Source organism: Dendrobates tinctorius, unplaced genomic scaffold (assembly GCF_039654945.1).
Source record: "Dendrobates tinctorius isolate UK_male_01 unplaced genomic scaffold, ASM3965494v1 ptg000020l, whole genome shotgun sequence".
Classification (NCBI taxonomy): domain Eukaryota; kingdom Metazoa; phylum Chordata; class Amphibia; order Anura; family Dendrobatidae; genus Dendrobates; species Dendrobates tinctorius.
The window spans coordinates 27,238,020-27,372,866 of record NW_027361688.1 but is presented as its reverse complement, the minus strand read 5'-3'; the positions used below and the strand labels follow the sequence as shown (position 1 = coordinate 27,372,866).

The window sequence follows — 134,847 nt, the reverse complement described above, 5'->3', positions numbered from 1 at the left end:
GGAGCCCCAGGTAGCGCATGGGGTCCTAAACATTGCACAGGGGTCCCAGACAGCACACAGGGGGGCAGAGACAGTCTCTACCCCCTCTGCACTCTGTCTCTGCCTCCCTGTGTGCTGCCTGGGACCCCGTTCACTGTCTCTGCCCCTGTGTGCTGCCTGGAGCCCTGTGTACTGCCTGGGGCCCTGTGTACTGCCTGGGGCCCCTGTGCTCTGTCTGGGGCTGTGTGCTGCGGGGGGCCCTGTGCGCTGCCTGGGGCCCCCATGTGCTGCTTGTGGCTCCTGTGCTCTGCCTGGGGCCCCGTGTGCTGCCTGGGGCCACGTGTGCTGCCTGGGGCCACGTGTGCTGCCTGGGAACCTGTTCACTGTCTCTGCCCCTGTGTGCTACCTTGGGGCCCCGTGTGTTCCCTGGGACCCCGTGCACTGTCTGGGGCCCCATTTTTGATGGTTCTCAAAAGTGTGAAAAATCTGATCTACAGCAACTTGGGTATATTCTGACCCGGAGGGGTATAATCTGGCCTAGCCCAATTTATACCCGGGGCATAGTTTGGCCTAGGTCAGAATATACCCGAGGTGATTGATATATTCTGGCCCAGAGGGGTATAAACTGGCCTAGGCCAATTTATACCCCGAGGTATAGTTTGGCCTAGACCAGAATATACCCGGGGTGTAATCTGGCCTAGGCCACTTTAACCCCGGTATATTTTGGGCGAGGGGTTAATCTGGCCTGTTACACCGGGCCAATTTTTACAATTCTGACCACTGTCCCTTTATGAGGTAATAACTCTGGAACGCTTCAATGGATCCCGGTGATTCTGATATTGTTTTTCTCGTGACATATTGTACTTCATGATAGTGGTAAAATTTCATTGATATAACTTGCGTTAATTTGTAAAAAAATGGAAATTTGGCGAAAATTCTGAAAATTTCGCAATTTTCCAACTTTGAATTTTTATGCCCTTAAATCACAGAGATATGACACACAAAAAACTTAATAAGTTACATTTCCCACATGTTTACTTTACATCAGCACAATTTTGGAACCAATTTTTTTTGTTAGGAAGTTATAAGGGTCAAAATTTGACCAGCGATTTCTCATTTTTACACCATTTTATTTTTACGGACCACATCACATTTGAAGTCACTTTGAGGGGTCTATATGATAGAAAATCCCCAAAAGTGACACCATCCTAAAAACTGCACCCCTCAAGGTGCTCAAAACCACATTCAAGAAGTTTATTAACCCTTCAGGTGCTTCAGAGGAATTTTTTGAATGTTAAAAAAAATGAACATTTAACTTTTTTTTCACAAAAAAATTATTTCAGGTCCAATTTTTTTTATTTTACCAAGGGTAACCGGAGAAATTGGACTGCAAAAGTTATTGTGCAATTTCTCATGAGCACGCTGATACCCCATATATACAGGTAATACAGGTAAACCACTGTTTGGGCGTATGGCAGAGCTCAGAAGGGAAGGAGCGCAGTTTGACTTTTTCGATGGAAATTTGGCTGGAATTGAGATTGGACGCCATGTCGCGTTTGGCGAGCCATTGATGTGCCTAAACAGTGGAAACCCCCCACAATTGACACCATTTTAGAAACTAGACCCCCTCAAGGAACTTATCTAGATGTGTGGTGAGAAAATTAAACCCCCAAGGGCTTCACAGAAGTTTATAACGTACAGCCGTAAAATTAAAAAATCATATTTTTCCCACAAAAATGATCTTTTCACCCCAATTTTTATTTTCCCAAGGGAAACAGGACCCCAAAAGTTATTGTGCAATTTGTCCTGAGTACGCTGATACCCCATATGTGGGGGTAAACAACTGTTTGGGCGCATGGCAGAGCTTGGAAGGGAAGTAATGCCGTTTGACTTTTTCAACGCAGAATTGGCTGGAATTGAGATCGGATGCTATGTCGCGTTTGGAGAGCCCCTGATGTGCCTGAACAGTGGAAACCCCCACAAGTGACCTCATTTTAGAAACAAGACCCCCAAGTAACTTATCTAGATGTGTGGAGAGCACTTTGAACCCCCAAGTGCTTCACAGAAGTTTATAATGCCCGGGCGTGAAAATAAAAAAACATTTTTTCCACAAACATGATCTTTTAGTCCCCAATTTTTTTTCCCAAGGGTAACAGGAGAATTTGGACCCCAAAAGTTGTTGTCCAATTTGTCCTGAGTACGTTGATACCCCATATGTGGGAGAAAACTACTGTATGGGCACATGTTGGGGCTCGATAGGGAAGTAATGACGTTTTGGAATGCAGACTTTGATGGAATGGTCTGCGGGTGTCATGTCGCATTTGGAGAGCCCCTAATATGCCTAAACAGTAGAAACCCCCCACAAGTGACCCCATTTTGGAAACTAGATCCCCAAAGGAACTTATCTAGATGTGTGGTGAGCACTTTGCACCCTCAAGGACTTCACAGAAGTTTGTAACGACTGGGGTGAAAATAAAAAAATCACATTTTTTCCACAAACATTATCTTTTAGTCCCCAATTTTTTATTTTCTCAAGGGTAACAGGAGAAATTGGACCCCAAAAGTTCTTGTCCAATTTGTCCTGAGTAGGCTGATACCCCATATGTGGGGCTAAACCACTGTTTGGGCACATGGCAGAGCATGGAAGGGAAGTAGCACCGTTTGAATTTTTAAATCCAGAATTGGCTGGAATTGAGATCAGACATCATGTCGCGTTTCGAGAGCACCTGATGTGCCCAAACAGTGGAAACCCCCCAATTCTAACTCCAACCCTAACCCCAACACACCCCTAATCCTAACCCAAGCCCTAACCCTAATGGGAAAACGGAAATAAATACATTTTTTTAAAATTTTATTATGTTTCCCAAACTAAGGGGGTGATAAAGGGGGGGTTTGATTTACTGTTTATGGTGGGTTTTTATGTTTGGCGGCTGTCACACGCTAAAAGACGCTTTTTATTGCAAAAAATAGTTTTTGCATCACCACATTTTGAGAGCTATAATTTTTCCATATTGTGACCCACCGAGTCATGTGAAGTCTTATTTTTTGTGGGAAGAGTTGGCGTTTTTATTGGTACCATTTTCGGGCACATGACATTTTTGATCTCTTTTCTGATTTTTCGGAGGCAGAATGAACAAAAACCAGCATTTCATGGATTTCTTTTGGGGGGGGACGTTTACACCGTTCCGCGTGTGGTAAAATTGATAAAACGGTTTTATTCTTCGGGTCAGTACCGCGATACCTCATTTATATAATTTTCTTATGTCTTGGCGCTTTTATACAATAAAAACAATTTTATATTAAAATTAATTATTTTTGCATCGCTTTATTCTGCGAGCTATAACTTTTTTACTTTTTCGCTGCTGACGCTCTATGGCAGCTCGTATTTTGCGGGACAAGATGACATTTTTAGCGGTACCATGTTTATTTATAGCCTTCATTTTGATTGCATGTTATTCCAGTTTTTGTTCGGTGGTATGATGATAAAGCATTGGTTTTTGCCCTGTTTTTTTTTTTAAAGGGGTTAACTAGTGAGACAGTTTTATAGGGCGGGTCGTTACGGACGCGGCGATATTAAATATGTGTACTATTTACCAAAAAACAGAATTTGTTGTGAATTTTTTAAAAATTTTTACACTTTTTTTATTTTATTACATTGTCCCAGTGTGGAACATTACTATATAGTGTCAGATCGCTGATCTGACATTTTGCAGTGCACTGTGTCAGACCAGCGATCTGACATGCACTGCAGGCGGCTTCTCAGTGCCTGATCTCAGCAAGCACTGAGAAGCCAGCACCCTGCAGGATCCGGAAGGCCACCGTGGCCATCTTGGATCCGGGGGCATGCAGGGAGGAGACCCTCTGAACAATGTGAGAACAACACGTTGTTCCGAGGGTTTCAGGGAAGCACGCAGTGTGCCCCCTGCCTGCGTGATTCTTCCCTTATGCCACCGGAACACCGATCATGTTTGATCGCAGTGTGCCGGGGGTTAATGTGCCGGGAGCGGTCCGTAACCGCTCCTGGCACATAGTGCCGGGTGTCAGCTGTGATAATCAGCTGACAACCGGCCGCGATCAGCTGCGCTCCCCCGTGAGTGCAGCTGATTGCGATGACGTACTATCCCGTCCATGGGCATTAAGGCCCAGGGCACATGGACGGATAGTACGTCATATGTCAGGAAGGGGTTAAACGCTTTAGCTGTACGGCTCTGTATCAGCATTTTTATTTTTGTGATAATTTTCAAAGCATAATAACATTTATTGCATTAACATTTTTTTATTACTTTTTTACTCATCCACTGGGGTCTGCCATTTTTTCTCTTATGTGTGTCATAGAATGACACTTACACACCACAAATACTAAAGCCCCGGGCTATAAGGGACCCAGGCGTCCATCTCTACTTCTATGCTTGGTGCTATCGCAGCTGCAAACATTGCACGTCTCCTGAGCTGCCCAGTGCATTACTGTACATGTAGCTGGCGCCATCTTGTTGCAGCCCAGCACTTTGAGCTGAGCTCCAGTTTCCTCCTGTCACCGGTACTTGCAGTGTTCAGCAGTGACAGGAGGTCGGACATCAGAGCAGTGACGGGGAGAACAAGTAAGGCAGCCTGACATTGTACTACTAATGCCAGTCTACCGACCTGTTCTCACTGCTGGAAGAAGTCACATCCGCAGCTCGATTCTGAGTAATCGAGAGAAAGTGAGCGGCCAGCCACAGCCCTGACTTTCTCTTGACTACTTATTAGGTCGGGGTCAGATATGTGAGAAACTCGGACGAGTCTCGCATGTCAACACCCTGCACTGCCGCCGGCACTAGGACAGGAGCGTGTGGCCCTATGTATTTCTTTGCAGCCACACGCTCCGGTCCCAAGTGCCGGCGGCAGTGCCGGGTATTGACATGTGAGATTCGTGCGAGTTTCTCGCATGTCTGACCCTGGCCTTACTCTGAAGATGGGGAGAGTGAAGCCACTACTGATTTGCCGCATGGCTCGTATAATGTATCAAAATCACATGAGCCCCGGGAACGTGAGTAAAAACACCCCTGGAATAGCACTGGCACCAGAGGGGAGTGTAAGGGTTTTATTTTTAACAGGAGCAAACGTTCGGATTGAGAAGGGGTTGTCCTACTAGTGGACAATCCCATTAATGAGCAGTATGGTGGTATTATCAATACTATATATGCTGGTAATATTTGGGTATATTATTATTGTGATATTTCTATTATTATTGCACCTTATATAGCAGTATTTTTGGAAATATTGGTTGTGCAGTAAATCTTGATTTCCTCCTTCCAGGGTAATATTATTAATAGATATCCCTATCAGGGCTTTGTTCGTGGGGACAGTGTGGGATTGTGCGCTTTTAGATGCCAGGGCTGAATTTCAGTCCCAGTCTGTCCCTACCGGGATGATTAAATTCTTCATAAAATGTTTCTGCTTTGGAAAAATGGTACAGAGACCATGATGAGTAATTCTAACCTATCATTCATATCTTCTTACCTGTAAGCATAACCTGAAGTATACATGCCATACCTAGAACGAGCGCTCAAGGAGCAAACTTACAGGATCGGCAAAATTAGCTAAAAATTGCGCACAAACTTTTATAACATTAGAAACTATGAATTTAGGGAGCTGAGGCAAGACAAATTAGACATTATACAAAACATGCTCCACACATGTAATATGTGCACTTAGAAGGGATCTAAACTTAATCCACAGGTATAATTTACCTAAAATGTATTCTAGCACCTCAGAATATATGGGGTGTTGTTAAGGTCGGTGTAAATCACAAATGTCTCGCTTCTAATGGAAAAGACTGCATGCATTGTGTATTTTTCTAAGAATATGATCATTTATATTGTTTTTCTGCTCCCACACTTACCGGTGATGTGCTCCGACTGTAAGTCATAATCTTTGTATCTTACCCCCTTTAGTGGTTTGCACGTTAATGACCGGGCCAATTTTTACAATTCTGACCATTGTCCCTTTATGAGGTAATAACTCTGGAACGCTTCCATGGATCCCGGTGATTCTGACATTGTTTTCTTGTGACATTTTGTACTTCATGATAGTGGTAACATTTCTTTGATATGACTTGCATTTATTTGTGAAAAAGTGGAAATTTGGCGAAAATTTTGAAAATTTCGCAATTTTCCAACTTTGAAGTTTTATGCCCTTAAATCACAGAGATATGACACACAAAAAACTTAATAAGTAACATTTCCCACATGTTTACTTTACAGCAGCACAATTTTAGAACCAAAATTTTTTTTGTTAGGAAGTAGTGATGAGTGAACGTGCTCGCCCGAGTATCACTGTACTTAGTGTACTCGGCGAGCACCGACCATTTCCAGGATTACTCGGCGGGAACTCGGATCTCCACCCAGCATTTTTGGCGTTCTTTAGAGACCCAATCAGCATGCAGGGATTGTCTGCTAGGCAATGAAACGCCGCAGCCATCTTTGTTGTGGTCGTGCAGTGATTGGCTGGCTGCACGGCATCATCAGAGGTATAAGAGACCGGACGCCGCCCTGCTCAGCGCAATCAGCTCCAGATTGAGATAGTGTAGGGAAAGCTGCTGCTGAGATAGGGTTAGATTTGGGGATATATTAGTCAGTGTGGGTTCTACCTTCGTAAACTACTCAAATCCAGCTAAACCAACAGTCCTTCTAAGGACTAATTCTGGAGTATATAGGTTCCAGTGTTAGGCAGGCAGGGTAGTGTACGTCACTCTATACATATCAGTACAAGGCCTGCAGGCACTGTATGTATATACATATTATTGCATACATCAAGAGGGTCCATTCCCTTCCTGTCTGCTGGTGCTGCTATCTATAACATATATTGACCGTATATACCTAGCCCCAGGTCTAATTGGCTAGGAAATTTTTTTTGCCAGATTAATAGAGATTATTTTATTGTAAAGCAATCTAGAGCCTTTTTTTTTCTGCATGTGCTTTTTGACAATGCACAATACAGCCAGATCCTTTTCCTAGCACAGCATAAAAATCCAGCAATTTTAAAGGGGTCCCAAACATCACTTTTCAGTGCGCAGAAATCTTTCATTTTTTATGTGGTATGGTAGAGTGGAATTTTTTTTGAGTGTCTTACACAATTTCTTGACACCATTTTGCTGAACCCCTCAAAAAATACATACAGGCCACATATTTTACAGTGTGGTATATCTGTGACACGTCTCATATATCTGTGTGCTAAAAATTTGGGTATTTTAGGCCTAAATTCCATTTTTTTGCTGTCTGTCACTCTAGTTATATACAGCACTATTTTGCATTTTAAAAAATACAAGCCACATATTTGGCAGTGTGGTATCTCCGTGCCAGGCCTCATATATCTGCATGGTCCAAGTTTGGCCATTTTAGGCCGGTATTCCAGTGTTTTCCTGTCTGTCACTCTAGTTATATACAGCACTATTTTGCAATTTAAACAAAAAACAGGCCAAATATTTGGCAGTGTGATATCTCAATGACAGGCCTCATCTATCTGTGCAAAAATTTTGGCCATTTTAGGCCTACATATTCTAGTGTTTTTGCTGTCTGTTACCGTACTTATTGACACCAATTTGATAGCAAAAAAAACCTTTTTAACTACAGTCTAGATAGTTTAGAGTATGGTTTTCCCACACACGTATCACATACAAGTTTGCTCCCAATTCAGCCATTTGTAGTGAACATGTATAATATTCTAGTCCATTTACAATGGGCAAGGCGCGTGGCAAGGGACGGGGAAGTGGACGTGATGGTTTATGCCGAGGTCGAGACCGTGGGCAAGCTGAAATTGGGCCACAAAAAACACCCAAATCTTCTCGCTGGACCTTAGTGTCCGAAGTCCTAGTGGACCGCAGCAAGACAGCACTATTGAAGCCCAAGCAGTGTGAAAAGGTTGTTGGTTGGATAGCGAATAATAATTCCAGTTACTTATTCACCACCACCAGCACCCTGTCTTCGACACGGTATAGTCTGAGCAGTCGTGAATCTGGACTGCATATTCCTCACCCTGATCTTCCTTCCTCCCAAAATGCTGAGTGCCCAGAGACAACTGATCCCACACTCAGACACTCCGAAGACCTGTTAAGTTTTCCATTTATAGATTCGTTCCTCTTGCCTGGTCCATTTGAAGTGGGGCAAGATGAGATTCCATGTAGCGATGCCCAAATATTTGAGCCATGATCACAAGAGGTGGACAATGATGAGACACAATTGCCAGAACAAACAGAAGGCGGGCAACCATTCCCCGTAACACCAACATGACGGAAGTTGCCAGTCCAACTGTTAGGTCTTCCCGAGTCTGATTATTTTTTAAGACTCTGCCGATAACCCCAAACAGGTCATTTGCAACACCTGTCATGCCAGCATCAGCAGGGGTAACAAAACTACCAGCCTTACCACCACCAGCATGATCAGGCACATGGCAGCAAAGCACCTGACTTTGTGGGCCCAACCCCAGGCTCCAGGAACAATGTCTGCTGGTGATACCACTGCTTCTTCCACTGTTGTGCGTGCAAGCCAATCCCCTGTCCACGGTGCATGTGAAGATGCCTCATGCCCTGCACCTGCCATTGCCCACGGTGAAATAGCACCATCATCGAGTATATCCACGTCCTTGTCCCAGCGCAGCCTTCAGTTGTCCATACCCCAGTCATTGGAATGTAGGCGGAAATTTGCAGCCAACGCCCCACAAGCCACAGTACTAAATTCACACATTTCTCATCTGCTTGCGCTCGAAATGTTGCCTTTTATGCTTGTGGAGACGGAAGCTTTCCGCAACCTGATAGCGGCAACCGTCCCAAGGTACTCGGTCCCCACCTGCCACTATTTCTCACGCTGTGCCGTCCCAGCATTACACAAGCACTTGTCCCACAACATTACCCATGCCCTCAACAATGCAGTTACTGGGAAAGTACACCTAACCACGGACACGTGGACAAGTGCTTGTGGCCAGGGATCGTACATCTTGCTGACGGCACACTAGGTTAATATAGTGGAAGCCTGGACCCCGTCAGACCTTGGGATGGAACACGTCCTTCCGACGCTATAGATTGCGGGCCCTACGTCAGTCAGGGTAGCCCCCCACTGTGTACAGCTCCTGCACCTCCTCGTCTTCAGACTCCATCTCCGAAATGAGCACATCAGTTACAAGCTGGAAACATTGCAGCACTGCCAAAGCCAAGCGGCAACAGGCTGTGCTGAAGCTAATTTGATTAGGTGACAAACCACACAATGCTGAAGAGTTGTTGACAGCTCTGAAAGAGCGGGCAGATGTGTGACTGACACCGCTGAACCTCCAGCCAGGCATGGTTGTGTGTGACAATGGTAGGAACCTGGTGGCGGCTCTGAGGCGAGGCGGACTGACACATATACCATGCCTGGCCCATGTACTTAACCTCGTTGTTCAACATTTTCTAAAAAGCTACCCGGAGCTGCTGAAACTGCTTGTGAAAGTACGCCACCTGTGTGCCCGTTTTAGAAAGTTATTGTAGCTACAGCTTCAGCCGCCCTTGCCATGCTTCAGCAGCGATCGCAGATTCCAGCTTACCGACTGTTGTGTTGTCCCCACACGTTGGAACTCTCCACTGCATATGTTGGAAAGGATTTGTGAGCAGAAGTGGGCAGTTATTGAATACCAGCATCAACAAGGCCGTCGTTATTCAGGTTTGACTCCACACATAAGACCTCAGGAGTGGACATGGATGTCAGACATATGTAACATCCTCCAAAACTTTGAGGAGTCCACCACTATGGTGAGCGGCGATGACGCCATCATTAGCGTCACCATCCCGCTCATTTGCATTCTGAAAAGCTCTCTGCTTACAATGAAAGAGGATGCATTGCAGGCGGAGCACAAGTACATGGAGCAAGGAACCATACAGGGTGATTACACACAGCCCAGCCTCATGTCATCCCAATGTGGATTGGTTGACAGTGAGGAAGAGGAGGAAGAACAGGAGCTACTTTCATGCACAATAAATAGTACTACAAGCACAACTGTCATACCGTCTGTTCAGCGTGGATGGTCTGAGGACAAGGAGGAGGACACCTTGGTCAGTTGTCCTGTTGGTGAGGACACGGAAGCCTTGCCTGTTACAAGTCTGGCACACATGGCTGACTTTATGTTGCGCTATCTTTCCCATGACCTTCGTATTGTAAAAATATAGAGTAACAGTCATTACTGGGTAGTGACACTTTTAGACCAACACTACAAGGAGAACTTTCATTCTCTTGTTCCAGAGGCAGACAGGTGTACTAAAATGGTGCAATACCAGAGGGTCATTGTTGCAGAATTATTATAAAAATTCCCATTTCAAAACGCTGGCGGCAGACATAACAGTTCATTGGACAGCCCAGAAGTACAGGCGAGAGAGACACAACTGCAATCCAGCAGAGGCAAGGGAACACTGGCAAAGTTCTGGGACAGTTTTCTCAGACCCTCCCATCGCTTTGGCCCTGAGGCGCAGGGTAATGTCACAAGGAATGGAGTGTTTTATAAGATGCTGAGGGAGTACCTTGCTGACCGTACCAACATCCTCCGTGATTCCTCTGTGCCTTTTAATTATTGGGTATCCAAGCTGGACAAGTGGCATGAACTGGCTCTCTACGCCTTGGTGGTCCTGGCCTACCCTGCCGCTAGCGTTTTGTCTGAGCGAGTTTTTAGTGCCGCTGGTGGAATAATCACAGATAAGCGCATTTGCCTGTCAGCGGAAAATGCAGACAGGTTGACTCTTATAAAAATGAACAAGTGCTGGATTGGGCCAGACTTCTCAACACCACCAAATGATGACAGTGAAACATAAACTACAATGTAGTGTCTTTTTGGGAGGTGTATTCCCATGCACCTCTTCACAACCAAACATGGGTATACGCTTCCTGATTTTGGCTATTTAGTGTCCTCCTCCTCATCTTCACCATCCACCACCCTTAGAACACCAGGGTGAACGTATTCCATCATGCTCCAGCCACTCTAGTTTTTGGCAAGTCTGGTCCCCGATGACCTCTACCGTCTGATAAGATGGCACACTCTTCTGCATCTCACAGACATGGATCAGTCACTGAAGGGCTTCTTGAGTAGGCTGATGTGTAGTAGCCTTCTTCCAATTTTCCAATTACCGGGTCATTGTTTGGTAAAAATAATCTGATTGAGTTCACGTAGGATACTCATCCCAGAACTACAGGTACATCTTCTTTGATGGGCTCAGGGACTAACAGGATCCCTTTTCTCCCCACTTCTTTCCCACAGATTCGAATATTCATCCACATGACCCCTGTGACCGTGATCGGTTGTTGATTGGCAGCAAACACCCTGATCAATGTCTCTTTTTCTGGCTTGGCCAGGGCCTGAAAATGCTGCTTGAATTGCGTTTCGGGGATCGCCGTCACTTGTGACCCGGTATCTATCAAGCAGTCCACTGGAACACCCTCAAATTCAGCATGCAGGATGGGACACCCAGCAGTCAAGTGTTCGCTATGATAGGGAGCGGCCTCTCTCCTCGCCTCCCCTGCAGAGTGCTGCACTACTGCGGGGGTTGGTAGTTTAACGGTGGCTTCCGCTGGTCTTGAGCGTATTTCCGACAGTCTCTGGCAAGGTGCCCCCGTCCTCGACATTCCCAGCATTGGATGCCTCCTCCTCACCTGGGGGCACCTCGAGCCTTTCCTCGTGCCTCTTGTAGTTCTCTCACTGCAGGCGATGGGCAGGGCCGACAGGGGGCCGGCACGGCCGAGTAGGGACGTTCAGTGGACAGATCTCCCATTCTTCGCTCCATCTGGGTCAGTTTCTCTTGCACGTTGGCAAGGGACCGTTTTAATCTTGCCCCACCTGGACCAGCACCTCCTGATGGTTTAGGTCCCCTAAGGTATTAGCGCCCTGGACATGCATCACCCCAGATGCGTAGCTTTCTTCCTTGCTTTGGGCCACTGTTTCTGCCAGGATTTGACAAAATATAAGAGCCAGATCTAACCCGCACCCGTTCTGACAGTGTTCGCCTCAAGAATTTGTTGTGCAGTCCCAGAATGAATTGTTCCCAGAGTATCCGGTCTTTAGAGCCCATGCTGCCAAGTCCATCCAACTCCTTTCTCTGCACCTCCGCTATCACTTCTTGCAGTGCTGTCGCATATTGAGAAATTCCTTCATCTTCCCGCTGCAGCCTCGAGAAACATTTGTTGCGGAGGTGTCCCGCGCTAGCAGTTTCACCACTGGTCTCTTCCAGTAACTTCACTAACTCCTTCAGAGGACTACGGGTGAGTTCTGATTGTAGGCAGTTGTTTATATGGGCTTCTCCCTCTAGGGCAGTTAAAGCGATGTCCACTTCAAGGTCTGGGTTGATGTTATAAATCTTCAGGGTGCTTTGCAGCCGGGACACCCAGTCGGACAGTGGCATATTATTGCTGTCAAACTTTGGTAGCACACTAAAGTAAATATGGTGCCCATAGGGAGTGTCTTTGAAGGGGTTCCACCAATGCACACAGCATCCCCATTAATATTAGCATGTTTGCGTGGGTTTTCTCCGGGTACTCCGGTTTCCTCCCACTATCCAAAGACATACTGATAGGGAATTTAGATTGTCAGCCCCATCAGGGACAGTGATGATAATGTGTGCAAATTGTAAAGCGCTGCGGAATATGTTAGCGCTATATAAAAATAAAGATTATTATTATTATTAGCATTCCCGCCATTTCTGTCTGCTGCCTCTATCTTGGTGACAGTACCCTGCTCGCAGCGCCACTTGAAGCGATGGCCGAGGAGCCACCACGGTGCAGGGAGACAATGGTACACAAGATGAAGTGCAAACAACAAAGGGTAAAATTATTGGAAGGCAAGGAATTAAGTGGATAAGGAAGGTGCAAACAGGGGTATGCAATGGCAAAAGATAGTTTACAAGAGTTTGTATTCTTTAGCTGGGCCGTTAAATATCACGGTGCTCCAACTATTAGAGGATCAATATATATCACACAAGCAAAACCAAACAATAAACAAAGAATGATGCTGCTCTAAGTGTAGCCTCCCTGGCCTCTACTAAACAGGCCACACGGCTGCCGTGTTGTGTCTGTTGAAGCCTACACTATGTCCTGATATGTCCACAAATGGGAACAAACTCACGATGATGTTGGGGACTCAGGTCCAGTCTCGAGGGCCCCCAACAGTCTTGAACGGTGGTGCGCACCTCTGCCAGGCAGATCCATTAAACGTTTTCTTCACCTTGCTTCAAGGTCCAGGAGGTGCTCCTGGAAACTGTAAATCCCTTTCTCGGTCTCTTCGTGGCTTCTCAAAATGGCACAGGACAGCCACCTTTGCAACAACAGAAGAGTCTGTTCAATCTCCCAAGTCCACTAAGTCTCAGGCTGTGCGACCTTTTTACACAGCTCCATGCACAGCAGCTCTCAGCAGCAGCTTCCAGCTCACGCTCTCACAGGCTCAACTGCTCCCCTCCTCAGCCTCGGGCAGTTCATTAACACAGTCCTTTACAGGGGCAGCAGATCATTCCATCACACCAGACAAGGGAGTGCTGTCTCTTAAAGTTGCAGCGTGTTTCTTATTGTCCATAACAGCACCACCCCCTTACAGCCGTGCCGGGTATTAACATGCGAGACTCGTGCGAGTTTATCGCATGTCTGACCCCAGCCTTAGTCATACTCACCAATGGGGGTGGCAGCACTAAAAGTGCCTAGGGCAGCATAAACTCTAAATATGTCTCTGAGGGCAGACCTTGCTGTCAATGCATAAGAAAACAGAATGGGAGTACAAAATGAATAATGTAAAGTGGATTTTCCTGTGCCCATCCAGTATGTGTGTTCAAGGCTTATTGGGGTGCATATGACTTGGTAGCAGGGCAGGCCTTGCAGTCACTGGAGCATATTTTATGGAGGCCCTCCTGGACATCTTGTGAAAGGGGTATTGGGGTGCGTCGTAATTCTTGTCAGCCCATCCACTCACTGCATAGGCTACAACAGTTTAGGAGACCCACTGTTTAATAATGGCCCTTTAAGAAGATTAATGCCGCCTGATGCCCTGGTAAAAATAGGCTCTGTGACTTTAAGAGTCTTTCCTTCATAAATGAAACAAGATGGGTCTTCTTATGTGTCACACACCACATGGCTAGCTAGGGTTAGTAAATGTTACAATGACATTTCCCAGTGAATGCATATGTATTGGTTGAAAGCAATGTTGAAGTTGAAAAACGCTTCAAAAACGCTGCGTCTGAACATAGTCCAAGTGGCGGAGGAACATTTTGGTCTGGGGTTAATTATTTTGCCTTATATACAAGTAATTCACCTGGAAAAGATGTACCTTGACATATTTCCCAGCAAAATACGTTTTGGTATGTTTTTTGGTGCGCCGGTAAAAATGGCATGAAACCCTGACAACATTGTTTAAAGCTGTGAACTAGGAGTCAGGAAATCTTCCAGGGGCGATCCCAATGATGTCCCCGTGTCATTTGAGCAGTGTTTCCATCATTTTCAGATGTTTTTAGATCTTAAAAGGACCCCCGGGGGGGATCATGGTAAAAATTCTCAGGTCTCCCATAGAGTTACATGGGGTTTGTTGTTCTGTCCGAGTACCCGAGTATTCCACTTTGCTCGACCCGAGCAACGAGCACCCGAGCATTTTAGTGCTCGCCCATTACTAGTAAGGAAGCAGGGAAGTTTTTCGTCTAATGACTCTTCCATGAAGGCCATATTTGTGCAGGTATCTCTGAACAGTAGAATAATGTACCACAACACCAGAGTCTTCTAAATCTTTCTGAAGGTCTTTTTCCGTCAAGGGGGGTTCTGATTTGCCTCTCTAGCAATCCTACGAGCAGCTCTCACTGAAAATTTGCTTGGTCTTCCAGACTTTATCTTGTCCTCCTGTTAACTGCATTTTTCTTAATTATATTTCGAACTGAGGAAAGGGTAACTTGACAATGCTTTTTTATCTTCTTATAGCCTTCTCTTGCTTTGTGGGCCTGTGACCCTGGTGGACCTATCTAGGCTTGCACCAGATCGATCTTCCTACAGAGCGTTCATCTATCAAGTAGCCACGGCACAGATTTTCAATGATGTCTGGATTAGGGGACTGTGAGGACCATTGTAAAACATTCAGCTTGTGCCTTTTGAGGTAGTCTATTGTGGATTTTGACGTGTGTTTAGGACCATTATCCATTTGTAGAAGCCATCCTCTTTCCAACTTCAGCTTTTTTACAGATGGTGTTATGTTTGCATCAAGAATTTGTTGAAATTTAATATAATCCATTCTTTCCTCCAACTGTGAAATGTACCCCGTGTCATTGGCTGCAACACAACCCCAAAGCATGATTCACCTCCTTGCTTAATGGTTGGAGACATGTTCTTTTCCTGAAATTCTGTACCTTTTTTTCTCCACATATACCTTTGGTCATTAAGGCCAAAGAGTTCTATTTTAACCTCATTAATTTTATGGTGAGGACTAGTGATGAGCGAACGTGCTCGCCATGTCTCGTTACTTGCCCGAGTATCACTGCACTCTGTGTACTCGGCAAGCACCGAGCATTTCCGGGATTACTCGGCGGGAACTCAGGTCTCCACCCAGCATTTTTGGCGGACTTTAGAGACTCAATCACGCTGCAGGGATTGTCTGCCAGGCAATAAAACGACGCAGCCATCTTTGTTGTGGTCATGCAGTGATCGGCTGGCCGCACAGCATTATCAGGGGTATAAGAGACTGGACGCCGCCCTGCTCGGTGCATTCAGCTCCGGATTGAGTGTAGGGAGTGCGGCTGCCGAGATAGGGTCAGATTTGGGGATTTATTAGTGTGGTCAGGGCTGCCACTAGGAATTTCAGCGCCCCATACTGACATTTTCGGGGCCCCCTTTAGACTCCGCCCCACCTCCACCCCTCAAACTGTCCACAGTCCCACCGCCCTCTCTTGGAAAAATTCCACTTCTCACCAATCACACATTAATAGTTCCCATCACCAGATCACACATATAGCCGGCAGCTTTTGGTTTGGCCAAAAGATTTTTTAAGCCGCCATCTCAACACGGTAGACACTTTTGGCCGAGCTATACTCTACTGTAACCTATTAAATATTTGTTAAAATATGCAATACAGTTTAGGTATATTTTAATTTATTTTTCAATTTTTAAAATGACCAATAATATCACATATAAGGGACAAATACCACCGCACCATGTCCAGACCACATATTACCACCATATAGTGACCTATAATACCATATACAAGGAACAAATACCGCCACACCATGACCAGATCACATATTACTACCACAGTGACCGAATAATATCACATACAAGGAACAAATACCACTGCACCATGACCAGACCACATATTACCACCACAAAGTGACCAAATAATAGCACATACAAGGGTCAAATACTGCAACACCATGTCCAGACCACATATTACCACCACATAGTGACTGAATACTACAATACTAATCAATAATAAAAAAAACCAATACTATCACCATAAGTCCCATTATACACAGAGGACCTGTACTTAGTATGCAGTGTCTGTGTACAGGTATTACAGTGATCAAAGACATTATACACAGGACCTCTGTATACAGTATATAGTGTCAGTGTATAGGTAACACACTAACTCACCAGTGATGTCTCTAGGTGAAGTCCTTCATCCTTGCTTTTCATCTTTCATCCAGCACAGATCGCCATCATGTCTTCCAGCCAGGACTCGTCTCTGCAGGAAATAACACAGTTATCTAGAGCTCCACTTGCAGAACACATTACTTATTTTTTTCCCAACTTCTACATTTCATCACATGAAGAAAAAAAGGCAACACAGTATCACTCTACACAGTAACAGGACCGCCCCCCCATTTAAAACAGTATACTCAAAAAATAAAATAAATACATCACTGCAGTAATAATATCCCTTAATTAGCCCCTATGGCAATAATATCCCCCATCCTGACCCCCATGTGCCTCATTCCTGGCTCCAGCCATATGTTTTCATATCCCGCCCTCATGAGTATTCATTGTGCCCCATAAAATCTCCCGATCCGTCTTCATCGTATCCATCCTGCCTCATGATCCTGCACCATGTGTCTCCCATCCTGCCCCCTCCTGTGTCTCACTGTCACATTCCGCCCCCGTGTCCATTCTGCCCCCTCTTGTCTCACTGTCACATTCTGTCCTCTCCTGTGTCTTACTGTCACATGCTGCCCTCTCCTGTGTCTTACTGTCACATTCTTCCCCCTCCTGTGTCTCACTGTCACATTCTGCCCCCCCGTGTCTCACATTCTGCCCCCATCATGTCTTGCATTCTGTGCCCATATCTTGCATTCTGCCCCATCATGTCTTGCATTCTGCCCCATGTCTGCATTCTCCCCCCATGTCTTGCATTCTGCCCCATCATGTCTGCATTCTGCCCCATCGTGTCTGCATTCTGCCCCCATCACGTCTGCATTCTGCCCCCATCATGTCTGCATTCTGCCCCCATCATGTCTGCATTCTGCCCCATCATGTCTGCATTCTGCCCCCATCATGTCTTGCATTCTGCCCCATCATGTCTTGCATTCTGCCCCATCATGTCAGCATTCTGCCATGTCTGCAATCTGCCCCCATGTCTGCATTCTGCCCCATGTCTTCTATTCTGCCCCCATGTCTTCCATTTTGCCCCCATGTCTGCATTCTGCCCCCATGTCTGGCATTCTGTCCCCGTATCTCAGTCTGCCCTGGGCCCCCCGGATTGCTGCTTTCAATAAAAAACAAACAAACAAAAAAAAGTTCTTCTTACCTAGCCGCGCTCCAGCGGTGAAGCTCCCTCCACGCTGCTGAAGCGCGCACTCGCCGGCGACTGACAATGACGTCAGACGCGGGCGACGTGTGCGCTGCGGCTGACGTCAGCTGCCAGCCTCCAATTGGCTGGTGGCTGTTAACTATTGACGTGTGGGCCGGTGGGCCCGCATGTCAATAGCGTTCAACTGCCGCACCGCAGCGCCGCTAAGGGCCCAGTTTAGCCTGCCGGTAGGTGCCCGGTGAGCAGATGAGACAGGGCCTGATGCAGGCCCCCTCTGCCCATCGGGCCCCATACACCAGTCAGGGCAGTAATGCCCTGATGGCGGCACTGGCTAGCCTTGTTCTACTCATTACTTTGTGTTTTCAAAAAATAACACAAAACCTAAAAAGAAATTAATACAGTCTGTTATCTCAGGCTGAGGCCTGGTGTTTCTGTGGTGGAAAAATCTTCGCTTTGCAGGCAAACTTATCAAATATAATTTTTCTCCAAATAAATCCATTTGTATTGAGCTTTTCAAATATTTCAGTAGTCCATGTAAAATGGGCAAGACAAGTGGCAAGGGACGGGGAAGTGGACGTGATGCTGATGGTGCATGCAGAGGACGAGGCCGTGGCCAAGCTTACAGTGGGCCACAGCAAAGACACACATCTTCGCGATCGAAATTCTTGTCCCAGTTTCTAGGGGACCGCACCACACCACTATTGAAGCAAGAGCAATGTGAAACGGTTGTTGGTTGGATAGCGGATAATGCTTCCAGTCACTTAGCCACCAACACCACCATGTCTTCCACACGGTCAAGTCTGAGTAGCCGTGAGTGTGGACCGGAAATTACTCACCCTGATCCTCCTTCCCACCATGCCGAGTGCCCTGAGACAAGTGATGCCACACTCGGACACTCCGAAGAGCTGTTCAGTTTCACATTTGGAGATTCGTGCCTCTCGCCCGCTCCACTTGAAGCGTGGCAAGATGATATTCCATGTAGCGATGCACAAATCTTTGAGCAACCACGGTCACAAGAGGTGGACGATGATGAGACACAATTGCCGGAAAGTCAGGAGGAGGAGCAGGGTGCGGATGTGGAAGACAAGGTGGTGGATGACATAGTGACTGACGCAACTTGGTAGGAGGACATGCAGAGCGATGACAGCAGCACATATGGGGAAGGAGGCATATCACCGCAACAGGCAGGAAGAAGCAGTGTGGTGGCCGCAGACAGAAGGCGTCCATCCGTTCCCCACAACACCAACAGGACGGTAGTTGCCATTCCAACTGTTAGATCTTCCCGAGTCTGGTTATTTTTTAAAGACTCTGCCGATAAACCCAAACAGGCCATTTGCAACACCTGTCATGCCAGCATCAGCAGGGGTAGCAAAACTACCAACCTTACCGGACGGAACCTTTGTAGACAGAGTCAGGTAGACGGCTTCAAAGGGAGCGCCAGGCTGGCGGTGGGAGTAGATACAATGAGGATGGTCCGCTGCAGCTCCGGCTGGGTACCTCAAGAGAGGATCAGAACAGCAGAGCACCCTTTATGACAGCTGCTTTGGTTCATGAAGGGTGCTGGGTGGTGAGTGAGTTTAGATTGCACTAAGAGGGGAAAGCTGACAGGAAGTTAGGTCAGAATCCCCATAGAGGGGGAGGAAGACAGTTTCCCCACTGAGGGAAGGAGGGTAAGGATATAGATGCAGCAGCCTCCGGTGAGCTGGAGCTGCTAGCAAGGAAAGAGAGAGAAAGAGAAGATCAGTTATTCAGAAGGAAGATAGAAAAGTACGAAACGTGAGGAGAGAGAGACTGGGGATTAGGGCTAGAGCAGAGAACTTTCCTAAGTTTTAGCGCCAAAGGCCGGGAACTGGTATCCGAGGCTGTGCGTGATACTAATGATCCTACAGCAGAAACCGGAGGAATAGAAGTTGTGACCACTATATTACCACATACGACTTTGAGACACAGCAGCAACGTGTGTGAGCCGGGACATGATTGTAAGGAGTCCCTGAAGCAGGCTACAGCTGCCTGTCATGCGAGTGGAGTTATACGTAACATCAAGAAGGAAGAACTTGAGTGTAAGTCAGAACTACAAGTACTTCAGATTAGCGCTAGAAAGGAGACGTTCAGAAAAGGCATATTCGGAAGGGAGTGCTGGAAGTGTGTATTCCATCTGCCTGGGAGTTAGCTGAGCCACTGACCTGGAGAGGACGGCACTGAAGCGGGCATTTGTCTATGCCAGAAACGTGAGTAAAGTTTCGGAACTGCATTCAGCTGTGTCATTGCCTTCTTCCTGCGCCAACCTACTCAGCACTGCTACATCTATGTGCCTAACACCACATAATCTACCTCAAAATCTACTACTGCTGCCCTGGGACTACAGCTCTGCCTGTGGAGAGCTATTACATCTTGCACATCTCATGCACCACACCATCTGTCCCAGAGGATCTGCATTGCAGCGCTGGTCCCCCCTTCTGACCAGATACCACAGGTAGCGTCACAAACTATCTACCTATAAACTTTATTCAGCTTCAGTCCACCTATTTTACATGGGCGCCCAGGGCCACAGACCGGGTCACCGCTGCCGCGACACCTCCCCTTTAAGAGACTGTCCCGGTACCGAGTGAGTAAACCCACAACCCTGGGGGTGCTCCACTTAACCTCGTGGTTCAATGTTTTCTCAAAAGCTACCTGGAGCTGCTGGATCTGCTAGTGAAAGCACACCATCTGTCTGCCCATATTAGAAAGTCAGCTACAGCTTCAGCCGCCCTTGCCGTGCTTCATCAGCGTTTGCAGCTTTCGGCTCACCGACTGGTGTGTGATGTCCCAAAGAATTGGAACTCTACACTGCATATGTTGGGAAGGATTGTGAGCAGAAGAGGGGAGTTGTTGAGTACCAGATTCAACAAGGCCATCGATATTCAATTCAGACTCCACACATAAGACCTCAGAAGTGGACATGGATGTCAGACATATGTACCATCCTCCAGAACTTTGAGGACTGCACCAAGATGGTGAGCGGCGATGATGCCATAATTAGCATCACCATCCCGCTTCTCAGCATTCTGAAAACCTCTCTGCTCACAATTAAAGATGATGCATTGCAGGCAGAGCACGAGGACATGGAGCAAGGAACCAAACAGGGTGATTACACTCAGCCCAGCCTCATGTTGTCGCAACGTGGATTGGTAGACAATGAGGAGGAAGAACAGGAGCTACTTTCATGCGCTATAGACGGTACTACAAGCACAGCTGTCATACCGTCTGTTCACCGGGGATGGTCTGAGGACAGGGAGGAGGACAGCATGGTCAGTCGTCCTGTTGGTGAGGACACGGAAGTGTTGCCTGTTAGCAGTCTGGGGTGCATTTGGCTGACTTTATGTTGTGCTACGTTTCCCGTGACCCTCACATTATAAAAATTTTCAGTGACACTCATTACTGGTTGGTTGCACGACTAGACACACGCTACAAGGAGAACTTTCAATCTCTTCTTCCAGAGGCAGAGAGGTGTACAAATATGTTGCTGTACCAGAGGGCCCTTGTAACGAAAATTCTGAAAAAATTCCTATGTGAGAACGCTGGCAGCAGACGTCAGAGTTTGTTGTACAGCCAAGTAGTCCAAGAAAAAGAGACAGAAGTACAATCCAGCTCAGGCAGGGGAACAATGGCAAAATTCTGGGACAGTTTTCTCAGACACTCCCATCGTGCCGGCACAGAGGCAAGGGGTGCTGGCACAAGAAGTGCAATGTTTGGGAATATGCTGAGGGAGTTCCTTGCCGACCGTACAAATGTCCCCTGAGATTCCTCTGTGCCTTTTAATTATTGGGTATCCAAGCTGGACACGTGGCATGAACTGGCTCTCTACGCCTTGGAGGTCCTGGCCTGCCCTGCTGCTAGCGTTCTGTCAGAGCAGGTTTTTAATGCCGCTGGTGGAATTCCAACAGATAAGTGCATCCGACTGTCATCTGACAATGCTGACAGGCTGACTCTTATAAAAATGAACAAGGCCTGGATTGGGACAGACTTATGTACACCACCAAGTGAAAGCAGCGAAACATAACCTCAAATACATAGTCTTTTTTTTTTTTTTGTGGAGGAGTATTCTCATGAACCTCTTCATAACCACACATGGGTATCTATCCGCTTCATGATTTGGTCTGTTTGGTGTTATCCTCCTCCTTATCCTCATCATCCAGTAGAACACCCGGGTGAATGTATTCCATGATGCAAAAGTCACTCAATTTTTGCCAAGGGTGTCTCTGATGCCTATAGTAGATTTTCAAATAATGTACCCCCCATGGGGAAATGTTTGTCAGCCCAGGCACTGCGTGTATGGGCATTACAAGTCTAGGAGAGCCGATCCTTTACATTGGGCCTAGTTTTTACTGAGGCCTTCATCAATGTCTCCTCATTCTCCGCCACTAGATGACCAGGGTTAAAGTGTTCCGTGCTGCTACAGCCAGTGTCAAAATCCTAACAAGGGTTGGTGTTTTTGCTGGGCGTTAAATACTTGTTATGGAAAAGGTTGAGGTGTACCTCACAGGGCTAAATGTTTGCCAGCCAACACACTTAGTGTATGGGCATTACAAGTCTAGGAGACACACTCCTTTTTAATGGGACATTTTTTGTTAAGAGGCCCGCCTCCATGTTTCTTTCAACGGGGAATTGGGCTTATTGGGGTGCATATGATTTGCTGGCAGGGCATAATACATAAGAAAACAGTACGGGAGTACAAAATGAATAATGTCTAGAGGATTTTCCTGTGCCCATCCAGTATGTGAGTTCAAAGGCTTATTGGGGTGCACATGAGTTGGCAGCAGGGCAGGCAGAGACATATTTGCCACTAGGCACGTGCCTAGGGAGCCAGGATGTGGGGGGGGCAGCACCTGAGCAAGGTTTGTTTTTATTTTCAGTCCGGGGTTCGGCCCGCTCACCCACCCTCCTCAGTCACTACTGAACTTTGCAGCCTGACCCCAGACACAGCCCGCTCCTCCACTGCCCATGTTCCCCAGCCGCTCCATGCTTCTGTGGGCACCGCAGCTACATACATGTCCTTGGCCGGTAAGTTCTTCCCTTCCACTACCCGAATGAAGATGGAGCTCCGTCTGTCCATGGCAGTGAGGGCAGAGTTCAGCAGCCTGCTCCCGTCCTCGGCTCCATCCACATTAGTCTCCCACGCTCCGGTTAGCAGGTGCTGCCATACCTCCCAACCACCCCGATTCTCGCGGGACAGTCCCGTTTTTGACCCCTACCCCCCGCGTCCCACCCGGGACTCTATTTTTCCCGCACTGCACTGATAAGCCGCACGCCCCCCCCATGCACCGACCCCATTCTCACCCTCCCAGAGCCGCCACAGCCTGCAATGACTTCGCTAGGCTGTTCTGTGGCTGTGTGCACAGGACCTGTGATGAGATCACAAGAGAGGAGGAGTCAGGGGGTCACATGATCATGGGCCTCTGTGTCTGCAGGACTCTGCTGTGCTGGTTGTAATGGTGCTGGATGAGGTAAAGTTTACGTGTGGGGTCAGGAGGGGTTTACAGGGTGGATGTACCAGAGCAGTGTGTGTACAAGGTGTACAGAGTGGAGCCGTGTGTGCGAGGTGTACGGAGCAGAGCTGTGTGTGTACGAGGTGTGCGGAGCCGTGTGTGTACGAGGTGTGCGGACCTGTATGTGTACGAGGTGTATGGAGCGGAGCCGTGTGTGTGTACGAGATGTACGGAGCGGAGCCGTGTGTGTACGAGGTGTACGGTGCGGAGTCATGTGTGTACGAGGTGTACGGTGCGGAGTCATGTGTGTATGAGGTGTACGGAGCGGAGCCGTGTGTACGAGGTGTACAGAGCGGAGCCGCGTGTACGAGGTGTACAGAGCGGAGCCGCGCGTACGAGGTGTACGGCGTGGAGCCGTGTGTGTACGAGGTGTAAGGAGCGGAGTCGTGTGTGTACGAGGTGTACAGAGCGGAGCCATGTGTGTACGAGGTGAACGGAGCGGAGCCGTGTGTGTATGAGGTGTATGGAGCGGAGTCCTGTGTGTACGAGGTGTACGGAGTGGAGCCGCGTGTGTAGGAGGTGTATGGAGCGGAGATATGTGTGTATGGGGTGTACGGAGCAGAGCTGTATGTGTATGGGGTGTACAGAGCAGAAATATGCGTGTACGAGGTGTACCGAGCGGAGCCATGTGTATGAGATGTACGGAGCGGAGCCGTGTGTGTATGAGGTGTACGGAGCAGATATGCGTGTACGAGGTGTACAGAGCACAGATATGCGTTTAAGAGGTGTACTGAGTGGAGCCGTGTGTGTATGAGGTGTACGGAGCAGAGATATGCATGTACGAGGTGTACGGAGTGGAGCTGTGTGTGTACAAGGTGTACGCAGCGGAGCTGTGTGTGTACTTGGTGTACAGAGCAGAATCGTGTGTGTATGAAGTGTGCGGAGCGGAGCCGCGTGTGTACGAGGTGTGCAGAGTGGAGCTGTGTGTGTGTGTATAGGGTATGCGGAGCGGAGCAGTGTGTACGGAGTGTGCGGAGCGGAGCCGTGTGTATACAACGTGTACGGAGCGGAGCCGTGTGTGTTATGAGCACATTTTCTCCTTCACATCTGATGTCCGATGAACTCCCTCTGCTGGTGAAAGGAGGTATTAAAACTGATCAGGCTGGGAGAGACTTGTCATCAGATCAGGTGGAGTGTGATTGGACATCCGGAGTTTCTGAGTGGATATAAGACTGCCGACGCCCTGCTGGGTTGCTGGTGATACTTCTCTGTTCAGAGCTCTGGCCTCCAGTTTGTTCCAGTCTTCTAAAAGCTAAGTTTGCTCTTCAGTTGTTTCATGAGATTTTGTCTGGTTTACTTAGTGCCTGTTTTCAGCCAGCCCTGACTAGGACTGGCTGGACTCCATTTTTGGTCTCTGATCAATTGCCCTTTTTGCTCTGTTTGCAGGAATTACCTGAGAGCTGATATAGGTATTTGGAAGTCTAGTGACTTCAGGGTCTTTTTCTTATCAGACGGTTGGCATTATTTTTTGGCAGTGTTTTTGCGTGATTGCAGACAGCAACTTTTCTGTCTTGTCCTATTCATTTAGTACGGGCCCCATCGTTTGCTCAGCCTGTCTTTCTATGTGTGTGTTTGTGTTTTCTTCTGTTTTCACCGTCAATACATGTTGGGGGCTGCCTATTGCTTTGGGGTCTGCTCTGGGGAAGTTTAGATTTCCCCTTTCTTTCTTTAGGTTTATTTAGTCCTCCGGCTGTGATCGAGTGGTCTAGGACCACCGTAGGAACCCCCCACGGCTACTGTTAGTTGTGTGTTTAGGATCAGGGGTCTGCAATCCGCTAGTTATTAACCTCTCGGTTTTTCTGGACTTAGCTTATATTTTGTTTTCCTCCTCCGGTGACTCAATCACAACACGTGTGTATGGGGTGTGTGGAGAGGAGCCGTGTGTACAAGGTATACGGAGCGGAACCATGTGTGTACGAAACTGAGCCCTGTGTGTACGAAATGTAAGGCGCTGAGCCGTGTGTGTACGGAGCAGAGCAGAGCCATGTGTGTACGAGGTTTACAGAGTGGAGCCATGTATGTACTGAGTGGAGCCGTGTGTATGCGAGGTGTACGGAGTGGAGCCATGTGTGTATGAGGCATACAAAGCGGAACCGTGTATGTATGAGGTGTGCGGAGCCGTGCGTGTACAAGGTGTTTGGTGGGGAGCATTCATACCTCCCAACCATCCCAGATCCAGCAGGACAGTCCCGATTTTAAAAGTCTGCCCCGCTGTCCTGGCCGGGAGCTTACTTTTCCCGCACACACAGTAGTACACAGCGGAACCCCGAGGAGCACTTTAAAACTCGCACATGACGGTCCCCCGGAAGTGATGTGCTGAAAGCTGACCGGAAATTAGGTAATTTCATGAGGAAATTGTGACGAAACCATGGAGGCACTTCAGGGAATGCTTCAAATCCATCACCATGTCCTCCTCCGACAGCGCGGGCAGCAGGATCGCCTTGAAATCGGGGATGCCGGCCATGTGAGCGGATCATGATATGTCCTGCATGGGAGGCTCAGGTGGGCACTACAATGGGAGCCGGGCTGCTATAGTATCTTTATAGAATCTTTCTTTCCTTCTTTCTTTCTCTGTTCTTTCTTTCTCTCTCTTTATTTCTCTGTTCTTTCTTTCCCTCTCTAATCTTTCTTTGTTTCTCTGTTTCTTTCTCTCTCTAATCTTTCTTTTTTCTGTTTTTTCTTTCCCCTCTTTCTTTCTTTTGCTCTCCCTGTTCTTTTTTTCTGTCCCCTCTTTCTTTCTCATTTTCTGTGTTCTCTTTCTTTCTTTCCCCTCTTTCTTTCTCTCTGTTTTCTTTTTTCTTTCCCTTCTTTCACTCTCTGTTCTTTTTTCTGTCCCCTCTTTCTGTCTTTCTTTCTCTCTCTGTTCTCTTTCTTTCCCCTTTCTTTATCTCTCTGTTCTTTCTTTCCCTTCTTTATTTTTCTCTCTGTTCTTCCTTGCTCTCTCTGTTCTCCTTCTTTCTCTTTGTTCTCTCTCTGTTCTTTCTTTCCCCTCTTCTTTCTCTCTCTATTCTTTCTTTATTTCTCAACCTCTTCTTTCTTTTTTCTCTCTCCTTTCTTTCACTCTCTGTTCTTTCTCTGTTTTCCTCAGTACCAGTCAGTGTGCCCTCAATGCCAGTCAGTGTGATCAGCAGTGCTAAATGGGTGAGGTTGGGAGTGGACATGGGTGTGACTAGTTGTGAAATGGGTGTGGTTGGGGGCATGGCCCACTCAGACTTCCTCCATACAAATTGGTATCCACTCAGCTTTCCTCCATACAAAACAGTATTCACCCAGCTTTCCCCCATAAAAACCAGTATCCACGCAGCTTTCCCCCGTACAAATTGGTATCCACTCAGCTAGCCTCCATACAAAACAATATCCACCCAGCTTTCCCCCATACAAATTGGTATCCACTCAGCTTTCCTCCATACAAAACAGTATCCAACCAGCTTTCCCCCATACAAATCAGCATGCATCCAACTTTCCGCTATACAAATCACTATTCACCCTTCTTTCACCCCAGAACAAATACAATGTAAAGCAGTTTCCCTCTTACAAATCAGTATTCACTCAGCTTTCCTCCATATAAAACAGTATTCTCCCAGCTTTCCCTCATACAAATCAGTATTCACTCAGGTTTCCTCCATACAAATTGCTATACACTCAGCTTTCCTCTATACAAAACAGTATTCACCCAGTTTTCCCCCATACAATCCAGTAACCACCCAGTTTTCTCCCATAAAAATTGGCATCCACTCAGCTTTCCTCCATACAAAACAGTATCCACCCAGCTTTCCCACATACAAATTAGTATGCACCCAACTTTCCACCATACAAATAGTTAACTGTTCACCCAGCTTTCCCCCCAGGACAAATACAATGTAAGGCAGTTCCCCCCTTACAAATCAGTATTCACTCAGCTTTTCTCCATACAAAACAGTATCCACTCAGTTGTTCCCCATACAAATTGGCATCCACTCAGCTTTTCTCCATACAAAACAGAATCCATGCAGCTTTCCCCCATACAAATAGGTATCCTCCCAGCTTTCCCACACACAAATCAGTTTGAACCCAACTTTCTGCCATACAAATCACTATTCACCCAGCTTTCCCACAGAACAAATACAATGTAAGGCAGTTTCCCCCCTACAAATCAGTATTCACTCAGCTTTCCTCCATACAAAACAGTATCCACCCAGTTTTCCTCTATACAAATTGGTATCCACTCAGCTTTCCTCCATACAAAACAGTATCCACCCAGGTTTCCCCCATACAAATCAGCATGCATCCAACTTTCCACTATACAAATCACTATTCACCCTTCTTTCACCCCAGAACAAATACAATGTAAAGCAGTTTCCCTCTTACAAATCAGTATTCACTCAGCTTTCCTCCATAGAAATTGGTATCCACTCAGCTCTCTTCCATACAAAAGAGTATTCACCAAGCTTCTCTCCATACAAATCAGTATCCACCCAGCTTTCCCCCATACAAATTGGTTTCCTTTCAGCTTTCCTCCATACAAACTGTATTAACCAAGCTTTTCTTCATACAAAAGATCATCTACCCAGCTTTCCCCCATAGAAATCACTATGCGTCCACCTTGCGCCATACAAATCACTATTCACCCAGCTTTCTCCCCAGATCAAATACAATGTAAGGCAGTTTCCCTCTTACAAATCAGTATTCACTCAACTTTCCTCCATACAAATCATTATCCACCCAGTTTTCCCGCATACAAATTGGTATCCACTCAGCTTTCCAACGTACAAAACAGTAAGTATCCACCCAGCTATTCCCATACAAATCAGTATCCACCCAGTTTTCCTCCATACAAATTGGTATCCACTCAGCTTTCCCCATACAAATTGTTATCCACTCAGCTTTCCTCCATGCAAAACAGTATCCACCCAGCTTTCCCCCATACAGATCAGTATTCACTCAGCTTTCCTCCATACAAATCACTTTTCACCCAGCTTTCCCCCCAGACCAAATATAATGTAAGGCAGTTTCCCCCTTACAAATCAGTATTCAAGCAGCTTTCCTCCAAACAGAACAGTATCCACCCAGTTTTCCCCCATACAAATTGGTATCCACCCAGCCTTCCACATACAAATCAGTATTCACTTAGCTTTCTTCCATACAAAACTGTTTTCACCCAGCTTTCCCCCATACAAATTGCTATCCACTCAGCTTTCCTTCATACAAAAGAGTATACACGCAGCTTTCCACCATACAAATCAGTATGCACCCAACTTACTGCCATACAAATCACGATTCACCTAGCTTTCCCCCCCAGAACAAATACAATGTAAGGCAGATTCCCCTTTACAAATCAGTATTCACTCAGCTTTCCTCCAGACAAAACAGTATTCACCCAGTTTTCCCCCCATACAAATTGGTATCCACTCAGCTTTCCTCCATACAAAACAGTATCCACCCAGCTTTCCCCCATACAAATTAGTATCCACACAGCTTTTTCCCCATACAAAACAGTATCCACCCTGCATTCCCCCATGCAAATCAGCATGCACCTAACTTTCCGTCATACAAATCACTATTAACCCAGCTTTCCCCCAGAACCATTACAATGTAAGGCAGTTTCCCCCATACAAATCAGTATTCACTCAGCTTTCCTCCAAACAAATTGGTGTCCACTCAGTTTTCCTCCACATAAAACAGTATCCACCCAGCTTTCCCCATACAAATTGGTATCCACTCAGCTTTCCTCCATGCAAAACAGTATCCACACAGCTTTCCTCCATACAAACCACTATTCACCCAGCTTTCCCCCCAGACCAAATACAATGTAAGGCAGTTTCCCCCTTACAAATCAGTATTCACTCAGCTTTCCTCCATACAAATCAGTATCCACTCAGCTTCCCCCCCCCACAAATTGGTATCCACTCAGCTTTCCTCCATATAAAACAGTATCCACCCAGCTTTCTGCCATACAAATTGGTATCCACTCAGCTGTCCTCCATACAAAACAGTATTCACCCAGCTTCTCCCATACAAATCATTATCCACCCAGCTTTCCCCATACAAATTGTTATCCTCTCAGCTTTCCTCCATACAAATTGGTATCCACCCAGCTTTCCCCCATACAAATTAGTATGCACCCTACTTTCCGCTATACAAATCACTTTTCACCCAGCTTTCACCCAGAACAAATAAAATGTAAAGCAGTTGCCCCTTAGGCTATGTGCACACGTAGTTTTAGGTGCTGCGGATTTGGGAAAATCCGCAGGTCAAAATACCTGCGGTTTACCTGCGGATTAGCCTGCGGTTTATCACCTTACAATGGTGAAGGTGTGAAACCGCAGCGGAATCCACACAAAGAATTGACATGCTGCGGATTGTAACCCGCAGGAAATCTGCGCGGAAAAATCTGCAGCATGTGCACAGCGTTTTTGGTTTTACCATTGCAAAGAATGGTACTGCGGATCCGCAGGGCCAGAAACGCTGCGGATCCGTAGAAGAATCCACACCGTGTGCACATAGCCTTACAAATCAGTAATCACTCAGCTTTTCTCCATACAAATTGGTATCCTCTCAGCTTTCCTCCATAAAAAACAGTATCAACTCAGCTTTTCCCCCATACAAATCAGCATGCACCTAACTTTTTGCCATACAAATCACTATTCACCCAGCTTTCCCCCCAAAACAAATACAAGGCAGTTTCTCCCCTACAAATCAGTATTCACTCAGCTTTCCTCCATACAAATTGGTATCCACTCAGCTTTCCTCCATACAAAACAGTATCCACCCAGCTTTCCCAAATATAAATTGTTATCCACTCAGCTTTCCTCCATACAAAACAATATCCACCCAGGTTTACCCCATACAGATCAGAATGCACCCAACTTTTTGCCATACAAATCACTATTCACCCAGCTTTCCCCCCGAACAAATACACTGTAAGGAAGCTTCCCCCTTACAAATCAGTATTCACTTAGCTTTCCTCCATACAAATTGTTATCCACTCAGCTTTCCTCCATACAAAACAGTATCCACCCAGCTTTCCCCTATACAAATTGGTATCCACTCAGCTTTCCTCCATACAAATTGTTATCCACTCAGCTTTCCTCCATACAAACCAGTATCCACCCATTTTTCCTCTATACAAATTGGTATCCACTCAGCTTTCCTTCATACAAAAGAGCATCCACCTAGCTTTTCCCCATACAAATTGGTATCCACCCAGCTTTCCGCAATTCAAATCACTATTCACTCAGCTTTCCCCCCAGAAATAATTCAATGTAAGGAAGATTCCCCCTTACAAATGATTATTCACTCAGCTTTCCTCCATACAAAACAGTATCCACCCAGTTTTTCCTCATACAAATCAGTATTCACTCAGCTTTCCTCCATACAAAACAGTATCCACCCAGCTTTCCTTCATACAAATTGCTATCCACTTCGCTTTCCTCCATAAAAAACAGTATCCACCCAGCTTTCCCCCATACAAATTGGTATCCACTCAGCTTTCCTCCATACAAAACAGTATCCAACCAACTTTCCCCCATACGAATTGGTATCCACTCAGCTTTCCTCCATACAAAACAGTATCCAACCAGCTTTCCCCCATACAAATCAGCATGCATCCAACTTTCCGCTATACAAATCACTATTCACCCTTCTTTCACCCCAGAACAAATACAATGTAAAGCAGTTTCCCTCTTACAAATCAGTATTCACTCAGCTTTCCTCCATATAAAACAGTATTCTCCCAGCTTTCCCTCATACAAATCAGTATTCACTCAGGTTTCCTCCATACAAATTGCTATACACTCAGCTTTCGTCTATACAAAACAGTATTCACCCAGTTTTCCCCCCATACAATCCAGTATCCACCAAGTTTTCCCCCATAAAAATTGGCATCCACTCAGCTTTCCTCCATACAAAACAGTATCCACCCAGCTTTCCCCCATACAAATTAGTATGCACCCAACTTTCCACCATACAAATAACTGTTCACCCAGCTTTCCCCCCAGGACAAATACAATGTAAGGCAGTTTCCCCCTTACAAATCAGTATTCACTCAGCTTTTCGCCATACAAAACAGTATCCACTCAGTTGTTCCCCATACAAATTGGCATCCACTCAGCTTTCCTCCATACAAAACAGAATCCATGCAGCTTTCCCCCATACAAATAAGTATGCACCCATCTTTCCACCATTCAAATCACTATTCACCCAGCTTTCCCCCCCAGACCAAATACAATGTAAGGCAGTTTCCCCCTTACAAATCAGTATTCACTCAGCTTTACTCCATACAAAACAGTATCCACCCAGCTTTCCCCCATACAGATCAGTATTCACTCAGCTTTCCTCCATACAAATCACTATTCACCCAGCTTTCCCCCCAGACCAAATACAATGTAAGGCAGTTTCCCCCTTACAAATCAGTATTCACTCAGCTTTCCTTCATACAAAACAGAATCCACCCAGCTTTCCTCATACAAACCAGTATCCACCCAGATTTCCCACATACAAATTGGTATTCACTCAGATTTCCTCCTTACAAAACAGTATCCAAGCTTTCACCCATACAAATCAGTATGCACCCAACTTTCCGGCATACAAAAAACTATTCACCCAGATTTCTCCCCAGAACAAATACAATGTAAGGCAGTTTACAAATCATTATTCACTCAGCTTTCCTCCTTGCAAAACAGTATCCACCCAGTTTTCCCCCAAACAAATTGGTATCCACTCAGCTTTCCTCCATGCAAAATAGTGTTCACCCAGCTTCCCCCCCCCCATACAAACCAGTATCCACCCAGGTTTCCCCCATACAAATCACTATTCACCCAGCTTCCCCCCCAAGAACAAATACAATGTAATGCAGTTTCCCCCTTACAAATCATTATTCACTCAGCTTTCCTACATACAAAACAGTATCCACTGAGCTTTCCCCAATACAAATAAGTATCCACTCAGCTTTCCTCCATACAAATCAATATCCACCCAGCTTTCCCCCATAGACATCAGTATGCACCCAACTTTCCGCCATACAAATCACTATTCACCCAGCTTTCCCACCAGAACAAAGACAATGTAAGGCAGTTTCCCCCCTACAAATCAGTATTCACTCAGCTTTCCTCCATACAAATCAGTATCCACCCAATTTCCCGCATACAAATTGGTATCCACTCAGCTTTCCTACATACAAAACAGTATCCACCCAGCTTTTCCCATACAAATCAGTATCCACCCAATTTTCCCCATATAATTTGGTATCCACTCAGTTTTCCACCATACAGATAAGTATGCACCAACTTTTTGCCATACAAATCACTATTCACCCAGCTTTCCCCCCAGAACAAATACAATGTAAAGCAGTTTCCCCCTTACAGATCAGTATTCACGCAGCTTTCCTTCATACAAAACAGTATCCACCCAGCTTTCCCCCATACAAATTGGTATCCACTCAGCTTTCCTCCATAAAACCAGTGTCCACCCAGCTTTCCTCCATACAAAGCAGTACCTACCTCACACATACACCACTTCCCCTCATACAGCACAATGACAACCAGCACAGTAGAGTCCTGCATACAGTTACACTGAGGCCCCTGATCATGTGACCCCTGACTCCTCCCCTCCTGTGACCTCATCACAGGTCCTGTGCACACAGAAGAGATTTGAGCATTTGAGCTACGCCATTGCCCCAATCCCAGCGCGCCGCCGGCTGCCACGGCAACGCGTTCTCAGCCTGCAGTTAGTGCCGTGACTGAGCCCCGCCCACCCGCTCCGCGCTGTGTCTGCTCTGTGTGTGGTTGGCCGCTCACTCTCCGCTCCACTGCCGCGGCCATGTTGTTTTCTGTCATGTATGTACACGCTGTGGCTGCGGGGCTGGCGAGCAAGCGGCGAGGCCCTGTCTGGTGCTAATTAACCGGCCTCGTGGGGGGGGCAAATGCCTCTCTGCCCCCCAGCCCAGCCCTGGGTGGTCTTGTCATGGAGTGGCGGTATTTGTAGGTGTATAATAATTTGTATAGGGGAAAGCTGGGTGAACAGTGATTTGTATGAGGAAGAGTGGGGTCAGGAGGGGTTTACAGTGTGGATGTAGCAGAGCCGCGTGTGTACGAGGTGTACGGAGCAGAGCCGTGTGTGTACGAGGTGTACGGAGCGGAGCCGCGTGTGTACGAGGTGTACGGAGCGGAGCCGCGTGTGTACGAGGTGTACGGAGCGGAGCCGCGTGTGTACGAGGTGGACGGAGCGGAGCCGCGTGTGTACGAGGTGTACGGAGCGGAGCCGCGTGTGTACGAGGTGTACGGAGCGGAGCCGCGTGTGTACGAGGTGTACGGAGCGGAGCCGCGTGTGTACGAGGTGTACGGAGCGGAGCCGCGTGTGTACGAGGTGTACGGTGCGGGGCCGCGTGTGTACGAGGTGTACGGTGCGGGGCCGCGTGTGTACGAGGTGTACGGAGCGGGGCCGCGTGTGTACGAGGTGTACGGAGCGGAGCCGCGTGTGTACGAGGTGTACGGAGCGGAGCCGTGTGTACGAGGTGGACGGAGCGGAGCCGTGTGTACGAGGTGTACGGAGCGGAGCCGTGTGTACGAGGTGTACGGAGCGGAGCCGTGTGTACGGAGCGGGGCCGCGTGTGTACGAGGTGTACGGAGCGGGGCCGCGTGTGTACGAGGTGTACGGAGCGGGGCCGCGTGTGTACGAGGTGTACGGAGCGGAGCCGCGTGTGTACGAGGTGTACGGAGCGGAGCCCGGTGTGTGCGGAGCTGAGCCGCGTATGTACGGCGTGTACGGAGTGGAGCCGTGTGTGCACAGGGTGTACGGAGCGGAGCCATGTGTGTACGAGGTGTACAGAGCGGAGCCGCGTTTGTACGAAGTGTATTGAGCGGAGCCCTGTGTGTACGGAGCTGAGCCGAGTATGTACGGTGTGTACGGAGTGGAGCCGTGTGCGCACAGGGTGTACGGAGCGGAGCCGTGTGTCTGCAGAGCTGTGTGTGTACGTAGTGGAGCCGCGTGTGTACAGGGTGTACGGAGTGGAGCCGTGCGTGTACTGGGGTGTACGGAACTGAGCCATATGTGTGCGGAGCAGAGCTGTGTGAGTACGTAGTGGAGCTATGTGTGCACAGGGTGTGCGGAGCAGAGCTGTGTGTGTACAGGGTGGAGCCGTGTGTGTACAGAGCGTGGCCGCATGTGTACAAGGTTTACTGAGCAGAGCCGCATGTGTTGAGTCACCGGAGGAGGAAAACAAAAATACAAGCTAAGTCCAGAAAACTGAGAGGTTGGTAGCTAGCGGATTGCAGACCCCTGATCCTATGCACCACAACTAACAGTAGCCGTGGGGGGTTCCTACGGTGGTCCTAGACCCCTCGATCACAGCCGGAGAACTAAATAAACCTAAAGAAAGAAAGGGGAAATTAAACTGCCCCAGAGCAGACCCCAACATGTATTGACAGTGAAAACAGAAGAAAACACAAACATAGATAGAAAGACAGGCTGAGCAAACGATGGGGCCCTTACTAACTAGATAGGACAGGACAGAAAAGCTGCTGTCTGCAATCACGCAAAAACCCTACCAAAAATAATGCCAACACGTCTGATAGAAAAAAGCCCTGAAGTCACTAGACTTCCAAATACCTATATCAGCCCTCAGGTATATTCTGCAAACAGAGCAAAAAAAAAGAGCAATTGATCAGAGACAAAAATGGAGTCCAGCCAGTCCTAGCCAGGGCTGGCTGAACACAGGCACTAAGTAAACCAGACAAAATCTCATGAAACAACAGAAGAGCAAACTTAGCTCTTAGAAAACTGGAATAAACTGGAGGCCAGAGCTCTGAGCAGAGAAGTATCACCAGCAACCCAGCAGGGCGTCGGCAGCCTTATATCCACTCAGAGATTCCGGATGTCCAATCACACTCCACCTGATCTGATGACAGGTCTCTCCCATCCAGATCATTTTTACTACCTCCCTTCACCAGCAGAGGGAGTTCATCGGACATCAGAGGTGAAGGAGAAAATGAGCTCATAACACGCATGTGTATGAGGTTTACGGAGCGAAGCCATGTGTGTACTGAGTGGAGCCGTGTGTGTGCGAACCATAGAAAGCGGAACCTTGTGTGTATGAGGTGTGCGGAGCCATGCATGTACAAGGTGTATGGTGGGGAGCATTTATACCTCCCAACTGTCCCAGATCCAGTTGGACAGTCCCGATTTTGAGGGAGAGTCTGCCCCGGCTGGGAGCTTACTTTTCCCACGGACACAGGAGTACAAGGCGGAGCCCCGAGGAGCGCTTTAAAATTTGCACGTGACGTTCCACTGGAAATGACGTGCTAGAAGCTGACCGGAAATTAGGTAATTTTGGGAGGAGATTGTGGCGGAACCATAGAGGCACTTCAGGGAATGCTTCAGATCCATCACTGTGTTCTCTGACAGCGCGGACAGCGGGATCGTCTTGGAATCAGGAATGCCGGCCATGTGAGCGGATCATGATGTGTCCTGCACCGGGAGGCTCAGGTGGGCACTACAATGGAGGCCGGGCTGCTATAGTATCTTTATAGAATCTTTTTCTCTGTTTCTTTTTCTCTGTTCTTTTTTTCTCTCTCTCTAATCTTTCTTTTTTTCTTTCTCTCTTTGTTCTTTCTTTCTCTCTGTTCTTTCTTTCCCCTCTTTCTCTGTCTAGTCTTTCTTTCTCTGTCTAATCTTTCTTTCTCTCTGTTTCTTTCTCTCTGTTCTTTCTCTCTAATCTTTCTTTTTTTTCTTTCTCTCTGTTCTTTCTCTCTGTTATTTCTTTCTTCTCTTCCTTTCTTTCTCTGTTCTTTCTTTCTCTCTGTTCTTCTCTTCCTTTCTCTATCTGTTCTTTCTTTCGCTCTGTTCTTTCTTTCCCCTTTTTCTTTCTTTCTCTAATCTTTCTTTCTCTCTCTGTTCTTCCTTTCTCTGTTCTCGTTCTTTCCCCTCTTTCTTTGTCTCTGTTCTTTCTTTCCTCTCTTTCTCTGTTCTTACTTTCTCTTTGTTCTTTCTCTCTCCACATTTTAGAGGGTCACATCCCCATTACAGAGGGTCACATCCCCATTACACAGAGTCACATCCACATTTTAGAGGGTCATATCCACATTTTGGGGGCCACATTCACATTTTAGAGGACCACATCCACATGTGACCCTTTACAATGTGGATGTGACTCTACAATGTGGATGTGACCCTCTATATTGTGGATGTGACCCTCTATAAAGTGGATGTGACCCTCTGTATTGTGGATGTGACCCACTGTAATGTGGATGTGACCCTCTATAACAGGGATGGGCAATTAATTTTCCTGAGAAGCCACATGAAAGACCATGACTGTCATGGAGGGCCAAAACAATAGGCCAAAATTAATTCTTCTCAATATTAATATTGATATTTTATAATTATTATATTATTGATAATTTTATTACTTTTAAGTGTATTAGAATTGTATATTTAGCAGAATTAAGAATGCCGACACCCCCCTATATATCGTTTGAACCCGAGCACAGCCCTTTCAGTATATTGCATGAGCGCCCCCAACAGCCCCTTATATGCGGCATGAGCCCCACACAGCCTCCCTATATACAGCATGAGCCCCACACAGCCTCCCTATATATACAGCATGAGCCCCACACAACCTCCCCATATACTGCATGAGCGCCACACAGCCTCCCCATATACTGCATGAGCTCCACACAGCGTCCCCATATACTGCATGGGACCCACACAGCCTCCCTATAGACAGCATGAGCCCCACACAGCCTCAACATATACTGCATGAGCCCCACACAGCCTCCCCATATACTGCATGAGCCCCACACAGCCTCCCCATATACTGCATGAGCGCCACACAGCCTCCCCATATACTGCATGAGCTCCACACAGCGTCCCCATATACTGCATGAGACCCACACAGCCTCCCTATACACAGCATGAGCCCCACACAGCCTCAACATATACTGCATGAGCCCCACACAGCCTCCCCATATACTGCATGAGCCCCACACAGCCTCCCCATATACTGCATGAGCCCCACACAGCCTCCCCATATACTGCATGAGCCCCACACAGCCTCCCTATACACAGCATGAGCCCCACACAGCCTCCCCATATACTGCATGAGACCCACACAGCCTCCCCATATACGGTATGAGCCCCACACAGCCTCCCCATATACTGCATGAGCCCCACACAGCCTCCCCATATACTGCATGAGACCCACACAGCCTCCCAATATACTGCATGAGCCCCACACAGCCTTCCCATATACTACATGAGCCCCACACAGCCTCCCCATATACTGCATGAGCGCCACACAGCCTCCCCATATACTGCATGAGCGCCACACAGCCTCCCCATATACTGCATGAGACCCTCACAGCCTCCCTATACACAGCATGAACCCCACACAGCCTCCCCATATACTGCATGAGCCCCACACAGCCTCCCCATATACTGCATGAGCCCCACACAGCCTCCCCCTATGCTGCATGAGCCCCACACAGCCTCCCTATACACAGCATGAGCCCCACACAGCCTCCTCATATACTGCATGAGCCCCACACAGCCTCCCCATATACTGCATGAGCCCCACACAGCCTCCCCATATACTGCATGAGCCCCACGCAGCCTCCCCATATACTGCATGAGCCCCACACAGCCTCCCCTTGTACTGCATGAGCCCCACGCAGCCTCCCCATATACTGTATGAGACCCACACAGCCTCCCCATATACTGCATGAGACCCAAACAGCCTCCCCATATTTTGCATGAGCGCCCCACAGCCTCCCCATATACTGCATGAGCCCCACACAGCCTCCCTATACACAGCATGAGCCCCACACAGCCTCCCCATATACTGCTTGAGCCCCACACAGCCTCCCCATATACTGCATGAGCCCCACATAGCCTCCCCATATACTGCATGAGCCCCACACAGCCTTCCCATATACTGCATGAGCCCCGCACAGCCTCCCTATATACTGCATGAGGCCCACACATCCTCCCTATATACAACATGAGCCCCACACAGCCTCCCTATATACTGCATGAGACCCAGCCTCCCCATATGCTGCATGAGCCCCACACAGCCTCCCTATATACAGCATGAGCCCCACACAGCCTCCCTATATACTGCATGAGCCCCACACAGCCTCCCCATATGCTTCATGAGCCCCACACAGCCTCCCTATACACAGCATGAGCCCCACACAGCCTCCCCATATAATGCATGAGCCCCAGACTGCCTCCCCATATACTGTATGAGACCCACACAGCCTCCCCATATACTGCATGAGACCCAAACATCCTCCCCATATACTGCATGAGCGCCACACAGCCTCCCCATATACTGCATGAGCCCCACACAGCCTCCCTATACACAGCATGAGCCCCACACAGCCTCCCCATATACTGCTTGATCCCCACACAGCCTCCCCATATACTGCATGAGCCCAAAACAACAGCCTCCCCATATACTGCATGAGCCCCATACAACCTCCCCATATACTGCTTGAGCCCCACACTGCCTCCCTATATACTGCATGAGACCCACACAGCCTCCTATATACAGCATGAGCCCCACACAGCCTCCCCATATACTGCATGAGACACACACAGCCTCCCCATATACTGCATGAGACCCACACAGCGTTCCCATATACTGCATGAGACCCACGCAGCCTCCCTATATACTGCATGAGCCCCACACAGCATCCCCATATACTGCATGAGCCCCACACAGCCTCCCCATATACTGCATGAGCCCCACACAGCCTCCCCATATACTGCATGAGCCCCACACAGCCTCCCCATATACTGTGCATGAGCCCCACACAGCCTCCCTATACACTGCATGAGCCCCACACAGCCTCCCCATATACTGCATGAGACCCACACAGCCTCCCCATATACTGCGTGAGCGCCACACAGCCTCTCTATATACTGCATGAGGAGCTCACAGCCTCTCTATATACTGCATGAGGAGCCCACAGCCTCCCTATATACTGCATGAGGCCCCCACAGCCTCCCTATATACTGCATGAGTGCCACACAGCCTCCCCATATACTGCATGAGGCCCACACGGCCTCCCTATATACTGCATGAACCCCGCACAGCCTCCCTATATACTGCATGAGGCCCACACAGCCTACCTATACACAGCATGAGCCCCACACAGCCTCCCTATACACAGCATGAGCCCCACATAGCCTCCCCATATACTGCATGAGCCCAACACAGCCTCCCCATATACTGCATGAGCCCCACACAGCCTCCCCATATACTGCATGAGACCCACACAGCCTCCCCATATACTGCATGAGCGCCACACAGCCTCTCTATATACTGCATGAGGAGCTCACAGCCTCTCTATATATTGCATGAGGCCCCCACAGCCTCCCTATATGCTGCATGAGCGCCACACAGCCTCCCCATATACTGCATGAGGCCCACACAGCCTCTCTATATAGTGCATGAGGAGCCCACAGCCTCCCCATATACTGCATGAGACACACACTGTCTCCCTATATACTGCATGAACCCCGCACAGCCTCCCTATATACTGCATGAGGCCCACACAGCCTCCCTATATACAGCATGAGCCCCACACAGCCTCCCTATACACAGCATGAGCCCCACATAGCCTCCCCATATACTGCATGAGCCCCACACAGCCTCCCCATATACTGCATGAGCCCCACACAGCCTCCCCATATACTCCATGAAACCCACACAGCCACCCCATATACTGCATGAGCGCCACACAGCCTCCCCATATACTCCATGAAACCCACACAGCCTCCCTATACACAGCATGAGCCCCACACAGCCTCCCCATAAACTGCATGAGACCCACATAGCCTCCCTATATACTGCATGAGCGCCACCCAGCCTCCCTATATACTGCATGAGCGCCACACAGCCTCCCTATATACTGCATGAGGAGCCCACAGCCTCTCTATATACTGCATGAGGAGCCCACAGCCTCGCTATATACTGCATGAGTCCCAAACAGCCTCCCTATATACTGCATGAGCGCCACACAGCCTCCCCATATACTGCATGAGGCCCACATAGCCTCCCCATATACGACATGTGCAGCAGCACCATATCACCCCCTCATGTCACCCCAGGTGTGCAGCACCATGTCGTCACCCACTCCAGGTGTGCAGCACCATGTCGTCACCCACCCCAGGTGTGCAGCACCATGTCGTCACCCACCCCAGGTGTGCAGCACCATGTCGTCACCCACCCCAGGTGTGCAGCACCATGTCGTCACCCACCCCAGGTGTGCAGCACCATGTCGTCACCCACCCCAGGTGTGCAGCACCATGTCGTCACCCACCCCAGGTGTGCAGCACCATGTCGTCACCCACTCCAGGTGTGCAGCACCATGTCGTCACCCACCCCAGGTGTGCAGCACCATGTCGTCACCCACCCCAGGTGTGCAGCACCATGTCGTCACCCATCCCAGGTGTGCAGCACCATGTCGTCACCCACTCCAGGTGTGCAGCACCATGTCGTCACCCACCCTAGGTGTGAAGCACCATGTCGTCACCCACCCCAGGTGTGCAGCACCATGTCGTCACCCACTCCAGGTGTGCAGCACCATGTCGTCACCCACCCCAGGTGCGCATCACCATGTCGTTACCCACCCCAGGTGTGCAGCACCATGTCGTCACCCACTCCAGGTATGCAGCACCATGTCGTCACCCACCCCAGGTGTGCAGCACCATGTCGTCACTCACTCCAGGTGTGCAGCACCATGTCGTCACCCACCCCAGGTGTGCAGCACCATGTCGTCACCCACCCCAGGTGTGCAGCACCATGTCGTCACCCACTCCAGGTGTGCACCACCATGTCGTCACCCCCATAGCCTCCCCATGCCCACCAAAATGGCCCTTACACATAAGGAAAAAAACCACCACATACTCACCTCGTCCCGTTCCCTGTCAGTGTGCTTCTCTTCCTGCCTCCGGTGCGCGGACTCTCCGGAGTAAACAGCTGGCGCGATGACGTCATTTCATCGTGTCAGCTGTTTCACACACAGATGTGGCCCCCGGGTCGCACTTTGCCCAGATGTTCTCTATAATGTGGATGTGATCCTCTGCAATGTGGATTTGAACCTCTGTAATATGAATGTGACCCTCTGTAATGTGGATGTGACCCTCTAGGTTACAGTGTGCCACAGCCCACAGGCCAGTCTGAGTCCCTCTCCTGCTCCAGTCCCTGCTGCCTAGTGCCTGCGCCCTGCGGTAAGTGGTGTCCAAGCCCAATATTATCCCTATTTGACAACTGGGTGCTATCCCTGAGGGTGCTTCGGTACTGTAGCGCATAGGACACTATAGCTGATTGTAAAGAATATATATACAGTATATACAGCTCTGGCAAAAATCAAAAGACCACTTTAAAATGTTCAGTTTGTCTGATTTTTCTCTTTATAGGTATATTTTTGAGTAAAATGTAAATTGCTGTTTTAGGCAATGTGCACACGTTGCGGAATTGCTGCGGAAATTTCTGCGGGAATTCCGCAACTCCCTGCCGTGGGAAATACGCTAGAATTCCGCATGTGTATTTCCCGCGTTTTAACTAGCGTTCTCCAAGCGATCTGTAGCTTCGCTTGGAAAACTGATTGACAGGTTGGTCACACTCGTCAAACATAGTGTTTGACAAGTGTGACCGACTTCTTACTATTCAGGCTGCCTATGCAGCATCAGTATTAAAAAGATATAAAGTTAAAAATAATAAAAAAAATAAAAAATGGTGTTTTTCTCACCTTCCGGAGTCCCACGCAACGTCACCAGGTCTCAGCGATGCTCCCGGCAAGTCCAGTTCCCAGTGATGCCTTGCGACAATGACCTTTGATGACGTCGCAGTCTTGCGAGACTGCTACGGTATCGCGAGACCGCAACTTCATCAAAGGTCATTGTCGCAAGGCATCGCTGGGAACTTGACTTGCCGGGAGCATCGCTGAGACCTGGTGACGCTGCGAGTGACTCCGGAAGGTGAGAATATCACCATTTTTTATTTTCATTTGTATTTTTACAGGGATATGGTACCCAGAGCCTGGAGGAGAATCTCCTCTCCTCCACACCCTGGGTACCATCCGCACATTTTCCGCTTACTTTGCGAATGATGGCCATAGCCACATGCGGAAAGTAAGCGGAACAATGCATTCCTATGTGTGCGGAATTCCCGCGATTCTGCACAAAGAATGAGCATGCTGCGTATTTTTCCGCTACGCCATTCCGCCGCAGAAAAATACGCAGCATTAGCACAGCATGTGCAGAATGCCATAGGATTGCATGGGATGCTTTTTTTTTGCGTTTTCACGGCAAAATCGCGCACTAAGAAACACCACGAAAACTCAAAAAAAAGTACGTGTGCACACAGCCTTATTCTTTAAACTACTGACAACATGTCTCTGAATTTCCAAGCAATAAATTTTGTATTTTTTTTCTGAAAATGAGAAATGGTCAAAATTAGAAAAAATAATTCAGTGCTTGCAGACCTCAAATAATGCAAAGAAATACAAGTTCATAATCATTTAGAAACAACAGTATTAATGTTTTAACTCAGGAAGAGTTCAGAAATCAATATTTTGTGGAATAGCCATGATTGTTAATCACAGCTTTCATGTGTCTTGGCTGCTGTCCACCAGTCTCTCACTCTGCTTTTGGGTGACCTTATGTCACTCCTGGTACAATAGTGTAAGCAGTTCTTCTTTGTTTGATGGCTTGTGACTATCCATCTTCCTCTTGATTACATTCCAGAGGTTTTCAATGGGGATCAGGTCTGGAGAATGGGCCGGCCATGACCGGGATTTGATGTGGTGGTCTCTTAATTTTTTTTTTTATAAATATATACTGTATATATATATATATCACAGCGCTGAAAATATGGGGCTGAGATATCAGCCGGTTGTATAGGCACTACTACAACCACTAGCGATAATTTAGTAAAATTATTATAGTATTACCATGTAGTGACGGTGGTGGTATAGCGTGCCGAGGGTTCAGAGAGCTGGGCCTGCAGGCAGCATGGCAGGACTTGTGCTGATATCAATTTATGGTATGCTGTGGACCCCTGGCTGACACGCTGATATGAAGCAAATGAGAGAAATACATTTGTTAATTGAGCACTAAGGCTAGTTTCACACTAGCGTTTCTGCCCGCAGCACACGGCGCCGCTAATCCCCGCCCCCTTCCGTCATCTCCGCCTAGTGTCGCACAGCGCTGCATGTGATCTGCACACCCTATCTTTAGCATAGGGTGCGCTGGCCGTGCGCTAGTAGGATTTTGAGTGCGCTGCGCCCTTTTGACGGTGCTCCGAGCGCACCAAAATGCAACATGGTGCGTTCAGCGCGCATCGGTGCACCGTCAAAAGGGCGCAGCGCAAGCAAAATCCTACTAACGCACCCTATGCTAAAGATAGGGTGTGCAGATCGCATGCAGCGCTGTGCGACACTAGGCGGAGATGACCGGAGGGGGCGCGGCAGGGGGCGGGGCTTAGCGGCGCCATGCGCTGCAGGCAGAAACGCTAGTGTGAAACTAGCCTTACTTATGTTTTCAGTGGTTATACACTAACAGAGCCTTTTTTCTATTGATAAGTATTTATTGTTCCTCAACCATTTTTATGAAATGGGTTGTTAGAAGGTGTACCTCTGCCGCACATGAGCTATACTCAAGTGCTACTACAGGAGACCCAAGCCTTAAGATGGGCCGCGGCCCGCGTCACAGTGGGCCACTGCATTGTGCCAAAGAAGAAAAAAAAAACACAAGCTTTCCTTAATAGCCTGTGGAGCAGGGAAGCACGGAAGCCATAGATTCGTCATGGATAATAATGAAGAGATGAAAGAAGGATTTTCCAGCTTCCAAAAAAAATTCCAATTTATTGTAGCTAAAGCAACATGAAAAAATAGACAGCAGCTCACATGGTGTGAGATAAGGCTACGCGTTTCGAACAGAACACTGTTCTTTCTCAAAGCTGCTCAATACTGAGAATAGCGTGATTAAATACTTGCTGCAACCAATGAACACGGTGCAGCACTCACACGGTGAATAATTAGTGAATCACATAAAATCACAAAAGACATCAATACAAATGCATACAAATTTACACATCATAACAAGGAAAAATGCATATAAAATACAATAAGTGAGTAAAGATGAAAGAAAAAAAAGAAAAAAACTCCTTTTTCCTTATAGAATATACAAACAGATCTAGTAATGGAACATTGTCTCCTTTCTTGCATTCAGGCCGTTAGGATAACAGGTATTAAGACAAAATATCCAGTATGCTTCACGCATCATGAGCCGTCTTCTATTATCTCCTCCTCTTGTCTGTATATTCAGTCTCTCAATGCCAAAAACCTGAAGAAACGCTGTGTCTCTATGATGATGATTAATAAAGTGCTTAGATGCAAATGACATCGAGCGATTCCAACTAGTGGAAGAAACAATGTCAGTGATGTGTTCAGAGATACGAAATTTTAACATTTTTCCTTGTTATGATGTGTAAATTTGTATGCATTTGTATTGATGTCTTTTGTGATTCACTAATTATTCACCGTGTGAGTGCTGCACCGTGTTCATTGGTTGCAGCAAGTATTTAATCACGCTATTCTCAGCATTGAGCAGCTTTGAGAAAGAACAGTATTCTGTTGAAACGCGTAGCCTTATCTCACAGCATGTGAGCTGCTGTCTATTTTTTCATGTTGTTTTATCCACAGTAAATTGGAATTTTTTTTGGAAGCTGGAAAATCCTTCTTTTATCTCTTCATTATTGGCCACTGCATCGTGCTTGCCCCCCAGGCTAAAATTTGCCAGCCAGCCCCTGTGACTTGTGGTTTTGCATTTGCAGTGAGACAGAAAAACACTGCTAGCAGCGGGTTTTTTGTTGTTGCTGCAAGTAACGCATTTTCCGGATCGCGGTAAAACCGCAAGTGCCGCACATGTCCACAAGTCCTATAGGGATGAATGAGGCCGAGCGCAGTGTTGCTGTAAGTGATCCATTACGCGGCATATGCGGAGAAACTGCCGGATCTGCCACGAATGGCAAAAATTGCTGACGTGAAAGTAGCCTAAGTCACTGCCGACAGTGTCTGCATTAGGCCGGGGTCAGACATGCGAGAAACTTGCACGAGTTTCGCATGTCAATACCCGGTACTGCCGCCGGAACTCTGACAGGAGCGTGTGGCTCCATGTATTTCTTTGCAGCTGGCAGCTGCATGCTCCGGTCCCGAGTGCCGGTGGCAGTGAAGCGATGGCCGGGGAACCACCACGGTGCAGGGAGACTACGGTACACAAGATGAGGTGCAAACAACAAAGGGTACATTTTTTGGAAGGCAAGGAATGAAGTGGATAAGCAAGTGGTATGCAATGGCAAAAGATGGTTTATAAGAGTTTGTATTCTTTAGCTGGGCCGTCAAATAGCACGGTGCTCCAGCTATTACAGGATCAATATATATCATACAGGCAAAACCAAACAATAAACAAAGAATGATGCTGCTGTAAGTGTAGTCTCCCTGGCCCCTACTAAAAAGGCCACACGGCTGCCGTGTTCTGTTTGTTGAAGCCTACACTAGGCCCTGATAACAAACTCACGGTGATGTTGGGGACTCAGGTCCAGTCCCGGGGGGGCCCCAACAGTCTTGAACGGTGGTGCACACGTCTGTCTGGCAGATAAGTGAAATGTGGTCTTGTCCTTGCTTCAGAGTCGTGGAGGTGCTTCTGGAAACTAAATCCCATTCTCGATCTCTTCGTGGCTTCTCAAAATAGCACAGGACAGCCACCTTTGCTACACCTGAAGAGTCTGTTCAATATCACAAGTCCACTTAGTCTCAGACTGTGTGACCTTTTTACACAGCTCCATGCACAGCAGCTCTCAGCAGCAGCTTCCAGCTCACACGCTCTCACAGGCTCATCTCCTCCCCTCCTCAGCCTTGGGCAGTTCAGTAACATAGTCCTTTACAGGGGGGAGCAAATCATTTCATCTCACCAGACAAGGGGGTGCTGTCTCTTAAAGTTGCAGCGTGTTTCTTACTGTCCATAACAGCACCACCCCCTTACATGCCTTCCTACTTATTGATGGTCATCCTCAGCCATAACAGCATCAAGGTCAAGGTGCAATGAAGGAACGTGCAATGTGGAAACAGCACCTATAGAGGAGGGAACAAAGTCAGAAAAACAGACAGAGTACACTGTTCTACGTATCAGACTGGTGGAACCCCTGCAGTAGACCTCTGGGATCTCTGAAGTTCTTGGCTATCAGGCAAGGCTTGACTATCTTCCAGAGGAACACTTGCTGCACGAGTCATAGTGAGCTCTTGTCGGGTCTCGTCCTCATGTGGTGGTAGTGGTACATCCATGGGATTACCATCTCTGTACGGCTGAGAACCCTCCGCTGTGTCAGGGACGGTCCACCACTCATCATCGATTTCACGATCAGGCAAGAAAGATTCAGGAAGAGGAGTAGCGCCTTCAGACGGCAATGGCGCAGAACAGACCTCAGACCGGCAGGGCCGCAGCATATTTCTGTGAAGTACCCTAGGGGCGGACACCCCACTTTCAATCTGCACCTTGTAGATCGGGCCGTCACCATACACTCTCTCGATTACTCTGTAAGGATGTACTTCCCATCTCTCACTTAGTTTTCCCTTGGGGCGTTTCTCTCTGACTAATACTCGGTCCCCGGGTTGGAGCGGTATCTCTTGAGTCGGTTTACGGCCCGTGTGGTTTTTTCCTGCAACTGCTGACCCGCCAACCGCCATATCATTTGTAATTGTTGCCGATGCTCTTTCATCCATGAAGTGACAGTTCGCTCCATCAGCTTCTCTGGCTGTTCCAAATTCAGCTCAATGATTTCTCGTCCAGCTCTTCCAACCAGCAGTATATATGGGGTGTAACCTGTGGTGGAGTGGACCCGATTGTTGTAGGTCCAGACCAACCCTGTCAGGTAGTCTTTCCAACATGACTTCTTATCCTCCTCCAACATTCTCAGCATTTGAAGTAGGGTTTGGTTGAAGTGTTCACATGCTCCATTGCCTTGAGGATGGTAAGGGGTGGTCTGGGACCGCTTGATGCCATACATAATTTACAGTTCTTCCATCACCTTGCCTTGGAAACATGTGCCTTGGTCAGAGTGGATGTGCTTTGGGCACTCATACACCTGGATGAAGTCTTGACAGATGGCCCGCATCGCCAACTCAGCAGTCTGATCTCTAGTCGGGGTGACTACTGCAAACTTGGAGAAATGATTGGTCATCACCAAACAGTTCTGTAGCCCCCGGGCCGAGTGTCCCACGAGGAGATAGTCGATCATCAAGACTTCTAGCGGTTCCTTAGTTTGTATGGTCTGGATGGGTGCCCTTTGTTTGGTACTCTTGATAAGGTCACATACTCGACATTGCCAGCAAAACTCTTCCACCACAGACTACAACCGGGGGTAGTATACATACCGCTGTAACCATTGGTAGGTCTTTGTGGGCCCGAAGTGAGCTCCAAATTCGTGGGCTTCTTTAGCTACTTGAGCCATTTTTCCTGGGATGACCACCTGCCACATTGCTTCCATATCTTTTGGCTATTGTCTCTTACGATATAACACTGATTCTCGCACTTCCAGTCTATCCCACTGGTGTAAGACACTTCATCTCAGCATCCAGATCATCTCTTTCTTGTTTGCTAGGCTTCCACTTCCAAGTTACCCACCATTGCGTCTGTCTCAGCCCTTCATCTTCATCCTGAACATGTCCCCATTCCTCATTGGTTCTCCCCAGGGACCGGGGTAATGCGTAGGCCTCCCTACTTGACTGGGCCGCAACCACTGGGGGCTTAAACTTACAAAAGTCTGGTTTTTTTTCCTCTTCAAGTTGTTCATCGAGATCCCCACTGGAGTCTCCACAGTCACTCTTGACAGCCCGTCAGCATTTATGTTTTCGGTAGCAGAGCGATAACGGATGGTAAAGTCAAACTTGGCTAGGTGAGCCACCCACCGTTGTTCTAAGGCCCCAATTTAGCATTCTCTAGGTGGGCCAGGGGATTATTGTCTGTTCGAACTTGATTCTTGGTCCCTGTCCGGAAGCCTGCTAACTTCTCTGTCATGGCCCACACTAGGGCCAGGAGCTCTAACCAGAAGGAGCTGTAATTGTGGGGGTTTCTTTTGCTGTCCTGCAGGGACCTACTGGCATACCCGATGACTCTCTCATATCCATCCTGTATCTGAGAGAGTACTGCACCGAGCCCATGAAGGCTACTGTCTGTGTAGAACAGGAACGGTTGATCGAAATCTGCGTAGGCCAAAATCGGGGCTGAAGTAAGGGCATTCTTTATGGCCTGGAAGGCCTCATCCTGTCTCTGGGCCCAAGGGAGGCACTGGTTTTTCGGCACACCAGCAGTCCTCCTCAGCAGCTCGTTCAGAGGACCCTGTTGTTAATTCTCTTTCTGGGCTCCCTCTGGTGGTTAATGGAGGTAGTGGAGCTGATTTGATTGACAGAGGCTTACCACCTGATAATGAGGACAACGATTGGAGATCTGAGGCTTCAGAATGGGATTTAAGACAGCCGATGCCCTCGGCTGGTGATTTTTGCTGCCTTGCCTCCTGTGGTCTGACGTATCCAGCTCTTTCCCTGCATTGTCCAGCTAAGTGATTAATTTGCTTTTATGTTTGCATTTGTTCAGGTTCTGTCTATTCCTGCTTTGTACGGGTCGGCCAGCTCCGGCTGGGGCTGTGCTGCATCACCGCCATATGTTGTTGCTTGTGCCAGTTTGTTTTTTCCTCCTGGTATGTTGGTCTCTGTTGCTTTGCTTTCATAATCTACCAGAGTACTGATATAGTGGGAGGCAACGTCGTGTGACTTCAGGGTTTTTTGCGTCAGTCGTGTTGGACATTTTGCAGGGTTTTTTGTGCGTGATTGCAGACAGTATCTATCCTTTCCTGTCCTGTCTAGTCAGTGTGGGCACCTTCATTTGCTCAGACTATTTTCCTACCTGCGTTTGTGTTTTCATCTTGTCTCACCGACAATATATGTTTGGGGGCTATCTATTCCTTTGCGGTCTGCTCTGGGGCAGTTTAGATTTCCCCTTTCTTGCTTTAGGCTTAGTTAGCTCTCCGGCTGTGCTGAGGCATCTAGGGCATCATAGGCACGCTCCACGGCTACTGCTAGTTGTGTGGATAGGATCCGCTGAGTTACCAACCTCTCTGGTGTTCTGTGGCTCAGCTCAGGCCTGCTTTCTCCTCAGTGACCCATTCATAACAGGACCCGCCACCTTCGCGAAGTCTGTGACAAACTGGTGGTAGTACCTGGCGAGCCCAAGAAAGGCCTGGGGGTTCTCTCTCTGTTCGAGGGACTGGCCACTTCTGGATAGCAGCCACTTTTTCTGGTGAGGGTAGAACTCCATCTTGTGACACTATGTGGCCAAGGTACTCGATATCCCTCTTGAAGAGGTGGCATTTCTTTGGCTTCCCCTTCAGGTTATGAGCCCGCAGTCTTCCGAGTACCTGTCCAAGCCGGGCAAGGTGCTCTTCGAACGAGGCAGAAAAAACAATGATGTCATCCAGATAGATCAGGGTAGTTTCAAAATTTAAGTCTCCCAAACACTTTTCCATCAGCCGTTGAAACGTGCCCGGAGCATTGCAGAGCCCGAAGGGCATCCGGTTAAACTCAAAGAATCCCATAGGGAGGATAAAGGCGGTTTTTGCTTTGTCTTTCTCTGCCACGGCTACTTGCCGGTATTCACTTGCTAGGTCCAAGGTGGAGAAGTACTTGGCTTTCCCCAACACTGTCAAGGATTCTTCGATGCGGGGTAACGGATATCAGTCTTGCACAGTGCAGGCATTGCGTTTCCTGTAATTTACACAGAACCGGATGGTCCCATCCTTTTTCTTGATGAGCACCACCGGGCGGCCCAAGGGCTCTGACTACTCTACACTATTCCTGAATCCAGTATATGCTTCAGTAATGTCTTCATCTCTTGGTACATCTTGGGCAGGATCTGCTGGTATCGTTCTCGAATTGGACGAGCTTCCTAGGTCGATATCTCGCGCGTGATGGCTTCAGTACAGCCGAAATCTTCGGCGTGATGGGCAAATGTGGCCTGATTTTCCCGCAGCATAGCTTCTATCTCTTGCACATGCTCAGGGCCTAGAGCCTTCACATCCACTTCCTTTTGATCTAGGATGACCCGTCCACTCCACTCCGGGGATGGCGTCTCTTCGGCTCCCACAGCAACTGCTAGGGTCCACCCCGCACCTTCTATCGGTGATAAAGAAGACATCTCCTTCTGTCTCACCACTACACTCTTATGTAGCTATACCAGGGCCAGATCTGACCCTCGTGACAAGGTGACCTCCCCAGGGCCCACATTCAAAGCTCTTATGGGGACATGTCCTCGCTGGACCGCAGCTATCGTACGAGCTATCATGACTTCTTGGTCCACTCCTCCGCCTACAACAGGCTGAACAATTACTTCCAACCCGTCGGGTTGCGATGAGTCCCCACTGGAAGGTGTAATATATTTTCTCGCTCGGGAGGCAGATTACAGGCTCTTTCCCAGGCCAATTTTGGTCCATTTTGGTTTCGTTTTTGTAGGTTTTTTCGTGCGTCTGTAAAAAGGGCATGAAACTCTGACAACATTGTTTTGAGCTGTGACCTAGGAGTCAGAAATGCTTCCAGTGGCGATCCCCATGATGTTCCCGTGTCACTTGAGCAGTTTTCCCATGACTTTCAAAGGACCCCCGGGGGGGATCGCGGTAAAAATGCTCGGATCTCCCATAGACTTACATTGGGCTTGTTATTCTGTCTGAGAACCCGAGTATTCCAATTTGCTTGACCCGAGCATTTTAGTGCTCGCTTATCACTATTAGGAAGTTATAAGGGTTAAAAGGTAAACAGCGATTTCTCATTTTTACAACACCATTTAATTTTAGGGACCACATCACATTTGAAGTCACTCTGAGGGTCTATATGATAGAAAACACTTAAAAAGTGACACCATTCTAAAAATGTACCTCTCACGGTGCTCAAAACCGCAATCAAGAAGTTTATTAACCAGAGCTCGGAAGGGAAGGAGCGACGTTTGACTTTTTCAACGTAAAAGTGGCTGGAATTGAGATCGGATGCCATGTCGTGCCTAAACAGTGGAAACCCCTCTCAAGTGACCCCATTTTGGAAACTAGACCACCCAGGGAACTTATCAAGATGTGTGGTGAGCACTTTGAACCCCCAGGTGTTTCACAGAAGTTTATAACACCCGGGCGTGAAAATAAAACAATCATATTTTTTCCACAAACATGATCTTTTAGTCTCTAATTTTTTATTTTCCCAAGGGTAACAGGAGAAATAGGACCCCAAAAGTTATTGTGCATTTTTTCCTCAGTATGCTGATATTCCGTATGTGGGAGAAAACTAATGTATGGGCACATGACGGGGCTCGGAAGGGAAGAAGTGACATTTTGGAATGAAGACTTTGGTCTGCAGGCATCATGTTGCATTTGGAGAGCCCCTGATGTGCCTAAACATTGGAAATCCCTCACAAGTGACCCCATTTTGGAAACTAGACCCCCAGTGAACTTATCTAGATGTGTGGTGAGTAGGGATGAGCGAAACGGGTCGAAAAATTTCAAAAGTCGCCGACTTTTGGCAAAGTCGGGTTTCATGAAACGAAACCCGACCCTAGGATGAGGTCGGCCACGAGGTCGGCGACTTACGCGCCAAAGTCGCGTTTCAAAAGTTTGTTTTGCGCTCTTTTTCAGCCAATCAGGATCCACGGACACTGTGGGCAACGTGATGACATAGGCACGGGTCACCACCATCTTTCAGAAGGGCATGCAAGTGATTGGCTTGCTTTGGTGGGCGTCACAGGGGGTATAAAAGGGCGTGCACGCCGACCGCCATCTTACTTCTGCCGATCTCAGTATAGGGAGAGGTTGCTGCTGATTCTGTAGGGAGAGCGTTAGGCAGGGAAGAAGACAAAAAAACTGCTTCTGCTGCTAGCGATTTGGCCTGCACAACACACCAGTCACTGTGTGTGCAGTGCAAGGGGAGGCTATATTGTGGTGTATCAGTGGTGTTGGTTGTTGGGCTGCCTTTTAAGGCTTCCTGACAGGCTGGCATTGCTGTTTACCCACTGCTCTGCAAACTGCTTTTTTAAAAGCAATCCAATCTCCCTTATCCTCGAGTCACTTTTGTCACAGCTGTGCCATCGAGCCTGTGACATAGCGCTCAGATATCAGTGGGCCTCACACAATCCAAAAGTGTCCAGTGTCCACAAGTGTCTGCAGAAATTCAAAATCTCCCTTATCCTCTAGTCACTTTTGTCACAGCTGTGCCATCGAGCCTGTGACATAGCGCTCAGATATCAGTGGGCCTCACACAATCCAAAAGTGTCCAGTGTCCACAAGTGTCTGCTGAAATTCAAAATCTCACTTATCCTCTAGTCACTTTGGTCACAGCTGTGCCATCGAGCCTGTCACATAGAGCTCAGATATTCATTGGGCCTGACACAATCCAAAAGTGTCCAGTGTCCACAAGTGTCTGCTGAAATTCAAAATCTCACTTATCCTCTAGTCACTTTGGTCACAGCTGTGCCATCGAGCCTGTCACATAGCGCTCAGATATTCATTGGGCCTCACACAATCCAAAAGTGTCCAGTGTCCACAAGTGTCTGCTGAAATTCAAAATCTCATTTATCCTCTAGTCACTTTGGTCACAGCTGTGCCATCGAGCCTGTCACATAGCGCTCAGATATTCATTGGGCCTCACACAATCCAAAAGTGTCCAGTGTCCACAAGTGTCTGCTGAAATTCAAAATCTCACTTATCCTCTAGTCACTTTGGTCACAGCTGTGCCATCGAGCCTGTCACATAGCGCTCAGATATTCATTGGGCCTGACACAATCCAAAAGTGTCCAGTGTCCACAAGTGTCTGCTGAAATTCAAAATCTCACTTATCCTCTAGTCACTTTGGTCACAGCTGTGCCATCGAGCCTGTCACATAGCGCTCAGATATTCATTGGGCCTCACACAATCCAAAAGTGTCCAGTGTCCACAAGTGTCTGCTGAAATTCAAAATCTCACTTATCCTCTAGTCACTTTGGTCACAGCTGTGCCATCGAGCCTGTCACATAGCGCTCAGATATTCATTGGGCCTCACACAATCCAAAAGTGTCCAGTGTCCACAAGTGTCTGCTGAAATTCAAAATCTCACTTATCCTCTAGTCACTTTGGTCACAGCTGTGCCATCGAGCCTGTCACATAGCGCTCAGATATTCTTTAGGCCTCACACAATCCAAAAGTGTCCAGTGTCCACAAGTGTCTGCTGAAATTCAAAATCTCACTTATCCTCTAGTCACATTGGTCACAGCTGTGCCATCGAGCCTGTCACATAGCGCTCAGATATTCATTGGGCCTCACACAATCCAAAAGTGTCCAGTGTCCACTAGTGTGAGCAGAAATTCAAAATCTCCCCTGTCCTATAGACACCTTGTACCTTGTTTTACATTACTATATAGTTTGTTGGATTTTGTCTACATTTTTACCAAAAATGAGGAAGGCTGGTGGAAGAGGCCGTGGAATTGGGCGGGGGTTGGCAGCTGGTAATGATGGTGTTGGTGGTGGATCTGATGGTAGTGGCAAGAGCAAAATAGGACCGAATGCAGGAGGTGTTGAGCCTGCGTCATCGTCTGGCTCCATAAGGCTTCGAAGGCTTAGTTTTCTAGGAGTTGGCAAACCGCTTTTAAAGCCAGAGCATCAGGAAAAAGTTTTGTCTTACATTGCTGACTCAGCCTCCAGCTCTATCGCCTCCTCTTCTTCAGTTGTAAAAAGTAAAAGCACTGAGTCGTCATTGGAGGCTCATGTTCATGAACCACACCTTTCCTTGTGTCCTTCACCCCAACCAAGATTGAAGGATGACGCAGGCCATACTACTGATTACTCCATGGAGCTGTTTTCACATACCATGCCTGGATTATCAAGTGAAATGGTGAATTACCCAGGCCAAGATGAATCTGACATGGAGTGCACTGATGCACAGCCGCTGATGGATGATTCTGCTGGTACATTCACTCAGAGCACTACATTGTCCTCGCAGTGTACAGAGCCAGATTCTGACCCTGATGAGACTCAGGTGCCCCTTCCCGCACACTATACCACCATACACGGTGACACAGAGGAAGGTGCACATGACATTGAAGAGGAGGTGATGGATGACCCAGTTGTTGACCCAGATTGGCATCCATTGGGGGAAGAGGGTGCTGCTTCCAATAGCTCAGATGAGGAGCATCCACAGCAGACATCGACATCGCAACAGCTGTTATCCGGCAGGCCCGGAGCACTCCAAAGACAGGTTCCAAAAATCAAAAGAGTTGCTGGACAGCTTGTCCAGAGGGTCAAAAGATCACAGCGTGCTAGGCCGCAAAATGTCTGCCAAAGTAGGAAGAGTGCAGTGTGGCACTTTTTTGAACAAAATCCTCATGATCAGGCCAAGGTTATCTGTAAGAAGTGCGCAAAGACCTTTAGCCGAGGGAAAAATCTGAAAAATTTGAATACCAGTTGCATGCTTAGACATTTAACCAGCATGCACTTGCAAGCGTGGACACAACACCAAACCTCAAGTGCCACATGTGCAACTGATCACAACGAAGGTAGTCAGCAATGCTACATTGTTTCCCCCACTGTAAGCCCACCGGTTAGCACAGCAGCAAATGTTGAGGTGTCGTTGCAAGGCCACAGCAGTCAGGGAATCCCACAGTTATATCAACGAAAGACTGATTCTAGGCCATCAGAAAGAACACCAACTCCATCACCATCATCAACCCTCTCTCAGTCCGCCCTGTCCACCGCTACTTCCACCATATGCAGCTCTCAAGTCCAGCTCACCCTCCCAGACACTAAGAGTAGGTCAAGAAAGTACTCAGTCTCTCATCCGCGTACACTGGGTTTGAACGCCCACATTGCCAAACTAATCTCGTTTGAGATGATGCCCTTTCGGTTGGTGGAAAGCGCAGCTTTCCGCGAACTCATGGCCTATGCAGTACCATGCTATGACCTACCCAGTCGCCACTTCTCTCGCAAAGCCATCCCAGCCCTCCACCATCATGTGAAAGACCGCATTGTCCATGCACTCAAGCAGTCAGTGAGCGGAAAGGTGCACCTCACAACTGATGCATGGTCCAGTCGGCATGGCCAGGGCCGTTACGTGTCCATCACTGCGCACTGGGTTAATGTGGTGGATGCAGGGTCCACAGGGGACAGCGGTGGTGGGACAGTGCTGCCTAGCCCACGGTATAGGAAACAGTTGGCTGTAGGCGTTCGACCCTCCTCCTCCTCCTCCAGAAGCGAAAGCTCGTCCACAGAGCGCAGTCGTACGAGCACTCCATCTGCAGCTGCCACTGTTGCACACGAGGTGTCCCCCTATCGAGCAGCTAGTGGAAAGCGTCAGCAGACTGTGTTGCAGATGATGTGTTTGGGCGACAGACACACCGCCGAGGTGCTTGCCGAGTACTTTCAGCGACAAACTGAGTCATGGCTGGGCAGTGTACATCTTGAGGCAGGCAAGGTAGTTAGTGATAACGGGCGTAATTTTGTGGCAGCCATAGCTCTTTCAAAACTCAGCCACATACCTTGCTTGGCTCACACTTGAACCTGGTGGTGCAGTGCTTCCTCAAAAATTATCCAGAGTTAACAGCCCTGCTCCAGAAGGTGCGAAGACTGTGCGTGCACATCCGCCGGTCGCCTGTACACTCCGTTCGTATGCAGAAGCTGCAGCGATTGCTCCACCTTCCCAACCACCGCCTCATTATCGACATTGCAACAAGGTGGAACTCCACCCTGCACATGGTGGAGCGGCTGTGCGAGCAGAGGCAGGCCATAATGCATTTGTGGGAGGATACACGGCCAGGCACTTTGAGAGCAGACATGGAGTTGACCGGTGTGCAGTGGTCGAAGCTGAAAGACCTCTGTAAAGTCCTTCAGTGTTTTGAGGAATGCACACGGCTGGTAAGTGCAGACGACGCCATCCTAAGCATGAGCATCCCACTTATGCGTCTGCTCATGCAAACTTTGACGCACCTTAAGGAGCAGACTTCTGCAGCCAATGTTGATGAGGAGGAAGAGGAGGAGGGAATCCTTGATGACATTCAGCCATTGTCTGCTCAGGGACCTCTCCTGGACGAGGTGGAGGAAGAAGAGGAGGAGGAGGATGATGGGGATGATTACTTAGGGGAGGAGGATGCATCTCGTGTGGCAAGTGAAAATGTTGGCGTGGCAAGGTCTGGTACAGGGTTTGTGCGTGACTGGAGGGATGTGGATTTGCCAGAAAGTGCTCCTCCAACCAGCACTCGCAGTGCATCATTGACACCGGGAACATTGGCCCACATGTCAGATTATGCCTTGCAGATCCTAAAAAGGGACCCCCGCATTGCCAAAATGATGAACGATGACGACTACTGGTTGGCCAGCATCCTGGATCCACGCTATAAAGGCAAATTACAAAACATCATGCCACAGGAGAACCTTGACCTAATATTGGCTAATAAACAAGCAACTCTGGTAAATCGGTTGCTTGAGGCATTCCCAGCACACAGCAGCGGTGATGGTTCTCACACGAGCCGTACGGGCCGGGGTCAGCTTGGCAGAGGTGTTCGTGGTGCACACAGCAGAAGTGGCGTTGGAGACAGGGGTTTCATGACAATGTTGTGGACTGATTTTTCAAGTACCGCTCACACAACTGGTAATACTGCATCGATGGAAAGTGACAGGAGACAGCAGTTGTCAACTATGGTTACAAACTACTTTTCCTCCCATATCGATGTTCTCCCACACAGGTCATTCCCCTTTGACTATTGGGCCGCTAAACTGGACACCTGGCCTGAATTGGCACAATATGCCTTACAGGAGCTCGCTTGCCCAGCTGCAAGTGTGCTATCGGAAAGAGTCTTCAGTGCAGCTGGATCAATCCTGACAGAAAAAAGGACCCGTCTGTCAACCCAAAATGTGGATGATCTAACCTTCATTAAAATGAACCACGCATGGGTTTCCAAGGATTTTGTCCCACCTTCCCCTGATGACACATAGGGTGACAGAAAAATGGCTTGCTTTGGTCCACCTCTTCCTGGGACTTGACCTATTTCACCTTTTGCATCAGCTGAATGTCCAACATCAACATATGCCACTTTCTAAAACTCCCTAACTGTGCTGCCTCCCCCCCCATGGCCGGAGTCACCACCTAGCGCACGACACCGTGCGAGTGCCGTTGCCCTGGACAGGTGGGTAGGCCGACTCTTGGGCGCGGGCACTGGCACAGGGTCCCTCATAGTGCAATCAAGTGTCTCTGACGGTGGTGGTGCACACCCGCCGTCAGACACACCGCCGTACTATGAGGGGCCCAGTGCCAGTACCGACGCCCACGAGTGGGCCCCCCTTGCTTGGGCAGGGCCCCAGCATTTGCAATCTTTACCTCTCCCTGCTCCTCCGCTGTGTAGTCTGGGCCGTCAAATCCATACTGGGCCTAACACCGTCTGAGCCTGCCTCCTGATGTATAGACATATATTTTGAATGTGTACGCTATCCATACATGTTATCTGGGGATACGGTACCCTTTCTCACCTTTGTGCAATCACGTGCAATCCATACTGGGCCTAACACCGTCTGAGCCTGCCTCCTGATGTATAGACATATATTTTGAATGTGTACGCTATCCATACATGTTATCTGTGGATACGGAACCCTTTCTCACCTTTGTGCAATCACGTGCAATCCATACTGGGCCTGACACCGTCTGAGCCTGCCTCCTGATGTATAGACATATATTTTGAATGTGTACGCTATCCATACATGTTATCTGGGGATACGGAACCCTTTCTCACCTTTGTGCAATCACGTGCAATCCATACTGGGCCTGACACCGTCTGAGCCTGCCTCCTGATGTATAGACATATATTTTGAATGTGTACGCTATCCATACATGTTATCTGGGGATACGGAACCCTTTCTCACCTTTGTGCAATCACGTGCAATCCATACTGGGCCTGACACCGTCTGAGCCTGCCTCCTGATGTATAGACATATATTTTGAATGTGTACGCTATGCATACATGTTATCTGGGGATACGGAACCCTTTCTCACCTTTGTGCAATCACGTGCAATCCATACTGGGCCTGACACCGTCTGAGCCTGCCTCCTGATGTATAGACATATATTTTGAATGTGTACGCTATCCATACATGTTATCTGGGGATACGGAACCCTTTCTCACCTTTGTGCAATCACGTGCAATCCATACTGGGCCTAACACCGTCTGAGCCTGCCTCCTGATGTATAGACATATATTTTGAATGTGTACGCTATCCATACATGTTATCTGGGGATACGGAACCCTTTCTCACCTTTGTGCAATCACGTGCAATCCATACTGGGCCTAACACCGTCTGAGCCTGCCTCCTGATGTATAGACATATATTTTGAATGTGTACTCTATGCTATCCATACATGTTATCCGGGGATACGGTACCCTTTCTCATCTTTGTGCAATCACGTGTAATCCATACTGGGCCTGAGAACGGCTGGCGAGCTGTTAAGCAAGCTACAGCACCTGTGGTTTGCACACGTAAGTTTTTCATTTTTTCAGGAATGACGGTTAGGCCTAATTCCGGAACTGCGGTTGACCTGCACTTACTGGGAAATCATCGTTCGTGGGTAATAATTGTAATCACAGATCCCCATCACTAACGTTGTTCAGCAGGTTATCTGCACCTGTAAGCGACAAACGCTGGCCTTTACAGTGTAGCGCACATGCAGCCACGGACATGTAAGGGCATGACACACCAGTTATTGGCCAATCTCATGTGCCAGAGCCTCACGTGTCCCTCTAGCAAGCCGGACTCGGACCGCGGGGCATGACGGAGTCTCGTTCGTTAACGGAATTAAGCTTGCAATGTGTGCATCTGTTCTGTAGCTTGCATGGTTGAGGTTTCCCAGGTGGAGTCGAATTAAACCGTAGGCTCCACTCCTGGTGGTGCCCTTCTGGACATTCCTTTAAGGTTCAGCTTTGCAACCATACTGCCCACGTAAAACAAACACTTTGCCTTCATGAACGCTGTTTGGAGGGTCATGACTCATGGGAATAACGCCGCCCAATCAGTTAACCTGCTAGAGAGATCCTTCGTTGCTCCCAAGCATGACATCACACTCCCTAGGAGGAAGGTAATGCCACTGTAGCGACCGTACTCCTGGGGGCGACACAAGTGCACTGATGCCCAGCCACTGCTCGATGAATCTGCTGGTACATTGACCCAGACCACTACATTCCCCTCGCACGCTACACGGCCTGAATCTGACCCTGATGAAACTCAGGTTACCCTTCCCATATACAGTTCCATCTTACACGGTGACAAAGAGGAAACTGCAGATGAAAGTGCAGGTTCGGCCCACCCGCCATCAGACACACCACCGTACTATCAGGGGCCCTGTGCCAGTGCCGTCGCCAACGAGTGGGCCCCCCCTGCTTGCTCAGGATCACAGCACTTGCAAGGTTGAAATACTGTGCAGTGAGATGGAAGATGGGAACGACGAGGAGTCCAGACTAGTACAGGGATTCCCTAGCGAGGAGACTTATTTCATTGTTTTCAATGTTGGGACAGCAATTTTTGGGGAGCACTATACTCTGGAGAATGATAGATGGGGCCCACCATACACTGGAACATTCCAAAGGTGAACATCAGACACTGGAGCAGCATTTACAGGGCCCATTATACACTAGAGCATTAGAAATGGGGCCCATTATGTTTGGAGCATTATTTGGGCCCATAAGACAGTGGAGCTTCATCCATGGGGACCAACATATACTGTAGCATTATGTGGAGCTCATCATATACTGTTTCAAACATTATATGGGACCAATGATTCTGTATGGAGAAATAGATGGGCCTCGTCATGAGCTGTAAAAAGTGAAGTATTTTTCATTGTACTATACCGCTATTTCTCTGCCGTATCGGAGCATGATGAGTTGTGGTATGTGTTAAAGGGGCGCTCTTTCGCCCAGGGCACATGAAAACCTGGAGCCAGCCCTCCCCCCCACAACTGTAGCCAAATAACCCCCATTTTTCAGTGCGTAACTTGTATTATGAAGTTAATTAAGGTTGACAAGCTTAAGTAAGAAGAATTGATGCTTTTGGCATTCAAATGGGCACTGTTGGTGTGTTTCCTGTCCTCCTCTCACTGCCGACTTTTATTCCCCATTGACTTACATTGGGTTTCGTGTTTCGGGACGACCCCGACTTTTCCCTATAATCGGACGATCTTGCTCGACCCGACTTTTGGAAAAGTCGGGTTTCACGAAACGAAACGCGACCCTAAAAAAACAAAAGTCGCTCAACTCTAGTGGTGAGCACTTTAAATCCCCAAATGCTTCACAGAAGTTTATAACGTAGAGCCGTAAAAATAAAAAATCATGTTTTTTTCCACAAAAATGATCTTTTTCCCCCTAATTTTTTTATTTTCCCAAGGGTAAAGTTGACATTTGACCCCAAACGTTATTTTACAATTTGTCGTGAGTATGCTTATACCTCACATGTGGGGGTAAACCACTGTTTGGGCACATGGCAGAGTTCAGAACGGAAGGAGCACCAGATTTTACTGTTATGGTTTGCACAGGTGTCATGACCCACTGGGAGAGCCCATGAGGTGCCAAAACAACAGAATCCCCAAAATGTGACCCCATTTTATGAACTACACCTTTCAATGAATTCATCTGGGGTGCAGTGATCATATTGACACCATGGGTGTGTCACAGAATTTTATACCATTGGGCAGTGAGGACATAATAACTACATTTTCACCACCAAAATTTTGTTTTAGTCAAAAATTTTACATTTTCACACAAGAAGTGGGTAAAAATGGCAACAAAGATTGTCCCACAATTTCTATTGAACGTGGCAATACCCCATACGTAGATGTACAGTGCTACTTAGCCATGTGGAGAGACACGGAAGGAACGAAACGCTATTTGTCTATTCAAGTGAATGGGTCTGTGCACATGTCAGTGTGTTTCCATGGGTTGTGTGTCCGTGGGAAAAACACGCTGATATGTCAGTTTATTAATGTCAGCACGGGCCACAAAACATCCAGCACACGTGCATACACATAACACATGGATGTTATCCATGTGAAATGCATTGGCGCCGGGGAAGAAGAGTTACAGTAAGCGTCGTTCCCGGCACTGGGTGATGAACACGGCTCTCATCATTCTCCCATGCTTGTGCCGATCGCCGGCAGAGCAGGGGAGAATGATGAGAGCCGTGTTCAGCACCCGGCGTCGAGGAACAGCGCTTACTGTAACACTTCTTCCCTGGCACCCGTAACTGTGCTACTGATGCGGCACACGTGTGCCGCAAGTATTGCACACACGGACACTGACATCTCCGGTACCAGAAATATCAGGACGTGTGAAAGAGGCCTTAGAGCGGGTTTTTTTGTTTGGCAGCTGTCACACACTAAAATATGCTTTTTATTGCAAAAAATAGTTTTTGCATCACCATATTTTGAGAGCTATAATTTTTCCATATTTTGGCCTACAGAGTCATGTGAGGTCTTGTATTTTGCGGGACGAGTTGATGTTTTTATTGGTACCGTTATCGGGCACATGACTTTTTTGATCGCTTTTTATTCCGATTTTTGGGAGGCAGAATGAACAAAATCCAGCAATTCATGAATTTCTTTTGGGGGGGGAGTTTATACCGTTCCGCGTGTGTTAAAATTGATAAGGCAGTTTTATTCTTCGGGTCAGTACGATTACAGCGATACATCATTTATATCTTTTTTTATGTTTTGGCGCTTTTATACAATAAAACCTATTTTATAGAAAAAATAATTAGTTTTGCATCGCTTTACTCTGAGAGCTATAACTTTTTTATTTTTCTGGGGATGGAGCTATATGGCAGCTTTTTTTGCGGGACAAGATGATGTTTTCAGCGTGTACCATGTTTATTTATGTCTGTCTTTTTGATCGCGTGTTATTCCACTTTTTGTTCGGCGGTATTATTTTATTATTATTATTTATTTATTTATATAGCACCATTGATTCCATGGTGCTGTACATGAGAAGGGGTTACATACAAATTACAGATATCACTTACAGTAAACAAAATAACAATGGCAGACTGATACAGAGGGAAGATGACCCTGACTTGTTGGGCTTACATGCTACAGGATGGTGGGGAAGGAGACAGTAGGTTGGGGGGTTGCAGCAGTTCCAGTGTTGGTTGAGGTGATATCTTCGGTAGTGGTGAGAGAGAAGGAGGTAGCGGGGTCATTGCAGGCTGTAAGCTTTCTTGAAGAGGTGGGTTTTCAGGTTCCATCTGAAGGATCCAAATGTGGTTGATAGTCGGACTTGTTGGGGCAAAGAATTCCAGAGGATAGGGGCAATTCGGGGGAAGTCTTGGAGGCGGTTGGGTGAGGAGCGAATAAGTGTGGAGGAGAGAAGGAGGTCTTGGGAGAACCGGAGATTACGTGAGGGAAGGTATCGGGAGATTAGTTCAGAGACATATGGGGGAGACAGGTTATAGATGGCTTGTAGGTCAGTATTAGTGATTTGAACTGGATACACTGAGGGAATGGGAGCCAGTGAAGAGATTTGCAGAGGGGAGAAGCGGAGGAGTAGCGAGGAGAAAGATGAATTATTCGGGCAGCAGAGTTAAGGATGGACTGGAGAGGTGCGAGGGTGTTAGCAGGGAGACCACAGAAAAAGATGTTGCAGTAGTCGAGGCGGGAGATGATGAGGGCATGCACAAGCATTTTAGTAGATTGAGGGTTGAGGAAAGGACGGATTCTGGAAATATTTTTTTGAGCTGGAGGCGACAGGAGGTAGAAAGAGCTTGGATGTGCTGTTTGAAGGACAGGGCAGAGTCAAGGGTTACTCCGAGGCAGCGGACTGCCGGTACTGGGGAAAGCATGATGTCATTAACTGTTATAGATAGGTCTGGTAAGGAAGATCTGTGAGATGGAGGAAAAATGATGAGTTCAGATTTGTCCACCTTGAGCTTGAGGAAGTGAGTGGAGAAGAAGGTATGATGATAAAGCATTGTTTTTTGCCTTGTTTTTATTTTATGGTGTTCATTAAAGGGGTTAAGTAGTGGGACAGTTTTATAGGTGCGCATGACAGGAAGTTTCTCAGCTCTGGAGACCCGGGTGTCGTCATGACGACATCAGGTCTCCTTGGCAACGATCGGGACCCTGCGTCACACTGCTGGGTCTCTGATCCAAAGGCAGAGGGGCTGTTAGCCCTCTGCCTTCTCCCGGAATGCTGTGATCATGTTCGATTGCAGCATTTCTGGGGTTAAAGTGCCAGAAGTAGTGATGAGCGAACGTGCTCGCCACTACTCGTTACTCTTCCGAGTATCACGGTACTCGGTGTACTCGGCGAACACCGAGCATTTACGGAATTACTCGGCAGGAACTCAGGTCTCCACCCAGCTTTTTTGGCGGACTTTAGAGACCCAATCACGATGCAGGGATTGTCTGCCAGGCAATGAAACGCCGCAGCCATCTTTGTTGTGGTCTTGCAGTGATTGGCTGGCCGCACAGCATCATCAGGGGTATAAGAGACCAGACGCCACTCTGCTCGGCGCTTTCAGCTCCAGATTGAGAAAGTGTAGGGAGAGCTGCTGCCGAGATAGGGTCAGATTTGGGGATTTATTAGTCAGTGTGGGTTCTACCTTCATAAAAAACTCAAATCCAGCTAAACCAACAGTCCTTCTAAGGACTAATTCTGGAGTATATAGGTTCCAGTGTTAGGCAGGCAGGGTAGAGTATGTCGCTCTATACATATCAGTGCAAGGCCTGCAGGCACTGTATGTGTGTTGTATATACATATCATTGCATACATCAAGAGGGTCCATTCCCTTCCTGTCTGCTGGTGCTGCTGCTGCTACCTATAGCATATATTGACCGTATATACCTAGCCCCAGGTGTAATTGGCTTGGAAAATTTTTTAGGCCAAGCTTAATAGAGCCACATATTTTACAGTGCGGTATATCTGTGACACACCTCATCCATCCGTCTGCTAAAAGGTTTGTCCTTTTTTGCCCTAAATTCAATTTTTTTTTTTGCTGTCTGTCACTGTACTTATATACAGCACTGTTTAGCCAAAAAAGCAAAAAATACAGGCCACACATTTGTCAGTGTGGTATTGTGGAGCCCCCAGGAGTACGGTTGCCACAGTGACCTTACCTCCCTCTAAGGGATAGTGATGTCATGCCTGGGAGTAAGGAAGGATTTCTTTATCAGATAGTTCCAGCACACAACACTGTTCCCCGTCCTGGCCAGCAGAGGGAGCTCTGAACAGAACAGAAGAGGAGCTGCTGTCTGTGGTCAGGGGTGGGAAGTTAGAGGGTTGAAGTGTGGACAGGGAAGAGAGAGGATGGAGGAATAGAGAGCTGAAGGGATTGGAGCTAAAGGAGAGCTCATCCCCAGCTCAAGCGCAGAGACCGGACGCTGGAGTCCGAGGTTGTGTGGATACTAAAGGTCCCACAGCAGAAACTGGAGGAATAGAGGCTGTAAATGCTCTGTTCCCAACTGAGACTCGACGACACAGCAGCAACATGTGTGAGCCAGAGAAAAGTAGGCTACAGCTGCCTGTCATGCGACTGGAGTTCTAAGCAACGGACAGAAAGAGGAACTTGTGTGCAGTTTAGAACCGCAAGTACTTCAGAATAGCGCTAGAAAGGAGACCTCACAACCCTTCTGTATAGAGAGATTCCCAAATTGCTTCCAGGCTGACCAACTCCTGTACCAATTGCAACTTGAGCCCTGGACTGTACCTACAAAGCACAATAAAAGGTAAAAGAAACTGCACTCTGTTGTGTCCTCTGAATTCTTCCCGCTCACCCACTCAGCACTGCTACAACCTTTACCTCACACTACATCATCATCTCCCTTAACATCTACTACAACTGCCCTGGGACAACAGCTCTGCATGTGGAGAGCTATTCCAACTTTGCTGCATCACATCATCAGTCTCAGAGGATCTGCACTGCAGCGCTGGTCAATTCTGATCAGATACCATGGGTGGCGTAACGAACACTTAATACGAAAACTCTTTATTTCATCCCCTGTAAATAAACCCCTTTTATTGGATGCCCAGGGCCATGGACTGGGTCACCGCTGCCTCTGTGACACATCCCTTTAAGACACCGGCCCGGTACTGAGTACCCTACTGCCCTGGCAGGTGCTCCAGTATCTCCGTGCCAGCTTATATCTGTGCATGCTCAAAGTTTGGCCAGTTTAGGCTGGTTTTCCATTTTTGTCCTGTGTGTCACTGTACTTATATACAGCACTATTTAGCCAAAAATGCAATAAATACATGCCACACATTTGTTGGTGTGGTATCTCCGTGCCAGCTCATATCTGTGCGTGCTCAAATTTTGGCCAGTTTAGCCTGGTTTTCCTTTTTTTGTCCTGTGTGTCACTGTACTTATATACAGCACTATTTAGTCAAAAAATAAAAAAAATACAAGCCACACATTTGTCGTTGTGGTATCTCCCTAACAGGCCTCATTTATCTGTGCCAATAATTTGGCCATTTTAGGCCTACATATTGTATTTTTTTGCTGTCTGTTAACGTACTTTGTTATGATTGAGTGACCGTAGGAGGCAGACACAAAAATAGAAGCTACGTCCAGAAAACCAGAGGAGCTGGCAACTATCCGATTGCAGACCCCTGAACCTATCAACACAACTAGCAGTAGCCGTGGGGGGTACCTACGGTGCCCTAGACCCCTCGACACAGCCGGAGAACTATATAGCCTAAAGATAGAAAGGGAAATCTAAACTGCCCCAGAGCAGACCCCAAAGTAAAAGGCAGCCCCCAACATATAATGACGGTGAAGCAAGATGAAAAAACACTGACACAGATAGAAAGATAGGCTGAGCAAACGTTGGGGCCCAATCTAATCTAAACAGGAAAGGAAAGGAAAGCTGCTGTCCGCAATCGGCAAAAAACCCTATCAAAAACATAAGCCAGCAAGCTGAAATGGAAAAAGACCCTGAAGCAACTAAGCTTCAAAACTAAATCAGCACTCTGGTATTTTCAGGAGACAGAGCTAAGGAGTTCAGCTCACCCCAGCAGGGAATGGCCGAAATCCAGAAAAAACAAAGCAAGGCACAAATGCAAAAAGCAAGGAAGAAAACTTAGCTTTAGCAGAGCAGGAATTCAAACTGGACTCCAAGGATACCACAGAGAAATCACCCGCAGGGAGAATGGGCGTATGCAGCCTTATATCCAGTCTGTGACTCCACTCAGCCAGTCATCATCATTAATCTCAGGTGTCTGATAATCAGACTCACTACCTCTCCTTACTAGAAGAGGGAGTTCCTCGGGCATCAATGATGTAGGAGAAAATGAACTCACAACAGTACCTCCCCCTTGAGGAGGGGTCACCGAAGCCTCAACCACGCCACCAGGGCGATCAGGGTGTGCCTAATGAAAGGCACGCACCAGTCTTTTAGCATGAACATCAGAGGCAGAGACCCAGGAATTATCCTCCTGACCATAACCCTTCCACTTAACCAAATACTGGAGTCTCCGTCTAACCAGACGAGAATCCAGTACTTTCTCTACCTCATATTCAATGTTACCTTCAACCAATACAGGGTCTGGAGGTGCCACTCCCGGAACAACAGGTTCAACAAATCTCTTCAACAAGGACTTATGAAACACATTATGGATTTTAAATGTGACAGGAAGAGCCAAACGAAAAGAGACCGGATTAATAATCTCCAAAATCTTGTAAGGTCCAATAAATCTAGGCTTAAATTTAGGAGAAGCCACCTTCATAGCAATATTTTTTGATGATAACCACACCAAATCACCAACCTTAAACTGGGGACCAATGGTCCTATGTCGGTTGGAAAACCGCTGGGCCTTTTCCTGGGAGAGAGATAACTTATCCACCACTTGGTCCCAGATCTGGTGCATTCTCTCCACCACAGTGTCAACCCCTGGGCAGGCAGACGGGTCCACCTGCCCTGAAGAAAATCGAGGATGAAACCCAAAGTTAAAAAAAAAAAGGTGACATCAAAGTGGCAGAACTAGCTCTGTTATTTAAAGCAAATTCGGCCAAGGGTAAAAATGAAACCCAATCATCCTGATCAGCGGAAATAAAACATCTCAAATATGACTCCAAGGTCTGGTTTGTTCTCTCTATCTGCCCATTGGTCTGAGGGTGAAAGGCAGAGGAGAAGGACAACTGAATTCCCAGCTTGGAACAGAAAGTTCTCCAAAATCTAGACACAAACTGAACTCCTCTGTCAGACACAATGTTCTCAGGAATCCCGTGCAAGCGAACCACCTGTTGCAAAAACAGGGGCACCAACTCAGAGGAAGACAGCAACTTAGGGAGTGGTACAAGATGAACCATCTTAGAGAACCTATCACAAATCACCCAAATAACAGTCATCCTTTGAGTGACAGGCATATCAGAGATGAAATCCATTGAAATATGGGTCCATGGCCTCTTGGGGACAGGCAAAGGCATCAACAACCCACTAGAGCGGGAGCATGATTTAGACCGGGAGCACGTCCCACAGGACTGCACAAAATTCCTGACATAACGAGACAAGGAGGGCCACCAAAAAGACCGACTCACAAGATCTCTAGTACCAAAAATACCTGGATGACCAGCCAAATCAGAGCAATGAACTTCAGACATCACTCTCTTCTTCCACTGGTCAGGAACATACAACTTTCCACTGGGACAACGCTCAGGCTTGTCTCTCTGGAACTCTTCCAGAGCACGTCTCAAATCGGGCGAGATGGCAGAAAGAACTACCCCTTCGCCTAAGATGGTAGCAGGTTTCGTCACCACAGGAGAATCAGCAAAGAATCTCCTAGAGAGTGCGTCTGCCTTGACATTCTTAGTTCCAGGAAGAAAAGAAACCGCAAAATCAAAACGTGTAAAAAACAAGGCCCACCTAGCCTGTCTAGGGTTCAAGAGCTTAGCCGACTCTAGATAAATCAAATTCTTGTGGTCGGTGAGGACCACGACTTGATGCTTAGCTCCCTCCAACCAATGTCTCCACTCCTCAAATGCCCATTTCATGGCCAACAGTTCCCAATTCCCCACATCATAGTTACGTTCAGATGGAGAGAACTTTCGGGAAAAGAAAGCGCAGGGATTCATTTTAGATGTTACAGGATCCTTTTGGGACAAAACAGCTCCTGCACCAATCTCAGAAGCATCCACTTCTACCTGGAACGGAAGTGAGACATCAGGTTGCCGCAAAACCGGGGCGGAGGTGAATCTTCGCTTCAACTCCTGAAAGGAAGAAACAGCCTCCGGAGACCAATTTAACACATCAGCACCCTTCTTAGTCAGATCAGTCAATGGCTTGGCAATACTAGAAAATTTTGCTATAAATGTCCGATAAAAATTAGCAAAACCCAAAAACTTCTGGAGGGCCTTCAAAGAAGTGGGCTGAACCCAATCATAAATGGCCTGTACCTTGGCTGGATCCATTTCAATAGTTGACGGAGACAAAATAAATCCCAAAAATGAAATCCTCTGTACCCCAAAAAGGCATTTAGATCCCTTGACATACAGGGAATTCTCCCTCAAGATCCGGAACACAGTCCGAACATGTTCCACATGAGAATCCCAATCCTTGGAGAAGATCAAAATATCATCCAGATAGATAATCAAAAATTTATCCACAAAATCTCGGAAAATATCGTTCATGAAGCACTGGAAGACAGAAGGGGCATTAGTGAACCCAAAAGGCATCACCAGGTACTCAAAATGTCCCTCCGGAGTATTAAACGCCGTCTTCCATTCATCCCCATGCTTAATGCGAATAAGATTATACGCCCCCCTGAGGTCAAGCTTGGTAAACCAGCAAGCACCTTTAACTCTAGAGAATAGATCCGAAATCAGGGGTAACGGATACTGATATTTGACAGTAATCTTGTTGAGGGCACGATAATCAATACAAGGTCTTAATGATCCATCCTTTTTTGCTACAAAAAAAAACCCAGCACCTAAGGGTGAAGAGGATGGTCTAATATGACCCTTCTCCAATGCCTCCTTAATATAGTATCGCATAGCCTCGTACTCGGGTACAGATAAATTGAAAAGCCGACCCTTGGGGAATTTACACCCCGGGTTCAGCTCAATAGCACAGTCATAACTCCTATGAGGAGGCAAAGATGCAGACTCATTCTCACTAAATACATCATAAAAGTCAGCCAAATAGTCAGGAACATCATGTGACTGGGGAGAGGTGGAGAAAATAGGAGCATCACTAAGGGCACACCGACAACCCCAACTCACCACAGACAAAGATTTCCAATCCAGAACTGGATTATGGATTTGTAACCAGGGAAACCCCAGAACAATGGTATCATGCAGATTATGCAACACCAAAAATCTGCAATTTTCCTGATGGTCTGGGGCGACCCGCATTACCACCTGGGTCCAAAACTGAGGTTTATCTTTAGCCAAAGGAGTAGCATCAATCCCCCTCAAAGGGATAGGCGTCCGTAGAGGTGTCATAGGAAATCCACAACGTTTAGCAAAATCCAAGTCCATTAGGTTTAGAGCTGCTCCCGAATCCACAAATGCCTTGGCGGAAAATGTGGACAGGGAGCAGATCAGAGTAATAGCCAGAAGAAATTTAGGTTGAACACCACCAACAGCAAACGTGTGTGCAAAGCGTTTCTCTCGTTTAGGACAGACAGAAATAATATGCGAGGCATCTCCACAGAAAAAACACAACTTATTACGCCTTCTGAACTCCTGACGCTGCTCTCTGGAGAAAACTCTATCATATTGGCTAGGTTCAGTCATTTGTTCAACAGGTGGCAACACCTCTCGTGCAGTCTTGCGTTCGCGCAAACGCCGATCAACCTGAATGGCTAATGACATAGAATCGTCAAGACCAGAGGGAACAGGAAATCCCACCATAGTATCTTTTACGGCTTCTGACAAACCCTTCCGAAAGAGAGCAGCCAAGGCATTATCATTCCAAGTAGTAAGTACTGCCCACTTTCGGAATTTTTGACAGTACAATTCTGCAGAATCTCGACCCTGATTCAATGCCAGCAGGGTCTTTTCAGCCTGATCAATGGCATTAGGTTCGTCATACAACAAGCCCAAGGCTTGAAAAAATGCGTTCACATTAGTCAGAATAGGATCATCTGGTTTCAAAGAAAACGCCCAATCCTGGGGATCGCCACGCAGCAAAGAGATGACAATTTTAACCTGCTGCGCGGAGCTCCCTGACGAGTTAGGCTTCAAGGCAAAAAATAATTTACAATTATCTTTGAAATTCAAAAATTTAGACCGATCACCACAAAATACATCAGGTGTAGGAATCTTTGGTTCAGCAGCATGTGAATGAGCAAGGTAGGCGGAAATTCCCCGCACTTCCGCAGCGAGCTGCTCCACACGATCAGAGAATTGCTTTATCTCCATTGAGAGAAAAAAAAATTCCCCCTACGGCCTCAGAGATATAGAGGAAAAAATATACACACTTTTTTTTTTTTTTTGCAATTCCTTCCTGCTATTGAGTACCCTAGGATCTGCGGTCAGGCGGGTGATTCTGTTATGATTGAGTGACCGTAGGAGGCAGACACAAAAATAGAAGCTACGTCCAGAAAACCAGAGGAGCTGGCAACTATCCGATTGCAGACCCCTGAACCTATCAACACAACTAGCAGTAGCCGTGGGGGGTACCTACGGTGCCCTAGACCCCTCGACACAGCCGGAGAACTATATAGCCTAAAGATAGAAAGGGAAATCTAAACTGCCCCAGAGCAGACCCCAAAGTAAAAGGCAGCCCCCAACATATAATGACGGTGAAGCAAGATGAAAAAACACTGACACAGATAGAAAGATAGGCTGACCAAACATTGATGCCCAATCTAATCTAAACAGGAAAGGAAAGGAAAGCTGCTGTCCGCAATCGGCAAAAAACCCTATCAAAAACATAAGCCAGCAAGCTGAAATGGAAAAAGACCCTGAAGCAACTAAGCTTCAAAACTAAATCAGCACTCTGGTATTTTCAGGAGACAGAGCTAAGGAGTTCAGCTCACCCCAGCAGGGAATGGCCGAAATCCAGAAAAAACAAAGCAAGGCACAAATGCAAAAAGCAAGGAAGAAAACTTAGCTTTAGCAGAGCAGGAATTCAAACTCGACTCCAAGGATACCACAGAGAAATCACCCACAGGGAGAATAGGCGTATGCAGCCTTATATCCAGTCTGTGACTCCACTCAGCCAGTCATCATCATTAATCTCAGGTGTCTGATAATCAGACTCACTACCTCTCCTTACTAGAAGAGGGAGTTCCTCGGGCATCAATAATGAAGGAGAAAATGAACTCACAAAAGTACTTATTGACACAAATCTGATAATGCAAAAAACATTTTTACCTACAGTCCATATAGGTAAAAGTGTGATTTTCCAGCACACGTGTCACATACAATTTGCTTCCCAAATCAGCCATTTGTAGTGAGCGTGTATAATATTCTGGTCCATTTACAATGAGCAAGGAGCGTGGCAAGGGACGGGGAAGTGGATGTGATGGTGCAGGCCGAGGCCATGGGCAAGCTGAAATTGGGCCACCAAAAACACCCACATCTTTTCGCTGGGCCTTAGTGTCCGAAGTCCTAGGGGACCTCAGCAAAACAGCACTATTGAAGCCTGAGCAGTGTGAAAAGGTTGTTGGTTTGATAAGCGAATAATACTTCCAGTTACTTATTCACCACCACCAGCACCCTGCCTTCCACACGGTAAAGTCTGAGTAGCCGTAAATCTGGACCGCATATTCCTCACCCTGATCCTCCTTCCTCCCACCATGCTGAGTGCTCAGAGACAACTGATCCCACACTCAGACACTCCGAAGCGCTATTCATTTTTCCATTTGGAGATTCATGCCTCTCGCCCGGTCCACTTGAAGCGGGGCAAGATGATATTCCATGTAGCGATGCACAAATATTCGAGCAGCCACAGTCACAAGAGTTGGACGATGAGACACAATTGCCGGAAAGTCAGGAGGAGGACCAGGGTGGAGAAGTCCATGAGGTGGTGGATGATATAATTACAGACCCAACCTGGCAGGAGGACATGCAGAGCGAGGACAGCAGCACACAAGGAGAGGTAGGCAACACACCGCTTCAGGCAAGAAAAAGCAGTGTGGTGGCTGCAGACAGAAGGCGTGCAACCGTTCCCCATACCACCAACCTGACGGAAGTTGCCAGTCCAACTGTTAGGTCTTCCAGAGTTTGGTTATTTTTTAAAGACTGACGATAACCCCAAACAGGCCATTTGCAACACCTGTCATGCCAGTATCAGCAGGGGTGGCAAAACTACCTGCCTATCCACCACCAGCATGATCAGGCAAATGGCAGCAAAACATCCAACTTTGTGGGCCCAAACCCATGCTGCAAGAATAGTGTCTGTGGGTGACACCACAGCTTCTTCCACTGTTGTGCGTGCAAGCCAATCCCCTGTCCACGTTGCATGCGAAGATGCCAACTGCCCTGCACCTGCCGTTGCCCACAGTTAAATAGCACCATCATCAAGCACGTCCACATCCTTGTCCCAGTGCAGCCTTCAGTTGTCCATACCCCAGTCATTGGAACGTAAGCGGAAATACGAAGCCAACACCCCACAGGCCACAGTACTCAATTCTCAAATGTCTTGTCTGCTTGCGCTCAAAATGTTGCCTTTTAGGCTCGTAGAGATGGAAGCTTTCCACAACCTGATGGCGGCGGCCATCCCAATGTACTCGGTCCCCAGCCGCTACTATTTCTCCTGCTGTGCCGTCCCGGCATTACACAAGCACGTGTTCCACAACAATGCAGTCACTGGGAAAGTACACATAACCACTGACACATGGAAAAGTGCTTGTGGCCAGGGACGGTACATCTCGCTGACGGCACACTGGGATAACATAGTGGAAGCCGGGAACCAGTCAGACCTTGGGATGGAACATGTTCTCCCGAAGCCAAGGATTGCGGGCCCTACGTCAGTCAGGGTTGCCTCCACTGTGTACAGCTCTTACACCTCCTCGTTTTCAGCCTCCAGCTCCGAAATGAGCACATCAGTCAGAAGCTGTCAGCACTGCCAAAGCCAAGCTAATTTGCTTAGGTGACAAACCAAACAATGCTGAAGAGTTGTTGACAGCTTTGAAAGAGGAGGAAGATGTGTGGCTGACACCTTTGAATCTCCAGCCAGGCATGGTTGTGTGTGACAATGGCAGGAACCTGGTGGCGGCTCTGAGGTGAGGCAAACTGACACAGGTACCAAGCCTGGCCCATGTGCTTAACTTTGTTGTTCAACGATTTCTAAAAAGCTACCCAGAGCTGCTGGATCTGCTTGTGAAAGTATGCCGCTTGTGTGCCCATTTTAGAAAGTCAGCTACAGCTTCAGCCGCCCTTGCCGTGCTTCAGCAGCAATTGCAGATTCAGGCTCACCGACTGGTGTGTGATGTCCCCACGCGTTGGAACCCTACACTGCATATGTTGGAAAGGATTTGTGAGCAGAAGTGGGCAGTTGTTGAATACCATAATCAACAAGGCCGTCGTTTTCCAGGTTTGACTCCACACATAAGACCTCAGGAGTGGACATGGATGTCAGACATATGTAACATCCTCCACAACTTTGAGGAGTGCACCAAGATGGTAGCGGCGATGACGCCATAATTAGTGTCACCATCCCACTCATCTGCATTCTGAAATGCTCTCTGCTCACAAGGAGGATGCATTGCAGGTGGAGCATGAGGACATGGATCAAGGAACTATACAGGGTGATTACAGCCCAGCCTCATGTCATCCTAACGTGGATTGGTTGGCAATGAGGAGGAAGAACAGGAGCTACTTTCATGCGCTATAGATGGGTCTACAACCACAACTGTCATACCTGGAGTTGAGCGAAACGGGTCGGTCATATTCAAATGTCGCCGACTTTCGCTGAAGTCGGGTTTCATGAAACGAAACCCGACCATAGCGTAAGGTCGGCCACGAGGTCAGCGACCAGAGCGCCAAAGTCGCGTTTCAAAAGATGCTTCCAGCGCCCTTTTTCAGCCAATGATGGAGGACGCACACTGTGGGCAAGGCGATGACATAGGCATCGGTCACCACCATCTTTGAGAAGGTCATGCAAGTGACTGGCTTTGTGTGGCGTCACAGGGGCTATAAAAGGACGTGAATGCCGACCGCCATCTTACTTATGCTGATCTTAGCATAGCTGCTGCTGCTGATTCTGTAGGGAGAGCGTTAGGTAGGGAAGAAGAACCAAAAAACTGCTTCTGCTGTTAGTGATTTCCACTTACAACACAACACTTTGTGTGCAGTGACAGGGGAGGCTCTATTTTTGTGCATCAGCTCTGTTGGTTATTAGGCTGCCTTATAAGGCTCCCTGATAGCTGCATTGCTGTTTGCACACTGCTGTGCAAACTGCTTTTTTAAAAGCAAAAATACTTTTCTTCCTCTTTTCTTCACAGTTACCAAGGGTTCATTTTTCCACCCTTTTGTGTGTGCACTGTGCAGCAGTCCTGCTTATTAGGCTGCCTGTGTCCATACTTGGACTGAGAGCATCATTGTCAGCGTCCTCAAATCCCTAGTGAGATCCAGAATCTCACCAATCCTATAGACACTCTCCACCTTGTCATACACCATCCAATTTCAGCCTGTTACATTGAGGTGTAATCTCTACTGGGCCAGAGACAATAGTTCTGCATCCTCAAATCTTTAGTGAGATTCAAAATCTCACCAATCCTATAGACACCCTCCACCTTGTCATACACCTTCCAATTTCAGTCTGTTACATTGAGGTGTAAACTCTACTGGGCCAGAGACAATAGTTCAGCGTCCTCAAATCTCTAGTGAGATTCAAATTCTCACCAATAGTAGATACACCTTCTACCTTGTTTTACAGTACCATATAGCTGGTGGTATTTTGGGTACATTTTCACAAAAATGAGCAAGTATGGTGGAAGACGCCATGGAAGTGGGCGGGGGTTGCCAGCTGGTCCCGATGGTGGTGGTGGTGTAGCATCTGTTGGTAGTGGCAAAAGCACAATAGCACCTAAGGCAGGAGGTGTTGAGCCTGCGTCATCGTCTGGCTCCACAAGGCCTCGAAGGCTCTCTTTTCTGGGAGTAGGTAAACCACTTTTAAAGCCGAAGCTTCAGGAACAAGTTTTGGCTTACATTGCTGACACAGCCTCCAGCTCTCTCGCCTCCTCTTCTGAAGTTTCAAAAAATAAAAGCACTGAGTCGTCATTGGAGGCTCCTGGTCAGTAACAACACCTTTCCTTGTGTCCTTCACCCCTACCAAAATTGAAGGATGTGGCACGCCACACTACCGATTACTCCATGGAGCTCTTTTCACATACCATGTGTTAGGAATCTGGGTCAGTCTATGCTTATGCAGCAACCCAGATTCTCACATTTGTCTCCAGAGGCTAAGTCCTTTTTCCCTGCTTCTGGGCATGCTCACAGGACTAGCTCTCATTGGAATTCAGGAGTCAGGTGCTCAGGTCCTGCTCCTGATTTGATTGGTTATGCGCGGGGCTCTGGAGATTTCCAGCAGGTCCCGTATGCTATAAAAAGTGCGCATGGCCGCTATGCCATGCGCTAGTATTTTCATACTGCTGCTGTGTGCATGGTGATGGATGCTTGGACTGGTGACTGACTCATTAAGAAACCCCTTCCCTCTGATAATACGTCTGTGTGAGTGTGTGTGATTCAGTACCAGCTGTGCTAGCGCCAGCGCGCTCAAGCCTCTCCTGTTGCAGCAGCCTGCGCCCTGCATTGCGCCAGCGTACTTGCAGCCCTTTTCCTGCGGCTCAGTGCCGCCACTGCAGTTGCAGCCCAGTGTGCGTTCGCGGTAGCAGCGCCACTGCGTCAGATGTTTAAACGGTAGGTCTAGACAGAGTCAGTTCCGTCACTTTTTGTGACTCCTGTGACCCTATCCCACGTCTGTCTCGCTGTGTTCCTGTGAAGTTAAAACAGACACAGCGTTTTTGTATTTGTGTTTTGCTTGCAGCTCTATCTGTGAAACAGCCTGCTTCAGCATTACTTTTCTTGTGCAGCTCTGTGAGTTCAACAGAGCTACTTTTGTGCACCAGGTGCAGTTAAACCCTGTGCACATTACCGTCCTTGTGTTCTGCCACTTTAGCAGCGGTTATTACACCTGCCGCACGGTGGACCCCGGGCGGCGAACACGCTTTAATTTATATTTTTTTTAGCGTGTTCCGCCGACCATAACACCATGCCTGGGTTAGCAAGTCAAATCGTGAATTCCCCAGTCCAAGATGAATCTGACATGGAGTGCACTGATGCATAGCCACTGTTAGATTTTTCTGCTGGTACATTCACTCAGAGCACTACATTGTCCTCGCAGTGTACTGAGGCAGAATCAGACCCTAATGAAACTCGGGTGCCCCTTCCCGCATACTATACCACCTTACACGGTCACACAGAGGAAGGTGCACATGACATTGAAGAGGAGGTGATGGATGACCCAGTTGTTGACCCAGATTGGCATCCATTGGGGGAAGAGGGTGGCGCTGCCAATAGCTCAGAAGAGGAGGAGGAGGATCCGCAGCAGGCAACGACATCGCAACAGCTGTTATCTGGCAGGACCGTAGCAGTCCAAAAACGTGTTACAAAAACCAAAAGGGTTGCAGGACAGCTTGGCCAGACGGTCAAATTAGCACAGCATGCAAGGTCTCAAAATGTCTTCCATAGTAGGAAGACTGCAGTGTGGCACTTTTTTGAACAAAATCCTAATGATCAGGCAAAGGTTATCTGTAAGAAGTGCGCAAAGACCTTTAGCCAAGGGAAAAATCTGAGAAATTTGAATACCAGTTGCATGCTTAGACATTTAACCACCATGCACTTGCAAGCGTGGACGGACTACCAAACCTCACGTACCACTTGGGCACCTGCTCCGAATGAAGGTAGTCAGCAACACTACATCGCTTCCCCCACTGTAAGCCCACCGGTTAGCACACCACCAGCAGCAAATGTCAAGGTGTCGTCGCAAGGGCAAAGCAGTCATGGAATCACAATGTTATTGCTATGAAAGACTGAATCTAGGTCATCAGCAACACCACCATCACCAACTATGTCCACCGCTAGTTCCACCATATGCAGCTCTCAAGTCCAGCTCCCCCTACCAGAGACTCTGAGTAGGACAAGAAAGTACTCATCCTCTCATCCGCGTACACTGGCTTTGAACGCCCACATTGCCAAACTAATCACGTTAGAGATGATGCTCTACCGGTTGGTTGAAAGCAAAGCTTTCCGCGAGCTCATGGCCTACGCAGTACCACGCTATGACCTACCCAGTCGGCACTTCTTTTCGCAAAAAGCCATCCCAGCCCTCCACGTGCATGTGAAAGACCGCATTGTCCATGCACTCAAGCAATCAGTGAGTGGAAAGGTGCACCTCACAACAGATGCATGGTCCAGTAGGCATTGCCAGGACCGTTACGTGGCCATCACTGCTCACTGGGTTAATGTGGTGGATGCAGGGTCCACAGGGGACAGCGGCGGTGGGACAGTGCTGCCTAGCCCACGGTATAGGAAACAGTTGGCTGTAGGCGTTCGACCCTCCTCCTCCAGAAGCGAAAGCTCATCCACAGAGTGCAGTCGCACGAGCACTCCATCCGCAGCTGCCAGTGTTGCACACGAGGTGTCCCACTATCGAACAGCTAGAGGTAAGCGTCAGCAGGCTGTGTTGAAGATGATGTGTTTGAGAGACAACAGACACCGGGGAGGTACTGGCCGACTACTTGCAGTGACAAACTGAGTCATGGCTGGGCAGTCTACATCTTGATGCAGGCCAGGTAGTTAGTGATAACGGCCAGAATTTTGTGGCAGCCATGGCCCTTTCAAATCTCAGACACATACCTTGCCTGGCTCACACCTTGAACCTGGTGATGCTGTGCTTCCTCAATAATTATCCGGAGTTAACACCCCTGCTCCATAAGGTGCGAAGACTGTGCTCGCACGTGGTTCAGAGGCTGTGCGAACAGAGGCAGGCTTTAATTCATTTGTGGGAGGATACACGGGCAGGCAGTTTGCAGGCAGACATGGAGTTGTCTGGTGTGCAGTGGTCGAAGCTGAAAGACCTCTGTAAAGTCCTTCAGTGTTTTGAGGAATGCACACGGTTGGTAAGTGCAGACGACGCCATCATAAGCATGAGCATCCCACTTATGCATCTGCTCATGCAAACTTTGACGCACATTAAGGAGCAGGCATCTGCAGCCGAGGAGGAACAGGAGGAGGGAAGCCTTGATAACAGTCAGCCATTGTCTGCTCAGGGAAGTCTCCTGGACGAGGTGGAGGAAGAAGAGGAAGAGGAGGAGGATGATGATGGGGATGATTATTTTGGGGAGGAGGATGCATCTCCGGGTGCAAGAAAAAATGTTGGTGTGGCAAGGTCAGATACAGGATTTGTGCGTGACTGGAGGGATGTGGATTTGCCAGAAAGTGCTCCTCCACCCAGCACTCGCAGTGCATCATTGACACCTGGAACATTGGCCCACATGTGTGATTATGCCTTGCAGATCCTAAAAAGGGACCCCCGCATTGCCAAAATGATGAACGATGACGACTACTGGTTGGCCAGCATCCTGGATCCACGCTATAAAGGCAAATTCCAAAATATCATGCCACAGGAGAACCTAGAGCTAATATTGGCTAACAAACAAGCAACTCTGGTAAACCGTTTGTTTGAGGCATTCCCAGCACACAGCGGCGGTGATGTTTTTCCAACAAGCCGTAGGGGGCAACATGAAAGAGGTGTTGGTGGTGCACACAGCCGAAGTGGCGTTGGACACGGGTTTCATGACCATATTGTGGACTGATTTTTCAAGTACCGCTCACACGACTGGTAATACTGCATCGATCAAAAGTGACAGGAGACAGCAGTTGTCAACTGTGACAACAAACTACTTTTCCCATATCGATGTTCTCCCTCACCGGTCATTCCCCTTTGACTATTGGGCCAGTAAACTTGACACCTGGCTTGAATTGGCACAATATGCCTTACAGGAGCTCGCTTGCCCTGCTGCTAGTGTGTTATCTGAACGAGTCTTCAGTGCTGCTGGATCAATCCTGACAGAAAAAAGGACCCGTCTGTCGACCCAAAATGTTGATGATCTAACCTTCATTAAAATGAACCATGCATGGGTTTCAAAGGATTTTGTCCCACCCTCCCCTGCTGACACGTAGGTTGCCAGAAAAATGGCTTGCTTTTATCCTCCTCTTCCGCGGACTTCTCCAATTACTCCATTTGCAGCTGCTGAATGTCCAACATCAACATATGCCCTTTTTTCCACCTCCCTAACTGGGCTGCCTCCCACAGGGCCGGGATGACCACCTGGCGCACGCATCCGTGCGAGTGCCGTTGCCCTGGACAGGTGGGTGGGCACACTGTTTGGCAACGGCAGTGGCACAAGGTCCCTCATAGTTCAATCAAGTGTCTCTGACAGTGGGGGTGCACACCGGCGTACTATGAGGGGCCCTGTGCAAGTGCCATCGCCAACGAGTGGGCCCCCCCCGCTTGCTCAGGATCACAGCACTTGCAAAGTTGAAATACTTACCTCTCCCTGCTCCACCGCCGTGACGTCTTCCGCGTTTCCTGACAGTGACATTCTGGTCAGAGAGCGCGATGACATCACGTCTGTACGCCCTCTGCCTAAATAGTCCGAGTGCAGTGAGATGGAAGATGGGGACGACGAGGAGTTCAGACTAGTACAGGGATTCCCTAGCGAGGATACTTTTTTAATTGTTTTCAATGTTGGGACAGCTATTTTTGGGGAGCACTATACTCTAGAGAATGATATATGAGGCCCACCATACACTGGAGCATTCCAAAATGGACATCAGACACTGGAGCAGCATTTACAGGGCCCATTATGCACTGGAGCATTAGAAATGGGGCCCATTATATATGGAACATTATTTGGGCCCATAACACAGTGGAGCTTCATCCATGGGGACCAACATATACTGTAGCATTATGTGGAGCTCATCATATACTGTTTCAAACATTATATGGGACTAATGATTCTGTATGGAGAAATATATGGGCCTCATTACTCTGTATAGCGCACTATGCGTTGGCCATAATACTGTATGGAGTAATATACTGTCCGTTTTTGGAGCTAATGGAGAATTTAAAATGGATATCAGTCATGAGATGTAAGAAGTGAAGTATTTTTCATTGTACTATACCGCTATTTCTCTGCCGTATCAGAGGATCATGAATTGTGGCATGTGTTAAAGGAGCCCATTGACACTCTTTGGCCCTGGGCCTACGAAAATCTGGAGCCAGCCCTACCCCCTGTGGAGGAACACACACGCGGACCCGTTCCTCCCACGTCACCACTGTGACGTAACTACACAGGCACAGCTCTCCGGCGCCCCCTTTGTCTCTCAGGTCAGTAAGAGAACTGCACCTAGAGCAAATGGCCGCCGGGGAGGATGTCCTGTTACCCGCTGGGTATTCTAAGATTCGTGATCAGAGTAAAAGCATCAGCCCAAGATTAATTTTATAGATAATAACAGAAATATACAGTAGATTTGCAGTCAGGGAAAAAATATAACAATAAGGGTACAAGACTTAGAGATATTAAGCTGGAGGTCAATTTACCAGATTGTATTGTAGGGTGCATGTGGGTGCCAGGGAGCTCTGCAGTCCACAGGTACAAGAATCTTAGTTGCCGGACAGACCCCCAAAGCACGGGCCGCTGCTCCCCCTTGGCAGGTCTGTCCCCAGTTCCTTCTTAGATCATCATCGTCTGGTGTTATGATTGAGTGACCGTAGGAGGCAGACACAAAAATAGAAGCTACGTCCAGAAAACCAGAGGAGCTGGCAACTATCCGATTGCAGACCCCTGAACCTATCAACACAACTAGCAGTAGCCGTGGGGGGTACCTACGGTGCCCTAGACCCCTCGAACACAGCCGGAGAACTATATAGCCTAAAGATAGAAAGGGAAATCTAAACTGCCCCAGAGCAGACCCCTAAAGTAAAAGGCAGCCCCCAACATATAATGACGGTGAAGCAAGATGAAAAAACACTGACACAGATAGAAAGATAGGCTGAGCAAACGTTGGGGCCCAATCTAATCTAAACAGGAAAGGAAAGGAAAGCTGCTGTCTGCAATCGGCAAAAAACCCTATCAAAAACATAGGCCAGCAAGCTGAAATGGAAAAAGACCCTGAAGCAACTAAGCTTCAAAACTAAATCAGCACTCTGGTATTTTCAGGAGACAGAGCTAAGGAGTTCAGCTCACCCCAGCAGGGAATGGCTGAAATCCAGAAAAAACAAAGCAAAGCACAAATGCAAAAAGCAAGGAAGAAAACTTAGCTTTAGCAGAGCAGGAATTCAGACTGGACTCCAAGGATACCACAGAGAAATCACCCGCAGGGAGAATGGGCGTATGCAGCCTTATATCCAGTCTGTGACTCCACTCAGCCAGTCATCATCATTAATCTCAGGTGTCTGATAATCAGACTCACTACCTCTCCTTACCAGAAGAGGTAGTTCCTCGGGCCTCAGTGATGAAGGGGACAATGAACTCACAACAGTACCTCCCCCTTGAGGAGGGGTCACCGAACCCTCAACCACGCCACCAGGGCGATCAGGGTGTGCCTGATGAAAGGCACGCACCAATCTTTTAGCATGAACATCAGAGGCAGAGACCCAGGAATTATCCTCCTGACCATAACCCTTCCACTTAACCAAATACTGGAGTCTCCGTCTAGCCAGACGAGAATCCAGTACTTTCTCTACCTCATATTCAATGTTACCTTCAACCAATACAGGGTCTGGAGGTGCCACTCCCGGAACAACAGGTTCAACAAATCTCTTCAACAAGGACTTATGAAACACATTATGGATTTTAAATGTGACAGGAAGAGCCAAACGAAAAGAGACCGGATTAATAATCTCCAAAATCTTGTAAAGTCCAATAAATCTAGGCTTAAACTTAGGAGAAGCCACCTTCATAGCAATATTTTTTGATGATAACCACACCAAATCACCAACCTTAAACTGGGGACCAATGGTCCTATGTCGGTTGGAAAACCGCTGGGCCTTTTCTTGGGAGAGAGATAACTTATCCACCACTTGGTCCCAGATCTGGTGCATTCTCTCCACCACAGTGTCAACCCCTGGGCAGGCAGACGGCTCCACCGGCCCTGAAGAAAATCGAGGATGAAACCCAAAGTTACAAAAAAAAGGTGACATCAAAGTGGCAGAACTAGCTCTGTTATTTAAAGCAAATTCGGCCAAGGGTAAAAATGAAACCCAATCATCCTGATCAGCGGAAATAAAACATCTCAAATATGACTCCAAGGTCTGGTTTGTTCTCTCTGTCTGCCCATTGGTCTGAGGGTGAAAGGCAGAGGAGAAGGACAACTGAATTCCCAGCTTGGAACAGAAAGTTCTCCAAAATCTAGACACAAACTGAACTTCTCTGTCAGACACAATGTTCTCAGGAATCCCGTGCAAGCGAACCACCTGTTGCAAAAACAGGGGCACCAACTCAGAGGAAGACGGCAACTTAGGGAGTGGTACAAGATGAACCATCTTAGAGAACCTATCACAAATCACCCAAATAACAGTCATCCTTTGAGAGACAGGCATATCGGAGATGAAATCCATTGAAATATGGGTCCATGGCCTCTTGGGGACAGGCAAAGGCATCAACAACCCGCTAGAGCGGGAGCATGATTTAGACCGGGAGCACGTCCCACAAGACTGCACAAAATTCCTGACATCACGAGACAAGGAGGGCCACCAAAAAGACCGACTCACAAGATCTCTAGTACCAAAAATACCTGGATGACCAGCCAAAGCAGAGCAATGAACTTCAGACATCACTCTCTTCTTCCACTGGTCAGGAACATACAACTTTCCACTGGGACAACGCTCAGGCTTGTCTCTCTGGAATTCTTCCAGAGCACGTCTCAAATCGGGCGAGATGGCAGAAAGAACTACCCCTTCGCCTAAGATGGTAGCAGGTTTGGTCACCACAGGAGAATCAGCAAATAAACTCCTAGAGAGTGCGTCTGCCTTGACATTCTTAGTTCCAGGAAGAAAAGAAACCACAAAATCAAAACGTGTAAAAAACAAGGCCCACCTAGCCTGTCTAGGGTTCAAGCGCTTAGCCGACTCTAGATAAATCAAATTCTTGTGGTCGGTGAGGACCACGACTTGATGCTTAGCTCCCTCCAACCAGTGTCTCCACTCCTCAAATGCCCATTTCATGGCCAACAGTTCCCAATTCCCCACGTCGTAGTTACGTTCAGATGGAGAGAACTTTCGGGAAAAGAAAGCGCAGGGATTCATTTTAGATGTTACAGGATCCTTTTGGGACAAAACAGCTCCTGCACCAATCTCAGAAGCATCCACCTCTACCTGGAACGGAAGTGAGACATCAGGTTGCCGCAAAACCGGGGCGGAGGTGAATCTTCGCTTCAACTCCTGAAAGGAAGAAACAGCCTCCGGAGACCAATTTAACACATCAGCACCCTTCTTAGTCAAATCAGTCAATGGCTTGGCAATACTAGAAAATTTTGCTATAAATTTCCGATAAAAATTAGCAAAACCCAAAAACTTCTGGAGGGCCTTCAAAGATGTGGGCTGAACCCAATCATAAATGGCCTGTACCTTGACTGGATCCATTTCAATAGTTGACGGAGACAAAATTAATCCCAAAAATGAAATCCTCTGTACCCCAAAAAGGCATTTAGATCCCTTGACATACAGGGAATTCTCCCTCAAGATCCGGAACACAGTCCGAACATGTTCCACATGAGAATCCCAATCCTTGGAGAAGATCAAAATATCATCCAGATAGATAATCAAAAATTTATCCACAAAATCTCAGAAAATATCGTTCTTGAAGCACTGGAAGACAGAAGGGGCAATAGTGAACCCAAAAGGCATCACCAGGTACTCAAAATGTCCCTCCGGAGTATTAAACGCTGTCTTCCATTCATCCCCATGCTTAATGCGAATAAGATTATACGCCCCCTGAGGTCAAGCTTGGTAAACCAGCAAGCACCTTTAACTCTAGAGAATAGATCCGAAATCAGGGGTAACGGATACTGATATTTAACAGTAATCTTGTTGAGGGCACGATAATCAATACAAGGTCTTAATGATCCATCCTTTTTGGCTACAAAAAAAAACCCAGCACCTAAGGGTGAAGAGGATGGTCTAATATGACCCTTCTCCAATGCCTCCTTAATATAGGATCGCATAGCCTCGTGCTCGGGTACAGATAAATTGAAAAGCCGACCTTTGTGGAATTTACACCCCGGGTTCAGCTCAATAGCACAGTCATAACTCCTATGAGGAGGCAAAGACGCAGACTCATTCTCACTAAATACATCATAAAAGTCAGCCAAATAGTCAGGAACATCATGTGACTGAGGAGAGGTGGAGAAAACAGGAGCATCACTAAGGGCATACCGACAACCCCAACTCACCACAGACAAAGATTTCCAATCCAGAACTGGATTATGGATTTGTAACCAGGGAAACCCCAGAACAATGGTATCATGCAGATTATGCAACACCAAAAATCTGCAATTTTCCTGATGGTCTGGGGCGACCCGCATCACCACCTGGGTCCAAAACTGAGGTTTATCTTTAGCCAAAAGAGTAGCATCAATCCCCCTCAAAGGGATAGGCGTCCGCAGAGGTGTCATAGGAAATCCACAACATTTAGCAAAATCCAAGTCCATTAGGTTTATAGCTGCTCCCGAATCCACAAATGCCTTGGCGGAAAATGTGGACAGGGAGCAGATCAGAGTAATAGCCAGAATAAACTTAGGTTGAACACCACCAACAGAAAACGTGTGTGCAAAGCGTTTCTCTCGTTTAGGACAGACAGAAATAATATGCGAGGCATCTCCACAGAAAAAGCACAACTTATTACGCCTTCTGAACTCCTGACGCTGCTCTCTGGAGAAAACTCTATCACATTGCATAGGTTCAGTCATTTGTTCAACAGGTGGCAACACCTCTCGTGCAGTTTTGCGTTCGCGCAAACGCCGATCAACCTGAATGGCTAATGACATAGAATCGTCAAGACCAGAGGGAACAGGAAATCCCACCATAGTATCTTTTACGGCTTCTGACAAACCCTTCCGAAAGAGAGCAGCCAAGGCATTATCATTCCAAGTAGTAAGTACCGCCCACTTTCGGAATTTTTGACAGTACAATTCTGCAGAATCTCGACCCTGATTCAATGCCAGCAGGGTCTTTTCAGCCTGATCAATGGCATTAGGTTCATCATACAACAAGCCCAAGGCTTGAAAAAATGCATTCACATTAGTCAGAATAGGATCATCTGGTTTCAAAGAAAACGCCCAATCCTGGGGATCGCCACGCAGCAAAGAGATGACAATTTTAACCTGCTGCACGGAGCTCCCTGACGAGTTAGGCTTCAAGGCAAAAAATAATTTACAATTATTTTTGAAATTCAAAAATTTAGACCGATCACCACAAAATACATCAGGTGTAGGAATCTTTGGTTCAGCAGCATGTGAATGAGCAAGGTAGGCGGAAATTCCCCGCACTTCCGCAGGGAGATGCTCCACATGATCAGACAATTGCTTTATTTCCATTGAGAGAAAAAAAAATTCCCCCTACGGCCTCAGAGATATAGAGGAAAAAATATACACACTTTTTTTTTTTTTTTGCAATTCTTTCCTGCTATTGAGTACCCTAGGATCTGCGGTCAGGCGGGTGATTCTGTTATGATTGAGTAACCATAGGAGGCAGACACAAAAATAGAAGCTACGTCCAGAAAACCAGAGGAGCTGGCAACTATCCGATTGCAGACCCCTGAACCTATCAACACAACTAGCAGTAGCCGTGGGGGGTACCTACGGTGCCCTAGACCCCTCAAACACAGCCGGAGAACTATATAGCCTAAAGATAGAAAGGGAAATCTAAACTGCCCCAGAGCAGACCCCTAAAGTAAAAGGCAGCCCCCAACATATAATGACGGTGAAGCAAGATGAAAAAACACTGACACAGATAGAAAGATAGGCTGAGCAAACGTTGGGGCCCAATCTAATCTAAACAGGAAAGGAAAGCTGCTGTCTGCAATCGGCAAAAAACCCTATCAAAAACATAGGCCAGCAAGCTGAAATGGAAAAAGACCCTGAAGCAACTAAGCTTCAAAACTAAATCAGCACTCTGGTATTTTCAGGAGACAGAGCTAAGGAGTTCAGCTCACCCCAGCAGGGAATGGCTGAAATCCAGAAAAAACAAAGCAAAGCACAAATGCAAAAAGCAAGGAAGAAAACTTAGCTTTAGCAGAGCAGGAATTCAGACTGGACTCCAAGGATACCACAGAGAAATCACCCGCAGGGAGAATGGGCGTATGCAGCCTTATATCCAGTCTGTGACTCCACTCAGCCAGTCATCATCATTAATCTCAGGTGTCTGATAATCAGACTCACTACCTCTCCTTACCAGAAGAGGGAGTTCCTCGGGCCTCAGTGATGAAGGGGACATTGAACTCACAACAGTCTGGTTCTTCTTTGTGAATGACTCTCTGCCAGGGGCTGCTAGTCCTTAAACATGCTAGGTTCCTCCCCCTGTGTCAGAGGGTGGGCTAATAATCTCCACCCTTTAGCTCTCTGCAGAACTTATTCACAATATCTAAGAAAGGGGGTAACTTTCTACAGCAGGATCGGATCAGAACATGAGAGGTACCAGTGAATGCGGTTTGTTTTGCCTGTCGTGTGGAGGGCAAACATGGCCCCATTGGGTCACTGTGGAGGGCCAATCTCTATATCTCAGGAATCAGCGCCCTCACCGACTCGGGAGTCACACTGCCAGATGCGCGATTCCCTCAGGGTCACTCAGATATTTTCATGTGTCCATAACTCGAAAGATGAGTTCATAATCCATGATCCTAGGATGGAGCCGAAGCGACTGGTGTTATGAATGTGTCACCGAGGAGAAAAAAAGCAACACACGCTAAGTCTCAGAAAACCAGAGAGGTTGGTAACTATGCAGATTGCAGATCCCTGATCTTAACACAAAACTAGCTGTAGTCGTGGAGCGTGCCTACGATGGTCCTGGATGCCTCCTCACAACCGGAGAGCTAAATAAGCCTAAAGTAAGAAAAGAGGAAAACTAACTTCCCCAGAGCAGACCCCAAAGGAAAGACAGCCCCCCACATGTATTGACGGTGAAGCAAGATGAAAACACAAACAAAGGCAGAAAAATAGGCTGAGCAAACGATGGGGCCAAACTAACTTGAAAGGACAGGAAAGGAAAGAAACTGTCTGCAATCTGCCAAAAAACCCTACCCAAAATAATGTCCAACACTTCTGATGACAAAATTAACCCTGAAGTCACTAGACTTCTCCCACTATATCAGCACTCTGAAATACTCTGAGACAGAGCAAAAAAGAGGCCAATCTAATAAAGGACAAAAAGGCAAATTGGCAAATACAGATAAATAAGAGTGGAAATTCAGCACAGCCCAGCCGGGCTGGCTGACCACACAAAAACTGAGTTGACCAACAAGAGCAAGTGTGAACATTAGCAAAAACAAAGTTAACTTGAGAAGACTGGAGCACAGCTGAAGTCCAAGACCTGAGAAGCAGACTGAATCACCAGCACCAGGATAGGGCGTCGGCTGTCTTATATCCAGTCTGATACTCCAGAGATCCAATCATTATCCTCCTCGTCTGGTGGCAGACCATTATCAATTAAACCAACCTCACTAACTCCTGTCACCACCAGAGGGAGAACGGAAGGAGAACTCCCAGCTGGTGGAGCAGAAAATGAGCTCATAACAGTACCCCCCCTTGAGGAGGGGTCACCGAACCCTCATCCACGCCACCAGGCCGATTACGATGGCCCGGTGAAAAGCACGAACAATTTATTGGCATGAATATCTGAGGCAGAGACCCAAGAATTATCCTCTTGGCCATAACCCTTCCATTTGACCAAATACTGGAGTCTCCGTCTGACCAAACGAGAATCCAATATTTTCTCTACCTCATATTCCACATTGCCTTTAACCAAAACAGGGTCAGGAGGTGCCGCCACAGGAACTACTGGCTCAACAAACCTCTTCAACAGTGATTTGTGAAATACGGTATGGATTTTGAACGTAACTGGAAGAGCCAATCGAAAAGAAACAGGATTAAGAATCTCCAAAATCTTATAAGGTCCAATAAATCTTTGCTTAAATTTTGGAGATGCAACCTTCATAGGAATATTCTTAGACGACAACCAAGCCATATCACCCACTTTAAACCGGGGACCAACGCTCCTATGCCGGTTAGAAAAACACTGGGCCTTTCCTGAGAGAGTGACAACTTATCCACCACTTGGTCCCATATCTGCTGCATTCTCACAACCACAGTGTCCACACCTGGGCAGAATGAAGATTCCACTTGTCCTGAAGAGAATCGAGGATGAAACCCATAATTACAGAAAAAGGGTGACATCAAAGTGGCAGAACTAGCTCTATTGTTCAGCGCAAATTCGGCCAAAGGCAAAAATGAGACCCAATCATCTTGATCAGCAGATATAAAACATCTTAAATAAGACTCCAGGGTCTGGTTTGTTCTCTCTGTCTGCCCATTGGTCTGGGGATGAAACGCGGAGAAGGATAACTGAATTCCCAGATTGGAACAAAAGGCTTTCCAAAATCTGGAAACAAACTGGACCCCTCTATCGGACACAATGTTCTCAGGAATCCCGTGTAACCGAACCACCTGTTGTAAAAACAAGGGTACCAACTCAGCGGAAGATGGCAACTTTGGGAGTGGTACAAGATGGACCATCTTCACAAATCACCCAGATAACAGTCATTCTCTGAGACACAGGAAGATCAGAAATAAAATCCATTGAGATATGGGTCCATGACCTCTTGGGCACCAGGAGGGGCATCAGCAATCCACTAGAACGAGAACAGGGTTTAGACCGAGAACAAGTCCCGCAGGACTGTACAAAATTCCTGACATCACGAGATAAGGCAGGCCGCCAAAACGACCGACTCACCAAATCTCTGGTACTAAAAATACCTGGATGACCAGCCAATGCGGAGCAATGGACTTCAGACATCACTCTCTTTCTCCACTGGTCAGGAACATACAATCTTCCCATAGGGCAACGCTCAGGTTTATCCTCCTGAAATTCCTCCAGGGCGCGTCTCAAATCAGGCGAAATGGCAGAAAGAACTACCCCCTCACCTAGGATAGTAGTAGGCTCAGTCACATTAAGAGAATCAGCAAAGAAACTGAAAAGAGCGATCAGAATGGTGACCGGTCTGCAAACCCTGTCTTATGAGGAAAGGTTGCAGGATTTGGGAATGTTTAGTTTGCAAAAGAGAAGACTGAGAGGAGACTTAATTGCTGTCTACAAATATCTAAAGGGCTGTCACATTGTAGAAGGATCAACTTTATTCTCATTTGCACAAGGAAAGACTAGAAGCAATGGGATGAAACTGAATGGGAGGAGACACAGATTAGATATTAGAAAAAACTTTTTGACAGTTAGAGTGATCAATGAGTGGAACAGGCTGCCACGAGAAGTGGTGAGTTCTCCTTCAATGGAAGTCTTCAAACAGAGGCTGGACAGACATCTGACTGGGATGATTTAGCGAATCCTGCTTTGAGCAGGGGGTTGGACCAGATGGCCCAGGAGGTCCCTTCCAACTCTACGATTCTATGATTCTATGATTCATAGAAAGAGCGTCTGCCTTAACATTCTTAGTGCCCAGAAGAAAAGAGACCACAAAATTAAAACGCGTGAAAAACAAGGCCCATCTAGCCTGTCTAGGATTCAAGCGTTTAGCCGACTCCAGATAAATCAGATTCTTGTGATTGGTGAGGACCACAAATTGATGTCTAGCTCCCTCCAACCAATGTCTCCACTCCTCAAATGCCCATTTCATGGCCAACAATTCCCGATTCCCCACGTCATAGTTGCGTTCAGATGGGGAGAACTTTCGAGAAAAGAAGGCACAGGGATTCATCTTAGAAGTCACAGGGTCTTTTTGGGACAAAACAGCTCCTGCACCAATCTCAGAAGCGTCTACCTCCACTTGAAATGGAAGTGAGACATCAGGTTGCCGTAGAACTGGAGCTGAAGTAAATCTCCGCTTAAGCTCCAGAAATGCTGAGACAGCCTCAGGAGACCAATTCAGCACATCAGCTCCCTTCTTGGTCAGATCAGTCAGTGGTTTGACAATACTAGAAAAATTACCTATAAGTTTACGATAGAAATTAGCAAAACCCAAAAACTTCTGGAGAGCCTTCAAAGAAGTAGGCTGAACCCAATCATAAATTGCCTGTACCTTGGCCGGGTCCATTTCAATAGTCGATGGAGACAAGATAAATCCCAAAAATGAAATCCTCTGTACACCAAAGTGGCATTTCGATCCCTTAACAAACAGGGAATTCTCCCTCAAAATCCGGAACACAGTCCGGACATGTTCCACATGGGAATCCCAATCACTAGAAAAGATCAAAATATCATCCAGATAGATGATCAAAAACGTATCTACAAAGTCTCGAAAAATATCATTCATAAAGAACTGGAAGACAGAAGGGGCATTAGAGAGCCCAAAAGGCATCACCAGGTACTCAAAATGTCCCTCCGGAGTATTAAACGCTGTCTTCCCTTCATCCCCGTGCTTGATGCGAATAAGATTATACGCCCCCCCTGAGGTCAAGCTTAGTAAACCAGCAGGCACTTTTAACTCTGGAGAATAAATCACATCAGAGGTAACGGGTACTGATATTTAACCGTCATCTTGTTAAGGGAACGATAATCGATACACGGTCTTAATGAACCATCTTTCTTGGCCACAAAAAAAACCGCCTAAAGGTGACGAGGATGGCCTAATATGACCCTTCTCCAATGACTCCTTAATATAGGATCGCATAGCATCATGTTTGGGTACAGATAAGTTGAAAAGCCGACCCTTGGGAAATTTACACCCAGGCATCAACTCAATTGCACAGTCATAACTCCTATGAGGAGGTAAAGATGCAGACTTACTCTCACTAAATACATCAGAGAAATCAGCCAGATAATCAGGAATATCATGAGACTGAGGAGAGGTGGAGAAAACAGGAGTGTCCCTAAGAACACACTGACAACCCCAACTCACCACAGACACAGATTTCCAATCCAAAACTGGGTTATGAGTTTGCAACCAGGGGAAACCCAGAACAATTGTATCATGCAAATTATGCAGCACCAAAAATTTACAATTTTCTTGGTGGTTTGGGGCAACTTGCATTATCACCTGGGTCCAAAACTGAGGTTTATTCTCTGCCAAAGGAGTGGCATCAATACCCCTCAAAAGAATAGGCGTCTGCAGAGGCATCATGGACAAACCACAACGTTTAGCAAAGTCCAAATCCATCAGATTCAAAGCTGCTCCTGAATCCACAAAAGCCTTAGTGGAAAACGTGGACAAGGAGCAGATCAAAGTAATTGCCAAAGGAACTTAGGTTGTACACTGCCCACAGCAAATGTGTGTGCAAAACGTTTCTCTCATTTAGGGCAGACAGAAATAGTATGAGAGGCGTCTCCACAGAAAAAACACAGCTTATTATGCCTTCTAAACTCCTGACGTTGCGCCCTAGACAACACCCCATCACATTGCATAGGTTCAGACATTTGTTCAAAAGGTGGCAGTGCCTCCCATGTAGTTTTACGTTCACGTAAACGCCGATCAACTTGAATGGCTAATGACATAGAATTATCCAGACTAGAGGGAACAGGAAATCCCAACATAACATCTTTTATGTTTTCTGATAAACCTTTCCGAAAGAGAGCTGCCAGTGCACTATCATTCCATGTAGTAAGGACCGCCCACTTTCGGAATTTTTGACAATATAACTCTGCAGGATCCTGACCCTGGTTTAATGCCAACAGGGTTCTCTCAGCTTGATCAACAGCATTAGGTTCATCATACAACAACCCCAAGGCTTGAAAAAATGCCTCCACATTAGTCAGAATAGGATTTTCAGGTGTCAGAGAAAAAGCCCAATCCTGGGGATCGCCGCGCAGCAAGGAGATGACAATTTTAACCTGCTGCACGGAGCTCCCCAATGAGTTAGGCTTCAAGGCAAGAAATAATTTACAATTATTTATTTCTCCCTTTTTTTTTCTAAACAATTTTTTCCTGCTTTTGAGTACCCTAGAATCTGCGGTATGGCTGGTGATTCTGCTATGAATGGGTCACCGAGGAGAAAAAATGCAACACACGCTAAGACTCAGAAAACCAGAGAGGTTGGTAACTATGCAGATTTCAGATCCCTGATCTTAACACACAACTAGCAGTAGTCGTGGAGCCTGTCTACGATGGTCCTGGACGCCTCATCACAACCGGAGAGCTAAATAAGCCTAAAGTAAGAAAAGAGGAAAACTAACTTCCCCAGAGCAGACCCCAAAGGAAAGACAGCCCCCCATATGTATTGACAGTGAAGCAAGATGAAAACACAAACAAAGGCAGAAAAATAGGCTGAGCAAACGATGGGGTCAAACTAACTTGAAAGGACAGGAAAGGAAAGAAACTGTCTGCAATCTGCTAAAAAACCCTACCCAAAATAATGTCCAACACTTCTGATAACAAAACCCTGAAGTCACTAGACTTCTCCCACTATATCAGCACTCTGAAATATTCTGAGACAGAGCAAAAAAAGAGGCCAATCTAACAAAGGACAAAAAGCCAAATTGGCAAATACAGATAAATAAGAGTGAAAATTCAGCACAGCCCAGTCGGGCTGGCTGACCACACAAAAACTGAGTTGACCAACAAGAGCAAGTGTGAACATTAGCAAAAACAAAGTTAACTTGAGAAGACTGGAGCACAGCTGAAGTCCAAGACCTGAGAAGCAGACTGAATCACCAGCACCAGGATAGGGCGTCGGCTGTCTTATATCCAGTCTGATACTCCAGAGATCCAATCATTATCCTCCTCGTTTGGTGGCAGACCATTACCAATTAAACCAACCTCACTACCTCCTGTCACCACCAGAAGGAGAACGGAAGGAGAACTCCCAGCTGGTGGAGCAGAAAATGAGCTCATAACAGACTGGTAAACACAATGGATGGGTATTCCTGTGTCTGGCTGACAGGTACATTCTAATTAAAGCCCTCAGGCATTTCCCTGCCTCATGCTGGTGTGGCTCCTTGCCTAAGCTTTGAAGTTCTGTTTTGGGCCTTATCTCATTATCATACTTATTGGCCTTGCTAATTAGCATTGGAACACTAAATCCTGCTTTATTCACTATGCATACAGCACCTGGGGGGTATAGGAGCAGTTAGCTGCATGTAATTCTTGAACTCAGACCAAAATGGATGCCAAGCTCAGACATGAGGCCCCATATCTAAGATGGCTGCTGCTCCTTCATCACACCCCCCCACAACTTTAGCCAAATAACCCCCAGTTTTCAGTGCCTAACTATTATTATAAAGTAAATTAAGGTTGACAAGCTTAAGTAATAAGAATTGATGTTTTTGGCATTAAAATGGGCACTGTAGGTGTGTTTCCTGTCCTCCACTCACTGCCGACTTTTCTTCCCCATTGACTTGCATTGGGTTTCGTGTTTCAGTTGGCCTTCGACTTTTCACTATAATCGGCCGATTTCGTTCGACCCGACTTTTGAGAAAGTCGGGTTTCATGAAACCCGACTCGACCCGAAAAAAGGCAAAGTCGCTCATCCCTAGTCATACCGTCTGTTCAGCATGGATGGCCTGAGGACAGGGAAGAAGAAGAGGAGGACACCTTGATCAATCGTCCTCTTGGTGAGGACACGGAAGGCTTGCCTGTTACCAGTCAGGTACGAATTCCTGACTTTATGTTGTGCTGCCTTTCCCGTGACCCTCGTATTGTCATAATATTGGGTAACAGTCATTACTGGCTAGTGACACTTTTATTCTCTTGTTCCAGAGGCAGACAGGTTTACCAAAATGGTGCAGTACCAGAGGGCCATTGTTGCAGAATTATTCAAAAAATTCCCATCTCAAAACGCTGGCAGCAGAGATAACAGTTTGTTGGCCAACCAAGGAGGACAGGCAAGAGAGACACAACTCCAATCCAGCAGAGGCAAGGGAACACTGTCAAAGTTCTGGGATAGCTTTTTAAGACCCTCCCATCGCCCTGGCACTGAGGTGCGGGGTAATCTCACAAGGAATGCAATGTTTTCTAAGATGCTGAGAGAGTACCTTGCTGACCGTACCAACGTCCTCCGTGATTCCTCTGTGCATTTTAATTATTGGGTATCTAAGCTGAACTGGCTCTCACGTATTTTACGTGGCATGAACGTGTTTTCACGTGGCATGAACTGGCTCTCTATGCCTTGGAGGTCCTGGCCTGCCCTGCCTCTAGCGTTTTGTCAGAGCGGGTTTTTAGTGCCGCTGGTGGAATTATCACAGATAAGCGCATTCGCCTTTCAACGGAAAATGCAGACAGGCTGACTCTTATAAAAATGAACAAGGGATGGATTGGGCCTGACTTCTCAACACCACCAAATGATGACAGTGAAATATAAACTCCAATGTAGTGTCTTTTTTAGGGAGGTGTATTCCCATGCACCTCTTCACAATCAAACATGGGTATACGCTTCCTGATTTTGGCTATTTGGTGTCCTCCTCCTTATCCTCACCCTCACCGTCCACCACCACTCGAACACCATCATTGTAGATTGTAAGCTCTCACAAGCAGGGTCTCCTTATTTTGATTTAATTATTGTATTGTTAACCTTGTTACTTACGACTTATGTTTGGAGTTATTAAACTGTAAAGCGCTGCGGAATATGTTGGCAGATTATTATTATTATTATTAACACCAGGGTGAACATATTCCGTCATGCTCCAGCCACTCTATTTTTGTCAATGGTGTTATGATGCCCGTCTCCAAAATACAAGAAATATGTACACCCCCAAGGGGAAATGTTTGCCAGCCCATACACTAAGGGTATGGGCATTCCAAGTCTGGGAGACCCGCTCCTAGAAATTGAGCCTATTTTTAATCAGGCCTTCCTCCACGTCTCATAATCCACCACCACTAGATCAAAAGGGTTAACGTGTTCCATGCAGCTACAGTCAGTGTCGAATTATTAACAAGGGTCGGTGGGTATGCTGTACGTAAAATACTTGTTCTGAAAAAGGTTGAGTTATACCCCACAGGGGAAATGTTTGACAGCCCATACACTAAGTGTGTGGGCATTACAAGTCTATGAGACCCGCTCTTGGAAATTGGGCCTATTTTTTAATCAAGCCTTCCTCCACGTCTCATCATCCACCGCCACTAGATCAACAGGGTTAACGTGTTCCATGCTGCTACAGCCAGTGTCGAATTATTTACAAGGGTCGGTGGTATGCTGTGTGTAAAATACTGGTTCTGAAGAAGGTTGAGTTGTACCCCACAGGAGAAATGTTTGCCAGCCCATATGGGCTTTACAAGTGTAGGAGACCCGCTCCTTTTTAATGGAACATTTTTGGTTAAGAGGCCCTCCTCCATGTTTCTTACAAGAGGGGATTGTGGTTATTTGGGTACATATCACTTGGTAGCAGGGCAGGCCTTGCAGTCAATGCATAAGAACACAGAATGGGAGTACAAAATGAATAATGTGTAGTGTTTTTTCCTGTGGCCATCCAGTACCTGGGTTCAAAGGCTTATTGGGTTGCAGATGACTTGGCAGCAGCGCAGGCCTTGCAGTCGATGCATAAGAAAAAAGTATGGCAGTACAAAATGAATAATTTGAAGTGGATTTTCTGTGCCCTTCCAGTACCTGGGATCAAAGGCATATTGGGGTGCAGATGACTTGGCAGCAGGGCAGGCCTTGCTGTCAATGCATAAGGAAACAGTATGGCATGACCAACTGAAAAATGTGAAGTGGATTTCCCTGTGCCCATCCAGTATGTGGGTTAAAAGGCATATTGGGGTGCATATGACTTGGCAGTGACGCGCCCGAGGGGCTGTGGGATACTCTGTACCGGGCCCATTAACTTCAATGGGAAATGACACTGTGGCATTGACCCAGTCCGTGGCCCCAGACGGTCTTGTAAAAGGGGAAGAATGGAATGGGGATAACGTTTATGTAGTGATTCGTGACGCCAGTTGGAGTGTTCGACTGTAGTATAGCCGGCACTGCAGATGATCCCTGGGGGAGTAGATGGTGATGGCAGTGCAGATGTTAAACCCTCTCCAACCAGGGCAGACCCCCAGAGATTGTGATGAAAGTGGAAGGTACGGAGTAATAAGGCAGGAGACAAGGAAAGTCACTTTATAATTTACTGTAGTTCAGGTGCAGTTCAGAGGAGTAATTACAACTCTCACCAGATTACAGTCTTCTCTGGAGAATGGGAGTTATCCTCTCTGCTGTGACTCAGTGTAACTTCCTGCTATTCTAATTCCTTCTGGGACCAAGGCTTCCCAGAGTTTGGAACTTGCAGTATCGCCTCTACTCACTGTGTATTTCTCCTTTGGCAACTTGCAGCATGGATCCTGTGTGTGAGCAGCTCAAGTTCCCACTTGCACTATCCTTTACTGATCCTAGTTTGCTGCAGTTTTCTCATGGAAAAACAAGATGCTGTTGGTTGTATAATCCCACACAGTCTCTCAGCTTACCACCCTGCTCTGAAAGCATGGATGGTCTAGGGGCTGACACCCTGATGCTTCTTAGCTCTCACTCCTGGATTGAGCACATGTCTAATCATGGCTTCCAAGATGTTCTTCCTCCTTCTTCACCCTGAAAACAACAACTCGGCCCCTCCCCCTCCCAATTAGGGCATGTCTGCAAATCTCTAAGCTTCAGACAAGTAAGGGAGTGAGGTCAATTATATGTGTGTGTTGTGGTCTCTAGCAGAGAAAGCATAACTCCCATTGCTTAAAAAACACATACAAAACAATACATATTTAACCCTTTTGTGGTGGCAAAGACACAGGGCGCCACAGTAGCAGGGCAGGCTTTTCAGTCAATGCCTAAGAAAAGAGTTTGGGATTATGAAATGAATAATATGAAGTGTAGTTTCCGGTGACCATCCAGTATGTGGCTTGAAAAGCTTATTGCGGTGCATGTAACTTTGGGGAAAGCCAGGCCTTGTATTCAGTGCAACATTTTTTCTGGAATCCCTCCAGTACCTCTTGTGAAAGGGGTATTGTGGTGCGTCATAATTCTTGGCAGCCCATCCACTCACTGCATAGGCAATAACAGTTAAGGAGACCCACTGTTTAATAATGGCCCTTTAAGAAGATTAATGCCGCCTGATACCCCGGTTAAAATAAGGCTCTGTGACTTTAAGAGTCCCTCCTTCATAAATGAAACAACATGTGTCTGCTTATGTGTCACACACCACATGGCCAGCTAGGGTTGTTAAATGTTACAATGACATTTCCAAGTAGATGCATTTGTTTTGGTTGAAAGCAATGTTAAAGGTGAAAAACCCTGTGTCTGAACATAGCCCAAGTGGGGGAGGAACATTTTGGTCTGGGGTTAATTATTTTGCTTTGTAGACAAGTCATTATCCTGGAAAGGATGTACCTTAACATTTTTCCCAGCAAAATCCGTTTTGGTTTCGTTTTTGTATGTTTGTGGTGCGCCGGTAAAAATTTCATGAAACTCTGACAACATTGTTTAAAACTGTGAACAAGGAGTCAGAAATGCTTCCAGAGGCGATCCCCATGATGTCCCCGTGTCATTTGAGCAGTGCTTCCATAATTTTCAGACGTTTGTAGACCTTAAAAGGACCCCCGGGGGGATCACGGTGAAAATTCTTCGGTCTCCCATAGACTTACATTGGGCTCATTGTTCTGTCTGAGTACCCAAGTATTCCAATTTGCTCGACCCTAGCAACGAGCACCCAAGCATTTTAGTGCTCGTTCATCACTAGCCGGGAGCGGTCTGTGACCCCTCCTGGCACTTAGTGCCGGGTCTCAGCTGTGAGAATCAGTTGAAACCCAGCCGCGATAAGCCACACACCACCCGTGTGCGCGGCAATGACATACTATCCCGTCCATGGTCAGACAGGCCCAGGGCACATGAACAGGATAGTATGTCAGATTTCAGAGAGAGGTTAAAGATTATTTAATAGAGATGAGACAATTCAACTCCTATTCTGCAAAAATTCATATTCACCAGAATACAGATTTTTTTTTTTTCAATTTTCTCCTTGTAAATAGAGCAATATGGTGAGTTCCACCATTTTGTTGAACCATAGATGGCAAAAGTTTATTTTGCTATCTCTTGTTGCAACCATCGTCTGTCTATTTCACCCTGGTTTGGAACATCCAGCTCAGTCTGGCCTCTGTGAGCCATACCGTTACAGTGCCAATTGCCAGTGGCATGCCTCCTCAGAGACAATAACTATGTTAGGCGTCGGGTTCCTGTCGCTGCACAGCGGGAATCCCGATCCTTACTTCCGGCGGTCTCCCATTCCTCTCCAGCCGCAGAGGAGGTTGCACAGCAAACTCGTCGGTCCCGGCGCTCTGCCCAGACCAGCTCCATGGGTTTGCTTGCTGCTGCCACCTCTGGCACAGCTATGGCAATGCATGCTGCTCAGCAGCGAGATTCTCCAGGGACTAAGTCCTCATGTCGGACCACTGAGCATGCCCGTGGAGTGATCTCCCATTGGAGATCGAAGGTCACGTGCTCAAGTCCTGCTCGTGTTCTGATTGGCCCATCCGAGAAGCCAGGAAGGTCCCAGACGCTCGTGGCTATAAAAGGTTCGCATGGCCGCTCGGCCATGTGCTAGGATAGACTGTATGTTCAGACTATAAGGAGTGAGTGGTGTATGCACGTATGAATGTCTCTGGTGACTGACTCATTATGAAACCCCTACCCTTGGTACGCATGTGTTGTGCAGCCTAGCCTGCTAGCGCCCAGGCTTAGGCGTAGGTAGGTCAGAGTTTGAGTCAGGCATTAGTCATCAGTGACTCGGCACACCTCAGTGCCCGGGCTCCACACTCCATAGCCAGCGTCTATAGCGGCGCTCGTGGCAGCGATACTACGCGCTCAGTGGGCCTAGAAGGACTCTAACCCCGTGTCCTTGGGGTAGAGTTCTGTGGCCGCTTGCTGTGAGTTCTGTGGCCGCTTGCTGTGCGCTCTTTGGCTGGGCTCTGTGAGTTAAACAGACTCCGGCATCCACGTTCAGCGACTGCGCGGCTCTGTGAATTAACAGAGTCCGCTCCTGTTCACATTGGGTGATGTAACCCACGTGTGACTGTTTTTACGCCGCTCTATTCTTCCGTCATTTTCTAGCAGCAGTGTACCACCTCTGCACGGAGGACCCCGGGCTGCGAACGCACCTACTACTACTTTATAATTTGGTGTGTTCCGCCAGCCCTAACAAACTATACCTTGGGTAATGCAAGTCATAACATTCTTATGTCATCATGTGCGTCAAGACGGTAACATATACATTGATGTTAAAGTCCTGGTCAAGCTGGAAGTCCCATCTCCATTATAAAACAGGACAAAGATGATGGGCACGATTAAAGAGCAACATTAAATTTGTATTAGATAAGTTTGTTAGAAAACACAAATATAATCTGCCATGTGTTTAACTACTACATAAAATATTCCCACCTCATATTATTGTATATATTCTGATGTATTGTAAAGATCCATAGAAGCTCAGATACACTGCTACATATTTTTTACTGACTTCTTTATTAACTACATTCAAGCTGGGTGCGCGCTGTGATTATGAACCACGCAATAGGGTGTAACCATGCTTCAGACTGACCTTGCAAAGGGGTATAACCACGCACCAGACTGGCGTATGTGCAGACTAACAGCAAACATAAATACCTGGTGTACCTCTCTTGCCACTCCTACCTTGTGTATGAAAAAGCTCTATCGTTAATACTGTTTGGCTAGAGCTACCCGATAGCGCTATCCATGAAGAAAGTGAACGGGTAGAGCTATCCCATAGTTCTATTTCTAAAGGAAATGAACGGGTAGAGCTATCCGATAGCGCTATCCCTCAATGTTGCTGAGCGTAAGCTATTTCACATGGTTGAGCGCACTTGGGATCTGCCCCCAAGGCCCTGCCCATGCCCAATGTTTGGTCCGTAGACCGCGGCTAGGAGTTAGTCCCGCTTTTGTGTAATAATAATGATGATGAGGGCCACTTGATTCACGAAGAGTGGACCTTCAGCACTCAGGAGAGGAAAAACCTCCAGTGGAGGAAACCTCTAGGGCACCATGGCTGAAAGTCTGCACTTCCCTTAAGCTGTAGATGTTCATTGATGAGAACAGAGACCGAGCCCGGAATCTGCCTTGTTGTGCAGTAGGAAACCCACTTGTTCAGTGAGTGCGTCTAGCTGCGGAAAATCCAGTAATGTCATATCCAATGGTGGAGAACAGAGACCGAGCCCGGAATCTGCCTTGTTGTGCAGTAGGACACACCCACTTGTTCAGTGAGTGCGTCTAGCTGCGGAAAGTCCAGTAATGTCATATCCAATAGTGGAGAACAGAGACCGAGCCCGGAATCTGCCTCGTTGTGCAGTAGGAAACCCACTTGTTCAGTGAGTGCGTCTAGCTGCAGAAAGTCCAGTAATGTCGTATCCAGTGGTGGAGAACAGAGACCAAGCCTGGAATCTGCCTTGTTGTGCAGTAGGACACACCCACTTGTTCAGTGAGTGCGTCTAGCTGCGGAAAGTCCAGTAATGTCATATCCAATAGTGGAGAACAGAGACCGAGCCCGGAATCTGCCTTGTTGTGCAGTAGGAAACCCACTTGTTCAGTGAGTGCGTCTAGCTGCAGAAAGTCCAGTAATGTCGTATCCAGTGGTGGAGAACAGAGACTAAGCCTGGAATCTGCCTCTTTTTGCTGATGTAAAGTTGTTGTCTCCAGCTGGATCCCATGTTCATTGTGGGTTCACAGCGAGACCGTACTCTGCCTCACCTGCAATATAAATGTCACAAAATTAGCAAAACAGTAAAGATTAATACATGTACAAGCAGACAGATTATAATGACAGGGGCGACAGAAGACATTTACTTGTCATCCTTTAACTATAGATTATAATACTGTACTATATAATACATAATGGGTATTATTTAATGTCTATGTTCAGGTATGTTCTGCATCCTATCAGTGCTGTTATATGAATAATAGCACCCTGCCTATTATTTTAGGATCTTCTGTGTTTAGACCACAGCTTACTAGCAATCCCTCCCTCATGGTATATACAGCACTGCACCTCATTAATAATCTTTATAATAATCTTTATTTTTATATAGCGCTAACAAATTCCGCAGCGCTTTACAGTTTTGCACACATTAGCATCGCTGTCCCTGAAGGCTCACAATCTAAATTCCCTATCAGTATGTCATTCCTATAGCCCCATAAAAAAGCTGTGATTGACGGTGAAACAAGTGTCAGGGTTAAGTGGTGGAGTGGCAGTTTTGGAATTATAGCATGCTTAATTGTACTTGGTACTGACTTGAGTTTTTATTATTGGTTTTCTGTATTACTAAGGCTTAGTTATTAGTACAAGTATTTGCTTATGGCATCTGGTAGTACATTGGATATAGAGCACTTTTTCTTCTGCCATCAGCTCTTTTGATTTTTTACATTTGCACTTTAAGTCAGTATTGCTATGTATAAAATGTGATCGTGATTAAATATTCATCTGTTTGTTCTTGCCATGACCACCCACTGTAGTTTGTGTTTTTTATTTGTAGTCATATACTCATCCAATATTGTTATGTATTGTGATTTATTAAAGATAATTTATATTATTCTTTATTGTATTTGTGATTTGAGAATGACAACTCCCTTTCTCCTGCAGTCCAGCAATTCTTGGCTCACAGACTTCTGATATAGCTTGCATAAAAAAAAGTAACGCATCGATATTTAGGCCATAGGTGCCCAATTCCTAATTATTTAGCCTATTTCCTGTTAAAACTAATACATAACATAGATCATAAAAAATAATAAATGCGCTAAGCAGCTTCCGGGTTGTAACAACTTCCATCCAGTTGTAACTGGTGACGTCACAGAACACCTCTTGCCATGTTAACCTCAACACACCACTCCTCAACCCACACTCCTCTCACCTTTCACCATCTCCACTCACGTCCACTCACTTTCACTCCACATACGACCCTTTCTCTCACTCCGTCTCTCATTCTCACGCCGTCATCGTCGCTGCTCCACCATCCCCGACATCTTCCGCCGGCGCCATCCTGGATCCAGACGTTGTCCATGCCAGCAACATGTTCTTGTGGCGACGCCATCCTGAGTATCGTGAAATCCGGCAATACTCAAGATGGCTTCGCCGCAAGAACATGTCGCTGACGTGGATGAAGTCGGGATCCAAAATGGCGTCGGCAAAATCTCACAAGATTTCGCCGACACCATTTTGGATCCCGACATTGTCCACGCCAGAACATGTCGCCGGCGTGGACAACGTCTGGATCCAGGATAGCGCCGGCGGAAGAAGATGTCGGGGATCGTGGAGCAGCGGCGATGACGGCGTGAGTATGAGAGACGGAGTGAGAGAAAGGGTCGTATGTGGAGTGAAAGATGGGGGGGACGTGAGTGGAGATGGTGAAAGGTGAGAGGAGTGTGTGTTGAGGAGGTGTGTGTTGAGGGTTAACATGGCAAGAGGTGTGTCACTATCCTCCCGATGCGATAGCATCGGGCCTTAATCTAGTAAAATATATTTATAAAGCTCTAAGGCTGCGTGCACACGCTGCGGATTCCGCTGCGGATTAATCCGCACGGATTTTGCAAAAACCGCAGATAATCCGCAGGTCCAAAGACCTGCGGATTATCTGCGGTTTTGCCTGCGGTTTGGTCCTGCGGATTCACTATCTCCACAATGGTGGAGATAGGAACCCGCAGCGGTTTCCGCAGAAAGAATTGACATGCAATTCTTTCTGCGGATTCAAAACCGCAGCAAATCCGCGCGTTTTTTTCCGCAGCGTCGGCACAGCGTTTTTTTTTTCCCATTCAAATGAATGGTACTGTACACCGCAGCTAAAACTGCTGCGTGTCCGCAGCGGCCAAAACCGCTGCGGAAACGCAGCGGAATCCGCAGCGTGTGCACGCAGCCTAAAACCTTACATTCGGTTTTTGTTGGCATAGGCCAGAAGTTCCTGAAAAACAAACTTCATGACGACTTTATATTTCTCTCTGTCTTTGTCCAGGACAAGATGTTTCTCAAAATTTTGAGGAGGCGGAGGAGTAGACAAAGGAGGAGTCAGAGGAGGAGGCGGAATAAGTCCTCTGCCCTCTTGTTTTGTAAATGATAGTGTATAAATAATTAGTTGTTCATTAATGGACATTGATTCTACTCTGTCGCTCTGAGATTGAGGGCCAGGAAATTTTAAGAAATTGCTTGAACTGCAGTTCAATAATATATTGCTTAGGATGGCAGATTTTTAGTTTATGCAAGTTATGCAGATTAGAACAGATTATATTTATGGTAGTAAGCATTCTTCTTATCAACATGGAAAAAAAGGAACTTACTGTCCGAGGCGACGAGCACAGTCTAAATCGTCACGGTGACGATTACATAATGGGGTCCAGGCGTGGAGATGTCGGTGTTTTCGAGGACATCTCTGTTTTCGGCAGTGGGTCCATGAGCATCTTCCTCATTTCAATATTTGTTTTATCCAAATATTCTCCTGTAAGGTGTAACACTCAAATTAACATTACTAAAATAAAAGCTTCTTTGTTAAAGAATATCAATATATCAATATTACTGGTTTTAAAATCGCTAAATTGTGAAGTATGGAAACAGAAGGATCAAACAACCATTTATCTCCTTGTAGAGATTTTTTATTAGGCTGCTGTTTTTCTATTAAGCATATGTTAGAAAAGCCTGAGAACTTACTGTCAGAGATGGTCACATCCTCATTTGGGTGCTTATTGATGATTACATATCCGGGACCAAAAATAGAAATTTTGTTGTTTTCGAGGACATCTTTGTTTTCGACATTGCGTCCAATAATTATTTCATCCCAGTTTTCTCCTGTAAGGTGTAACATTGAAATTAACATTTTTACAGTCAAAGCTTCTGAGTTTGATAATCAATATTAAAGGTAATCTGTCGGTAGGTTTTTGCTATGTAAGCTGGAGACAGCCTGCTGTAGGGGTGAAAACACAGATTTGAATGATGCCTCCCTTATCAAGCTCTATCCTGTTGTTTACCTTTAATGGTTGCTTTAGCACCAGGAGCTTAGTATTGCTGGGACTCAGGAGCACATGCCTCCTGGCCCGGCAACGCCCCCTCCTGTGATAAGCAGCTCACTGTCTATGGACGGAGCCTGGTGTGGGCGGGGGAAGATTTCTCAACTCTGCTTCATTGCTAAATCTAAAAGCTCTGATTGTGTGAGAATGGCTGCACCCAGTAATCCAAGTTATAAATTGTTGGATTCAGCTTCTCTTTGCCTACATCAGGCTGCTCTCAGATGAGGTAGCAGAAACCTGGTGACAGATTATATCCGCTAAATTGTAAAGTATGAAAATAGAAGCATCAAACAACCAGCTATCTACTTTGAGTTTTTTTATTATACTGTTTTTTTTTCTATTAAATATATGTTATAAAAGCCTAGAACTTACTGTCAGAGGAGATGATCACATCCTCATCTAGGTCGATACTGATATTTACTTAACTGGGGTCAGACTTAGAGATGTTGTTTAACTCTCTTTTCAGCCATGGGTCCAGAGTTGAAGAAAATCCCCAATTATAATAAATTTGTAATTGTTACTCCCGTAGTACTGATGAAATCACAGATATGGAAATCAGAGACGCACGTGACTTTTTTTCTCTTATACAATATTGATCCCCAACGATATCACAGTTGTGACCTCATGGCAGGGAGCATCGTATGTCCACACAGGTGATGTCACGATGTACCTGAGATACCTTTAGCCACTAATAATAAAGCAGCTTCATCCATTTTTATGTGTTTCTTAATACTACTAGTTTTGTCTCTAAATCACTGATTACACAAGATTCAGGGCCGTACTGGTTCACCGGAGAACCGGAGGATTCTCAGGTGGGCCCAGGCACTGACACCTGCTGGCATACTGACCAGGAGCTGCCTAGGGCCTCCACTGCTCCAGGGGACCCCAGCGAGTGGTTATGGTGCCCCTGAGTGAAGGGGGACCGCCTTGTGCCTGCGGAGTAGCAGCTGGAGATAGGAACCTGTCCCTGCTGCTAAAGAGAAATGAATATTCACGTCTCCCCATGCCCCCATGGGTGTGGAGAGGAGTGAATACCATTTTACTTTAACAGGCAGGCAGTATTAGCAGCAGGCTGCAGCTAACACTGCCCGCATGTAAAGCCCCACCACCACCGATCCACTCTCTCACACACACATAAAGCATCACACCGCACTGCACCACATACACACATGCATGCAGACAGACACACAGCACACTAACGTCTCCGCAAGTTCCCCGCACATATCCTGGCATCCTGCTTTCTGCCTGGCACTTCCTGTGTGAGACAACGCAGCTGGATGATGTCATCATTCAGCGTGCGGCTGTTTCAGACAGAAAACTGCCGGTGAGAAAGTGGCTGTCGGGATGTGCTGCGGGGAACTTGCGGAGAGGTGAGTGTGCCGTGTGTCTGTCTGCGTGCATGTGTGTGTGTTTGTGTGTAATTCGGTGCAGTGCTTTGTGTTTGAGTATGAGAGAGTGGTGTGCTGTGTGTGTATGAGTGAGAGTGGTGCTGTGTGTGTATTGGAGATTGGCAATGATAGGGTGGTGGGGAAGGATCATGGGGGTGGTGGGAAGAAGGCAATGATGGAGGTGGTGAAATGGGCAATGATGGGGTGGTGAGGATAAGGCAATGATGGAAGTGGCGATGAGGACAATGATGGGAGTGGAGGGGGAGAACAATGAAGGAGGTGGAGAGGGGCTGCACTATACTCTGAGGGGGGCTGTATTATTCTTTATGTGGGGGCTACATTATATTCTGTGGGGGGACTGCATTATTCTCTAAGGGGACTACATTATATTCTGGGGATACAGTATACTCAATGATGGTGGTGGGGGGAGGCAATGACAGAGGTGTTGAAATTGTCAATAATGGGTGTTGTGGGGGAGAAAACAATGATGGTTGTGGTGTAAAGGACAATGATGGTAGTGCTGGAAAGGACAATGGTCGTTGTGCGGGAGGAGGCAATGATTGAGGTGGTGGAATGGGCAATGATGGGGGTGGAGGGGGAGAATAATGATGGAGGTGCATTATACTCTGTGAGGGGGCTGCATTATTCTTTATGAGGAGGCTACAATATAAATTCTGTGGGGGACTGCATTATTCTCTCAGGGAACTACATCATACTATATGAGAGGGCAGCATTATGCCCTATGAGGGGGCTGTATTATATTTTGTGGTGGTGCTGTATTATACTATATGAGAGGGGCTGCAGTATACCCTATGAGGGGGCTACATTATATTCTATGGTAGGAACTGCATTATACCTTATGAGGGGGTTGCATTATATTTTGTGGGGTGCTGCATAATATTCTATGAGGTGGACTGCATTATATTCTATGAGAGGGGGCTGCATTATATTCTATGAGGGGGGCTGCATTATATTCCATGTGGGAGGCTACTTTATATTCTATGAGGGAGGCTACATTATATTCTATGAGAGGGCTACCCCAAACCCTGCTACATAATTAAGACATCTACTACCTTACATTATATCCTGATATTAGCGTGTTTAGCGTGATATTGGTGGTCTTGTATTTATTGCTATGTAGCTGCATAGTGGGCCCCAAGAATAATTTTCTCTGGTGGGCCCAAGGTGCTCCAGTCCGACGCTGACAGGATTCATGCTGGAAGATGACTATCACCAGGCAGCAAGAAGTAAATGCAATAAGCATGGAACAATTGGAGAACTAAAGGATCTGAGGATTTTCTGATCAGTCCTGATTACACAGATAGCGTGGCCTTTATATCAGTAGGTCCCGTGGTGCTGACTTCCCCTTTAAGTCCATTACCATATATCAGTGGTCACACTCTGTTTCACATATAAGCTCATTGGGGTAATCAATATAAATCCTGCACTGCCAAGAGATCCCGCTATAATGACCTCACACAGCCGTTATTTTTTTTTAGAATATGGGTGAAAAGAGACTATCTAAAAGTATCATAGTCTCTTAAAAAAATTAGAAAATCAAATAGTTTTTTTTGTTTGGCGGACATGCGTAGGGCATCATGAAGATGAGTGTGATCAAAGGAAAAAGGCTGACGATACAGTACAGTATAAAAATAGGGGAGCAAACCACAAGATCTACCTCTGTGTATAGGGTGGAATCACCTACACGCTTCTTTCAGAGACTATTTATATTAGGCAGATGTTTTCTGCTAAAAAAAATCATAAATACATGAAAACTTACTGTTAGTGGAGATGATCATATTCTCATCTGGATCTATATCGATGACCACATAATCAGGGCCAGAAGAAGAGTTATCGGTGTTTGTACACACATCTCTCTTTTCGGCCATTGGTCCATGAGGAGCATCGTCACTGACGTTAGAGTTGTCATCCTCTTGTTCTTCTGAAACATAGAACATTGACATCAGCATCATTAAAATAAAAGCTTCTATACGTTTGTTACAAATATTAAAATGACAAAGGTATTATCATCTCTAAATGGTACTATTAATTACGAAAAATAGAATGGCCAAATCCTCCGGGTATCATTCATGTATGACACTGGCGGACACAAACCAAAAAGGGCCCCTGTGCAAGAATAGTATAAAGGCCCTTTACAGTCCAATAGCTCATCATAATGCAAAATTTCACCTACTTTGTAGGCGGTAATGGCCCCCCTTACCTCTTGGGCCCCAGTGGTTGCATCAATGATATGTCTGCCCTTGATGTATGGGGTTATTCACCAACATGTTCCTTTTAGAGATTTTTTATTTTAACTAGGCAGTTTTTTTTCTGTTAAACATATGAAAATCTGAGAACTTACCATCAGAGGAGACGATCACATTCTCATCTGGGTCTATATCGATGGCCGTATAACCAGGGCCAGATGAAGAGTTATCAGTGTTTCTGACGACATCTGTCTTTGTGGCCGTCAGTCCATGAGGAGCATCGTCACCTGGATCATCTGTAACACAGAACATTGACATTAGCATTGATAAAATAAAAGCTTCAATATGTTTCAGCATGCACAAGAGATAAATCGAGCACGCCAAAACCGCTGCAAAAAACACACAAAAAAGCATCAAAAACGCTACAAAATGCAAGAAACAAAACAAGGAAAACAGATTTTGTTTCTGCAGCTTCTTTCCTGCCAAGAGATCAAGTTTTGCTGCCGAAAAAAAACGCCTAGTGTGACCGTACTCTGAAACAGATTTCATGTATTGAAAGAAGCTAATCAGAATATGACTAGAGTAATTATTCAGCTTTAAAATGCGGACTGCGATTCTCCGGTGGTCTCATGCACTGACACCTGCTGGCATACTGGCCAGCAGCTGCCTAGGGCCCCCACTCGTCAAGGGGCACCCAGCCAGCGGCTTTAGGGCCCCTGAGTGAAGGGGGCCGCCCTGAGCCTGCGGGGCAGCAGCTGGAGACAGGAACCTGTCCCTGCTGCTAAAGAGAAATGAATATTCACGTCAACCCATGCCCCCATGGGCGTGGAGAGGAGTGAATACCATTTTACTTTAATAGTAAGCAGCGCTAGCCGCAGGCTGCAGTTAGCACTGCCTGCATGTAAAACCCCACCACCACTGCTCCACTCTCTCACACTCACACACAAAGCATCGCACCGCACTGCACCACATACACACACGCACGCAGACACACAGCACACTCACCTCTCCGCAAGTTCCCCGCACACATCCCGGCATCCTGCTTCCTGTCTGAGACAACGCAGCTGGATGTCATCATTCAGCATGCAGCTGTTTCAGACAGAAAGCTGCCGGCAAAAAAGTGGCTGCTGGGATGTGCTGCGGGGAACTTGCAGAGAGGTGAGTGTGCTGTGTGTCTGTGTGCATGCGTGTGTGTTTGTGTGTATGCGGTGTGGTGCTTTGTGTGTGAGTATGAGAGAGAGTAGTGCTATGTGTGTGTATTGGAGATGTGTGTATTGGAGATTGGCAATGATAGGGTGGTGGGGAAGGAGGCAAAGATAGAGGTGGTGAAATGGGCAATGATGGGGGTGGTGCGGGAGAAGGCAATGATGGAGGTGGCGATGAGGACAATGATGGAGGTGGAGAGGGGCTGAATTATGCTCTGAGGGGGCTGTATTCTTTATGTGGGGGCTACATTGTTTTCTGTGGGGGGACTGCATTATTCTGTCAGGGAACTACATTATATTCTGGGAGGGCTACAGTATACTCTATGGGGGCTGCATTATATTCTGTGGTGGGGCTGCATTATTCTCTCAGGGGACTACATCATACTATATGATGGGGCAGCATTATGCCCTATGAGGGGGCTACAGTATACTCTGGGGGGCCGCATTATTCTATTTGAGAGGGCTGCAGTATACCCTATGAGGGTGCTACATTATATTTTATGGTAGGAATTGCATTATACCTTATGAGGGGGTTACATTATATTTTGTGGGGTGCAACATTATATTCTATGAGCTGGGCTGCATTATATTCTATGAAGGGGGCTGCATTATATTCTATGAGGGGGGCTGCATTATATTCTATGAGGGAGGCTACATTATATTCTATGAGGGAGGCTACATTATATTCTATGAGGGAGGCTACATTATATTCTATGAGGGAGGCTACATTATATTCTATGAGAGGGCTACCCTAAACCCTGCTACATGTACTACCTTATATTATACCCTGATATTAGCGTGTTTTACCACACAATTGGTGGTCTTGTATTTATTTCTATGTAGCTACATAGTGGGCCTCAAGAATGATTTTCTCTGGTGGGCCCAAGGTACTCCAGTCCGACGCTGATAATGTCAGATTAGTGAGGCTGTACGTACCGTAAGGATCAGCCCTATTCTCTGTATCTTCTCTCCAGCATTTCTTCTCTATCAGAAGTCTATAAAATGATAAAACAGAAGTCATGTAGCAAATTGTAAAGTAAAGTCTATCTGTGTTCTGCAGAATGTTATGAAGACATTTATTTTTCGTCGTCTATTTTGTCTCTCCTGATCTGCAGTCATTTTTGTGATCTATGACAATCAGCATTTTTTTCAATTATACAGAAAAGTCCATTGTGCTCGGACCGGTCAGAGCCAGTTTATGACCCACTAAACATCTTCTCTAGATGATTCCCTTTCCTGAATCGTGTGATGACCTAAAGATGGGATGTTTCTTCTATAGACTCCCGTGTAGCCCACAAATCAGTATAAGACTTACCCACAGATGATGATGATGGTACAGACGACACAGGAGACGAATCCAAGGAAGAAGTAGACGGCAGGATGTAGAATAACCATAATGAAGTATTCTATTGGAAGAAAAGAATAGATGTCAGATATTTGGAGCTTCTAATACAGACATTATACTTTGCACCTCATTTACGTAACCAGACCTAGGATCATTCCTATGAGTAAGGGGACACATACACAACACATAGCTGTCGGCCCATGGTTCAGCTGATCTGTTCAGCCGGCAGATATTTCTCCTGACTCCTCCATACACAGGAGCGCTAAGTCTGCCGATCGCACCTGTGTTCTATGTAAGAAAGCCGCTGGCAGATTCCTCTGGCGACGGCTTATTTAGCTGGGAACAAAAAGATCAACACTTGGACTGTCGGCAGAGCTGCTGATATTGGGGAATTGGTCTGTCACTGGTCTCATGTGGGAGCCTGAACTCTAAGACTGAACAGATCAGGAAAATAGTAAATCCCAACAAGTTGGAGAAACTCAATCCAAGGACCAGAGCTATCACTGACAAAGGCTACAAAAAAACAGCACCAATACATAGCCACCCAAGAACGGAAGAGAGGCAGGAAAAGTTAACCCCTCCATGACCAGGCCGGGGAAAGAAAAGCAAGAAGCAAACCCCGACCTGGATCATGACATTACCATAAATTTGGAATTATTTTCCCCCAAAGTATTGATGAAGTCACACATATGAAGATCAGAGATACACGTGACTTCTTTATCGCTTACAGGGGATCTCCATTCAAGCTTACAATTTGTTTGAGCCTGGAATAGGGAATACATGATGGGAGAAGGCTCCGGGATTACAAGTGACACATGAAGAATCCTCCAAAAAATGTACCATGTAACTTACTAACAATAACCCCATATTGGATAAATATCTGGGAAAACACTTACCTCCAGGGGCCAAAGCCCCGGAATGCTGGCGGCGGATGTTGATAGGAGCGCCTTGTACAAATCTTATTAGCTCAGTCACAATCAGAAGAAATCAAAACAGCAGATTATCCCGGAGGAATATCGCTAAGTGTGTAACACACAGTGAGTCTTTCCAGACAAAGCCTCTTCCTGCAGTGTCACTCCGTACAACCCCTCAGTCCGTGAGGTCACAATAGTGATCTCATTGTGACATCACAGAGGAGCGGAAAACGAATGATGTCATAATGGTGATCTCACTGTGACATGACGAGCAGCGGAACACGAATGTTGTCACATACCTGTAACCATTAAAGATCAAGCAGCTGCATCCATTTATATGTGTTTCTTAATATTACTAGTTTTGTCTCTAGATCACTGATGAGAATAAAGCATTACACAGGAATACGCCCATCCTCAGGGGCAAGTAGTAAATGCAATAGTCAGGGAATAACTGGAGAACTGAAGGATCAGAGGACTTTCTGATTGGTCCTGATTACCCCTATAAATGTGGCCTTTATATCTGTCAGTCCCGCGGTGCTGACTTCCCTTCAGTCCATAACGATATTTCAGAGGTCACACTCTGTTTCGCATATAATCTCACTGGGGTGATCCATATGAATACTGCTCTGTCCAGACGTCTTGATATAATGACCCCACAACCGAACCAAACCGTGAAAGATTTGCTCGTCTCTACTTGGCAGCTACTCAGAAGAATCTATGGCAGCTGTGTATTTGGCACAAGGTTAGAGGAGGCCGGGCTTTATAAAGCTGGGACATTTCCATCAACAGGCCTTTCCTAACAATGACAGTGAAGAAGTCATAAATCTAAAAGGCTAATTACGGTCTGAAACTTTGGGCAAAATTATCTGAGCACACAAATCTCCCCAAGGGTGCCCAAATTTTTGCATTAGCAAATTTTCCTTTTTTTGCAATTTTTAAAATGTAAAAGATGAAAATATATAGAATTTTGTTTGCATAAAATGCAAAGGAAATGTGCCGTGAGATCATTTTGTCTTCAGCTTGCTTAATTGTTCACACAATGACAGTAATTTTGTCCAAGCCACTGTGCATCATTTGGAGTATACTCTATACTATCCCTCATTAGACATGGGGAACTATAAGGTTCTCTTGACAAAAAGCTCCCAACTAAAATAATATATCTCTGTCCTGTGACTGTTATCATGCCGAATTAGCGGTAGGTACGCTGTGGAACAATTAGCACCAAATATGCAACATGTGAACTTTACCTTTAACCCCTTTACCCCCATGGTAGTTTGCATGTTAACAGGCCAGATTAACCCCCCGCCCAGAATACACCTGGGGTATAAATTGGCCTAGGCCAGATTATACCCCTCCGGTTCAGAATATACCCCAGCTGCTGTAGATCAGATTTTTCACACTTTTGAGAACCATCAAAAACGTGGCCCCAGGCAGTGCACAGGGCCCCAGGCAGCACACAAAACCCCAGGCAGAGCATAGGGGCCACAGGCAGAACACGGGGCCCAAGGCAGAGCACAGGGGCCACAGGGAGCAAACAGGGCCCCCAGGCAGAGTACAGGGGCCCCAGGCAGCACACAAGGGGCAGAGACAGCACACAGGGACCCAGGCAGCACATGAGGGCCCCAGGCAACACATGGGGCCACCGGCAGCACACGGAGCCCCAGACAGGGTACAGGGGCCCCAAGCAACACACGGAGCCCCAGCCAGCGCACAGGGGGTCCCAAACATTGCACAGGGGTCCCAGACAGCACACGGGGGGCAGAGACAGTCTCTACCCCCTCTGCACTCTGTCTCCCTGTGTGCTGCCTGGGACCCTGTTCACTGTCTCTGCCCCTGTGTGCTGCCTGGAGCCCTGTGCACTGCCTGGGGCCCCTGTGCTCTGTCTGGGGCTGTGTGCTGCGGGGGGCCCTGTGAGCTGCCTGGGGCCCCCATGTGCTGCTTGTGGCTCCTGTGCTCTACCTGGGGCCCTGTGTGCTGCCTGGGGCCCCCTGTGCTGCCTGGGGCCCCGTGTGCTGTCTCTGCCCCTTGTGTGCTGCCTGGGAACCCGTTCACTGTCTCTGCCCCTGTTTGCTACCTTGGGGCCCCGTGTGCTGCCTGGGACACCGTGCACTGCCTGGGGCCCCATTTTTGATGGTTCTCAAAAGTGTGAAAAATCTGATCTACAGCAACTGGGGTATATTCTGACCCGGAGGGATATAATCTGGCCTAGCCCAATTTATACCCGGGGCATAGTTTGGCCTAGGTCAGAATATACCCGAGGTGATATATTCTGGCCCAGAGGGGTATAAACTGGCCTAGGCCAATTTATACCCCGAGGTATACTTTGGCCTAGGCCAGAATATACCCGGGGTGTAATCTGGCCTAGGCCACTTTAACCCCGGTATATTTTGGGCGAGGGGTTAATCTGGCCTGTTACACCGGGCCAATTTTTACAATTCTGACCACTGTCCCTTTATGAGGTAATAACTCTGGAACGCTTCCATGGATCCCGGTGATTCTGATAATGTTTTTCTCGTAACATATTGTACTTCATGATAGTGGTAAAATTTCATTCATATAACTTGCGTTAATTTGTAAAAAAAAAATGGAAATTTGGCGAAAATTCCGCAATTTTCCAACTTTGAATTTTTATGCCCTTAAATCACAGAGATATGACACACAAAAAACTTAATAAGTTACATTTCCCACATGTTTACTTTACATCAAAACAATTTTGGAACCAATTTTTTTTGTTAGGAAGTTACAGTGGGGCAAAAAAGTATTTAGTCAGTCAGCAATAGTGCAAGTTCCACCACTTAAAAAGATGAGAGGCGTCTGTAATTTACATCACAGGTAGACCTCAACTATGGGAGACAAACTGAGAAAAAAAAATCCAGAAAATCACATTGTCTGTTTTTTTTCACTTGATTTGCATATTATGGTGGAAAATAAGTATTTGGTCAGAAACAAAATTTCATCTCAATAGTTTGTGATATATCCTTTGTTGGCAATGACAGAGGTCAAACGTTTTCTGTAAGTCTTCACAAGGTTGCCACACACTGTTGTTGGTATGTTGGCCCATTCCTCCATGCAGATCTCCTCTAGAGCAGTGATGTTTTTGGCTTTTCGCTTGGCAACACGGACTTTCAACTCCCTCCAAAGGTTTTCTATAGGGTTGAGATCTGGAGACTGGCTAGGCCACTCCAGGACCTTGAAATGCTTCTTACGAAGCCACTCCTTCGTTGCCCTGGCGGTGTGCTTTGGATCATTGTCATGTTGAAAGACCCAGCCACGTTTCATCTGCAATGCCCTTGCTGATGGAAGGAGGTTTGCACTCAAAATCTCACGATACATGGCCCCATTCATTCTTTCATGTACCCGGATCAGTCGTCCTGGCCCCTTTGCAGAGAAACAGCCCCAAAGCATGATGTTTCCACCACCATGCTTTACAGTAGGTATGGTGTTTGATGGATGCAACTCAGTATTCTTTTTCCTCCAAACACGACAAGTTGTGTTTCTACCAAACAGTTCCAGTTTGGTTTCATCAGACCATAGGACATTCTCCCAAAACTCCTCTGGATCATCCAAATGCTCTCTAGCAAACTTCAGATGGGCCCGGACATGTACAGGCTTAAGCAGTGGGACACGTCTGGCACTGCAGGATCTGAGTCCATGGTGGCGTAGTGTGTTACTTATGGTAGGCCTTGTTACATTGGTCCCAGCTCTCTGCAGTTCATTCACTAGGTCCCCCCGCGTGGTTCTGGGATTTTTGCTCACCGTTCTTGTGATCATTCTGACCCCACGGGGTGGGATTTTGCGTGGAGCACCAGATCGAGGGAGATTATCAGTGGTCTTGTATGTCTTCCATTTTCTAATTATTGCTCCCACAGTTGATTTCTTCACTCCAAGCTGGTTGGCTATTGCAGATTCAGTCTTCCCAGCCTGGTGCAGGGCTACAATTTTGTTTCTGGTGTCCTTTGACAGCTCTTTGGTCTTCACCATAGTGGAGTTTGGAGTCAGACTGTTTGAGGGTGTGCACAGGTGTCTTTTTATACTGATAACAAGTTTAAACAGGTGCCATTACTACAGGTAATGAGTGGAGGAAAGAGGAGACTCTTAAAGAAGAAGTTACAGGTCTGTGAGAGCCAGAAATCTTGTTTGCTTGTTTCTGACCAAATACTTATTTTCCACCATAATATGCAAATCAAATGAAAAAAAAACAGACAATGTGATTTTCTGGATTTTTTTTTCTCAGTTTGTCTCCCATAGTTGAGGTCTACCTATGATGTAAATTACAGACGCCTCTCACCTTTTTAAGTGGTGGAACTTGCACTATTGCTGACTGACTAAATACTTTTTTGCCCCACTGTATAAGGGTTAAAATTTGACCAGCGATTTCTCATTTTTACACCATTTTATTTTTACTGACCACATCACATTTGAAGTCACTTTGAGGGGTCTATATGATAGAAAATACCCAAAAGTGACACCATCCTAAAAACTGCACCCCTCAAGGTGCTCAAAACCACATTCAAGAAGTTTATTAACCCTTCAGGTGCTTCAGAGGAATTTTTTGAATGTTTAAAAAAAATGAACATTTAACTTTTTTTCACAAAAAAATTACTTCAGGTCCAATTTTTTTTATTTTACCAAGGGAAACAGGAGAAATTGGACCCCAAAAGTCATTGTGCAATTTCTCATGAGCACGCTGATACCCCATATATACAGGTAAACCACTGTTTGGGTGTATGGCAGAGCTCAGAAGGGAAGGAGCGCAGTTTGACTTTTTCGATGGAAATTTGGCTGGAATTGAGATTGGACGCCATGTCGCGTTTGGAGAGCCACTGATGTGCCTAAACAGTGGAAAACCCCCACAATTGACACCATTTTAGAAACTAGACCCCCCTCAAGGAACTTATCTAGATGTGTGGTGAGAAAATTAAACCCCCAAGGGCTTCACAGAAGTTTATAACGTACAGCCGTAAAATTAAAAAATCATATTTTTTCCACAAAAATGATCTTTTCACCCCAATTTTTATTTTCCCAAGGGAAACAGGACCCCAAAAGTTATTGTGCAATTTGTCCTGAGTACGCTGATACCCCATATGTAGGGGTAAACAACTGTTTGGGCGCATGGCAGAGCTTGGAAGGGAAGTAATGCCGTTTGACTTTTTCAACGCAGAATTGGCTGGAATTGAGATTGGATGCTATGTCGCGTTTGGAGAGCCCCTGATGTGCCTGAACAGTGGAAACCCCCACAAGTGACGCATTTTAGAAACAAGACCCCCAAGTAACTTATCTAGATGTGTGGAGAGCACTTTGAACCCCCAAGTGCTTCACAGAAGTTTACAATGCCCGGGCTTGAAAATAAAAAAACATATTTTTTCCACAAACATGATCTTTTAGTCCCCAATTTTTTTTCCCAAGGATAACAGGAGAATTTGGACCCCAAAAGCTGTTGTCCAATTTGTCCTGAGTACGCTGATACCCCATTGTGGGAGAAAACTACTGTATGGGCACATGTTGGGGCTCGATAAGGAAGTAATGACGTTTTGGAATGCAGACTTTGATGGAATGGTCTGCGGGTGTCATATCGCATTTGGAGAGCCCCTAATATGCCTAAACAGTAGAAACCTCCCACAAGTGACCCCATTTTGGAAACTAGATCCCCAAAGGAACTTATCTAGATGTCTGGTGAGCACTTTGCACCCTCAAGGACTTCACAGAAGTTTGTAACGCCTGGGGTGAAAATAAAAAAATCACATTTTCTCCACAAACATTATCTTTTAGTCCCCAATTTTTTATTTTCTCAAGGGTAACAGGAGAAATTGGACCCCAAAAGTTCTTGTCCAATTTGTCCTGAGTAGGCTGATGCCCCATATGTGGGGGTAAACCACTGTTTGGGCGCATGGCAGAGCATGGAAGGGAAGTAGCACCGTTTGAATTTTTAAATCCAGAATTGGCTGGAATTGAGATCAGACATCATGTCGCGTTTTGAGAGCACCTGATGTGCCCAAACAGTGGAAACCCCCCAATTCTAACTCCAACCCTAACCCCAACACACCCCTAATCCTAACCCAAGCCCTAACCCTAATGGGAAAACGGAAATAAATACATTTTTTTTAAATTTTATTATATTTCCCAAACTAAGGGGGTGATAAAGGGGGGTTTGATTTACTGTTTATGGCAGGTTTTTATGTTTGGCAGCTGTCACAAGCTAAAAGACGCTTTTTTATTGCAAAAATAGTTTTTGCATCACCACATTTTGAGAGCTATAATTTTTCCATATTGTGACCCACCGAGTCATGTGAAGTCTTATTTTTTGTGGGAAGAGTTGGCGTTTTTATTGGTACCATTTTCGGGCACGTGACATTTTTGATCTCTTTTTATTCTGATTTTTGGGAGGCAGAATGAACAAAAACCAGCATTTCATGGATTTCTTTTGGGGGGGGACGTTTACACCGTTCCGTGTGTGGTAAAATTGATAAAACGGTTTTATTCTTCGGGTCAGTACCGCGATAACTCATTTATATAATTTTCTTATGTCTTGGCGCTTTTATACAATAAAAACAATTTTATATTAAAATTAATTATTTTTGCATCGCTTTATTCTGCGAGCTATAACTTTTTTACTTTTTCGCTGCTGATGCTCTATGGCAGCTCGTATTTTGCGGGACAAGATGACATTTTTAGCGGTACCATGTTTATTTATAGCCTTCTTTTTGATTGCGTGTTATTCCAGTTTTTGTTCGGTGGTATGATGATAAAGCATTGGTTTTTGCCTTGTTTTTTTTTTAAAGGGGTTAACTAGTGAGACAGTTTTATAGGGCGGGTCGTTACGGACGCGGCGATATTAAATATGTGTACTATTTACCAAAAAACAGAATTTGTTGTGAATTTTTTTAAAATTTTTACACTTTTTTTATTTTATTACATTGTCCCAGTGTGGAACATTACTATATAGTGTCAAATCGCTGATCTGACATTTTGCAGTGCACTGTGTCAGACCAGCGATCTGACATGCACTGCAGGCGGCTTCTCAGTGCCTGATCTCAGCAAGCACTGAGAAGCCAGCACCCTGCAGGATCCAGAAGGCCACCGTGGCCATCTTGGATCCGAGGGCATGCAGGGAGGAGACCCTCTGAACAATGTGAGAACACGTTGTTCCGAGGGTTTCAGGGAAGCACGCAGTGTGCCCCCTGCCTGCGTGATTCTTCCCTTATGCCACCGGAACACCGATCATGTTTGATCGCAGTGTGCCGGGGGTTAATGTGCCGGGAGCGGTCCGTAACCGCTCCTGGCACATAGTGCCGGGTGTCAGCTGTGATAATCAGCTGACAACCGGCCGCGATCAGCTGCGCTCCCCCGTGAGTGCAGCTGATTGCGATGACGTACTATCCCGTCCATGGGCATTAAGGCCCAGGGCACATGGACGGATAGTACGTCATATGTCAGGAAGGGGTTAAACGCTTTAGCTGTACGGCTCTGTATCAGCATTTTTATTTTTGTGATAATTTTCAAAGCATAATAACATTTATTGCATTAACATTTTTTTATTACTTTTTTACTCATCCACTGGGGTCTGCCATTTTTTCTCTTATGTGTGTCATAGAATGACACTTACACACCACAAATACTAAAGCCCCGGGCTATAAGGGACCCAGGCGTCCATCTCTACTTCTATGCTTGGTGCTATCGCAGCTGCAAACATTGCACGTCTCCTGAGCTGCCCAGTGCATTACTGTACATGTAGCTGGCGCCATCTTATTGCAGCCCAGCACTTTGAGCTGAGCTCCAGTTTCCTCCTGTCACCGGTACTTGCAGTGTTCAGCAGTGACAGGAGGTCGGACATCAGAGCAGTGACGGGGAGAACAAGTAAGGCAGCCTGACATTGTACTACTAATGCCAGTCAACCGACCTGTTCTCACTGCTGGAAGAAGTCACATCCGCAGCTCGATTCTGAGTAATCGAGAGAAAGTGAGCGGCCAGCCACAGCCCTGACTTTCTCTTGACTACTTATTAGGTCGGGGTCAGATATGTGAGAAACTCGGACGAGTCTCGCATGTCAACACCCTGCACTGCCGCCGGCACTAGGACAGGAGCGTGTGGCCCTATGTATTTCTTTGCAGCCACACACTCCGGTCCCAAGTGCCGGCGGCAGTGCCGGGTATTGACATGTGAGATTCGTGCGAGTTTCTTGCATGTCTGACCCTGGCCTTACTCTGAAGATGGGGAGAGTGAAGCCACTACTGATTTGCCGCATGGCTCGTATAATGTATCAAAATCACATGAGCCCCAGGAACGTGAGTAAAAACACCCCTGGAATAGCACTGGCACCAGAGGGGAGTGTAAGGGTTTTATTTTTAACAGGAGCAAACGTTCGGATTGAGAAGGGGTTGTCCTACTAGTGGACAATCCCATTAATGAGCAGTATGGTGGTATTATCAATACTATATATGCTGGTAATATTTGGGTATATTATTATTGTGATATTTCTATTATTATTGCACCTTATATAGCAGTATTTTTGGAAATATTGGTTGTGCAGTAAATCTTGATTTCCTCCTTCCAGGGTAATATTATTAATAGATATCCCTATCAGGGCTTTTTCGTGGGGACAGTGTGGGATTGTGCGCTTTTAGATGCCAGGGCTGAATTTCAGTCCCAGTCTGTCCCTACCGGGATGATTAAATTCTTCATAAAATGTTTCTGCTTTGGAAAAATGGTACAGAGACCATGATGAGTAATTCTAACCTATCATTCATATCTTCTTACCTGTAAGCATAACCTGAAGTATACATGCCATACCTAGAACGAGCGCTCAAGGAGCAAACTTACAGGATCGGCAAAATTAGCTAAAAATTGCGCACAAACTTTTATAACATTAGAAACTATGAATTTAGGGAGCTGAGGCAAGACAAATTAGACATTATACAAAACATGCTCCACACATGTAATATGTGCACTTAGAAGGGATCTAAACTTAATCCACAGGTATAATTTACCTAAAATGTATTCTAGCACCTCAGAATATATGGGGTGTTGTTAAGGTCGGTGTAAATCACAAATGTCTCGCTTCTAATGGAAAAGACTGCATGCATTGTGTATTTTTCTAAGAATATGATCATTTATATTGTTTTTCTGCTCCCACACTTACCGGTGATGTGCTCCGACTGTAAGTCATAATCTTTGTATCTTACCCCCTTTAGTGGTTTGCACGTTAATGACCGGGCCAATTTTTACAATTCTGACCATTGTCCCTTTATGAGGTCATAACTCTGGAACGCTTCCATGGATCCCGGTGATTCTGACATTGTTTTCTTGTGACATATTGTACTTCATGATAGTGGTAAAATTTCTTTGATATGACTTGCGTTTATTTGTGAAAAAGTGGAAATTTGGCAAAAATTTTGAAAATTTCACAATTTTCCAACTTTGAAGTTTTATGCCCTTAAATCACAGAGATATGACACACAAAAAACTTAATAAGTAACATTTCCCACATGTTTACTTTACAGCAGCACAATTTTAGAACCAAATTTTTTTTTGTTAGGAAGTAGTGATGAGTGAACGTGCTCGCCCGAGTATCACTGTACTTAGTGTACTCGGCGAGCACCGACCATTTCCAGGATTACTCGGCGGGAACTCGGATCTCCACCCAGCATTTTTGGCGTTCTTTAGAGACCCAGTCAGCATGCAGGGATTGTCTGCTAGGCAATGAAACGCCGCAGCCATCTTTGTTGTGGTCATGCAGTGATTGGCTGGCTGCACGGCATCATCAGAGGTATAAGAGACCGGACACCGCCCTGCTCAGCGCAATCAGCTCCAGATTGAGATAGTGTAGGGAAAGCTGCTGCTGAGATAGGGTTAGATTTGGGGATATATTAGTCAGTGTGGGTTCTACCTTCGTAAACTACTCAAATCCAGCTAAACCAACAGTCCTTCTAAGGACTAATTCTGGAGTATATAGGTTCCAGTGTTAGGCAGGCAGGGTAGTGTACGTCACTCTATACATATCAGTACAAGGCCTGCAGGCACTGTATGTATATACATATTGCATACATCAAGAGGGTCCATTCCCTTCCTGTCTGCTGGTGCTGCTGCTATCTATAACATATATTGACCGTATATACCTAGCCCCAGGTCTAATTGGCTAGGAAAAATTTTTTGCCAGATTAATAGAGATTATTTTATTGTAAAGCAATCTAGAGCCTTTTTTTTCTGCATGTGCTTTTTGACAATGCACAATACAGCCAGATCCTTTTCCTAGCACATCATAAAAATCCAGCCATTTTAAAGGGGTCCCAAACATCACTTTTCAGTGCGCAGAGAAATCTTTCATTTTTTATGTGGTATGGTAGAGTGGAAATTTTTTTGAGTGTCTTACACAATTTCTTGACACCATTTTGCTGAACCCCCCAAAAAATACATACAGGCCACATATTTTACAGTGTGGTATATCTGTGACACGTCTCATATATCTGTGTGCTAAAAATTTGGGTATTTTAGGCCTAAATTCCATTTTTTTGCTGTCTGTCACTCTAGTTATATACAGCACTATTTTGCATTTTAAAAAATACAAGCCACATATTTGGCAGTGTGGTATCTCCGTGCCAGGCCTCATATATCTGCATGGTCCAAGTTTGGCCATTTTAGGCCGGTATTCCAGTGTTTTCCGGTCTGTCACTCTAGTTATATACAGCACTATTTTGCAATTTAAACAAAAAACAGGCCACATATTTGACAGTGTGATATCTCAATGACAGGCCTCATCTATCTGTGCAAAAATTTTGGCCATTTTAGGCCTACATATTCTAGTGTTTTTGCTGTCTGTTACCGTACTTATTGCCACCAATTTGATAGCAAAAAAAACCTTTTTAACTACAGTCTAGATAGTTTAGAGTGTGGTTTTCCCACACACGTATCACATACAAGTTTGCTCCCAATTCAGCCATTTGTAGTGAACATGTATAATATTCTAGTCCATTTACAATGGGCAAGGCGCGTGGCAAGGGACGGGGAAGTGGACGTCATGGTTTATGCCGAGGTCGAGGCCGTGGGCAAGCTGAAATTGGGCCACAAAAAACACCCACATCTTCTCGCTGGACCTTAGTGTCCGAAGTCCTAGTGGACCGCAGCAAGACAGCACTATTGAAGCCCAAGCAGTGTGAAAAGGTTGTTGGTTGGATAGCGGATAATAATTCCAGTTACTTATTCACCACCAGCACCCTGTCTTCGACACGGTATAGTCTGAGCAGTCGTGAATCTGGACTGCATATTCCTCACCCTGATCTTCCTTCCTCCCAAAATGCTGAGTGCCCAGAAACAACTGATCCCACACTCAGACACTCCGAAGACCTGTTAAGTTTTCCATTTATAGATTCGTTCCTCTCGCCTGGTCCATTTGAAGTGGGGCAAGATGAGATTCCATGTAGCGATGCCCAAATATTTGAGCCATGATCACAAGAGGTTGACAATGATGAGACACAATAGCCAGAAAGTCAGGAGGCAGACCAGGGTGCGGAAGTGGAAGATGAGGTGGTGGATGACCCAACCTGGCAAGAGGACATATAGAGCGAGGACAGCAGCACACGGGGAGGGAAGCATAGCACCCATTCAGGCAGGAAGAAGCAGTGTTGTGGCTGCAAACAGAAGGCGGGCAACCATTCCCCGTAACACCAACATGACGGAAGTTGCCAGTCCAACTGTTAGGTCTTCCCGAGTCTGATTATTTTTTAAGATTCTGCCGATAACCCCAAACAGGTCATTTGCAACACCTGTCATGCCAGCATCAGCAGGGGTAACAAAACTACCAGCCTTACCACCACCAGCATGATCAGGCACGTGGCAGCAAAGCACCTGACTTTGTGGGCCCAACCCCAGGCTCCAGGAACAATGTCTGCTGGTGATACCACTGCTTCTTCCACTGTTGTGCGTGCAAGCCAATCCCCTGTCCACGGTGCATGTGAAGATGCCTCATGCCCTGCACCTGCCATTGCCCACGGTGAAATAGCACCATCATCGAGTACATCCACGTCCTTGTCCCAGCGCAGCCTTCAGTTGTCCATACCCCAGTCATTGGAATGTAGGCGGAAATTTGCAGCCAACGCCCCACAATCCACAGTACTAAATTCACACATTTCTCATCTGCTTGCGCTCGAAATGTTGCCTTTTATGCTTGTGGAGACGGAAGCTTTCCGCAACCTGATAGCGGCAACCATCCCAAGGTACTCGGTCCCCACCTGCCACTATTTCTCACGCTGTGCCGTCCCAGCATTACACAAGCACTTGTCCCACAACATTACCCATGCCCTCAACAATGCAGTTACTGGGAAAGTACATCTAACCACGGACACGTGGACAAGTGCTTGTGGCCAGGGATCGTACATCTTGCTGATGGCACACTAGGTTAATATAGTGGAAGCCTGGACCCCGTCAGACCTTGGGATGGAACACGTCCTTCCGACGCTATAGATTGCGGGCCCTACGTCAGTCAGGGTAGCCCCCCACTGTGTACAGCTCCTGCACCTCCTCGTCTTCAGACTCCATCTCCGAAATGAGCACATCAGTTACAAGCTGGAAACATTGCAGCACTGCCAAAGCCAAGCGGCAACAGGCTATGCTGAAGCTAATTTGATTAGGTGACAAACCACACAATGCTGAAGAGTTGTTGACAGCTCTGAAAGAGCGGGCAGATGTGTGACTGACACCGCTGAACCTCCAGCCAGGCATGGTTGTGTGTGACAATGGTAGGAACCTGGTGGCGGCTCTGAGGCGAGGCGGACTGACACATATACCATGCCTGGCCCATGTACTTAACCTCGTTGTTGAACATTTTCTAAAAAGCTACCCGGAGCTGCTGAATCTGCTTGTGAAAGTACGCCACCTGTGTGCCCATTTTAGAAAGTTATTGTAGCTACAGCTTCAGCCGCCCTTGCCATGCTTCAGCAGCGATCGACTGTTGTGTTGTCCCCACACGTTGGAACTCTCCACTGCATATGTTGGAAAGGATTTGTGAGCAGAAGAGGGCAGTTATTGAATACCAGCATCAACAAGGCCGTCGTTATTCAGGTTTGACTCCACACATAAGACCTCAGGAGTGGACATGGATGTCAGACATATGTAACATCCGCCAAAACTTTGAGGAGTCCACCATGATGGTGAGCGGCGATGACGCCATCATTAGCGTCACCATCCTGCTCATTTGCATTCTGAAAAGCTCTCTGCTTACAATGAAAGAGGATGCATTGCAGGCGGAGCACAAGTACATGGAGCAAGGAACCATACAGGGTGATTACACACAGCCCAGCCTCATATCATCCCAACGTGGATTGGTTGACAGTGAGGAAGAGGAGGAAGAACAGGAGCTACTTTCATGCGCAATAGATAGTACTACAAGCACAACTGTCATACCGTCTGTTCAGCGTGGATGGTCTGAGGACAAGGAGGAGGACACCTTGGTCAGTTGTCCTGTTGGTGAGGACACGGAAGCCTTGCCTGTTACAAGTCTGGCACACATGGCTGACTTTATGTTACGCTATCTTTCCCGTGACCGTCGTATTGTAAAAATATAGAGTAACAGTCATTACTGGGTAGTGACACTTTTAGACCAACACTACAAGGAGAACTTTCATTCTCTTGTTCCAGAGGCAGACAGGGGTACTAAAATGGTGCAATACCAGAGGGTCATTGTTGCAGAATTATTAAAAAAATTCCCATTTCAAAACGCTGGCGGCAGACATAACAGTTCATTGGACAGCCCAGAAGTACAGGCGAGAGAGACACAACTGCAATCCAGCAGAGGCAGGGGAACACTGGCAAAGTTCTGGGACAGTTTTCTCAGACCCTCCCATCGCTCTGGCCCTGAGGCGCAGGGTAATGTCACAAGGAATGGAGTGTTTTATAAGATGCTGAGGGAGTACCTTGCTGACCGTACCAACATCCTCCGTGATTCCTCTGTGCCTTTTAATTATTGGGTATCCAAGCTGGACAAGTGGCATGAACTGGCTCTCTACGCCTTGAAGGTCCTGGCCTACCCTGCCGCTAGCGTTTTGTCTGAGCGAGTTTTTAGTGCCGCTGGTGGAATAATCACAGATAAGCGCATTTGTCTGTCAGCGGAAAATGCAAACAGGCTGACTCTTATAAAAATGAACAAGTGCTGGATTGGGCCAGACTTCTCAACACCACCAAATGATGACAGTGAAACATAAACTACAATGTAGTGTCTTTTTGGGAGGTGTATTCCCATGCACCTCTTCACAACCAAACATGGGTATAAGCTTCCTGATTTTGGCTATTTAGTGTCCTCCTCCTCCTCATCTTCACCATCCACCACCCTTAGAATACCAGGGTGAACGTATTCCATCATGCTCCAGCCACTCTAGTTTTTGGCAAGTCTGGTCCCCGATGACCTCTACCGTCTGATAAGATGGCACACTCTTCTGCATCTCACAGACATGGATCAGTCGCTGAAGGGCTTCTTGAGTAGGCTGATGTGTAGTAGCCTTCTTCCAATTTTCCAATTACCGGGTCATTGTTTGGTAAAAATAATCTGATTGAGTTCACGTAGGATACTCATCCCAGAACTACAGGTACATCTTCTTTGATGGGCTCAGGGACTAGCAGGATCCCTTTTCTCCCCACTTCTTTCCCACAGATTCGAATATTCATCCACATGACCCCTGTGACCGTGATCGGTTGTTGATTGGCAGCAAACACCCTGATCAATGTCTTTTTTTCTGGCTTGGCCAGGGCCTGAAAATGCTGCTTGAATTGCGTTTTGGGGATCGCCGTCACTTGTGACCCGGTATCTATCAAGCAGTCCACTGGAACACCCTCAAATTCAGCATGCAGGATGGGACACCCAGCAATCAAGTGTTCGTTATGATAGGGAGCGGCCTCTCTCCTCCCCTCCCCTGCAGAGTGCTGCACTACTGCGGGGGTTGGTAGTTTAACGGTGGCTTCCGCTGGTCTTGAGAGTATTTCCGACAGTCTCTGGCAAGGTGCCCCCGTCCTCGACATTCCCAGCATTGGATGCCTCCTCCTCACCTGGGGGCACCTCGAGCCTTTCCTCGTGCCTCTTGTAGTTCTCTCACTGCAGGCGATGGGCTGGGCCGACAGGGGGCCGGCACGGCCGAGTAGGGACGTTCAGTGGACAGATCTCCAATTCTTCGCTCCATCTGGGTCAGTTTCTCTTGCACGTTGGCAAGGGACCGTTTTAATCTTGCCCCACCTGGACCAGCACGTCCTGATGGTTTGGGTCCCCTAAGGTATTAGCGCCCTGGACATGCATCACCCCAGATGCGTAGCTTTCTTCCTTGCTTTGGGCCACTGTTTCTGCCAGGATTTGACAAAATATGAGAGCCGGATCTAACCCGCACCCGTTCTGACAGTGTTCGCCTCAAGAATTTGTTGTGCAGTCCCAGAATGAATTGTTCCCAGAGTATCCGGTCTTTAGAGCCCATGCTGCCAAGTCCATCCGACTCCTTTCTCTGCACCTCCGCTATCACTTCTTGCAGTGCTGTCGCATATTGAGAAATTCCTTCATCTTCCCGCTGCAGCCTCGAGAAACATTTGTTGCGGAGGTGTCCCGCGCTAGCAGTTTCACCGTAGGTCTCTTCCAGTAACTTCACTAACTCCTTCAGAGGACTACGGGTGAGTTCTGATTGTAGGCAGTTGTTTATATGGGCTTCTCCCTCTAGGGCACTTAAAGCGATGTCCACTTCAAGGTCTGGGCTGATGTTATAAATCTTCAGGGTGCTTTGCAGCCGGGACACCCAGTCGGACAGTGGCATATTATTGCCGTCAAACTTTGGTAGCACACTAAAGTAAATATGGTGCCCATAGGGAGTGTCCTTGAAGGGGTTCCACCAATGCACACAGCATCCCCATTAACATTAGCATGTTTGCGTGGGTTTTCTCCGGGTACTCCGGTTTCCTCCCACTATCCAAAGACATACTGATAGGGAATTTAGATTGTCAGCCCCATCGGGGACAGTGATGATAATGTGTGCAAATTGTAAAGCGCTGCGGAATATGTTAGCGCTATATAAAAATAAAGATTATTATTATTATTAGCATTCCCGCCATTTCTGTCTGCTGCCTCTATCTTGGTGACAGTACCCTGCTCGCAGCGCCACTTGAAGCGATGGCCGAGGAGCCACCACGGTGCAGGGAGACAATGGTACACAAGATGAAGTGCAAACAACAAAGGGTAAAATTATTGGAAGGCAAGGAATTAAGTGGATAAGGAAGGTGCAAACAGGGGTATGCAATGGCAAAAGATAGTTTACAAGAGTTTGTATTCTTTAGCTGGGCCGTTAAATATCACGGTGCTCCAGAGGATCAATATATATCACACAAGCAAAACCAAACAATAAACAAAGAATGATGCTGCTCTAAGTGTAGCCTCCCTGGCCTCTACTAAACAGGCCACACGGCTGCCGTGTTGTGTCTGTTGAAGCCTACACTATGTCCTGATATGTCCACAAATGGGAACAAACTCACGATGATGTTGGGGACTCAGGTCCAGTCTCGAGGGCCCCCAACAGTCTTGAATGGTGGTGCGCACCTCTGCCAGGCAGATCCATTAAACGTTTTCTTCACCTTGCTTCAGGGTCCAGGAGGTGCTCCTGGAAACTGTAAATCCCTTTCTCGGTCTCTTCGTGGCTTCTCAAAATGGCACAGGACAGCCACCTTTGCAACAACAGAAGAGTCTGTTCAATCTCCCAAGTCCACTAAGTCTCAGGATGTGCGACCTTTTTACACAGCTCCATGCACAGCAGCTCTCAGCAGCAGCTTCCAGCTCACGCTCTCACAGGCTCAACTGCTCCCCTCCTCAGCCTCGGGCAGTTCATTAACACAGTCCTTTACAGGGGCAGCAGATCATTCCATCACACCAGACAAGGGAGTGCTGTCTCTTAAAGTTGCAGTGTGTTTCTTATTGTCCATAACAGCACCACCCCCTTACAGCCGTGCCGGGTATTAACATGCAAGACTCGTGCGAGTTTATCGCATGTCTGACCCCAGCCTTAGTCATACTCACCAATGGGGGTGGCAGCACTAAAAGTGCCTAGGGCAGCATAAACTCTAAATATGTCTCTGAGGGCAGACCTTGCTGTCAATGCATAAGAAAACAGAATGGGAGTACAAAATGAATAATGTAAAGTGGATTTTCCTGTGCCCATCCAGTATGTGTGTTCAAGGCTTATTGGGGTGCATATGACTTGGTAGCAGGGCAGGCCTTGCAGTCACTGGAACATATTTTATGGAGGCCCTCCTGGACATCTTGTGAAAGGGGTATTGGGGTGCGTCGTAATTCTTGTCAGCCCATCCACTCACTGCATAGGCTACAACAGTTTAGGAGACCCACTGTTTAATAATGGCCCTTTAAGAAGATTAATGCCGCCTGATGCCCTGGTAAAAATAGGCTCTGTGACTTTAAGAGTCTCTCCTTCATAAATGAAACAAGATGGGTCTGCTTATATGTCACACACCACATGGCTAGCTAGGGTTAGTAAATGTTACAATGACATTTCCCAGTGAATGCATTTGTATTGGTTAAAAGCAATGTTGAAGTTGAAAAACGCTTCAAAAACGCTGCGTCTGAACATAGTCCAAGTGGCGGAGGAACATTTTGGTCTGGGGTTAATTATTTTGCCTTATATACAAGTAATTCACCTGGAAAAGATGTACCTTGACATATTTCCCAGCAAAATACGTTTTGGTATGTTTTTTGGTGCGCCGGTAAAAATGGCATGAAACCCTGACAACATTGTTTAAAGCTGTGAACTAGGAGTCAGGAAATCTTCCAGGGGCGATCCCTATGATGTCCCCATGTCAACTGAGCAGTGTTTCCATCATTTTCAGATGTTTTTAGATCTTAAAAGGACCCCCAGGGGGGATCATGGTAAAAATTCTCAGGTCTCCCATAGAGTTACATGGGGTTTGTTGTTCTGTCCGAGTACCCGAGTATTCCACTTTGCTCGACCCGAGCAACGAGCACCCGAGCATTTTAGTGCTCGCCCATTACTAGTAAGGAAGCAGGGAAGTTTTTCGTCTAATGAATCTTCCATGAAGGCCATATTTGTGCAGGTATCTCTGAACAGTAGAATAATGTACCACAACACCAGAGTCTTCTAAATCTTTCTGAAGGTCTTTTTCCATCAAGGGGGGTTCTGATTTGCCTCTCTAGCAATCCTACGAGCAGCTCTCACTGAAAATTTGCTTGGTCTTCCAGACTTTATCTTGTCCTCCTGTTAACTGCATTTTTCTTAATTATATTTCGAACTGAGGAAAGGGTAACTTGACAATGCTTTTTTATCTTCTTATAGCCTTCTCTTGCTTTGTGGGCCTGTGACCCTGGTGGACCTATCTAGGCTTGCACCAGATCGATCTTCCTACAGAGCGTTCATCTATCAAGTAGCCACAGCACAGATTTTCAATGATGTCTGGATTAGGGGACTGTGAGGACCATTGTAAAACATTCAGCTTGTGCCTTTTGAGGTAGTCTATTGTGGATTTTGACGTGTGTTTAGGACCATTATCCATTTGTAGAAGCCATCCTCTTTCCAACTTCAGCTTTTTTACAGATGGTGTTATATTTGCATCAAGAATTTGTTGAAATTTAATATAATCCATTCTTTCCTCCAACTGTGAAATGTACCCCGTGTCATTGGCTGCAACACAACCCCAAAGCATGATTCACCTCCTTGCTTAATGGTTGGAGACATGTTCTTTTCCTGAAATTCTGTACCTTTTTTTTCTCCACATATACCTTTGGTCATTAAGGCCAAAGAGTTCTATTTTAACCTCATTAATTTTATGGTGAGGACTAGTGATGAGCGAACGTGCTCGCCATGTCTCGTTACTTGCCCGAGTATCACTGCACTCTGTGTACTCGGCAAGCACCGAGCATTTCCGGGATTACTCGGCGGGAACTCAGGTCTCCACCCAGCATTTTTGGCGGACTTTAGAGACTCAATCACGCTGCAGGGATTGTCTGCCAGGCAATAAAACGACGCAGCCATCTTTGTTGTGGTCATGCAGTGATCGGCTGGCCGCACAGCATTATCAGGGGTATAAGAGACTGGACGCCGCCCTGCTCGGCGCATTCAGCTCCGGATTGAGTGTAGGGAGAGCGGCTGCCGAGATAGGGTCAGATTTGGGGATTTATTAGTGTGGTCAGGGCTGCCACTAGGAATTTCAGCGCCCCATACTGACATTTTCGGGGCCCCCTTTAGACTCCGCCCCACCTCCACCCCTCAAACTGTCCACAGTCCCACCGCCCTCTCTTGGAAAAATTCCACTTCTCACCAATCACACATTAATAGTTCCCATCACCAGATCACACATATAGCCGGCAGCTTTTGGTTTGGCCAAAAGATTTTTTAAGCCGCCATCTCAACACGGTAGACACTTTTGGCCGAGCTATACTCTACTGTAACCTTTTAAATATTTGTTAAAATATGCAATACAGTTTAGGTATATTTTAATTTATTTTTCAATTTTTAAAATGACCAATAATATCACATATAAGGGACAAATACCACCGCACCATGTCCAGACCACATATTACCACCATATAGTGACCTATAATACCATATACAAGGAACAAATACCGCCACACCATGACCAGATCACATATTACTACCACAGTGACCAAATAATATCACATACAAGGAACAAATACCACTGCACCATGACCAGACCACATATTACCACCACAAAGTGACCAAATAATAGCACATACAAGGGTCAAATACTGCAACACCATGTCCAGACCACATATTACCACCACATAGTGACTGAATACTACAATACTAATCAATAATAAAAAAAACCAATACTATCACCATAAGTCCCATTATACACAGAGGACCTGTACTTAGTATGCAGTGTCTGTGTACAGGTATTACAGTGATCAAAGACATTATACACAGGACCTCTGTATACAGTATATAGTGTCAGTGTATAGGTAACACACTAACTCACCAGTGATGTCTCTAGGTGAAGTCCTTCATCCTTGCTTTTCATCTTTCATCCAGCACAGATCGCCATCATGTCTTCCAGCCAGGACTCGTCTCTGCAGGAAATAACACAGTTATCTAGAGCTCCACTTGCAGAACACATTACTTATTTTTTTCCCAACTTCTACATTTCATCACATGAAGAAAAAAAGGCAACACAGTATCACTCTACACAGTAACAGGACCGCCCCCCCATTTAAAACAGTATACTCAAAAAATAAAATAAATACATCACTGCAGTAATAATATCCCTTAATTAGCCCCTATGGCAATAATATCCCCCATCCTGACCCCCATGTGCCTCATTCCTGGCTCCAGCCATATGTTTTCATATCCCGCCCTCATGAGTATTCATTGTGCCCCATAAAATCTCCCGATCCGTCTTCATCGTATCCATCCTGCCCCATGATCCTGCACCATGTGTCTCCCATCCTGCCCCCTCCTGTGTCTCACTGTCACATTCCGCTCCCGTGTCCATTCTGCCCCCTCTTGTCTCACTGTCACATTCTGTCCTCTCCTGTGTCTTACTGTCACATGCTGCCCTCTCCTGTGTCTTACTGTCACATTCTTCCCCCTCCTGTGTCTCACTGTCACATTCTGCCCCCCCGTGTCTCGCATTCTGCCCCCGTGTCTCACATTCTGCCCCCATCATGTCTTGCATTCTGTGCCCATATCTTGCATTCTGCCCCATCATGTCTTGCATTCTGCCCCATGTCTGCATTCTCCCCCCATGTCTTGCATTCTGCCCCATCATGTCTGCATTCTGCCCCATCATGTCTGCATTCTGCCCCCATCACGTCTGCATTCTGCCCCCATCATGTCTGCATTCTGCCCCCATCATGTCTGCATTCTGCCCCCATCATGTCTGCATTCTGCCCCATCATGTCTGCATTCTGCCCCCATCATGTCTTGCATTCTGCCCCATCATGTCTTGCATTCTGCCCCATCATGTCAGCATTCTGCCATGTCTGCAATCTGCCCCCATGTCTGCATTCTGCCCCATGTCTTCTATTCTGCCCCCATGTCTTCCATTTTGCCCCCATGTCTGCATTCTGCCCCCATGTCTGGCATTCTGTCCCCGTATCTCAGTCTGCCCTGGGCCCCCCGGATTGCTGCTTTCAATTAAAAACAAACAAACAAAAAAAAAGTTCTTCTTACCTAGCCGCGCTCCAGCGGTGAAGCTCCCTCCACGCTGCTGAAGCGCGCACTCGCCGGCGACTGACAATGACGTCAGACGCGGGCGACGTGTGCGCTGCGGCTGACGTCAGCTGCCAGCCTCCAATTGGCTGGCGGCTGTTAACTATTGACGTGTGGGCCGGTGGGCCCGCATGTCAATAGCGTTCAACTGCCGCACCGCAGCGCCGCTAAGGGCCCAGTTTAGCCTGCCGGTAGGTGCCCGGTGAGCAGATGAGACAGGGCCTGATGCAGGCCCCCTCTGCCCACCGGGCCCCATACACCAGTCAGGGCAGTAATGCCCTGATGGCGGCACTGGCTAGCCTTGTTCTACTCATTACTTTGTGTTTTCAAAAAATAACACAAAACCTAAAAAGAAATTAATACAGTCTGTTATCTCAGGCTGAGGCTTGGTGTTTCTGTGGTGGAAAAATCTTCGCTTTGCAGGCAAACTTATCAAATATAATTTTTCTCCAAATAAATCCATTTGTATTGAGCTTTTCAAATATTTCAGTAGTCCATGTAAAATGGGCAAGACAAGTGGCAAGGGACGGGGAAGTGGACGTGATGCTGATGGTGCATGCAGAGGGCGAGGCCGTGGCCAAGCTTACAGTGGGCCACAGCAAAGACCCACATCTTCGCGATCGAAATTCTTGTCCCAGTTTCTAGGGGACCGCACCACACCACTATTGAAGCAAGAGCAATGTGAAACGGTTGTTGGTTGGATAGCGGATAATGCTTCCAGTCACTTAGCCACCAACACCACCATGTCTTCCACACGGTCAAGTCTGAGTAGCCGTGAGTGTGGACCGGAAATTACTCACCCTGATCCTCCTTCCCACCATGCCGAGTGCCCTGAGACAAGTGATGCCACACTCGGACACTCCGAAGAGCTGTTCAGTTTCACATTTGGAGATTCGTGCCTCTCGCCCGCTCCACTTGAAGCGTGGCAAGATGATATTCCATGTAGCGATGCACAAATCTTTGAGCAACCACGGTCACAAGAGGTGGACGATGATGAGACACAATTGCCGGAAAGTCAGGAGGAGGAGCAGGGTGCGGATGTGGAAGACAAGGTGGTGGATGACATAGTGACTAACGCAACTTGGTAGGAGGACATGCAGAGCGATGACAGCAGCACATATGGGGAAGGAGGCATATCACCGCAACAGGCAGGAAGAAGCAGTGTGGTGACCGCAGACAGAAGGCGTCCATCCGTTCCCCACAACACCAACAGGATGGTAGTTGCCATTCCAACTGTTAGATCTTCCCGAGTCTGGTTATTTTTTAAAGACTCTGCCGATAAACCCAAACAGGCCATTTGCAACACCTGTCATGCCAGCATCAGCAGGGGTAGCAAAACTACCAACCTTACCGGACGGAACCTTTGTAGACAGAGTCAGGTAGACGGCTTCAAAGGGAGCGCCAGGCTGGCGGTGGGAGTAGATACAATGAGGATGGTCCGCTGCAGCTCCGGCTGGGTACCTCAAGAGAGGATCAGAACAGCAGAGCACCCTTTATGGCAGCTGCTTTGGTTCATGAAGGGTGCTGGGTGGTGAGTGAGTTTAGATTGCACTAAGAGGGGAAAGCTGACAGGAAGTTAGGTCAGAATCCCCATAGAGGGGGAGGAAGACAGTTTCCCCACTGAGGGAAGGAGGGTAAGGATATAGATGCAGCAGCCTCCGGTGAGCTGGAGCTGCTAGCAAGGAAAGAGAGAGAAAGAGAAGATCAGTTATTCAGAAGGAAGATAGAAAAGTACGAAACGTGAGGAGAGAGAGACTGGGGATTAGGGCTAGAGCAGAGAACTTTCCTAAGTTTTAGCGCCAAAGGCCGGGAACTGGTATCCGAGGCTGTGCGTGATACTAATGATCCTACAGCAGAAACCTGAGGAATAGAAGTTGTGACCACTATATTACCACATACGACTTTGAGACACAGCAGCAACGTGTGTGAGCTGGGACATGATTGTAAGGAGTCCCTGAAGCAGGCTACAGCTGCCTGTCATGCGAGTGGAGTTATACGTAACATCAAGAAGGAAGAACTTGAGTGTAAGTCAGAACTACAAGTACTTCAGATTAGCGCTAGAAAGGAGACGTTCAGAAAAGGCATATTCGGAAGGGAGTGCTGGAAGTGTGTATTCCATCTGCCTGGGAGTTAGCTGAGCCACTGACCTGGAGAGGAC

At 46.9% G+C, this 134,847-nt stretch overlaps 1 protein-coding gene and 1 long non-coding RNA gene across 3 annotated transcripts; one reads left to right on the top strand and one right to left on the bottom strand.

Moving 5' to 3' along the window:
- Positions 1 to 33,259: 33,259 nt before the first annotated feature.
- On the top strand, positions 33,260 to 134,633 carry LOC141083571 (uncharacterized). Of its 2 annotated transcripts, XM_073567918.1 has the most exons (4): positions 33,260 to 35,549; positions 35,631 to 35,711; positions 41,379 to 41,459; positions 129,798 to 134,633. In XM_073567918.1, the coding sequence occupies exon 1, from the start codon at positions 33,260 to 33,262 to the stop codon at positions 34,268 to 34,270; it is 1,011 nt and encodes a 336-aa protein (XP_073424019.1). In that variant the 3' UTR covers positions 34,271 to 35,549; positions 35,631 to 35,711; positions 41,379 to 41,459; positions 129,798 to 134,633. The 2 variants fall into 2 exon arrangements, with proteins under 2 accessions (XP_073424019.1, XP_073424017.1); XM_073567916.1 differs by having other exon boundaries at positions 33,260 to 35,711.
- Positions 100,386 to 104,582, bottom strand: LOC141083570 (uncharacterized). The gene is made up of 3 exons (XR_012230752.1): positions 104,072 to 104,582; positions 103,705 to 103,862; positions 100,386 to 101,130 (listed from the first exon to the last, which is right to left on the bottom strand). It is a non-coding gene; the product is annotated as an uncharacterized lncRNA (long non-coding RNA).
- Positions 134,634 to 134,847: the final 214 nt, after the last annotated feature.

Coding starts and splice junctions, on each gene's coding strand:
- LOC141083571 (XM_073567918.1), top strand. CDS start 33,260: ATGAGGAAGAGTGGGGTCAGGAGGGGTTTACAGTGTGGATGTAGCAGA.